Source organism: Oncorhynchus masou, chromosome 13 (assembly GCF_036934945.1).
Source record: "Oncorhynchus masou masou isolate Uvic2021 chromosome 13, UVic_Omas_1.1, whole genome shotgun sequence".
NCBI classification, from domain to species: domain Eukaryota; kingdom Metazoa; phylum Chordata; class Actinopteri; order Salmoniformes; family Salmonidae; genus Oncorhynchus; species Oncorhynchus masou.
In genome coordinates this window covers 10,019,030-10,163,208 of record NC_088224.1, presented here as the reverse complement: position 1 = coordinate 10,163,208, position 144,179 = coordinate 10,019,030, and the positions used below count along the sequence as shown (strand labels likewise).

General features: G+C 44.1%; 6 protein-coding genes across 15 annotated transcripts; 4 read left to right on the top strand and 2 right to left on the bottom strand.

Moving 5' to 3' along the window:
- The first annotated feature begins 25,257 nt into the window (after nucleotides 1-25,257).
- On the top strand, nucleotides 25,258-34,956 carry LOC135551717 (serine/threonine-protein kinase Sgk1-like). Its single transcript, XM_064982915.1, has 9 exons — nucleotides 25,258-25,464; nucleotides 27,349-27,424; nucleotides 29,822-29,894; nucleotides 30,142-30,327; nucleotides 30,488-30,732; nucleotides 33,245-33,464; nucleotides 33,808-33,963; nucleotides 34,307-34,396; nucleotides 34,625-34,956. Exons 1-9 carry the CDS (start codon nucleotides 25,395-25,397, stop codon nucleotides 34,784-34,786), a joined length of 1,278 nt encoding a protein of 425 aa, XP_064838987.1. The 5' UTR covers nucleotides 25,258-25,394; the 3' UTR covers nucleotides 34,787-34,956.
- Nucleotides 34,957-37,409: 2,453 nt separating this feature from the next.
- LOC135551715 (eyes absent homolog 3-like) lies at nucleotides 37,410-69,981 on the top strand. 8 transcript variants are annotated; one of them, XM_064982908.1, is made up of 20 exons: nucleotides 37,410-37,496; nucleotides 45,063-45,172; nucleotides 45,790-45,887; nucleotides 48,568-48,617; nucleotides 52,759-52,853; nucleotides 53,358-53,427; nucleotides 54,388-54,626; nucleotides 56,940-57,086; nucleotides 57,368-57,438; nucleotides 58,720-58,906; nucleotides 59,742-59,911; nucleotides 60,254-60,337; nucleotides 61,778-61,867; nucleotides 62,147-62,205; nucleotides 62,978-63,129; nucleotides 65,380-65,503; nucleotides 66,755-66,876; nucleotides 67,295-67,395; nucleotides 68,626-68,685; nucleotides 68,878-69,981. In XM_064982908.1, the coding sequence occupies exons 3-20, from the start codon at nucleotides 45,828-45,830 to the stop codon at nucleotides 68,956-68,958; spliced, it is 1,962 nt and encodes a 653-aa protein (XP_064838980.1). In that variant the 5' UTR covers nucleotides 37,410-37,496; nucleotides 45,063-45,172; nucleotides 45,790-45,827; the 3' UTR covers nucleotides 68,959-69,981. The 8 variants fall into 8 exon arrangements, with proteins under 8 accessions (XP_064838980.1, XP_064838982.1, XP_064838983.1 ...); XM_064982910.1 differs by having other exon boundaries at nucleotides 45,787-45,887; XM_064982911.1 differs by lacking the exon at nucleotides 45,063-45,172 and having other exon boundaries at nucleotides 37,419-37,496; nucleotides 65,380-65,494.
- A 4,224-nt stretch (nucleotides 69,982-74,205) lies between these two features.
- On the bottom strand, nucleotides 74,206-86,612 carry LOC135551718 (XK-related protein 8-like). The gene is made up of 3 exons (XM_064982916.1): nucleotides 86,158-86,612; nucleotides 77,924-78,114; nucleotides 74,206-76,020 (listed from the first exon to the last, which is right to left on the bottom strand). The coding sequence occupies exons 1-3, from the start codon at nucleotides 86,475-86,477 to the stop codon at nucleotides 75,290-75,292; spliced, it is 1,242 nt and encodes a 413-aa protein (XP_064838988.1). The 5' UTR covers nucleotides 86,478-86,612; the 3' UTR covers nucleotides 74,206-75,289.
- A 3,346-nt stretch (nucleotides 86,613-89,958) lies between these two features.
- On the bottom strand, nucleotides 89,959-102,232 carry xkr8.3 (XK related 8, tandem duplicate 3). 2 transcript variants are annotated; one of them, XM_064982895.1, is made up of 3 exons: nucleotides 101,977-102,232; nucleotides 96,506-96,693; nucleotides 89,959-92,335 (listed from the first exon to the last, which is right to left on the bottom strand). In XM_064982895.1, exons 2-3 carry the CDS (start codon nucleotides 96,600-96,602, stop codon nucleotides 91,587-91,589), a joined length of 846 nt encoding a protein of 281 aa, XP_064838967.1. In that variant the 5' UTR covers nucleotides 96,603-96,693; nucleotides 101,977-102,232; the 3' UTR covers nucleotides 89,959-91,586. The 2 variants fall into 2 exon arrangements, with proteins under 2 accessions (XP_064838967.1, XP_064838966.1); XM_064982894.1 differs by lacking the exon at nucleotides 101,977-102,232 and adding an exon at nucleotides 97,751-98,390.
- LOC135551710 (serine/arginine-rich splicing factor 4-like) lies at nucleotides 101,310-112,629 on the top strand. Its single transcript, XM_064982896.1, has 6 exons — nucleotides 101,310-101,550; nucleotides 107,253-107,452; nucleotides 109,504-109,616; nucleotides 110,434-110,645; nucleotides 111,158-111,229; nucleotides 111,660-112,629. The coding sequence occupies exons 1-6, from the start codon at nucleotides 101,444-101,446 to the stop codon at nucleotides 112,150-112,152; spliced, it is 1,197 nt and encodes a 398-aa protein (XP_064838968.1). The 5' UTR covers nucleotides 101,310-101,443; the 3' UTR covers nucleotides 112,153-112,629.
- A 1,400-nt stretch (nucleotides 112,630-114,029) lies between these two features.
- On the top strand, nucleotides 114,030-126,638 carry tmem200b (transmembrane protein 200B). Of its 2 annotated transcripts, none has more exons than XM_064982893.1 (2): nucleotides 114,030-114,120; nucleotides 124,177-126,638. In XM_064982893.1, exon 2 carries the CDS (start codon nucleotides 124,209-124,211, stop codon nucleotides 125,547-125,549), a length of 1,341 nt encoding a protein of 446 aa, XP_064838965.1. In that variant the 5' UTR covers nucleotides 114,030-114,120; nucleotides 124,177-124,208; the 3' UTR covers nucleotides 125,550-126,638. The 2 variants fall into 2 exon arrangements, with proteins under 2 accessions (XP_064838965.1, XP_064838964.1); XM_064982892.1 differs by having other exon boundaries at nucleotides 114,063-114,450.
- The last annotated feature ends 17,541 nt before the right edge of the window (nucleotides 126,639-144,179 follow it).

Below are 144,179 nucleotides of genomic sequence, written 5' to 3'. Positions count from 1 at the left end.
AGGTCTCTTCATCAAACTGACTAACAGAAAATCTAGTCTACTTTTAAAAAGCAGAAGAGCTCTTTAAAAGAGGCCCAGATTTTCTGTTAGTCAGTTTGATGAAGAGATGTTCAAAAGAGGCCTCTTCCTCTCTTTCTTTCTTCTGTTTAAATATAAAGTCATTAAACATCCTACTTCCTCCCTCTTTCTCACTTCCTCCCTCTTTCTCACTTCCTCCCTCTGAGACCTTGAATTAGTTGTTTCCCCTTGCTCTGCAAGAGCCGCGGCTTTTGTGGTGCGATGGGTAACGACGCTTCAAGTGTGACTGTTGTCTATGTGCAGGGGGTCCCTGGTTTGAGCCCAGGTAGGGGCGAGGAGAGGGATGGAAGCTATACTGGGGATGGAAGCTATACTGTTACAATAGCACATGTAATAGTCCTGGGTGAATGTGAGAGATATGTGAGAGATACTAACAAACTGTCATGGGTAGGTGACAGAGACATGGTTGTTGCATTCATTCGTTTTCAGTCCTCAACATTGTGAGACCTGCAAGTCACAATACGCTGGGTTTGTGAAGTGATTAGTAATTCCTATATCGGAATCCAGCAAGAGGGCGGATATCAAATAATTTGAATATTTTAGCACCCACGACCTGCATTCAGAATGACTGCTATGGTGAAGGACTTGACCAACAAGACTACCTAAACCATCGAAACTGGAACATTCATCTCAGTAACGGTTGCAATGCATCCAAACCCTTACAGATTGAATTAGTACAAAATAAAAAGTTAGCTGGATGTCCTTTGGGTGGTGGACCATTCTTGATACACACGGGAAACTGTTGAGCGTGAACAACCCAGCATGTTGCAGTTCTTGACACACTCAAACCGGTGCGCCTGGTACCGACTACCGTACCGTTCGAAGGCACTTAAATCTTTTGTCTTGTCCATTCACCCTCTGAACGGCACACATACACAATCCAAGTCTCAATTGTCTCAAGGATTAAAAATCCTCCTTTGACCTGTCTCCTCCCCTTCATTTACACTGATTGAAGTGGATTTAACAAGTGACATAAATAAGGGATCATAGCTTTCACCTGGATTCACCTGGTCAGTCTATGTCATGGAAAGAGCAGGTGTTCCTAATGTTTTCTAGAGAGCAGAGCAGAGCAGAGCAGAGCAGAGGAGAGCAGAGGAGAGGTGAGCAGAGGAGAGAGGGCAGGACATGACGACTATAGTGTAACCTTGTATTCCTCAAAGTCCACATTATCCACATTAACACTCATGCTGCCCACTGGTCTGCATTGATGCACTGGCACACACACAGTGTCGGACATACACCGACCACTGACACACACACCCTCTCCTAAAAGTTGCGATAGATTAAAAGTCAATGATGGATTATATCTGACAAATTACACTAGCATCTGAATTATCTAACTATTATCTAAATCACAAATCTGTGTTATTTCACATGGGATTGCTAGGCCAATGACATCATCGTCATGGCCATCGTTCTCCATGTAACGTTCATGCTGTTATTGGATTGTATTATTCCCATTATCTAAGAACAAGTTATCGGAGAATTGCTGACACAGGTTTTGACAGAGATGCTTTAGGGTGTCTATTTTTAAATCCATATTTTCCATGCAGCTCTGTTATGTCCTTCAGCCAGATACCCTACTCCTCTACTCTACTCACTACTCAACCCAGTGTCCTTGATACCGACAGTAAAGCTGCAGGAGGTGTAATATGGTGGGAAAGTTATATGGTCTATTGTGCATAACACACAGATCAGGGCTGCTGTTGGGCCTGATTGCTAAGCAGAGGGAGGTAGAAACTGTAGCTTGCCTGTGGACTCTTCTTACATCCAGAATGCTGTAAAGGTCCATCTCAATACTCATACGGTCAGTTGACCCAAAGCATTCTTCATTTGGAATTGACCTAATCTTGTTTTTTTTTATACATGTCTTATTTCACCTTTATTTAACCAGGTAGGCCAGTTGAGAACTAGTTCTCATTTACAACTGCGACCTGGCCCAAGATAAAGCAAAGCAGTGCGACACAAACAACACAGAGTTACACATGGGATAAACAAACGTACAGTCAATAACACAAATAGAAAAGTCTATATACAGCGTGTGCATATGAAGTGAGATTATGGGATTGTCTACCAGCTGGTTCTTCCTCTGTCAAACCTGTCTACATAGCAATTAACCTGGTGATGAGGATAGAACTCCCCTGACTCTGAGCAGAGATATTAAAGAAAGGAGGAGGAGACAGGGATCCCATTGGACAACATATAATGCCTCGGCCATCAGACTGTCGACCAATCGGGTTCACGTTGTCATGCTGTGTTCACATGACACACTTCTTAAGCTAATCGTCATGCAATGCCTTTTCAAAGTCAGGGTATAAGTCGAGAAAACGTCCTATTTTCCTCAAAAGTACGAAACGTCACGATTCCAGAGCTATACAATATTACAGCGAACAAGTTGATTATCTCACATCTCAGAAAAGATTTGCAATGTTGTACTTTCTTGGTGACGAAATTCATGCTAATGTTGGGTTTTTTAGCTAGCGCCCAATAGACTCCCAGTCAAGAGAGCTCTCCTTATCTCAGAATCACCCAGAATGCACCGCATGGCCCATTGTCGGCGCATGGGCAAATGTACACAAAGGGTGTTAATACAATTCCAATGGAGTTTCCCCATCTCCTCAAAATGATCTCTTCTCTGAGGCTTCGTTCCAAAATGGCAGTCTATGGGCCCTGGTCAAAAGTAGTGCACTATATTGAGGATAGGGTGCCATTTAGGACATACACTGAGTGTCAGGTGTTTGTCCCATGAGGAAGGCTCTTACACAACACTAATGACTAAGGGATTTGAGATCGGACTTATCTCGGTCGGGTCCCACTTGGTGTTTCTGTGTTAGATAGAGTGTGTGTGTGTGTGTGTGTGTGTGTGTGTGTGTGTGTGTGTGTGTGTGTGTGTGTGTGTGTGTGTGTGTGTGTGTGTGTGTGTGTGTGTGTGTGTGTGTGTGTGTGTGTGTGTGTGTGTGTGTGTGTGTGTGTTAGAGGACAGGTATTTCAAAACAAAGATAAAGAGTGTTCCTATTATTTCCTGTTAAAAGGCCTTCATCATAGCATCCATTTCTGTCAGCACACGTGTGTGACATTCACCACATGCATGGGACATGCTTCTCAACGTCACAGACCAGCACAGAACCGGAGAATGGGTTGACTTCCTGAAATCGGACTTTGTATCGAGATGTGTGTATCATATAGTGGACCAAAACCAATATGATGCATGTATTGTAATTGCATTATAAGGCTTCATAGTGACTCTTGCATCAATAATTCTTAAAGAAAGTAAAACGACTATGCAACTATGAATAACTACTGTTTTAAAAATAATACACAGAGACAACCATTTGATGATAGTGATCTGTGCAATAGTTTGTATACAGTATGTCCTCCACTGCTTTCTTCCATACTTTCTGTCCAGTCTGGAGACTAAAGCCTCGTGAACTCTGACTGTGCTGCTCTGACAACAACGCTGCTGACATACCTGTACTGTGTATTCGAAGTGCAGTGCATGTGCTTGTGACCACTCAAGACATTGGGTCACTGAGTTAGTTCAGCTAGATTGAGAAGTCAGTGTCTTTACACTACATTAGAGAATGTAGCTTTTTCAACCTTGGCTGTGCTGACCCGGTCTTGTGTTTTCTGAGCAGACAGGCCCTGAAAGGAGGGTTCCCTAACAGGCCCAGTTTTCTGAGCAAAAAAAAACCAAAAACATATACAAATGTAAGCAAGGTTTGAAATTATTACGTTTCAGTGAAATATTATATATTTTTGGGCTTGTAGGTCAGTTTGCAGTCTACAAATGATTAGTAATTATGTTCCGACCCCCTGACCATCCGCTTAAGAAACAAATCGGCCCACAGCTGAATCTAGTTGATGATCCCTTCCCTATAGGCTGCGGTGCATTTAACCACTTGGTACCACCAAGACATTGGGTCACTGAGCAGTTCAGTTGGATTGAGAGGGAAGAGGTGCAGGCTGAGTCTTTGCACTCTACAGCCTAGACGTTGGAGAATTTAGCTTTCTCAACCCTAGCTGTGCTAGCCTGAACACAACCCTGTGAGCTGACATACCGGTCTTGTGTTCTCTCTCACCAAGACATCCCATCCCTGTTAGATCCCTGCAGGGCCAGTGACTAAGTCAACATCCCATCCCTGTTAGATCCCCGCTGGGCCGGTGACTAAGTAGTGAGAGGATAGGTGCTGACTGGTGTCTATATTTGCACTCTATAAATTGAGGAGCTGGTGGCTCCAGGACATTGGGTCGCTAAGTAGTTGAGATGGACTGAGAGGAGTGTGCTGATGAGTGTCTCAGCACTCTAGACATTGGTGAGCTCAGCTATTGACAGAAGGTATAAATATCAGTCCTACTGAGGTGTTTAGAACCTGTTATCCTAAAGGTGAAGTGTTGAGTCACTATTGAAAGCCAGGGATCGATTTAAGTCGCTAACACTTTGGGCACAGCCCACTGTTGCAGCTAATTACCTATATCTGACTTATTAACAATATCGGCAATACAAAGTCAAGTTTGATTTTTTTTTACCTTTATTTAACCAGGCAAGTCAGTTAAGAACAAATTCTTATTTTCAATGACGGCCTCGGAACAGTGGGTTAACTGCCTGTTCAGGGGCAGAACGACAGATTTGTACCTTGTCAGCTCGGGGGTTTGAACTTGCAACCTTCCGGTTCCTAGTCCAACTCTCTAACCACTAGGCTACCCTGCCGCCCCAAGTATTAGGATGGGGAGGTTTAAAAAAAATATATATATATATTTATATATGTAATTCTGCTTGATGAATTTGCTGTCAATTGGAACGTCACACACCATCAAAAAGAGACATTGGAGACTTTCTCCACAGATGGAAACAGCCTTGTAGACGTCTAGGTCCAAGGTTAGCAGCAGTCCAGATAGTGAGTCAGCACACAGGTCCTGATTTAAATAGATCTCACGATCCTCCCCCATGTGACCAGCTAATCAGTCTATAGTTGGTAACAGGCAGGGATATTTAGAGGGTGTCTTACCGCACTGACAGCATCCGTAAACTCAATCCGTCACCTGTCCTCCCACTCCCTCCTCCCCCGAGTCGGCCGCCCGGACTTCCCCTTCCTAATTCATTCTCTACAACGTCAAGATAAGAGGGGAATGAATTTGCAGTTTCATGTTTCCCTTTGTCATACATTTTTATCTAAATGTTTTTCTTTTTACATAAAGAGTTCAATCTAATCTTGGCACCTAGAAACAAATCTGAGCTATTACATTAATGTTTAACATTTTAACTTAAAGGCTGTCACGAGAGACTATGGTTACATCCTAAATTGCACACTATTTCCAATGTAGTGCACATAGTCCCATAGGGCTCTGGTCAAACGTAGGGCACTATGTAGGGATTAGGATGCCATTTGGAAACGTAACCTATACCTCCACAAATAAAACAATTACAACATCCCTAAACCATTTATTTGGTCAGGTGCCATGATTCCTCCCCCGGGTGTATGACTAATTTAGTTTTACCAGTAGTCATGGGTTACGGAGGACAGTTCTGGCCTTTTACTGTTATGATCACTTTCCACTTCACACTGTGATCTGGCTTATCAAGTGCACACTTGAGATTATGGGATACCCAGTACAGCATTGACATTTACTTGTATCTATTGGTCTGTTCTCAGTTAGACAGAAATAAGGTTCATGGCCCCATAGAAACGGCTGAACTGTTGTTTATTAGAAACCAGTGTAAGACTATCATGCTGTAGGTGGGCGCCCATTGAAAACTGAAAGACATTTCGTAAACAAACAAAAAAATATGTTTTAAGAAAGATGCATGATTGTGGTGCTCTTTTCAAAGTACCTGGACCTAACACCTTATGGTCAAGGGAAAATATATATGTGACTTGTTATTAACCATAAAATAGACAGTATAATAGTAGCAATAACATAACTATTCAGAACTTGTGCCTTCAGTAAACGGGTGAAATACTCAATTGTCTTTTGAATAGTTCTTCACCATTGTGGTTATCATTGTTATTTCTCTACTATTATCTGAGAGAAACCTTAACTTGTTGACGGATGAGACCAGCTGAGGGACTTACCCCATGACGGATGACACCATCTGAGGGACTAACACCATGACAGATGAGACCAGCTGAGGGACTAACAGCATGACAGATGAAACCAGCTGAGGGACTAACATCATGACGGATGAGACCAGCTGAGGGACTGACATCATGACAGATGAAACCAGCTGAGGGACTAACATCATGACGGATGAGACCAGCTGAGGGACTAACATCATGACAGATGAGACAAGCTGAGGAACTGACATCATGACAGATGAGACCAGCTGAGGGACTGACATCATGACAGATGAAACCAGCTGAGGGACTAACATCATGACAGATGAGACCAGCTGAGAGACTGACATCATGACAGATGAGACAAGCTGAGGGACTGACATCATGACAGATGAGACCAGCTGAGGGACTAACATCATGACAGATGAGACCAGCTGAGAGACTGACATCATGACAGATGAGACAAGCTGAGGGACTGACATCATGACAGATGAGACCAGCTGAGGGACTGACATCATGACAGATGAAACCAGCTGAGGGACTAACATCATGACAGATGAGACCAGCTGAGGGACTAACGTCATGACATATGAGACCAGCTGAGAGACTAACACCATGAGAGATGAGACCAGCTGTGACCAGCTGAGAGACTAACGTCATGACAGATGAAACCAGATGAGGGACTAATGCCATGACAGATGAGACCAGCTGAGAGACCTACATCATGACAGATGAGACCAGCTGAGAGACTGACATCATGACAGATGAGACCAGATGAGGGACTGACATCATGACAGATGAGACCAGATGAGGGACTAACATCATGACATATGAGACCAGATGAGGGACTGACATCATGACAGATGAGACCAGATGAGGGACTAACATCATGACAGATGAGACCAGATGAGGGACTGACATCATGACAGATGAGACCAGATGAGGGACTGACATCATGAGAGATGAGACCAGATGAGGGACTAACATCATGACAGATGAGACCAGCTGAGGGACTACCACCATGACATATGAGACCAGCTGAGGGACCTACATCATGACATATGAGACCAGCTGAGGGACTAACACCATGACAGATGAGACCAGCTGAGAGACCTACATCATGACATATGAGACCAGCTGAGGGACTAACACCATGACAGATGAGACCAGCTGAGAGACTGACATCATGACAGATGAGACCAGCTGTCATCAGCTGAGAGGCTAACATCATGACAGATGAGACCAGCTGAGGAACTGACAGCATGACCGATGAGACCAGCTGAGGGACTAACATCATGACAGATGAGACCAGCTGAGGAACTGACAGCATGACAGATGAGACCAGCTGAGAGACCTACATCATGACAGATGAGACCAGCTGTGGCCAGCTGAGGGACTAACACCATGACATATGAGACCAGCTGAGGGACCTACATCATGACATATGAGACCAGCTGAGAGACTGACATCATGACAGATGAGACAAGCTGAGGGACTGACATCATGACAGATGAAACCAGCTGAGGGACTAACATCATGACAGATGAGACCAGCTGAGGGACTAACATCATGACAGATGAGACCAGATGAGGGACTAACATCATGACAGATGAGACCAGCTGAGAGACTGACGTCATGACAGATGAGACCAGCTGAGGGACTAACGTCATGACATATGAGACCAGCTGAGAGACTAACACCATGAGAGATGAGACCAGCTGTGACCAGCTGAGAGACTAACGTCATGACAGATGAAACCAGATGAGGGACTAATGCCATGACAGATGAGACCAGCTGAGAGACCTACATCATGACAGATGAGACCAGCTGAGAGACTGACATCATGACAGATGAGACCAGATGAGGGACTGACATCATGACAGATGAGACCAGATGAGGGACTAACATCATGACATATGAGACCAGATGAGGGACTGACATCATGACAGATGAGACCAGATGAGGGACTAACATCATGACAGATGAGACCAGATGAGGGACTGACATCATGACAGATGAGACCAGATGAGGGACTGACATCATGAGAGATGAGACCAGATGAGGGACTAACATCATGACAGATGAGACCAGCTGAGGGACTAACACCATGACAGATGAGACCAGCTGAGAGACCTACATCATGACATATGAGACCAGCTGAGGGACTAACACCATGACAGATGAGACCAGCTGAGAGACTGACATCATGACAGATGAGACCAGCTGAGAGACTGACATCATGACAGATGAGACCAGCTGTCATCAGCTGAGAGGCTAACATCATGACAGATGAGACCAGCTGAGGAACTGACAGCATGACATATGAGACCAGCTGAGAGACTAACACCATGAGAGATGAGACCAGCTGTGACCAGCTGAGAGACTAACGTCATGACAGATGAAACCAGATGAGGGACTAATGCCATGACAGATGAGACCAGCTGAGAGACCTACATCATGACAGATGAGACCAGCTGAGAGACTGACATCATGACAGATGAGACCAGATGAGGGACTGACATCATGACAGATGAGACCAGATGAGGGACTAACATCATGACATATGAGACCAGATGAGGGACTGACATCATGACAGATGAGACCAGATGAGGGACTAACATCATGACAGATGAGACCAGATGAGGGACTGACATCATGACAGATGAGACCAGATGAGGGACTGACATCATGAGAGATGAGACCAGATGAGGGACTAACATCATGACAGATGAGACCAGCTGAGGGACTACCACCATGACATATGAGACCAGCTGAGGGACCTACATCATGACATATGAGACCAGCTGAGGGACTAACACCATGACAGATGAGACCAGCTGAGAGACCTACATCATGACATATGAGACCAGCTGAGGGACTAACACCATGACAGATGAGACCAGCTGAGAGACTGACATCATGACAGATGAGACCAGCTGTCATCAGCTGAGAGGCTAACATCATGACAGATGAGACCAGCTGAGGAACTGACAGCATGACAGATGAGACCAGCTGAGAGACCTACATCATGACAGATGAGACCAGCTGTGGCCAGCTGAGGGACTAACACCATGACATATGAGACCAGCTGAGGGACCTACATCATGACATATGAGACCAGCTGAGAGACTGACATCATGACAGATGAGACAAGCTGAGGGACTGACATCATGACAGATGAAACCAGCTGAGGGACTAACATCATGACAGATGAGACCAGCTGAGGGACTAACATCATGACAGATGAGACCAGATGAGGGACTAACATCATGACAGATGAGACCAGCTGAGAGACTGACGTCATGACAGATGAGACCAGCTGAGGGACTAACGTCATGACATATGAGACCAGCTGAGAGACTAACACCATGAGAGATGAGACCAGCTGTGACCAGCTGAGAGACTAACGTCATGACAGATGAAACCAGATGAGGGACTAATGCCATGACAGATGAGACCAGCTGAGAGACCTACATCATGACAGATGAGACCAGCTGAGAGACTGACATCATGACAGATGAGACCAGATGAGGGACTGACATCATGACAGATGAGACCAGATGAGGGACTAACATCATGACATATGAGACCAGATGAGGGACTGACATCATGACAGATGAGACCAGATGAGGGACTAACATCATGACAGATGAGACCAGATGAGGGACTGACATCATGACAGATGAGACCAGATGAGGGACTGACATCATGAGAGATGAGACCAGATGAGGGACTAACATCATGACAGATGAGACCAGCTGAGGGACTAACACCATGACAGATGAGACCAGCTGAGAGACCTACATCATGACATATGAGACCAGCTGAGGGACTAACACCATGACAGATGAGACCAGCTGAGAGACTGACATCATGACAGATGAGACCAGCTGAGAGACTGACATCATGACAGATGAGACCAGCTGTCATCAGCTGAGAGGCTAACATCATGACAGATGAGACCAGCTGAGGAACTGACAGCATGACATATGAGACCAGCTGAGAGACTAACACCATGAGAGATGAGACCAGCTGTGACCAGCTGAGAGACTAACGTCATGACAGATGAAACCAGATGAGGGACTAATGCCATGACAGATGAGACCAGCTGAGAGACCTACATCATGACAGATGAGACCAGCTGAGAGACTGACATCATGACAGATGAGACCAGATGAGGGACTAACATCATGACATATGAGACCAGATGAGGGACTGACATCATGACAGATGAGACCAGATGAGGGACTAACATCATGACAGATGAGACCAGATGAGGGACTGACATCATGACAGATGAGACCAGATGAGGGACTGACATCATGAGAGATGAGACCAGATGAGGGACTAACATCATGACAGATGAGACCAGCTGAGGGACTACCACCATGACATATGAGACCAGCTGAGGGACCTACATCATGACATATGAGACCAGCTGAGGGACTAACACCATGACAGATGAGACCAGCTGAGAGACCTACATCATGACATATGAGACCAGCTGAGGGACTAACACCATGACAGATGAGACCAGCTGAGAGACTGACATCATGACAGATGAGACCAGCTGTCATCAGCTGAGAGGACTAACATCATGACAGATGAGACCAGCTGAGGAACTGACAGCATGACAGATGAGACCAGCTGAGAGACCTACATCATGACAGATGAGACCAGCTGTGGCCAGCTGAGGGACTAACACCATGACATATGAGACCAGCTGAGGGACCTACATCATGACATATGAGACCAGCTGAGAGACTGACATCATGACAGATGAGACAAGCTGAGGGACTGACATCATGACAGATGAAACCAGCTGAGGGACTAACATCATGACAGATGAGACCAGCTGAGGGACTAACATCATGACAGATGAGACCAGATGAGGGACTAACATCATGACAGATGAGACCAGCTGAGAGACTGACGTCATGACAGATGAGACCAGCTGAGGGACTAACGTCATGACATATGAGACCAGCTGAGAGACTAACACCATGAGAGATGAGACCAGCTGTGACCAGCTGAGAGACTAACGTCATGACAGATGAAACCAGATGAGGGACTAATGCCATGACAGATGAGACCAGCTGAGAGACCTACATCATGACAGATGAGACCAGCTGAGAGACTGACATCATGACAGATGAGACCAGATGAGGGACTGACATCATGACAGATGAGACCAGATGAGGGACTAACATCATGACATATGAGACCAGATGAGGGACTGACATCATGACAGATGAGACCAGATGAGGGACTAACATCATGACAGATGAGACCAGATGAGGGACTGACATCATGACAGATGAGACCAGATGAGGGACTGACATCATGAGAGATGAGACCAGATGAGGGACTAACATCATGACAGATGAGACCAGCTGAGGGACTAACACCATGACAGATGAGACCAGCTGAGAGACCTACATCATGACATATGAGACCAGCTGAGGGACTAACACCATGACAGATGAGACCAGCTGAGAGACTGACATCATGACAGATGAGACCAGCTGAGAGACTGACATCATGACAGATGAGACCAGCTGTCATCAGCTGAGAGGCTAACATCATGACAGATGAGACCAGCTGAGGAACTGACAGCATGACAGATGAGACCAGCTGAGAGACCTACATCATGACAGATGAGACCAGCTGTGGCCAGCTGAGGGACCAACACCATGACAGATGAGACCAGCTGGAGGACTAACAGCATGACAGATGAGACCAGCTGGAGGACTAACAGCATGACAGATGAGACCAGCTGGAGGACTAACAGCATGACAGATGAGACCAGCTGAGAGACTAACATCATGACATATGAGACCAGCTGAGGGACTAACATCATGACATATGAGACCAGCTGAGGGACTGACATCATGACATATGAGACCAGCTGAGGGACTAACATCATGACGGAGGAGACCAGCTGGAGGACTAACAGCATGACAGATAAGACCAGCTGGAGGACTAACAGCATGACAGATGAGACCAGCTGGAGGACTAACAGCATGACAGATGAGACCAGCTGAGAGACTAACATCATGACATATGAGACCAGCTGAGGGACTGACATCATGACATATGAGACCAGCTGAGGGACGAACATCATGACAGATGAGACCAGCTGAGGGACTAACATCATGACAGATGAGACCAGCTGAGGGACTAACATCATGACAGATGAGACCAGCTGAGGGACTAACATCATGACAGATGAGACCAGCTGTCACCAGCTGAGAGACTGACATCATGACAGATGAGACCAGCTGTCACCAGCTGAGAGACTAACATCATGACATATGAGACCAGCTGAGGGACTAACATCATGACATATGAGACCAGCTGAGGGACTGACATCATGACATATGAGACCAGCTGAGGGACTAACATCATGACGGAGGAGACCAGCTGGAGGACTAACAGCATGACAGATAAGACCAGCTGGAGGACTAACAGCATGACAGATGAGACCAGCTGGAGGACTAACAGCATGACAGATGAGACCAGCTGAGAGACTAACATCATGACATATGAGACCAGCTGAGGGACTAACATCATGACATATGAGACCAGCTGAGGGACTGACATCATGACATATGAGACCAGCTGAGGGACTAACATCATGACAGATGAGACCAGCTGAGGGACTAACATCATGACAGATGAGACCAGCTGAGGGACTAACATCATGACAGATGAGACCAGCTAAGGGACTAACATCATGACATATGAGACCAGCTGAGAGACTGACATCATGACATATGAGACCAGCTGAGGGACTAACATCATGACAGATGAGACCAGCTAAGGGACTAACATCATGACATATAAGACCAGCTGAGAGACTGACATCATGACAGGTGAGACCAGCTGTGGCTAGCTGAGGGACCAACACCATGACAGATGAGACCAGCTGAGGGACTAACATCATGACATATGAGACCAGCTGAGGGACTAACACCATGACAGATGAGACCAGCTGAGGGACAGTCATCATGACATATGAGACCAGCTGAGGGACCAACACCATGACAGATGAGACCAGCTGAGGGACTGACATCATGACATATGAGACCAGCTGAGGGACTGACACCATGACATATGAGACCAGCTGAGGGACCATCACCATGACAGATGAGACCAGCTGAGGGACTGACATCATGACATATGAGACCAGCTGAGGGACTGACATCATGACATATGAGACCAGCTGAGGGACTGACATCATGACATATGAGACCAGCTAAGAGACTGACATCATGACATATGAGACCAGCTGTCACCAGCTGAGAGACCTACATCATGACAGACGAGACCAGCTGAGAGACTGACATTATGACAGACGAGACCAGCTGAGAGACTGACATCATGACAGATGAGACCAGCTGTGGACGAGCTGAGGGACCAACACCATGACAGATGATACCAGCTGAGGGACTAACATCATGACATATGAGACCAGCTGAGAGACTAACATCATGACATATGAGACCAGCTGAGGGACTGACATCATGACATATGAGACCAGCTGAGGGACTAACATCATGACAGATGAGACCAGCTGAGGGACCAACACCATGACAGATGAGACCAGCTGAGGGACTGACATCATGACATATGAGACCAGCTGAGGAACTGACACCATGACAGATAAGACCAGCTGAGACTGACGTCATGACAGATGAGACCAGCTGTTATCAGCTGAGAGACTAACATCATGACAGATGAGACCAGCTGAGGAACTGACAGCATGACAGATGAGACCAGATGAGGGACTAACATCATGACAGATGAGACCAGCTGAGGAACTGACAGCATGACAGATGAGACCAGCTGAGAGACCTACATCATGACAGATGAGACCAGCTGAGGGACTAACATCATGACATATGAGACCAGCTGAGAGACTGACCTCATGACAGATGAGACCAGCTGAGAGACTGACGTCATGACGGATGAGACCAGATGAGAGACTGACATCATGATGGATGAGACCAGATGAGAGACTGACATCATGATGGATGAGACCAGATGAGAGACTGACATCATGATGGATGAGACCAGATGAGAGACTGACATCATGATGGATGAGACCAGATGAGAGACTAACATCATGATGAATGAGACCAGCTGAGGCAGCCATTTCATGGCAAATATCTCGTTTGATGCAACGCGTGGTACAAGTGTCAACATGTTTAACTCATCTTCACGTTTTCCCAATGCCTGGTGATGACTGTCGAAGAATAGTGATGAGAATGAGTCAAACCCTTTCCCTATACTCCTCTCTCCTTCTCTGCAAATCTGTTCAAATCCATTCAAAGATGATGCTTGACATACTCCCCCCTCGTGTCATACATAACATTCAAATCTGCTTAGTCAAAACCTTACAGAGATGCTCCGTGACACACTTTCCCCCTGTGCTGTGTACATAACACTCCAATCAAATCTGCTTAGTCAAAACCTTACAGAGATGGAGCTTGACACGTTGTGCTTAATTTCTATGTTTGTTGTGTTCCACCCCTATTCTCATTACACTCATCAGGGTCCATATCCATCCAGAGTCAGAGTAGGAATGCTGATTCAGTCTACAGTCAGTTTAGCCTCCTAAATCAGATGGAATACGACTGTATAGACAAGGAGAACCTGATCGTAGAGCAGCTTTCGTGAATATAGGCCCAGTTATCAAGTTCCATGGAATCTCTGTTTGCTTTCCCGGTGACATGTTTACTTTAATCTGTTCGGTGTCATGGAAAAACATGAAAAGGACATCATGCTCAAGATATCAGATGACTCACTCAACAAAACACTGAAAACTTTCAAGAAAAAGCACATTTTGTGTTTCAATACAATTTCCATGAAATGAGTGATACTGTGGTAAAATATACACCAATGTAACACGTCATACGAACCTCCAAAGATCTACATTCTTCCATAAATACAATTTCAAACACCTTGTGAACGTTGGCTTTTTGTTCAAATTCCTGGGTTCAACGCCAGCGCAAATAAGCTATACTGCATCCACTGCAATGTTATACTGGGCTTCATCCAAAACGGCACCCTATTCCCTCAATAGCGCCACTATTCCCTATCTAGTGCACTACTACCCTATGTCAAAAGTAGTGCACTAAATAGGGAATAGGGTGCCATTTGGGACACATCCTACTTTTGCCTCAATATTAACACAGTAGTAGGACATCCAGATCCTGTAGACTAAGAATGAGGATGCATCTCAAATGGAACCCTATTCACTATATAGTGCACTACTTTTGACCAGAGCCCTATTGGAATAGGGTGCCATTTGGGATGTAAAAATAGGTCTCTTTTACAGAAAGGAAATTAAAACAAAAACATGTCCGTCCTTGGGATACAGATGCTTTCTCTTTCCAGGGTTATAGTAGTAGTTTGCATTTAGTTTATATTTCACAAAGTGGAAGAGAAATCTATACATTATCAATGGTCAGGAAGCTTTAACTCTCATTTGCGAAGTGGAAGGCAAATCAATAGTGCACAAAAGTCCAAAAGGCCCAGACAAACACTGGTTTAACAGATGACCTGGTGAACAGAGAGACACTGGTTTAACAGATGACCTGGTGAACAGAGAGACACTGGTTTAACAGATGCCCTGGTGAACAGAGAGACACTGGTTTAACAGATGACCTGGTGAACAGAGAGACACTGGCCCTTAACAGATGCCCTGGTGAACAGAGAGACACTGGATTAACAGATGCCCTGGTGAACAGAGAGACACTGGTTTAACAGATGACCTGGTAAACAGAGAGACACTGGTTTAACAGATGACCTGGTGAACAGAGAGACACTGGTTTAACAGATGACCTGGTGAACAGAGAGACACTGGTTTAACAGATGCCCTGGTGAACAGAGAGACACTGGTTTAACAGATGACCTGGTGAACAGAGAGACACTGGTTTAACAGATGACCTGGTAAACAGAGAGACACTGGTTTAACAGATGACCTGGTGAACAGAGAGACACTGGTTTAACAGTTTGACATCATGTTTACAACCACTTCACTTCAGTCATGAACCGGAGGCAGTGTCTTAGAAACATGTTGGGTTTTCATCATTGCATAGGAATAAGGCCTTGCCACAGCAATGACCTAGTTGCATAGAACTCTCCATCGAACAGTGAATGGCAGACAGGTGTGCCCATAGACCCGGGTCCAGTCCTCAAATGGCACCCTATTCCCTTCATAGTTTGGCGATACGGACCTCGTTTCCTGAAACACATCATTGTCCTACTGGATCTGTTGTATCTGTAGATTTTCACCTTCGACCCCAAGATGTAAAAGCTACCAGACCCGTTAGTGTTAAGTTCCTAACGAGATCACTTTACTTCCTGGGTTTCTTCGGAGACTTTAAATAGAGATACTGTACTACAGGGGAATGGAAACCGCATCGTCGTCATCATTAGAGCAATATCCACCAATTAACAATGTATTTAAAAACCTGGTGCTCTGGTGTTGTGCTTCTCAGGTGACTCAGGTGTGCTCTGGTGTCATGGAGACAAGGATTGTGTCCCAAATGACACCCTATTCCCTACATATTGCACTACTTTTGACCAGGGCCCATAGGGATCTGGTATAAAATAGTGCACTATGTAAGAAATAGGGCGCCATTTCAGATGTAAACTAGGTTCCCTCGGGCGAGACTCCCATACTCACCGGAACCTGACACCTGCTCGTGTTTTGTTTGTGGCACACTAGAAAAAGGAACTGGTAAGGGGGGTTGAGTAGGGGACAGGTGGGGGGGGTTGAGTAGGGGACAGGTGGGGGTGGGAATAGGGGACAGGTGAGGGGGGTTGAGTAGGGGACAGGTAACGGGGTTGAATATGGGACAGGTGAGGGGGTTGAGTAGGGGACAGATGAGGGCGGTGGAATAGGGGACAGGTGGGGGTGGGAATAGGGGACAGGTGGGGGTGGGAATAGGGGACAGGTGGGGTGGGTTGAGTAGGGGACAGATGAGGGCGGTTGAATAGGGGACAGGTGAGGGGGTGAGTAGGGGACAGGTGGGGGTGGGAATAGGGGACAGGTGGGGGTGGAATAAGGGGACAGGTGAGGGGGGTTGAGTAGGGGACAGGTAATGGGGTTGAATATGGGACTGGTGGGGGGGGTGAGTAGGGGACAGGTGGGGGTGGGAATAAGGGACAGGTGAGGGGGGGTTGAGTAGGGGACAGGTAACGGGGTTGAATATGGGACAGGTGAGGGGTTGAGTAGGGGACAGATGAGGGCGGTTGAATAGGGGACAGGAGGGGGTGAGTAGGGGACAGGTGGGGGCATTTGAATAGGGGACTGGTGAGGGGTTGAATAGGGGACAGGTGGGGTGGTGAGTAGTGGACAGGTAGAGGGTTGAGTAGGGGACAGATGAGGGTGGTTGAATAGGGGACAGGTGGGGGTGAGTAGGGGACAGGTGGGGGCATTTGAATAGGGGACAGGTTAAGGGGTTGAATAGGGGACAGGTGGGGTGGTGAGTAGTGGACAGGTAGAGGGTTGAGTAGGGGACTGGTGGGGGGGTGAGTAGGGGACTGGTGAGGGGGGTTGAGTAGGGGACAGGTAACGGGGTTGAGTATGGGACAGGTGAGGGGGTTGAGTAGGGGACAGGTGAAGGGGTTGAATAGGGGACAGGTGGGGGGGGTGAGTAGGGGACAGGTGGGGTGAGTAGGGGACAGGTTAAGGGGTTGAATAGGGGACAGGTGAGGTGAGTAGGGGACAGGTGGGGGTGAGTAGGGGACAGGTGGGGGGGGTGAGTAGGGGACATGAGGAAAATGATTTGCCAGGTTTGTGAATTATAGAGTCAATTTGATTCAAACGGTGCTGCAGTGAGAAGAGAGAGAGAGAGAGAGAGAGAGAGAGAGAGAGAGAGAGAGAGAGAGAGAGAGAGAGAGAGAGAGAGAGAGAGAGAGAGAGAGAGAGAGAAGGACACTTCGGAGGGAGACGAGCAGGAGACAAGATTACATGATACATACACAGAGAGCCACTGTGAAATTACTGCTACAGACATACATATAGAAACAACACATACTAATAACATGTACACATTGTTCCTGTATAAAAGACAGGACATGAAGACCGGCAAGAAAACCTTCATAGGTAGATATGTAATTCATTTCCTGTGTGTGTGTGAGAATAACCAGATTCTTTTGGTAAACAGAACCCAGGGGTGACCAGGGGTGTTGTTGTTGGTCTTAAACAAGTGGAGTTTAAGTTTGGTACATTTTTCCTGGTTATAGTCTTTATACAACTGTTTGTCTGTTTTGTTTTTATCTTTCATTCTGTTTCGTCGCTCTCTTTCAGATTATCTCTCCAGCTCCTCTCCCATGTGACTTACTTCTTATGGACTCAACATTTTTTAAATCTGTCTGTCTGTCTTTCTCTCTTTCTCTTGAGTGGGCAGCAGCCAGCAATCACTAAACAATGTCTGACATTATGGCCAAAGAGCAAATACATCTCTGGGTTTTACAGAGTGCTCCATTCATCATGACCCATCCCATGTATGGATTAGATTAGAGAGATGCAGAAAGGGAAGCAGCACCTTGTAAAAAGTTGAGTCAAAACACACCATATTGATTCATTCAGTGATGCTTGCAAACATGAGTTGTATGGTAACTTTAGATGAGAGAGCTAGGATCTATTTAGGGAATAGCGTGCCACTTCAGAGAACAGTCTCGTGATTGAATTTGGCTTTAGGCCAAAACAAAAATGATTGATATCATTAGTAAATCTTTACTTAAAAGTAATAGTAGTAGCAGTAGCTAGCTATGTAGCTAGCAGTAGTAGTAATGATATAGCAGCAGTTAAATAATGTGATGTGGTGACAGGTCTAGGTACATTTAAAAAACAGTTATTAACCTGTTAAACTCTGAGCGGTTGTTCTGAACCCTGTACCGGTACACCCCCCTTTGACCATCAGAACAGTCTAGATTTTGGCGGAGTGGTCGAAAGAGTTCCACACGGATGCTGGCCCATGTTGACTTGAATACTTCCCACAGTTGACTCCAATGCTTTCCACTCTATTGCTTCCCACAACCGGTGCTACTGGCACCTACTAACATACCCTGTTCAAAGGCACTAACATTTTTGTGTCTCGCCCATTTACCCTCTAAATGACACACATACACAATCCATGTCTCAATTGTCTCAAAGCTTAAACATCCTTCTTTAACCTGTCTATTTCCCTTCATTTACATTAATTGACGTGGATTTAACAAGTGGTATCTATAAGGGATCATAGCTTTCACCTGGATTCTCCTGGTCTGTCTATGTCATGGAAAGAGCAGGTATTCTAAATATTATGTCCACTCAGTGTATATTATCAGTGGTTCAAATCTGTACATCTGCACTGAAGAAGCATAGAGCTCCACCTTAGAGGCAACTGCCTGTCCCAGGCTTTAGCTAGCAGGGGTCACTCCACTATAGAGCCAACTATCTGTCCCAGACACAAGCTACCAGGTGTTGCTCAACCATGGAGCAAACTATCTGTCCAAAGCATTAGCTAGCAGACATCACTCCACCATAGAGCCAACGGTCAATCCCAGACATTAACTAGCAGGGGTCGCTCCACCATAGAGCCAACTGTCTGTCCCAGGCATTAGCTAGCAGGGGTCGCTCCACCATAGAGCCAACTGTCTGTCCCAGGCATTAGCTAGCAGGGGTCGCTCCACCATAGAGCCAACTGTCTGTCCCAGGCATTAGCTAGCAGGGGTCGCTCCACCATAGAGCCAACTGTCTGTCCCAGGCATTAGCTTCCAGGGGTCGCTCCACAATAGAGCCAACTGTCTGTCCCAGGCATTAGCTTCCAGGGGTCGCTCCACAATAGAGCCAACTGTCTGTCCCAGGCATTAGCTAGCAGACATCACTCCACCATAGAGACAACTGTCTGTCCCAGGCATTAGCTCACAGGGGTCGCTCCACAATAGAGCCAACTGTCTGTCCCAGGCATTAGCTCACAGGGGTCGCTCCACCATAGAGCCAACTGTCTGTCCCAGGCATTAGCTCACAGGGGTCGCTCCACCATAGAGCCAACTGTCTGTCCCAGGCATTAGCTCACAGGGGTCGCTCCACAATAGAGCCAACTGTCTGTCCCAGGCAATAGGTAGCAGGAATTGCTCCACCATAGAGCTAAGTGTCTGTACCAGGCATTAGCTAGCCATCGTCATTCCACCATAGATCTAACTCCCTTTCCCAGGCATTAGCTAGCAGGGTTTGCTCCACCACAGAGCCAACTATCTGTTCCAGGCTTTTGTTTGCAGGGGTCACTCCACCACAGAGCCAACGGTCTGGTCTGTCGCAGGCATTAGCTAGCAGGGGTTGCTCCAACATAAAGACAACTGTCCGTCCCAGGCTTTAGCTAGCAGACATCGCACCACCATAGAGCCAACTGTCTGTCCCAGGCATTAGCTCACAGGGGTCGCTCCACAATAGAGCCAACTGTCCGTCCTAGGCAATAGGTAGCAGGAATTGCTCCACCATAGAGCTAAGTGTCTGTACCAGGCATTAGCTAGCCATCGTCATTCCACCATAGATCTAACTCCCTTTCCCAGGCATTAGCTAGCATGGTTTGCTCCACCACCGAGCCAACTATCTGTTCCAGGCATTAGCTAGCAGGGGTCGCTCCACCATAAAGACAACTATCTGTCCCAGGCTTTAGCTAGCAGGGGTCGCTCCACCATAAAGACAACTATCTGTCCCAGGCTTTAGCTAGCAGGGGTCGCTCCACCATAAAGACAACTATCTGTCTGTCCCACCATAAAGACAACTATCTGTCCCAGGCTTTAGCTAGCAGGGGTTGCTCCACCATAAAGACAACTATCTGTCTGTCCCAGGCTTTAGCTAGCAGGGGTTGCTCCACCATAAAGACAACTATCTGTCTGTCCCAGGCTTTAGCTAGCAGGGCTTGCTCCACCATAAAGACAACTATCTGTCTGTCCCAGGCTTGCTCCACCATAAAGACAACTATCTGTCTGTCCCAGGCTTTAGCTAGCAGGGGTCGCTCCACCATAAAGACAACTATCTGTCTGTCCCAGGCTTTAGCTAGCAGGGCTTGCTCCACCATAAAGACAACTATCTGTCTGTCCCAGGCTTTAGCTAGCAGGGCTTGCTCCACCATAAAGACAACTATCTGTCTGTCCCAGGCTTTAGCTAGCAGGGGTCGCTCCACCATAAAGACAACTATCTGTCTGTCCCAGGCTTTTAGCTCCACCATAAAGACAACTATCTGCCCCAGGGCTTGCTCCACCATAAAGACAACTATCTGTCTGTCCCAGGCTTTAGCTAGCAGCTCCACCATAAAGGCTTGCTCGCTCCACCATAAAGACAACTATCTGTCTGTCCCAGGCTTTAGCTAGCAGGGGTTGCTCCACCATAAAGACAACTATCTGTCTGTCCCAGGCTTTAGCTAGCAGGGGTCGCTCCACCATAAAGACAACTATCTGTCTGTCCCAGGCTTTAGCTAGCAGGGGTCGCTCCACCATAAAGACAACTATCTGTCTGTCCCCAGGCTTTAAAGCTAGCAGGGGACAACTATCTGTCTGTCCCAGGCCACCATAAAGACAACTATCTGTCTGTCCCAGGCTTTAGCTAGCAGGGCTTGCTCCACCATAAAGACAACTATCTGTCTGTCCCAGGCTTTAGCTAGCAGGGCTTTCTAGCAGGGCTCCACCATAAAGACAACTATCTGTCTGTCCCAGGCTTTAGCTAGCAGGGGCTCCACCATAAAGACAACTACCCAGGCTTTAGCTAGCAGGGGTTGCTCCACCATAAAGACAACTATCTGTCTGTCCCAGGCTTTAGCTAGCAGGGGTCGCTCCACCATAAAGACAACTATCTGTCTGTCCCAGGCTTTAGCTAGCAGGGGTTGCTCCACCATAAAGACAACTATCTGTCTGTCCCAGGCTTTAGCTAGCAGGGGTTGCTCCACCATAAAGACAACTATCTGTCCCAGGCTTTAGCTAGCAGGGGTTGCTCCACCATAAAGACAACTATCTGCCCCAGGCTTTAGCTAGCAGGGGTTGCTCCACCATAAAGACAACTATCTGTCTGTCCCAGGCTTTAGCTAGCAGGGCTTGCTCCACCATAAAGACAACTATCTGTCTGTCCCAGGCTTTAGCTAGCAGGGGTTGCTCCACCATAAAGACAACTATCTGTCTGTCCCAGGCTTTAGCTAGCAGGGGTCGCTCCACCATAAAGACAACTATCTGTAGCAGGGGTTGTCCACCCATCTGCCCCAGGCTTTAGCAGGGGTTGCTCCACCATAAAGACAACTATCTGTCCCAGGGCTAGCAGGGGTTGCTCCACCATAAAGACAACTATCTGTCTGTCCCAGGCATTTAGCTAGCAGGGGTTGCTCCACCATAAAGACAACTATCTGTCTGTTGCTCCACCATAAAGACAACTATCTGTCCCAGGCTTTAGCTAGCAGGGGTTGCTCCACCATAAAGACAACTATCTGTCCCATAAAGGCTATCTGTCCCAGGCTTTAGCTAGCAGGGTTGCTCCACCATAAAGACAACTATCTGCTGTCCCAGGCTTTAGCTAGCAGGGGTTGCTCCACCATAAAGACAACTATCTGTCTGTCCCAGGCTTTAGCTAGCAGGGCTTGCTCCACCATAAAGACAACTATCTGTCCCAGGCTTTAGCTAAAGCAGGGCTTTGCTCCACCATAAAGACAACTATCTGTCTGTCCCAGGCTTTAGCTAGCAGGGTTGCTCCACCATAAAGACTATCTGTCCCAACTATTGCTCCACCAGCTATCTGTCCCAGGCTTTAGCTAGCAGGGCTTGCTCCACCATAAAGACAACTATCTGCCCCAGGCTTTAGCTAGCAGGGCTTGCTCCACCATAAAGACAACTATCTGTCTGTCCCAGGCTTTAGCTAGCAGGGCTTGCTCCACCATAAAGACAACTATCTGCCCCAGGCTTTAGCTAGCAGGGCTTGCTCCACCATAAAGACAACTATCTGTCTGTCCCAGGACAGGGCTTGCTCCACCATAAAGACAACTATCTGTCTGTCCCAGGCTTTAGCTAGCAGGGCTTGCTCCACCATAAAGACAACTATCTGCCCCAGGCTTTAGCTAGCAGGGGTTGCTCCACCATAAAGACAACTATCTGCCCCAGGCTTTAGCTAGCATACCAGAGCAGAGGAGAGTTAGTGGCAGTGTTATGACACACTTATATAACATACAGGGTTAGTGGACCACATCTATTGCTGCTGCTGGATAGATCCCTGGGCTTAAAGATCATCATGTCCTTTATAATTTATAGTTTATGTAATATACATTGGGGCAAGTCACCTCACAACCTTGACCAGCACAGTCACTTTAAGCACAGGTCCACAACTGGGCCTTATGTCAGGATAGGGGTTAAGGGCATTTTGTAGACATCTGTTTTCAGATGTGTTGGTGTATTATAGAATATAATGCAAGAAAAAAATGATCTACTGTGTACACACTGGTTGAATCAACGTTGTTTCCACATCATTTAAATGAAATTACGTTAAACCAACTTGGGAGTAGATGTTGAATTGACATCTGTGCCCAGTGGGATATTGCTTGCAGAATGTAATAGAAAATAACTTTTTATTGTTGTACCTGCATTTTAATTGTTCCTACGTTGACTTGCTTCCACCCCACATATTGGATATTTGCTGATGATGCTAACAGGGAATTTTGGCTGCAGAAACTGAAACGTTTTAATCATGAAATGCATTTCTCTATCCTAATACAGTATAAAGGAATACCGTGCATTGGTGAACGTAGCCTGTATTGAGCTCATTGTTGTATGAAGCTGGTAGCAGAAGTCAGTGATGGATGGAGCTAAGCGATGAGAACTTTTATTTATTTATTTTTGAGGTCGGTTCGATTATTAATAAATAATCACGGTTTTCTATTTATTTATTTTGACATTACATTCAATATGCATTATGTGGGTTGGATGCTGTAACAACACTGAATAAAACAATTAATACAAGTCCCACGATGGGAGTGACTTCCCATTACTGTTTATCACTAACCATCAGTTCTCACATTACTTTACTTTAATCAAATCTGGTTAATTTGTTGACTTATTATTTCATTCCAAGTCATCATCTCTGTAGAGTTGCTGCCTATGTTGTCTGACAAATCTCTATTTTAGTAGTTATTTTATGACTTCAATAAATCAATAACACACCAACACTTAGAGAACGTATTTCCAGGATCGCGAAGCAACCGCTTTCTATCCCGCTCAATCGCTTGTTCTTAGACCCGAGATGTTTAAGCGGGTGCGAAATGGATTATGGGCATTGTAGTTAATTGCCATGTTTTCTGCGCTAAACTATGTAGAATATTGGCCTGTTGGAACCTACAACATTTAAAAAAATGTATTTAACCTTTATTAAACTAGGCAAGTCAGTTAAGAACAAATTCTTATTTACAATGGCGGCCTAGGAACAGTGGGTTAACTGCCTGTTCAGGGGCAGAACGACAGACTTTTTACCTTGTCATCTCGGAGATTTATAATGGGCCAGCAACCGTCCAACGCTCTAACCACTAGGCTACCTTTCGCCCCTACATCGCCCAGTTCAGGCTTCATCTGATGAATATCTACAGAAACCGCACATCCAGCTGACCGAAAAAGAATGACAGAAATGGAATTCAATTATTCAAATTATTGAACCAACGTCGGTCAATGAGTAACAAAAAACGAAAAATAAACCGACATTTCGGTTAATTGCTGCACTCGTGTGTCAATGCAAGCTACTTTTGTGATTATATCCATTGTCATTATAAACCGATCAGGAATGCCAGTAATCGTATAGGTTCTGGGGAAATTATGGCCAGCAGTATTTTTCCATTGATTAAATAAAAGACAGGGTTTAGCAGTGGGGTGTTCAATCTGGCGCTCCACGGTACAGTCATTGCTCACCACCCATGGAGCGCAACACACCTCTCGTCATCCCTCGCCTCCTGCAGGCACGATACGGAGCTGCGGGATCCAGTTACATCACTGAAGCTGACAGTTGCTTGGTAACCAAGTGATGTCAGTGTGCCTCTCCTCCTCAAACCACGTGTTCCGTACATAATAACTGGCTGCTCAGCGCACTGGGTGGGTGTTTAAGACGGATCGTTTCCGCGGGCACGACTCTCTCTATACGCATGAAGTGGAGCAATTGGTTCTAGGGCAACCAGCGTGTCTTCTCCATAACGGAGGTCTCTATTTCAGCTGCTTTTCCCAAGTGGATTTATCTTCTTGTTCACTATGGCTGTTACCGAGGCTCCATGCGACTTGTCTTATTGCAAGATGAGGGGAATCGTGTCAGTTCTCACTGGTAGGCATTTTTTTTACTGTTATTCTGAGTTCAATGTTTTGATTTAGGTTCTGGGTTTGCATTGTGCTGTTGAATGGAATTATGCATCGGTATGCTTTGGATCGTGAGTTTTTGATGAATAGTCTATTGATGTATATTCTTTCGTGGGTTGTTATTGTAGTCTACCGCATACACGAGACAATACCTTCGATCTAAAACTTGCTTAACTGGCAATGGGAGTGCATGCACTAAATTAAACATTGGATTGCGCACATATCTCAATTGATAATGAGCTGCCCTTATATATGGTTCACTTGTCGCACTATTTAGGCCTATGTGATATAGGATTTGAGCGATATATTTCACTATGCGACGCGGAGGGTCGCCTAAAGGGGTAAGGCTATACACAGTAACATTGTGTTGCGTAACGATAAGATTATGCAGCTAATGCGTTATAACGGAATCTTTTCCAGCATCATTTTGCAGCTCCGAAAAAATACATGATAATTTTGCACAGTTTTAGCATATTTATGATATTTATGTTGACCTGTGTGACGAAATGTAGGCTATGGTTTCCCAGGTATCATTGTCCCAGTTTTGCAATGGTATAGCCTATAGGTACACTAGATATACAAAAGTATGTGGACACCCTTTCAAATTAGTGGATTTGGCTATTTCACCATTGTTGACAGGTGTAGGAAATCGAGCACACAGCCATGCAATCTCCATAGACAAACATTGTCAGTAGACTTAGTGACTTTCAATGTGGCACTGTCATAGGATGCCACCATTCCAACAAGTCAGTTCATCAAATTTCTGCATTGCTAGAGCTGCCCGGTCAACTGTAAGTGCTGTTATTGTGAAGTGGAAACATTTGGGAGCAACAACGGCTCAGCCGCGAAGTGGTAGGCCACACAAGCTCACAGAACGGGACCGCAGATTGCTGAAGCGCGTAGCGTGTAAAAACTGTCTGTCCTCGGTTGTGACACTCACTACCGAGTTCCAAACTGCCTCTGGAAGCAACATCAGCACAATAACTGTTAGTCGGGAACTTCATGAAATGGGTTTCCATGGCCGAGCAGCCACACAGCCACACACATGCTTAAGATCACCATGTGCAATGCCAAGCGTCAACTGGAGTGGTGTAAAGCTTGCCGACATTGGACTCTGGAGCAGTGGAAATGCATTCTCTTGAGTGATGAATCACGCTTCACCATCTGGCAGTCCGACAGACGAATCTGGGTTTGGCGGATACCAGGAGTACACTACCTGCCCCGATGCAAAGTGCCAACTGTAAAGTTATGTGGAGGAGGGATAATGGTCTGGGGCTGTTTTTCATGGTTCAGGCCCCTTAGTTCCAGTGAAGGGAAATCTTAACGCGACATCATGCTATGACATTATAGACGATTCTGTGCTTCCAACTTTATGGCAACAGTTTGGGGAAGGACCTTTCCTGTTTCAGCATGACAATGACCCAGTGTACCAAGCGAGGTCCATACAGTAATGGTTTGTTGAGATTGGTGTGGAGGAACTTGACTGGCCTGCACAAAGCCCTGACCTCAACCCCACCTTTGGGATGAATTGGAACACCGACTGCGAGCCAAGCATAATCGCCCAACATCAGTGCCCGTCCTCACTAATGCTCTTGCGGCTGAATGGAAGCAAGTCCCCGCAGCAATGTTCCAACATCTAGTAGAAAGCCTTTCTCAGAAGAGTGGAGGCTGTTATAGCGGCAAAGGAGGGACCAACTCCCTATTAATGCTCATGATTTCGGTATGAGATGTTCGACAAGCAGGTGTCCACATACCTTTGGTCATGTAGTGTATATTGAAATGCAATGTTCAATCTGATCAGTGGCGATGTCCAGGCACCCAGCTGACGTAAATGTCTCTTTTTGTATTGCAGCTTTTATCAAGGAGAGGAAAATGGGTCTGAATGACTTAATCTCGAAGCTGGTGTCAAACCCACATATCTGTCATCAGTAAGTATTATGTGAAACACTTGTGTGTCCAAAAAGGAGATGTTTGGATATTATATAGGCCAACTTCCATCGCAACATGACAATAATATAACTAATAACTTTTTGGGAAAGTATAAATATTTAACAAATAGTCAATATCTGCATTACATTAGGCCTCTGTGTGCGTCAGTTCATCCACTTCCCACACCATTACATTAGGCCAATGTGTTTATTTATAATTGTATAGGTTTACCCACAGGTTAGTCACTGTACTGTCCATTTCCAATCCAATAAGCCTCACGTGACATAACTATCATTGAGTGTTCTGTCCGTGCATTCTAAATCAAAGCAGTAATCTGGGGCCAAGCAGGCAAAGCCAGCGTAAGAATAGTTATTTCATGTCAAGTGTGTTCCTGCCATGGCCTCCGCTGCCTAAGCACCTTTTCTGCAAATCCCCAGTGTCCCCTAGACGGGGATGCTGGCTAATACAATTAAGCACTCACCACATAATATGGTTTGTTCTCAACAGCCTGGCAAGCGGCCAGGTGGGGGTCTGGCTCAGTGGAAAATTCCCAAGCACCTTGTCTACCCTCTTCAGTAGCTCTCAAGAACCCAAGTGGGGTATACCCAGCTTTACAGCCGACCCCTCCTAGGATTCTCAGCCGATGGTACTGATAACAGCTGGCTCCCTCATGAACTACAATCCCGATGTTCTGTTTAATCCCGACGCTCTGTGGAAACACAAATAAGCCTCAATTGCGATACGGTTTTGGAAACATTTGTAAATTAACTTTTATATAAAGCAAAAAATAATATTTCAAATAGAAAAGGTACACTTACTGTGTGCAGTTCAGCAAAGTGGCACCCGGCTGTTTTCACCCGTTTCCTCGGCTACAACACATTCTCTCACCTTGGGCTCGGAATTCCATTGGACCATTCTCGTCCACATTTCCCGTGTTTCTCAAAATACAGCCGGGTGCAATTTTCTTAAACTGCGTGCAAGTAAGGCTATATTTTTTGTATTAGAAAAATTTGTTCTCGCCTATATGAAAGTTAAATTCGCGTGCGTGGCATATTTGCATTTAGACAAAGCATTAGGACTGTGTCAGAGTGTCTGTGAAATCCCATCAGGTAGCAGACAGCTTTGTGAATAGATAATATAACATGAAATGTTAGTCTGTTACCATCTATTTGAATGGGTTTCCCTCTCCAGATGCTAGATGCTTATGTAACAGGGTTATATTGGTGATTCCCCTTGCCACTTTATTGTTAAGCCAATGGGTTTTTGGTTTGAGTTTGTCTTACCTTCACCTACTCAACATGGCATCTTATTGGCTGGTTTGCGTAGCTTGCTTACGAGGGGGGATGTTCCAGTTAGAATCGTCCCAGTGAACAAGCACCAAACCAGCGGTAAGTTGTTGGTTGCAAAGCACTGTACATCAAAAGTGATTTTTATACTCTCAAGTGATGATTTAAATGTACAATTTGTATCAAATTGTTTGTAAATGTTATTCGAATATCACACATAAGATGCAGCGGTTTTTGGAGAATATTTGTTGTGCATTTTGAATAAAGCTACATGACTGGTGCTACATGTTGGAGTTCCGTGTCGATGACTGATTGTACACAACGCAAGAAGAGTACTGTTACACTTACAGCAGTCTGAATCGGGGCAGTTCATGCTATAGACAAGTCTGATCCATAGGAAGCAGGTGAACTGACACACAGAGAGGCTTAATGTTTGCAAACTTGTCAAAAAGATATCCAGGAATATTTGATAGATATTTATACTTTCACTGATGTTTTTTCGTCATATTATTGTTCTGTTGCAATGGAAGTTGATAGGCCTGCTTAAAACAACTATCCAGATGGTGCTGCAGGTAGCCTAGCTGTAAAGAGCATTGGGCCAGTAACCAAACGGTCACTGGTTCGAATCCCAGAGCTGACTTGGTAAATTAGTAGAGACCCTTATTGTCTATGAGTAGTTAGTAGAGACCCTTATTGTCTATGAGTAGTTAGTAGAGACCCTTATTGAAAGGCTTAGCCTGCTTGTCCTCATTGGTCAGATTAATTTAAATGACAGATGGAACCTTCTCTATCTATTTGCTAAATGTAATCACTGTAAAACTCAGCCTTGTTCACCTGAAATACCAACAGTCACAGGCATCGCAATGTCCCATCTTCCAAAGTGGGTACCAATCATAGTAATTGCAAAACTGTCTTTCAATGCCAAGCCAAGTATTAATATTATAATTTATACACTCTAGAAAATACCATGTCATCCCTAAAAATCACAGTGGCAAATTAATGTATCAGTCAAAATTACGTCAGAGAATCAACAGTGGCGGAGGATTCCATTTTAACGTCTTAAAGTTAACATTTGATTTGATTTGATTTTTCTCTGTGTTCCTTCCTCAGCTCTGAAGTTGACTTCCTCAAGATCGATGAGAACCAGAATGAAGAGCTGGACGATGATGAACTTCTGAATCCGGTGAGCACAACACTTGGCCCCTGGGGCAGACAGAAAGAGGTCAACCCAAATGGCACCATATGCCCCCCATAGTGCACTGCTTTTTGACCACAGCTCATAGGGTTCAGGTCAAAAGTAGTGCACTGTATAGGGAATAGGGTGCCATTTAGGACACGTACTGTAAGATTCACATGGGTGTGAATAGATCATTTAATCCAGAGCCAAGATGGTTGTTCTTACCTTTCTCCTCTCCGCTCCTTTTTTTCAGATGTGCCTGGCGTTCCCCAGAAGCTCTCTAGCGGAGGAGTTGGCGATCAAACCAAGTGATTTTGACTACCTGAAAATCATTGGCAAAGGGAGCTTTGGGAAAGTCCTGCTGGCTCGTCACCGGGACAGCAACGAGTATTACGCTGTCAAGGTTCTACAGAAGAAAATCATCTTGAAGAAGAAAGAGGTGAGTCTTAACTGGTCTTTGCTATTAAAACACACAATCACTACTCCGAGAAAACTGCAAATAGCCACAAATACATACAACCACTCAGCTGCTCCGAGGTTTCTTTTGGACTACTGTCATCGTGAATGGTATGCTCTCTTCCTCTTCCTCGCTCATTCAGCAAAAGCATATCATGGCGGAGCGAAGTGTCCTGATGAAGAATATCAAACATCCTTTCCTGGTGGGCCTGCACTTTTCCTTCCAGACTACTGACAAACTCTACTTTGTCCTCGACTACGTGAATGGAGGAGAGTTGTTCTACCATCTACAGAGAGAGAGGGTGTTCCTAGAACCCAGAGCCAGGTTCTACGCTGCAGAGATCGCCAGTGCTCTGGGATACCTCCACTCCCTGCATATTGTTTACAGGTACAAACTAACATGCTATCCTACACCACCCCCTGGTGGTGGCCATATGTAATAGCACATGACCGGAAAAATACCACTCATAGTGTGCCGTCTGGTTTTTTGCCCTAAAACGTGCACGAGTGAATAAGGGCCAGTGGTGTAGTGGAAGGTAAACGCACGTAAACACCGTTTACCCACCTAAACCTTTTGTGCAAAAATGCATCGAAGGTATAGAAAGCGTTACTTTACTCACCACAAACAGCGATCATCGTTTACCCACTTTTTTTCCCCTTTTTTTTTTTCACCATTACATCACTAACCACGTTTCCCATCCACAGTTTTTATGTGAGTAAAGTCCTTCTGTATAAAAAATGAAAGAAATCAGGACAGCAGCAGTGATGGAAACAAGAAGTTTCGGTACAATTTAACAAATGCCGAAAGATCATTTCGACGTGGTGCGATCTTTTTGTATCTGTAAAATTAATTATGTGATAAATGGATGTGTAAACGCCTTAATGCGCAAATATTGATATAACATGCATCATATCGATATGGTTTGTTGGTCCTAGTCCACTACGTCCAGGAAACCATGCTGTTTAGTAGGCTACAGATTAAATCGATTGAGATGAATTTCACGTGGTGAAAAGTGCACGGTGATCTTGATGCTCCTTTCCAATGCATATCGAGGGGATTATTCTGGTGACATGATGATCGATGCGTTTCTGCTGTTTGACAAATATTTGCAGTCTTATCCCGTGCTTAATTTGTCAAATCGGGAAGAGCAGGAAACAAAAAGGGAGCGGGAGAGAAGGGTGACCTGGGAAACTGAAGTACCGGAACACATGAGAAGAAAAACAAATCACCTTTATAATAAGGCATTTAATTCATATCATCACATTTGCGTAGTGGCACTTACAAAAGTTGCACACATGGGACATTTTGGTCTTTTTATAAACTAATTTAAATGAAATTCTACGTCATTTTATATGACTGGAGATTTAGGAGTGATCTTTTTTAATGCCGCATTCAAAACTGGGAACTTGGAGCTGGGAAATAGCCTACTTCCGAGCGTTTCAGACAATTGAGTAAATCTGAAGGGAAGAAAAATGCTCTGACTTGGGAAATTGGTTTTGAACTGTCATCCAACTCGGAATTCTTAGTGGGGAACTCGGGCCTCTTTCTAGGGCTCCGACCTGAAGATCACTGACGTCATGATTCAACATGGTAATTTTTCGAGTTCCCTGTTGTCTTGAAAGCCCCATAATACAGCACACTTGGTCAAATTGAGTGGATACTCTGACACTGACAAACTGAGATCAACGAAAACTACCTTGTATTGAATCCATCAATAGCCTAGGAGTGTGCAGACTTATTTTATGCTACAGTATGAGGAAATTATAGTCCTAAAAATGCTTTCCAGTTTTACTGACACACACAATGATGAGCATGCAGCTCGCTGGTGATGGCGTTATGCGCTCGTGCCAAAGCCTCTCTCTCTTTTTAATTTGTAACACAATATTTGGATGTTGATGAAGTATTTTGGTATCCTACAGCTGACAGATCTGCCACGTGTTCCCGACTGTAGGATATGCCTTGTTATTCGACTATACTCCACAGCTAGGCTATTTTTTTTAAACAAGCTATTTATCCTCTGTGGTAACATGCTTGGCTTTCTTGTGGTGTTGTAGGATATTCTGAATTATTTCATTTCTTTCTGAACAGTAATTTTGGCACTTAAATGTATTTCAATTTATCAGGTGTGTTGTAGCTCGTCCAGAACCTTGCGCGGCTATATAAAAAAAATACATTATGAAGCGTGTGGAGAATTAACGAAGAACTCGAATGAACATTAATTATGTTTATTATAACTTTTACATTGCAAAAAAACTCTTGTTGGATTTTTCATCCAACGAGAGGTACCGCATCTGGTCAAATAGGTTCCGGAACGAAACAGTCCAAAACGGAGAGGTGACGGATTCTGTTCCGGTAGGATCTGGCTAAAATGAAGCAATGCTCTTATCCATAATAATCATGTAGACTCGTCTACCCGAACTGTATCTCTGCCGCCTGTTGGCTAGAGGATACGTGCCAACAGTAGACACATTTGCTATTTAACGATACATTGAACTTTAGATTTCTATTCCGTACATGAAACCTTAATTGAAAAAGTACATGATGTGTGCGCTACGTCATCACGCACTGATTTTTATCTGCATCAAGTCTGTTTGGTGGGAACACCGCTGGTGGGAGAATGCGCATGTTGTCTTTATGCAGATTTTAGAATATTCACATGAAAATCTGTCCATACAATTGGATGGAAACCTAGCGAGTGATAAAATGACTGAATGCTAAGGGATACTAGGAAATTAATGTGACAAGAAAAATGTAAATATTGTATTTATATTGGTGCCTTGTTTCATAACCTTCCCCTTCTCTTCCGCCTCACAGAGATCTGAAGCCTGAGAATATCCTGCTCGCCTCAACGTTATATTGGTGCCCTGTTTCATAACCTTCCCCTTCTCTTCCCCCTCAGAGATCTGAAGCCTGAGAATATCCTGCTCGCCTCAACGGGACACATCGTCCTGACAGACTTTGGCCTCTGCAAAGAGGGCCTGGCACCCACTGGAACCACCACAACCTTCTGTGGAACGCCAGAGTACCTGGCCCCCGAGGTGCTGCAGAAGCAGGCGTACGACCGCACAGTGGACTGGTGGTGCCTGGGATCGGTGCTGTACGAGATGCTCTATGGACTGGTGAGTCATCCATATGCTTTTTTTTACAGATTTTTTCATCATCTTTCAGTTTTCACAATGCATCTAAATGTGTTATTCAAAATTGATACATCCGAAATGGCACCCTATTCCCTATGTAGTGCACTTCTTTTGACCAGAGCCATATTGACCCTGGTCAAAAGTAGGGCACTATAAAGGGAATAGGGTGACATTTGGGATACAACCCTTTTCACTATGTCAGTTCAATATAGTAATAGTAATGTAATTTATAAATCACAAGTACACTGACAATCATGGTGCCTGGTGTGTTAGGAGTTTGACTAAGTAGCATGTACACATGTTTGCTCTTGGTCTCCCTCCATAGCCACCCTTCTACAGTCGTAACACAGCTGAGATGTACAACAATATCCTGAACAAGCCTCTGATACTGAAGCCCAACGTGTCCAACTCGGGCAGGGAACTGTTGGAGGGACTCCTGCAGAAGGACCGCACCAAGAGGCTGGGAGTGAAAGATGATTTTGTAAGTTATATATATATATATATATATATCACAGGAGGTTGGTGCCATCTTAATTGGGGAGGACCGGCTCGTGGTAATGGCTGTAATGGCTGGAGCGAAATAAGTGGAATGGTATCAAATACATCAAACACATGGTTTCCATGGTTTCCAGGTGTTTGATGACATTCCATTTGTTCTGTTCCAGACATTATTAGGAGCCTGCTTCCCCTCAGCAGCCTAATACAGAATCAATGTACTATACAATACATAAAACAACACTAACAAGGTGTCAGTAAAGGCTGTTCTGTACTAGTGCTACTGTACTGTACCAGTGGGTTGATGTAGTATTCCTATTCACCTGTAGATGGAGCTGAAGTGCCACACCTTCTTCTCACCCATCAACTGGGATGACCTGATGGCCAGGAAGATCACACCACCCTACATTCCCTCTGTGGTACGTACATTTATCAGAAGACTGTATACTGTAGATGGGGAAACTCCCTTTAGTCCTCGCCTCCACCAATCCAATGCTTTTAGTTTGTGGGAAGTAGTGAACAAGTCCACACTTCAGGAGAAAGGAGACGTTGACAGTTACCTTTTATAATGTGTGAAATGTGAATTTGATGATTTGTGTTTCGGAGGCCGTCTCTAATACACTCCTCTGGTCGGTTGGCTTTCACAGAGCGGGCCCACGGACCTCAGGCACTTTGACCCAGAGTTCACCCACCTCCCTGTGACCTCGTCGCTGTGCAACACGGACGGCCTGCTGGTGACCAGCAGCATCAAGGAGGCAGCTGGAGCCTTCCCAGGCTTCTCCTATGGACCCACTGACGGCTTCATGTGAGGGACTCCTCTGTCTTCATCACCTCTGTTGATGATGAGAGGGGGATGGGAACAAATAGAGACACCGGCAGAGACAGGCACCATGTACTGTATGAGTGGTGTGGGAGGTGTTCATGGGTTGTTAATAAGACTCCTGAACATGCCTGAGAGGAAAAGGGGGGGAGGGGAGAGGGGGGGGGTCTAGGACTCCAGATCTCCTGGGATTGTTGCATGAGAGGTGTGCATCACATGGGACTCCAATCTTCAATACCAATGACCCTACTTACCTGATGCAAAGTGTGCCAAGGTGGGACGTTGTTTCGTACTACAAGGAGAAAGGATGTTTCTCTCTAATCGCTGTGGACCACGACCACTGTCGGAAAGAAGAGTGAAGTGACTGAAGTTTCACGGCAGCGAAGATCCGAGAACAGTACTGCACCCGGTACGGCTAGGCTGCATCAAACACAGACTGGAGAGGGCCCTGCCTTCCTGATCATTCTGTATATACACTGAAGACTTACATGTCACACGGCATTTGTTGTCGCTTGTTGTGTGAATGCTGGATTGCACTTGAGGCATTAAGGGTGATTGCATTGTTTAAGCATCCACTCTGTCTCATGTTCAGCTGCATATCTGTTCACCCTGAAAATCATACTTATTGATCTGTTCACACTGAAAATCATACTTATTGATCTGTTCCTGTTCACCCTCAATCATACTATTGATCTGTTCACCCTCTAAATCACAATAGTAACATCTGTTCACCATCAAAATATATTAGCTAAACAAGTAGGAAAACACCAGAAATGATCAATGTGAAATAAGTTTGTTTTGGATCAAATAAGGTATCATTGTACCATTTGAACTTAATTCTGCTGGTCACCACTTTTTCTCCACATGCAGACAATGTTGGAGCCAAAAAATTACAATGTATAGGAAGCAGACACAAAATATTGTATTTTACAAGAAATCTGCAATATTATTTCATGTTATATTATCTGTATCTGACCAAAAAGTCCATTGGTTTTCCATGTCCGGGTACTGTTCATCGTAGGCCTATATTTCATTCAGAGTAATCACAAAGTAGTCTTTTTAAAAACACATATTTCATTCAGAGTAATCACAAAGTAGTCTTTTTAAAAACACTTTTTTTTCCCCACTCGACTCCTTAACAGAAAAGCAAATATAAATATATTACCAAGCTCTAAATATGTAAAAGTATTTATACATCTAAAAAGAAATGTGCTCCCTAAGTGGGGAAAAATGTATTCTTTTCTAACCTTGCTCTTCTCATGCCTGCATTTTTACACATGTTCGCTCCCAAGACTGTGTTGACAAGCTGTTTGTAGACTGAATATATGTCATAAATACAGAAGATGGGGGTAATCAATATTAGGTCTTCTGCTGTAAGAGCACATATCAATCATTGTTATTCTTGTGAGTGAAAGTGATTTGCTGTTTTGCTGGCGAAACACTAGAGAATCCATTAGATTGTTACGTATAACCATTTGCATCGTGTACAGAACTCCAGCTAGACTGATAGAAAGGAACTGTCGAATGTCTGTCGGTGTGTAAAGTGTGTCTGTCTCAGTCGTGTTAGGATAGGAAGTCCTGGTCTAGATCAGTGTTTTCCAAACTCAGTCCTGAGCCCCCCCCCCAGGTGCACGTTTTGTTTTTTGCTCTAGAACTACACAGCTGATTTATAATAACCAACTCATCAAGCTTCGATGATTAGAATCCGCTGTGTAGTGCCAGGGCAAAACCCTGGTTGGGGGGGGGGGTGACCCTGGTCAAGACAACAGCCTGAAAAGTTGTGCTGCTGCAATGTTGAGAGCTTAAACTGAAATGACTCTTCGTAGATAGTGCTACAGCCATTCATTTACTGATGGCCATGAATAGTGTAATAAAAATCACAGGCTTTCTCTATGTATATGTCATGACACATAGTGTACCGTATGTTTAAAGACCAGAGGACAAATTCCTAAAATTGATCAATTAAATAATGAATTGTAATCTCTTTTCAAAATGGTAAATAAAATGTATTGACCAAATTCCAATGGAATGTATTAACCAAGTATTTTTCTGGAGGCCAGTTTGATATTGAATCAAGGAGTTACAAGAAGATATATATTTAGAAAATGTGTGAAATGATGAGCCTTGGTAAGTAGTAGGCTAAAACAGTCCATTTGACCTGAATAAGTACCATTCTTAGGAACAATTTTTTTTTTAATGTTCCGGTACATTTTGATTATTGGTGCTGCTCTTTTGGAAAAATAGGCTACATTCAATTATTATATTCCATATAATTTCATAAACATGTTTTAATGTAGAAACAAGTTCAGTGGTAAAACCAGGACACCCGCATCAAATAGAGATCACAACAGAGCCTCTACTTCAAAGGGGTTCCCAAACTTTCCTTTACAGGACCCCGAAATGTTTGTTACATTTTAGAATGTAGTCTAGACCAGAGAAATTTATAAAAATTGACAAAACTCAAAAATGTATAGCTCTGAGCCCGATTCTCCCAAAAGCAAAGCCAGACAAGTTCATTTTGGGAACCCGGGCCCCGGTCCAGATTGAATCCTCAGGGTGAACCACACGCGTGCGTAAGGCGTACCATAGACAGTAAAGTAAACACTTCCTGCCAAATAGTGGTCCCTAACAACAGACAAAGCGGTGTGGAATCAATACGAAGCCATTCAACAACAACAACAAAAAACATTACCCCAATGGTAAGGTACATTTGACTAACTCTAATCATATACCTAGCTATATAGTCTACATCTATGTTGGTGAATTTTTTTTAAACTTTGGAAGTGAAGTTCCAACACTTAGTTGGCTAGCTAGCCAGCTAACGTAGCTAAAAACAATTACGCGAACTAGCAAACACTTTCTAACCAACTCCTAGCTATAGCCCCGGAAACTTACCTGGGTTATTGCAATTAAATGCAGATTTAAATATCTCCAATTATATTTATAACGTTTCAATGCCTCTTTGTTTTCATTTAGCTAAACGAGAAGCCACCTAACGTAGCTAAATAGTCATTTGTCTCTTATTTGCTAACTGGACCTCACTTTCGGGAAGCTAACGTGACATCGCTAGCACCTTTTTATTTCATGAAAATAACTTTTTTAGCAATGTGGAACCGGATGATTTTACATTCAGTGTTGTTGCTAATGTGTGTAACGTTAGCTAACTGAGCACACACACACTTCTGTTTTGGCCATGCGTGCTAAATTATCTATGTCAAAGCCCCCCGGCTAATTGTTATTGAATGGAACTTGGATTTGCTGTGTTCTGTGTCACTTTTATAGGCATGTCGCAGCAGTGTGTAGGAAGAGAGATTCCAAGTATGCAGGAGGACATGGGACAAAGCAATGTGTAGTTACGGTGGAAAAAGTAGTCAACTGTAGGGTTGCCATTTAGTTGGGAATCGGAGGTGTCCGGTGCGAGAGAGGCAGGTTGAGGTCGCCAGGGTCAGAGTAGTGCAGAATATGCATAGGGTGGACCAAGAGTGAAGGATTCTGTGGGTTAGTACCCACAAATGTATTTTACTACTTTAAACCCGTCGAATCCTACCCCAACGACCTGAGAGGACGGGACACTACCACTTAACACACCCTGTAACTATTCTGAAGTTAAATCTCGTACCCCCACATCTATTTCTGTGACTTATGTTCCATCTCTGCGGTACAGTTGACAACCATTGCTATGAATGCTAAGAAGCCAACCTTAATGAAACATACATTATCACTCATTTGCCTATCCTTGTGTGTGTGTGTGTGTGTGTGTGTGTGTGTGTGTGTGTGTACCAGTCAAAAGTCTAACACACCTACTCATTCCAGGGTTTCTTTATTTTTACTATTTTCTACATTGTAGAATAGTGAAGACATCAAAACAATGAAATAACACATATGGAATCATGTAGTAACCCCAAAATTGTTAAATAAAAATATTTTATGAGATTCTTCAAAGTAGCCACCCTCTGCCTTGATGACAGCTTCTTCAAAGTAGCCACCCTCTGCCTTGATGACAGCTTTGCACGCGCTTGGCATTCTCTCAACCAGCTTCATGAGGTAGTCACCTGGAATGCATTTCAATTGACAGGTGTGCCTTGTTAAGTTGATTTGTGGAATTTCTTTCCTTCTTAATGCGTTTGAGCCAATCAGTTGTGTTGTGACAAGGTAGGGATGGTATACAGACACAGCCCTATTTGGTAAAAGACCCAAGTCCATATTCGGGCAAGAACAGCTCAAATAAGCAAAGAGAAACGACAGTCCATCATTACTTTTATAAGACATGAAGGTCAGTCAATACGGAAAATTAAGAACGTTAAAACTTTCTAGTGCAGTTGCAAAAAACATCACGCATTATGATGAAACTGGCTCTCATGAGGACCGCCACAGGAATGGAAGACCCAGAGTTTCCTCTGCTGCAGAGGATAAGTTCATTAGAGTTACCAGCCTCAGAAATTGCAGCCCAAATAAATGCTTCAGAGTTCAAGTAACGGACACATCTGTTCAGAGGAGACTGCTTTAATCGGGCCTTCATGGTCTAATTCCTGCAAAGAAACCACTACTAAAGGACACCGATAAGAAGAAGAGACTTGCTTACGCCAAGAAACAAGCAATGGAAATTTGTCCTTTGGTCTGGAGTCCAAATTGGAGATTTTTGTTTCCAACCGCCGTGTCTGTGCGATGCTGTGTGGGTGAACGGATTATCGCTGTATGTGTATTTGCCACCGTGAAGCATGGAGGAGGAGGTGTTATGGTGTGAAGGTGCTTTGCTGGTGACGTCTGTGATTTGTTTAGGATTCAAGGCACACTTAACCAGCATGGCTACCACAGCATTCTGCAGCGATACTCCAGCCCATCTGGTTTGCGCTTAGTGGGACTATCATTTGTTTTTCAACAGGACAATGACCCAACACACCTCCAGGCTGTGTAAGGGCTATTTTACCAAGAAGGAGAGTGATGGGGTGCCCCATCAGGTGACCTGGTCTCCACAATCTCCTGATTTCAACCAAATTGAGATGGTCTGGGATGAGTCGGACCGCAGAGTGAACAAGTGCTCAGCATGTGTGGGAACCCCTTCAAGACTGTTGGAAAAAATATTCCAGGTGAAGCTGGTTGAGAGAATGCCACAAGTGTGCAAAGCTGTCATCAAGGCAAAGGGCAGCTATTTGAAGAATCTCAAATATATAAAACATATTTTTGATTTGTTTAACACTTCTTTGGTTACTGCATGATTCCACATGTGTTATTTCATAGTTTTGTTGTCTTCAATATTATTTTACAATGTAGAAAATAGTAAAACAATTAAATGGTATGAAATAGTATCTTCTCCCCCTGTTGTCCACAAAGTGACACAGGCAAAAAAGGGTTTTTTTTACGTTAGGAATTTCTCTAGTGAAGGTTCTGAGAACTGGCTACATCATAGCGTAATATCAGGGAATCACTGAGCACAGCGAGTTCAGCGAGTTCCAGGTTACCTACATAACAGCAGGTGCCGGGATTAGGTGGAGTTTACGTATGGTTTTCAAGACAGAGATGGTATTGGATTCACAATAGTCTCACGAGCCAGATCTTAACGGCGTATTAGGTTAGAGGCCAGATTCACAATAGTCTCACGAGCCAGATCTTAACGGCGTATTAGGTTAGAGGCCAGATTCACAATAGTCTCACGAGCCAGATCTTAACGGCATATTAGGTTAGAGGCCAGATTCACAATAGGCCTAAATTCAATAGAAAATACCTAGGTCAGGTCCATTTGCAAACCTTTAAACCATCTTATTTTAAATTCCTATGTAAAAAAATATATATATCAGTGTTACACTGCACTGCAGATGACGGGAATGTGCAGGCACAAATCACAACTTTGAATGTCTCAGAGAATGGACCTTTTTCAGAGAATTAATCTTTTAATCTGTATATAGTACCCCCTTTTGGAGGGGGGGGGGGGCTTCTAAATATTGGCATGTTGGAGACATAGGATGCATTATGGATGTTTCATCACAACACTTTTGTTGTCATTTGGAATGTTTTTAAAATGTTTGCAGAAGGCATAGTATCTAATAGGGTGTTTCCTTATATATATGTCACTTAGCCAAATACATTTGAAGTTTACATACACCTCAGCCAAATACATTTGAACAAAGTTTTTCACAATTTCTGACATTTAATCCTGGTTAAGATTCCCTGTCTTAGGTCAGTTAGGATCACCACTTCAAGATAAGAATGTGAAATGTCAGAATAATAGCAGAGAGAATTATTTATTTCAGCTTTTATTCCTTTCATCACATTCCCAGTGGGTCAGAAGTTTACATACACTCAATTAGTATTTGGTAGCTTAGCCTTTAAATTGTTTAACTTGGGTCAAATGTTTCGGGTAGCCTTCCACAAGCTTCCCACAATAAGTTGGGTGAATTTTGTCCCATTCCTCCTGACAGAGCTGGTGTAACTGAGTCAGGTTTGTAGGCCTCCTTGTTCGTACACACTCTTTCAGTTCTGCCCACAAATGTTCTATGGGATTGAGGTCAGGGCTTTGTGATGGCCACTCCAATACCTTGACTTTGTTGTCCTTAAGCCCTTTTGCCACAACTTTGGAAGTATACTTGGGGTCATTGTCCATTTGGAAGACCCATTTGCGACCAAGCTTCAACTTCCTGATTGATGTCTTGAGATGTTGCTTTAATATATCCACATAATTATCCTACCTCATGATGCCATCTATTTTGCGAAGTGCACCGATTTCAAGTTTTTATAACAATCGATGATCTGCATTTTTGAACGCCGATCACGGCCGATTACATTGCACTCCACGAGGAGACTGCGTGGCAGGCTGACTACCTGTTATGCGAGTGCAGCAAGGAGCCAAGATAAGGTACTAGCTAGCATTAAACTTATCTTATAAAAAAACAATCAATCTTAACATAATCACTAGTTCACTACACATGGTTGATGATATTTCTAGTTTATCTAGCTTGTCCTGCGTTGCATATAATCGATGGGGTGCCTGTTAATTTATCATAGCCTACTTTGCCAAACGGGTGATTTAACAAGCGCATTTGTGAAAAAAGCGCCTTTCTTAAAATCAATACCCAAGTACAGTGGGGCAAAAAAAGTATTTAGTCAGCCACCAATTGTGCAAGTTCTCCCACTTAAAAAGATGAGGCCTGTAATTTTCATCATAGGTACACTTCAACTATGACAGACAAAATCAGGAAAAAAATCCAGAAAATCACATTGTAGGATTTTTAATGAATTTATTTGCAAATTATGGTGGAAAATAAGTATTTGGTGACCTACAAACAAGCAAAATTTCTGGCTCTCACAGACCTGTAACTTCTTCTTTAAGAGGCTCCCCTGTCCTCCACTCGTTACCTGTATTAATGGCACCTGTTTGAACTTGTTATCAGTATGAAATACACCTGTCCACAACCTCAAACAGTCACACTCCAAACTCCACTATGGCCAAGACCAAAGAGCTGTCAAAGTACACCAGAAATAAAATTGTAGACCTGCACCAGGCTGGGAAGACCTGAATCTGCAATAGGTAAGCAGCTTGGTTTGAAGAAATCATCTGTGGGAGCAATTATTAGGAAATGGGAAGACATACAAGACCACTGATAATCTCCCCCGATCTGGGGCTCCACGCAAGATCTCACCCCGTGGGGTCAAAATGATCACAAGAACGGTGAGCAAAAATCCCAGAACCACACGGGGGGACCTAGTGAATGACCTGCAGAGAGCTGGGACCAAAGTAACAAAGCCTACCATCAGTAACACACTACGCCGCCAGGGACTCACATCCTGCAGTGCCAGACGTGTCCCCCTGCTTAAGCCAGTACATGTCCAGGCCCGTCTGAAGTTTGCTAGAGAGCATTTGGATGATCCAGAAGAAGATTGGGGGAATGTCATATGGTCAGTTGAAATCAAAATATAACTTTTTGGTAAAAACTCAAATTCGTCGTGTTTGGAGGACAAAGAATGCTGAGTTGCATCCAAAGAACACCATACCTACTGTGAAGCATGAGGGTGGAAACATCATGCTTTGGGGCTGTTTTTCTGCAAAGGGACTAGAACGACTGATCTGTGTAAAGGAAAGAATGAATGGGGCCATGTAACATGAGATTTTGAGTGAAAACCTCCTTCCATCAGCAAGGGCATTGAAGATGAAACGTGGCTGGGTCTTTCAGCATGGCAATGATCCCAAACACACCGCCCGGGCAACGAAGGAGTGGCTTCGTAAGAAGCATTTCAAGGTCCTGGAGTGGCCAAGCCAGTCTCCACATCTCAACCCCATAGAAAATCTTTGGAGGCAGTTGAAAGTCCGTGTTGCCCAGCAACAGTCCCAAAACATCACTGCGCTAGAGGAGATCTGCATGGAGGAATGGGCCAAAATACCAGCAACAGTGTGTGTGAACCTTGTGAAGACTTACAGAAAATGTTTGACCTCTGTCATTGCCAACAAAGGGTATATAACAAAGTATTGAGAAACTTTTGTTATTGACCAAATACTTATTTTCCACCATAATTTGCAAATAAATTAATTAAAAATCCTACAATGTGATTTTCTGGATTATTATTTTTTTTTCTAATTTTGTCTGTCATAGTTCAAATTTTATTTGTCACATACACATGGTTAGCAGGTGTTAATGCGAGTGTAGCGAAATGCGTGAGTTGAAGTTGAAGTGTACCTATGATGAAAATTACAGGCCTCATCTTTTTAAGTGGGAGAACTTGCACAATTAGTGGCTGACTAAATACTTTTTTGCCCCACTGTATACAGTACCGGTCAAAAGTTTTAGAACACCTACTCATTTCTTTATTTTACAAGAGAGAAAATGGTGAATTAACACATGGAATCATGTAGTAAACAAATCAAATCAAAATATATTTTATTATGCTCAGTTTGGCCTCGAGGCCAGATCTAGGAAGAGCACCTCACATTAAGCATCTCCAATCCAAAATAAAATCTAGAATCGGCTTCCTATTTTCCAACACTCCTTCACTCATGCTGCCAAACATACCCTCGTAAAACTGACTATCCTACAGATCCTTGACCTCGCCTCCAACACTCTACTCAGCAAATTACAGTGCCATCCGTTTTGTCACCAAAGCCCCATATTCTCCCCACCACTGTACGCTCTCGTTGGCTGGCCCTCGCTACATATTCGTTGCCAAACCCACTGGCTCCAAGTCATCTATACGTTTTTGCTAGGTAAAGCCTCGCCTTATTTCAGCTCACTGGTCACCATAGCATCACCCACCCGTAGCACATGCTCCATCCAGCAGGTATATCTCACTGGTCATTCCCAAAGCCAACACCTCCCTTGACCGCCTTTCCTTCCAGTTACCTGCTGCCAATGACTGGAACGAATTGCAAAAATCACTGAAGCTGGAGACTTTTATCTCCCTCGCTAACTTGAAGCAGTCAGAGCAGCTTTTTTAAATTTTTATTTTACTAGGCAAGTCAGTTAAGAACAAATTCTTATTTTCAATGACGGCCTAGGAACAGTGGGTTAACTGCCTGTTCAGGGGCAGAATGACAGATTTGTACCTTGTCAGCTCGGGGATTCGAACTTGCAACCTTTCGGTTACTAGTCCAACGCTCTAACCTCTAGGCTACCCTGCTGCCCCAGGCGGTCACTGTACCTGTACACAGCCCATCTGTAAATAGCACACCCAACTACCTCATCCCCATATTGTTATTATCATTATATATTTTTATTTTGCACCCCAGTATCTCTAGATGCACATCATCATCTGCACTTCTAGCACTCCAGCGTTAATGCTAAATTGTAATTATTTTGCCTCTATGGCCTATTTATTTCCTTACCTCACTAATCTTACTACATTTACACACACTGTACATAGATTTTTCTATTGTGTTATTGACTGTACGTTTGTTTATTCCATGTGTAGCTCTGTTGTTTTTGTTGCACTGCTTTGCTTTATCTTGGCCAGATCGCAGTTGTAAATTAGAACTTATTCTAAACTGGCCTACCTGGTTAAATGAAGGTGAAATGTATATATATATTTGTAAATTAAAGAGTCTTGATGGTTCCAAGCTCTTCCCATTTAAGAATGATGGGGACCTTCAACGCTGCGGAAATGTTTTGGTACCCTTCCCCAGATCTGTGTCTCGGCACTATCCTGTCTCTGAGCTCTATGGACAATTCCTTTGACCTCATGGCTTGTTTTTTTTACTCTGATATGCCTTATCAACTGTGGGATCTTATATAGACAGGTGTGTGCCTTTCCAAATCATATCCAATCAATTGAATTTACCACAGGTGGACTTCCAATCAAGTTGTAGAAACATCTCAAGGATGATCAATGGAAACAGGATGCACCTGAGCTCAATTTCGAGTCTCATAGGTTCTGAATACTTATGTAAAATAAGGTATTTCTGATTTTTTTTATTACATTGGCTAACATCTTTTAACCTGTTTTCGCTTTGTCCTAATGGGGTATTGTATGTAGATTGAGGGAAAACAATTATTTAATACATTCCCGAATGCACTGTAAACGTACTGATGGCTGAAAAATGAGGTTAGATCTTATCAAGCAGACCACCTATTGATACGACAGCTTGCACCTGAACACCTAATGCCTCTGATATAATCCACAGACAATACATTTCCCTCGATGTAGGCTAGGTCACATGTAAGGAGGCACACTCCCCTTAATCCACTTAACTGTAAACATTGGAGTGGTGGGGGGTCACGGTGCAACGTCAGTGCTGCACGTGTCTCACCTGTCTCACCTGCCCACCCGTGCGAGTGATTAGACAAACTGTGCCCCCCCATCCCACCCCCCCCACCCGGTGGGGCGATATCGCGCCTCTGTTGATCAAATCCTACGATAGTAAGGAGGGCGGGGGTTGAACCGGAGATGTGTCTGGGGGGGGATCACGGCTGGTCAAAAGGGAGGCTACTTAAAGCACTGGTCCTGTCCACTCACCCTGTACATACTGTGTTTTTGTCTGTCTGTCTGTCTGTATGCGTTTGTGTGAAGCAGCGTCCAGACAGCCTCCCCAAGAAGTAGAGAGTAGAGACATGTCAGGAGGAAGTGGCTCAGCGGATATGGACGACTCGCAGGACCTGCCTGACTTGCCGGTGAGTTCACGCTTCACCCTGACATTCACCATACTATCACCTCACACCTTAACATACACTACTGTTTACACCAGTGGCGGTTGGTGACGTTTTTAAGATGAGGGAGGATGCAATTTTTTTTTTTTTTTTTTTGATGAGCATGACCTTATCTATTACAGCGTATTGTATGACTGTTGTTTATATTCCATTCACCCAGTTCAATGTAACAGCGATAGGTTTAGATTACTGCATGATACTCTAATTATCCCTATACCCATCATGAGGATGCTACAACCGAGCATATGAATGAGAGTTTGCAACGTAGGTGCCCACAGATTGACAGAAATTCTAATCAAGGTGACAGAGAGTGACACATTCATTACCGCCTTGCACACTCTTGCCTGCATATAGCTGATCTAGGGTGTAGTCATTAGTCCAACAGTTGCAAAATGAGAGTTTCTATTGGACATATTCAGATATGTTTATCCCCGTTTCATTTGCTTCAGTTTAATAATTGTTTTTCAACAGAATAGGCGGAATGACTACATCCCTGATCACACGCAATTACAGTCACTTTATTTTTTTATATTTTTTAAATGCAACCTTTATTTAACTTGGCAAGTCAGTTAAGAACAAATTCTTATTTACAATGACGGCCTACATCTGCCAAACCCGGACGACGCTGGGCCAATTGTGCGCCGCCCTATGGGTATTCCCAATCACGGCCGGTTATGATACAGCCTGTGATACAACTTTCATAGCAGCCACATTCATTTTGCTCGTTGTATAATAACTTCTCGCAGCTACACACTCTCCTCCTCTCACCTTTTCCCTTCGCTTGTGGACTTCAGTGCACAACACATCAGCTGTCTGTGACCAGGCGAAAAACAACTTTCCAAGGCATACCTTTATATCATAACCACTAAGCGCTACACACAGCGTACATAGTTATCACCATATCAACTAACATCATAGTCAACATAGCTACTAGAACTAACTCGTTATTAAACCCGCTACAATCATGCAGTACAGTGTACAGTCAGCAAGCAGTTTAGCAGTTACACCGGCAGCCCAAGGTGGCAATAAATTAATAAAAACAAAAAGCTTACCTTGACTTGTAAGAATTTAAGTGTTGGATAACCATAGCCAGCTAACTAACATAGCATCTCTATTTGAGCCGGGTGTTTGAGTAGGCTAAACTAGCTAGCTTCATTTGCTAGCAAAGTGAAACAAATGCAACAAAATAGAGCTAGCTTGCTCTCTCCTGTTTCTCATTAATTTGTAAATAAATAAATACTATAGTCTTTCTCTTTCAGACAATTACTCACATGTTATGCACCGCAGTGCTAGCTAGCTGTAGCTTATGCTTTCAGTACTAGATTCATTCTCTGATCCTTTGATTTGGGTGGACAACATTTAAGTTCATACTGCAAGAGCTCTGTTAGGTTGGAGGATGTCTTCTGGAAGTTGTCATAATTACTATGGAAGTCTATGGAAGGGGCTGAGAACCATGAGACTCCTAGGTTATGTATTGAAGTCGGAAACTAGCTGTCCTCCGGCTACACACTGGTGCTGTTGTGGCTACCGTAGACCTTTTTAATTAGACCTTATTAAATATTTGGCGATGTGAATATATTTCGTATAGTTTTATCTGAAAAGGATAACTACTTTTGTTTGACTTTTTTATTTTTATGAAATTCACTGAGGAGGATGGTCCTCCCCTTCCTCCTCTGAGGAGCCTCCACTAGTTGACACCAACTGACTGTCCTCGTTTGTGGGTCATTCTACGAAATGAGTGCCTTTTGCGTCCATTTGATATTTTTAAGTAGAAATTGTGCACAAATTTTAAATCTTAAAAGCCTCATTAAATGAAATGTCCTTTTTAATATCACAAATATAATAAATCTTTTTTTTTTTTAATTAAAATTCTGCTTGTCTATGATGACTTTGACCCACCTAAATGCACCATTTCTCCATGTTTTCACCAATCATTGTAAAAACCCTAGTTAATTTTTTGCTTTGACAGTCATTTCTGAAATGTATTGTTTATTTAATGTGGTTAGTGATTTGATTCATTGTAACGTAAAAAAAAAATATATATATATATATATGGTGAAAATGTCACTTGAAAATACTCTAAAGAAACATGAAACATCTAATATGGTATTTGAACAGAAACACAATACAACTAATAGTAAGATAAAGATCAGATAAAGAGCTGGTTTTACTAACTTTTTCTGGTGTTTGTGGTGGAAAATTGAGCTGGTCGAGCATAACATGTCAACTCAGTTACCCATAGACCGGCTCGAAATGTTTTTACCATTAACATTTTTTTTGTTGTAAAGCGTGCATTCAATTGCCCCTCCCTGATGCACACAACAAGCTTCTATTTCCTCCTGTCACAAGGGGCTTAATGGAGGTTTTAAGATGAAATCGTCAACCCTGTTACGGTCTTCTGTGTTTTATTTAGCACTTGATAGGCAGTTGATACAAAAATGTATTTAACCTCTTGAGATGGGAAAAACATTTTTTATTAAGTTGAACGTGCTCTTTGACAGAATATTAAAATGAGGTGAAATAAAAATTCACTAAATTAACTGCTCAAAAAGGCACCTAATTGGTGGAATGATACTTGTAAGTGTTTGGATACTAAAAGAAGGGCTGACGTAATTGACGTAACCTATGTGTTTGACTTTTACAGACCAAGAAGGCCAGACATGAGCTGGACGTTGGACTGAACCAAGAGCCAAGGTCAGTTTTTAATTATTTATTTTCGAACCTTCAATGTAAAAAAAAAAAAATGGAAAGTCACTCAGAATGAATAAGATGCATGTTCTGATGTAACCAAAGGAGGAGACGTTTGACAGGGTCAGTCAGCTTTGTCACTCACACACTAGAAGATTCTTGAGTGATTGTTTTTTTTCGTATTGTGGCTGTTAGTGGCCTTTCAAATATTCTCCCGTTGAGGGCTAGACCGATAAGTGTTGATTGTTGAATAGTTTGATGGTCCGTTTTGATTGGACTCTCATGACCACAGGTAATGCTGACCAGAGTATGTGAGCGGTACTGGAGCGCAGCGAGACCAATTTGACTGGAGTGCGGAGCGAGATATCCAAAGGCTGGAACGCATCAGCCTTCTCAGCCTGCTCCAGTAGCGCTCACCTCACGAGCTCAGGGCATTCCCGGCCCAGCATGCATCTGTAGTCTACTTGTGTGCTGCTATAGCCCCTTGCTTTAGCTACTGTCTTGGAGTTCACTAAATATTTTCATAAAGAAACTGATTTAACACACAGGTGCTAAAACAAGGTGACTTACAAAGATGAGAACCAAGAGAGGGAGTGTGGTGATGTAGTGTCCTCTACTAAAGAGAGGGAGTGTGGTGATGTAGTGTCCTCTACTAAAGAGAGGGAGTGTGGTGATGTAGTGTCCTCTACTAAAGAGAGGGAGTGTGGTGATGTAGTGTCCACAACTAAAGAGAGGGAGTGTGGTGATGTAGTGTCCACAACTAAAGAGAGGGAGTGTGGTGATGTAGTGTCCACAACTAAAGAGAGGGAGTGTGGTGATGTAGTGTCCTCAACTAAAGAGAGGGAGTGTGGTGATGTAGTGTCCACAACTAAAGAGAGGGAGTGTGGTGATGTAGTGTCCACAACTAAAGAGAGGGAGTGTGGTGATGTAGTGTCCTCAACTAAAGAGAGGGAGTGTGGTGATGTAGTGTCCTCAACTAAAGAGAGGGAGTGTGGTGATGTAGTGTCCACAACTAAAGAGAGGGAGTGTGGTGATGTAGTGTCCACAACTAAAGAGAGGGAGTGTGGTGATGTAATGTCCTCAACTAAAGAGAGGGAGTGTGGTGATGTAGTGTCCTCAACTAAAGAGAGGGAGTGTGGTGATGTAGTGTCCACAACTAAAGAGAGGGAGTGTGGTGATGTAGTGTCCACAACTAAAGAGAGGGAGTGTGGTGATGTAGTGTCCTCAACTAAAGAGAGGGAGTGTGGTGATGTAGTGTCCACAACTAAAGAGAGGGAGTGCGGTGATGTATTATTCACAACTAAAGAGAGGGAGTGTGGTGATGTAATGTCCTCAACTAAAGAGAGGGAGTGTGGTGATGTAGTGTCCTCAACTAAAGAGAGGGAGTGTGGTGATGTAATGTCCTCAACTAAAGAGAGGGAGTGCGGTGATGTAATGTCCTCTACTAAAGAGAGGGAGTGTGGTGATGTAGTGTCCTCAACTAAAGAGAGGGAGTGTGGTGATGTAATGTCCTCAACTAAAGAATCATTGTGGAATCTGAAAAGACACATATCCCCAAAGAGTTTGTAGATAATTATGTCATTGTAGCAAAGTATTTACAAACAAAAAAATCAGATCTCAGAATTGTTGATAGTTTAGATAGCTTTGATAGTTTTACTATCTATATACAATAGGCCATAATTAATTTTGGCCCAATAGGCCTGGCATGTTCCAACTTTTAAAGTACTTTCTGTTATAATAGGGTTATTTTGCGTGAAAACCTCTGCATTTCTGCCCAGCCTGGCAAGAGTGGCCAAAAGTGTGTTGAGCATCCCCAGTGACTGCAAGCGCGGAGGACATTCTCCACTGCTGTCTTGACTCCAGGCACAATCGCATGAGCCTGAAGCCACAGACTGGACAAACTCGTGTTTCTAGAAATTAATTCAAAGGCACTGTAGACTGAGCCAAATAAGATGTTTTTTTTTCCCCATGTAATTTGTATTTAATTCAGCCTACAGTACCAGTCAAAAGTTTGGACACCTACTCATTCATGGGTTTTTCTTTATTTTTACTATTTTATACATTGTAGAATAATTGTGAAGACATCAAAACTATGAAATAACACATATGGAATCATGTAGTAACCAAAAAAGTGTTAAACAAATCAAAATATACTTTTCCTTCACTCTCCGGTCCAACTCATCCCAAACCATCTCAGTTGGGTTAAGGTCAGGTGGTTGTGGAGGCCAGGTTAAGGTCAGGTGATTGTGGAGGCCAGGTTAAGGTCAGGTGGTTGTGGAGGCCAGGTCATCTGATGCAGCACTCCATCCCTTTCCTTGGTCAGATAGCCCTTACACAGCCTGGAGGTGTGTTTTGGGTCATTGTCCTGTTGAAAAACAAATGATAGTCCCACTAAGTGCAAACAAGATGGGATGACGTATCGCTGCAGAATGCTGTGGTATCCATGCTGGTTAAGTGTGCTTTGAATTGTAAATAAATCACTGACAGTGTCACCAGCAAAGCACCATCACAGATCTTCCTCCATGCTTCACCGTGGGGACCACACATGCAGAGATCATACGTTCACCTACTCTGCATTTCTCAAAGACACGGTGGTTGGAACAAAAAATCTCTAATTTGGACTTGTCCAATCAAAGGACATATTTTTTGGTTTATTTTTTATTTTTTTATTTTACCTTTATTTTACTAGGCAAGTCAGTTAAGAACAAATTCTTATTTTCAATGACGGCCCAGGAACAGTGGGTTAACTGCCTGTTCAGGGGCAGAACGACAGATTTGTACCTTGTCAGCTCCGGGGTTTGAACTTGCAACCTTTTGGTTACTAGTCCAACGCTCTAACCACTAGGCTACCCTGCCGCCTATTCTTTGCAGCAATTCAACCACGAAGGCCTGATTCATGCAGTCTCCTCTGAACAGTTGATGTTGAGATGTGTGTGTTACATTTATTTGTGCTGCAATTTCTGAGTCTGGTAACTCTAATGAACTTATCCTCTGCAGCAGAGGTACCTCTGGGTTTTCCTTTCCTGTGGCGGTCCTCATGAGAGCCAGTTTCATCATAGCGCTTGATGGTTTTTGCAACTGCACTTTAAGAAACTTTCAAAGTACCTGACTTTTTATGCATTGACCTTTTCTTCATGTCTTAAAGTAATGATGGACTGTCGTTTGTCTTTGCTTATTTTAGCTGTTCTTGCCATAAATATGGACTTGGTCTTTTACCAAATAGGGATATCTTCTGTATACCAGCCCTAACTTGTCACAACACAAATGATTGGCTCAAATGAATTAAGAAGGAAAGAAATTCCACAAATGAACTTTAACAAGGCACACCTGTTAATTGATATGCATTCCAGGTGACTACGTCTTGAAGCTGGTTGAGAGAATGCCAGGAGTGTGCAAAGCTGTCATCGAGGCAAAGTGTGGCTACTTTGAAGAATCTCAAATATAAAATATATTTTTATTTGTTTAACACTTCTTTGGTTAATACATGATTCCATGTGTTATTTCATTGTTTTGATGTCTTCACTATTATACTACAATGTAGAACAAAGTAAAAAATAAAGAAAAACTCTGAAACGCGTAGGTGTCCAAACTTTTTTATATAGACTAAAATTAAATGGTTTAAGTGCTGAGTGCTTTATGTCCTTACCAGCCTATTGTGTTGCACTCACACATGCTTCACAATGTATTTATTTGTAGGCTATAGCCATGAAATGACAGCCTAAATAATAAATTGTAGTGCCTTCTTAGTATCCCTGTCTGTCTCCTGACCAATTTAGAGTGTTTATATGCTGTTTAATATGACATGTAGCCTATTTAAAACGGTGAGCTTCTTACATTCACCTTTTTCATGTTTATTCAAATACTTTTCATTCAAATCAGTTTTCAATACGAAATGGTAGGTCCAAGTAGTCACAACAATAGATGGATTGTTGGTTAAATAGTGATTTTTATAATGAATGGAGTGAATTTGGAGCGTCAGTTTTTATTTATTTACTTGTATTTTTTCCCCTGTTGACTGCAGGGCAGTTTTTTTTTTTTTAGCAGAGCAGTTGAAAAGGACGCTCACATATTCTGGTGCTGACTGTGCTGTGGGTAGGAAATAGGCTGTGATATTTGGTACATGGATGTCGATGTGTGTTTTCTTTAGGGGACTACGTGATGACCAGATCCCTCCTACTCTCTTCCGCTCAGGAGATCAGGGCAATTCATACTCTACGTTGTCTAATGCTCAGCTTGATGGAGGTGAGTGGCTTCTAAGAGAAGATGTCTGTCTATTGGGGTGTGAAGATCAGATGGAATCATACTGTCTGTTGAATGGACAACATCAGTGGTGGTTCATTGGTACAGATGGTTGACTGTTGGTTCAGACAGAGGAGGAGTGAGGCCTTGGGCTTGTGACGAGTTCATAACTCACACACACACACACACACACACACACACACACACACACACCAGTACGAGCAACACACCCTACACACACACACACACACACACACACACCGGTACGAGCAACATACCCTACACACACACACACACACACACCGGTACGAGCAACACACCCTACACATACACATGCACACACACACACTGGTACGAGCAACACACCCTACACACACACACACATCAATACGAGCAACACAGTCCTTGGGTCTACACTCCCTTTTCATTTGTCATAATGAGAGCATGTTTTGTAAAAAAAAACAACATTCAATTAAGCTTAGCTACCGTTGTTCTTTTTTTCCCCAGCGGTGGCCAGCAGAGCGCTCACCACAACAACATCCTCTGAATATAACTCCCATATCTACCAAGGAAGCAGGTGAATATCCCTCTGCTGTGATTGGTTATTCAGTGTTTCCTGGTCCTGCGGAGACAAATGGGTGCACAAGTTTGTAATATCACTAACACACCTGAAAATCTAAGGCGTGATGATGAGTTGTTTTGTTGAATCAGGTGTGATAGTGCTAAGACAAAAACCAAAATGTGCCCCCCTTTGGGTCCCCGGGACCAGGATTGGGAAACACCTTGTATGTTGGGACTTGCATGCCTGTTCAATTAAAACTTTATTGTTCCCGCAGGGAAATGCATGGTGCAGCCAGATGTAATCGGTGTTATGATGATTCTAGTTCTACTGTATAAATGCTAATGTAGGACTGTATCCGTGGAAAGTCTGTCGAGACCTTTTTATTGAGCATAGCTGTTCAGGGCCCATATTGCCCCACCAAGCAAAAATCAGTAACTGCTCATAGCGTGGAACTGAGAAAAAGGGGCTTTTATTTACCTTGGTTTTCACAGTAACTTTATGCAGTTACTGCTAACATGACCCCCATTTTCTCCAGAACACAATAGAAGCAGGATACTTGTACACATGATTAAGCATGTATTTAATGTAGCAAAAATAATGACATTTAACTATTTTTTTTTTGGGGGGGGGCAAATTAGCAGTTACTGCCTTTTTGCTTGTTAGGGTAGCATATGTATCAAGTGTTTCAGAGTGAGGTGTGCTGATCTAGAATCAGGTCCAACCTGTGTAATAATATGATTCCATGTGATCAACAAGGCAAAACTGATCTTAAATCAGGGCTCCTAATTTGAGACTCTTGATAAATGCGGGCCTAGTTCTCCGTTCCCAAAATGCCCCCCCCAAAAAAAAAAAATCCCTGTTGGAAGATTCAGGAAGGAATAAGCAGGAGAAATAAATAAAACATTTGGGGAAGGTTCCAGAATTTTGCAACCTTACTTCAGTATGTCTGTGCATCTCTTCCCATCTATCCCACAGACCAGCAGTGACATCCTACACCACCAGCCAGGGTGCCTTTCCTCCTCTGGCCCAGGCCACAGTCTACACTGCCTTCCCTCAGGCAGGACAGACCCAGGCCACAGTCTACACTGCCTTCCCTCAGGCAGGACAGGCCCAGGCTACAGTCTACACTGCCTTCCCTCAGGCAGGACAGACCCAGGCTACAGTCTACACTGCCTTCCCTCAGGCAGGACAGACCTACGGCCTCCCACCATTTGGTCAGTCCCTCCACGCTGCTCTAAGTCTTCTAATATAGTGTAAAGCAGGAATGGGCAATGGGGGGAGGGGGGGGGGGTTAGAATAGTAGAATAGACATGGTGCAATATGGAAACATGGCTGTGCATCTTATGTTAGTCACTGACACACTGAATTAGCCCATGTCAGCTAAAACATTTTTGACTGCTAAGTTAGTCTAGCGAGCTAGTCGCTCTCAGTCAGATATCGTATTTAAAAACTGTAAACATTTCTCTCCACCTTTATAGTAAACTGTGTAGAATTGCAGAAAATTTGTTAGAAAATCGCAAAATATTCTCTCCGCCCCATGGCAAAATGTGTAGAATTGCAGGAGATGAACCCTAAAATATATATAAATTTTCTCCCTGCTGTCAAGGGGGGAGGCTGCTAAAATGTGTTGCTCACAGTTCAAATTGTGCCCCCCCCAATCAAAGATGCTAGACTCTTGTTGCATTTTCCCACTAATGGTTAAGGTTGGGATTGGGGAAGCTGATCCTACTTCTGTAGCTAGGGGAAGCTGATCCTACTTCTGTAGCTAGGGGAAGCTGATCCTACTTCTGTACCTAGGGGAAGCTGATCCTAGATCTGTACCCAGGGGAAGCTGATCCTACTTCTGTACCTAGGGGAAGCTGATCCTACTTCTGTACCCAGGGGAAGCTGATCCTACTTCTGTACCCAGGGGAAGCTGATCCTACTTCTGTACCCAGGGGAAGCTGATCCTACTTCTGTACCCAGGGGAAGCTGATCCTAGGGGAAGCTGATCCTACTTCTGTACCTAGGGGAAGCTGATCCTACTTCTGTACCTAGGGGAAGCTGATCCTAGGGGAAGCTGATCCTACTTCTGTACCTAGGGGAAGCTGATCCTACTTCTGTACCCAGGGGAAGCTGATCCTAGGGGAAGCTGATCCTACTTCTGTACCTAGGGGAAGCTGATCCTACTTCTGTACCTAGGGGAAGCTGATCCTAGTTCTGTACCTAGGGGAAGCTGATCCTAGGGGAAGCTGATCCTACTTCTGTACCTAGGGGAAGCTGATCCTACTTCTGTACCCAGGGAAGCTGATCCTAGGGGAAGCTGATCCTAGTTCTGTACCCAGGGGAAGCTGATCCTAGTTCTGTACCTAGGGGAAGCTGATCCTACTTCTGTACCCAGGGAAGCTGATCCTACTTCTGTACCCAGGGAAGCTGATCCTAGGGGAAGCTGATCCTAGTTCTGTACCTAGGGGAAGCTGATCCTAGGGGAAGCTGATCCTACTTCTTTACCTAGGGAAGCTGATCCTCGATCTGTACCTAGGGGAAACTTCCCCCCAATGCTTCCTAACATCCCTTGCATAATAACCCAACACAACGCTTTGGTTTGTTTATTACACTTGTAGCTTCGTCTTGCAACACAAAAGTTTCAACTTTTTGACTGAAGGGTATTTATTTCCAACTTGTTTCCTTCTCTACATCTGTCTTCTTCTTTCCCATTCTACCTCCTTTCGCCGCCTCCCCTTCCCTCCCTCCCTCCCTCCCTCCCTCCCCCTCCCTCCCTCCCCCTCCCTCCCTCCCTCCCTCCCTCCCTCCCTCCCTCCCCCTCCCCCCTCCCTCCCTCCCCTCCCTCCCTCCCCTCCCTCCCTCCCTCCCTCCCTCCCTCCCTCCCTCCCTCCCCTCCCCCTCCTTCCCTCCTTCCCCTCCCTCCCCCTCCCTCCCCCCTCCCCTCCCCCTCCCTCCCTCCCTCCCTCCCTCCCTCCCTCCCTCCCCCTCCCCCCTCCCCCCCCCTCCCTCCCTCCCTCCCTCCCTCCCTCCCCCCTCCCCTCCCTCCCCCCTCCCTCCCTCCCTCCCCTCCCCTCCCCCCTCCCTCCCCCTCCCCCCCCCCCCCCCTCCCCCCTCCCCCCTCCCTCCCCCCTCCCCCCCTCCCTCCCCTCCCTCCCCTCCCCCTCCCCCTCCCTCCCTCCCCCCCTCCCTCCCTCCCCTCCCTCCCTCCCCTCCCTCCCTCCCTCCCTCCCTCCCCTCCCTCCCCTCCCCCCCTCCCTCCCCTCCCTCCCCCCTCCCCCCCCTCCCCCTCCCTCCCTCCCCCCCTCCCTCCCCCTCCCCCCTCCCCCCTCCCTCCCTCCCTCCCTCCCCCCCTCCCTCCCTCCCTCCCTCCCTCCCCCTCCCCCTCCCTCCCCTCCCTCCCTCCCTCCCTCCCTCCCTCCCTCCCTCCCTCCCCCTCCCCTCCCCTCCCTCCCTCCCCCCCCCTCCCTCCCCTCCCCCCCTCCCTCCCCCCCTCCCTCCCCTCCCTCCCCCTCCCCCTCCCTCCCCCCCCTCCCCTCCCTCAGGTGCTATGTGGCCAGGTATTAAGTCAGAGACTGGTCTGCCTGATGCAGCACCCTCTGTTGGCCAGCCTGGGTTCCTCAGCTTCAGGTCAGCATATACCTCAACCCAGCCAGACCCAGGCCATGTGCACTGCTCATACCCCAGCCAAGGCAAGCAATCTATCTCACTCAGTGCTGGAAAAGACTTAACGGTGCCAGCACATTCCTGATCAGTCCCATAGTGTGAACCAGACAGTTTACTGGACACAACTATCAGGGGGCTAGAATTTAAACAGATGTGTTCTTGCACTTTTCACTACTGATGCTACTGCGAACCCTTTGAGGGAAGGATCTTGAATAATCAGAATGAGTTGGAAGTGTTGATTCCAGTCTGTTTTTTGTTGTTGTTTTTGTTCTCCAGTGTTTTGACGTGTCTGTTTTTTCTCCACCAGGCTCCAGTTTCACTACGTCCAGTGTGTACACTAACATCCCCTCTGCTTCCGCAGCTACAGAGGCTCACCAGGTAAGGACCGGCCGGCTGGCTTGGAACAGGGAAATGTCACTGGAGCCTATGTGAAGTCAACTGTCTAAGGCATGCACCAACATCTCTATACAGAGCCTTCCCGTGCAGTGCGTAGGGGGCGTTGCCTAGGGGAGCGGCGTTGCCTAGGGGAGCGGCGTTGCCTAGGGGAGCGGCGTTGCCTAGGGGAGCGGCGTTGCCTAGGGGAGCGGCGTTGCCTAGGGGAGGGGCGTTGCCTAGGGGAGCGGCGTTGCCTAGTGGAGGGGCGTTGCCTAGGGGAGCGGCGTTGCCTAGTCTAGTGGAGCGGCGGGCCTACTCTAGTGGAGCGGCGGGCCTACTCTAGTGGAGCGGCGGGCCTAGTCTAGTGGAGCGGCGGGCCTAGTCTAGTGGAGCGGCGGGCCTAGTCTAGTGGAGCGGCGGGCCTAGTCTAGTGGAGCGGCGGGCCTAGTCTAGTGGAGCAGCGGGCCTAGTCTATTGTAAAGTGGCTGTTCCACTGGATGTCAGAAGGTGAATTCACCAATTTGTAAGTCGCTCTGGATAAGAGCGTCTGCTAAATGACTTAAATGTAATGTAAATGTAGTCTAGTGGAGCAGCGGGCCTAGTCTAGTAGAGCAGCGGGCCTAGTCTAGTGGAGCGGGTCTGCGTCACAAATGGCACCCTGTTCCCTACATAGTGCACTACTTCTGACCAGAGCCCTGTAGTAGCCCCCCCCACCACCACCCTCTTTTGCGCTCAGAACAGCATCAATTCGTCAGGGCATGGACTCTACAAGGTATTGAAAGCGTTCCACAGGGATGCTGGCCCATTTTTGACTCCAATGCTTCCCACAGTTGTGTCAAGTTGGCTTGATGTCCTTTGGGTGGTGGACCATTCTTGATACACACAGGAAACTGTTGAGCGTGATAAACTCAGCAGCGTTGCAGTTCTTGACACTAACTGGTTCGCCTGGCACCTACTATCATACCCACGTTCAAAGGCACTTAAATCTTGTCTTGCCAATTCACCCTCTGAATGGCACACATACACAATCCATGTCTCATGGCTTAAAGATCATCCTACATCTCCTCCCCTTCATCTACATGGATTGAAGTGGATTTAATAAGTGACATAAATAAGGGATCATAGCTTTCATCTGGTCAGTCTGTCGTGGAAAGAGCAGGTGTTCTCAATGTTTTGTCCACTCAGTGTAGAGGGAATTGTGGAAAAGGGATCTCATTTGGGATGCACCCTTGTTGTTTCACACTGATCTTCATGTCTCGTCTCTGTGTGTTTGTCCTGCTGCAGGAGTTCAGCAGCTATAACGTCAACTCTCTGGGCCAGACCCAGTTCCCTCAGTACTACGCCCCGCCCCTTAGCTACCTCCCCGCCGGGCTGCCCAATAGCGAAGAGAATGGATCCAGTATGGGTGTGGCCGGGTATCCAGCTATAAAGACAGAGGGCAGTGCCTTGGCTGGACTGCCCAGCACTACAGGTACTTAACAATAGCTACTAGTTACCGTTGGTACAAGTTACCATAGCTACTAGTTACCGTTGGTACCAGTTACCGTTGGTACCAGTCACCATAGCTACTAGCTACCGTTGGTACCAGTTACCATAGCTACTACTTACCGTTGGTACCAGTTATCATAGCTACTAGTTACCGTTGGTACCAGTTATCATAGCTACTAGCTACCATTGGTACCAGTTACCATAGCTACTAGCTACCATTGGTACCAGTTATCATAGCTACTAGTTACAGTTCGTACCAGTTACCATAGCTACTAGTTACAGTTCGTACCAGTTACCATAGCTACTAGTTGCCTGTGGTACCAGTTACCATAGCTACTAGTTACAGTTCGTACCAGTTACCATAGCTACTAGTTGCCTGTGGTACCAGTTACCATAGCTACTAGTTACCTGTGGTACCAGTTACCATAGCTACTAGCTACCTGTGGTACCAGTTACCATAGCTACTAGCTACCTGTGGTACCAGTTACCATAGCTACTAGTTGCCTGTGGTACTAGTATCGTCTTACCTTAGGACCATCCAGGTACCTCTGATACCTCCCGTTCTAGGATTCACTCTGTCTTACTGTATGAATGCCAGTTCCATATTCATTGCATGTGTACATATATCTGGATGGATAGCACTGCGGGATCAAGTAGGAAGTTAAAATTGTTTTAGATTCTCTACATTGCCTTGATTATGGGCTTGTTAGGCCATATATAGGCTGTGTTCAACTTTCAGAAACATGGAGAGTTTAACGTCTTTGTGTGTGCAGTTTTTCAACTGTCAGTCTTCAACATGTCTGTGCCCTCTACCTCAGATGCATGCCCACGTGAGAACCTCCTGACCGGCGTAGCCCTGCCTACAGGTGTGGCCCTCCCCACGGGGGCCCTGGACCAGGATGAGGCGGGGAGGAGGAACCCTGCTGGGAAGGCCAAGGGGAAGGCCAAGAAATCAGACAGCAACCAGCCTACTGACGCTGACCTGGAGGTAACTATAAGGCCCACATGAACACAGATATACACCATTCCTTCATACAGCTCCAGACTGGTCTCCGCTCTACTAAAATGTGTTCTTGTTTAATATATTGTTATTTTATAAGATCCTGGAATCATGAAAATGGTTTTCTGATGAATCCCTTAATGCCTTAGTTACTCGACGACCTCGACTGGTGATGCCACTGCTATTTCAGTCACAACCACACATCGCGTATATCGCTCAATAGCAGTAAAGGAAAAACAGAGCTGAAAAGCACAGGGACAGGGAGTGAGATGGTGAGAGGCAGACACTAGTGCATCATGACCCCATTTGTCCTCTTCCCCTCTCTTTCAGCGAATCTTTCTGTGGGATCTGGATGAAACGATCATCATTTTCCACTCTCTGCTCACTGGGTCCTTCTCTCAGAAGTTTGGCAAGGTATATCCAAATGATCAGTCATATTTTGAGCCATCGTGTTATTTAAGGCAGTACAGTGTATTCGGGAAGGTATTCTGACCTTTTACACATTTTGTTACGTTACAGCCTTATTCTAAAATGGATTCAATAGTTGTTGTTTTTTCCCCCTCATCAATCGACACGCAAAAAACTGAAATATCAGATTTACGGAAGTATTTTTACTCCTTTATACTCAGTACTTTATTGAAGCACCATCTTGGGTTTGACGCTACAAGCTTGGCACACCTGTATTTGAGGAGTTTCTCCCATTCTTCTCTGCAGATCCTCTCAAGCTCTGTCAGGTTGGATGGGGGAGCGTTGCTGCACAGCAACATTCAGGTCTCTCCAGAGATGTTCGATCGGGTTCATGTCCGGGCTCTGGCTGGGCCACTCAAGGACATTCAGAGACTTGTCCCGAAGACACTCTTGCCTTGTCTTGGCTGTGTGCTTAGGGTCGTTGTCCTGTTGGAAGGTGAACCTTCGCCCCAGTCTGAGGTCCTGATCGCTCTGGACCAGGTTTTCATCAAGGACCACTCTGTACTTTGCTCTGTACATCTTTGCCTCGATCCTGACTAGTCTCCCAGTCCCTGCCACTGAAAAACATCCCCACAGCATGATGCTGCCACCACCATGCTTCACCTTAGGGATGGTGCCAGGTTTTCTCCCAACGTGATGCTGGGCATTCAGGCCATAGAGTTGAATCTTGGTTTCATCAGACCAGAAAATCTTGATTCTCATGGTCTGAGAGTCCTTTTGTTTCCTTTTGGCAAACTCCATGTGGGCTGTGATGTGCCTTTTACTGAGGAGTGGCTTCCGTCTGGCCACTCTACCATAAAGACCTGATTGGTGGAGTGCTGCAGAGATGGTTGTCCTTCTGGAAGGTTCTCCCATCTCCACAGAGGAACTCTGGTGCTCGGTCAGAGTGGCCATCAGGTTCTTGGTCACCTCCCTGACCAAGGCCCTTCTCCCCCGATTTGCTCAGTTTGGACCGGCTGCCAGCTCTAGGAAGAGTCTTGGTGATTCCAAACTTCTTCAATTTAAGAACAATGTAGGCCATTGTTTTCTTGGGGACCTTCAATGCTGCAGAAACATTTATTTTGTTACCCTTCTCCAAAATCTAAAAACCTGTTTCTGCTTTGTCTTTGATGAGGGACGTTTTTTTTAGAATAAGTCTGTAAACGTAACAAAATGTGGAACAAGTCAATGGGTCTGAATAATTCCCAAAAGGCTTTGTATTTTATTAAGATTAATTTGTAGTTTAAATATGATCAGATGGCTTTCCATTCTTGCTAACCTCTGTCTCCTCTGTATTTGGGGGTTGTGCAGGACCCAGCCTCTGTACTGACATCTGTATAATAGAGATACATTTCTCTATTGATGGGTGATCCGATTTCTATTGATATAAATGTTGGGGTTATGTAGGACTCCGACACTGTGCTGAACCTGGGCCTTCAGATGGAGGAGCTGATCTTTGACCTGGCAGACACGCATCTCTTCTTCAATGACCTGGAGGTAGTTACCTGCAGTGATAGTCTTCTCTGTCCCTGACGACTCACTGTCTGTCTCGAAGAGCTTAACAGTCAGAAGAGGCTAGGCGTGTGGCAGCTAGCAACTTCATGTGTTGAATTAAGTTCTGACGCTGTTGCAGTTAGATTTAGCTGTCGTTGGTTGTGAGCTCGTGACTGTGTCACAGAATGACAGAATGTTGGATTGAATGGGGACGATTTTCGACGAAACGGTTGACACCCCCCCCCCCCCCACACACACACACTTTTCCTTTTCTCTTCTTAGGAGTGTGATCAGGTTCATGTTGAAGACGTAGCCTCTGATGACAACGGACAGGATCTGAGGTGTGTCTGTGACGCTACTGTCAACAACCAAGACATTCAGATACCCTCCTTTGCTCTGTATGATGATGATGATGATGATGATAGTCCAATGTAATAATGCTTTTATGTCCACCAACAGAGTCCCTACTTTCCTAACTAGCAACATACAAAACACATCTCTCTGAACTAGCAACATACAAAACATATCTCTCTGAACTAGCAACATACAAAACATATCTCTCCTAACTAGCAACATACAAAACATCTATCTCTCCTAACTAGCCACATACAAAACATCTATCTCTCCTAACTAGCCACATACAAAACATCTATCTCTCCTAACTAGCCACATACAAAACATCTATCTCTCCTAACTAGCAACATACAAAACATATCTCTCCTAACTAGCCACATACAAAACATATCTCTCTGAACTAGCAACATACAAAACATATCTCTCCTAACTAGCAACATACAAAACATATATCTCTCCTAACTAGCAACATACAAAACATATATCTCTCCTAACTAGCAACATACAAAACATCTATCTCTCCTAACTAGCAACATACAAAACATATCTCTCTCCTAACTAGCAACATACAAAACATCTATCTCTCCTAACTAGCAACATACAAAACATCTATCTCTCCTAACTAGCAACATACAAAACATCTATCTCTCCTAACTAGCAACATGCAAAACATATCTCTCTCCTAACTAGCAACATACAAAACATATCTCTCTCCTAACTAGCAACATCTCTCTCTCTCTCTCTCATTCCTCCTATCAGCGCCTACAACTTCCTAGCGGATGGCTTCCACAACCCCAGTGGTGTAGGTGCCGCCACAGGAGTCCAGGGCGGGGTGGAGTGGATGAGGAAACTGGCCTTCCGTTATCGTCGCCTGAAGGAGATCTACAATGGATACAAAGGGAACGTGGGAGGTGAGATGCGTGTCAACTCTGTATTTGTGTTCGACTTCTAAATAATCACCTGACTGGGACTTGCTGGGAAAACCCTCATGGCATGATGTACACAGTCCTCACGAGTTACATTTTAAATAGTTGCTACAATGTTAATCTACTTTCTGACTATTTGAGATGTCAGTTAGCAAATTATGTGTTCAAATAAAAAATAAAAAACATGTGCCTCTTGTGTGCTTTTGTCTGTCATCATATTTCCTGGAAGAGTATTCATGTTAATTGAAGGAATAACATACTTGTATTAGTTGCTTACTGGAATCTAGAATCTATCCAGACATTTATTTAGTCATCTATCAAATCCTTAATTTTTTTTATTTAACCCGGTAAGTTGACTGAACACTCATTTACAGCAACGACCTGGGGAATAGTTACAGGGGAGAGGAGGGGGGAATGAATGAGGCTATTGGAAGCTGGGGATGATTAGCTGGCCATGATGGTTTAAAGGCCAGAGTGGGAATTTAGCCAGGACACCAGGGGTTAACAGCCCTACTCTTACGATAAGTATCATGGGATCTTTAGTGACCACAGAGAGTCAGAAAAAACGTTTAACGTCCAATCCCAAAGACTGCAACCTACACAGGACAATGTCCCCAATCATTGCCCTGGGGCATTGGGATATATATATATATATATCCCAATGCCCCATATACGTCGCCCGTCAACACCACTTCCAGAAGCGTCTGGATTCCCATCCATGTGTGGTAAAAACAATTATAAACGGAGTGTTTCGGGCCCTGAATTCTGATTGGCTGAAAGGGTATTGTTCTAATTATGTTGGTAACCAGTTTATAAAAGTAATAAGGCACCGCTGGGGTTTGTGGTATATGGCCAAAAGTATGTGGACACCTGCTCATCGAACATCTCATTCTAAAATCATGGGCATTAATATGGAGTTTGTCCCCCACTTTGCTACGATAACAGCCTCCACTCTTCTGGGAAGGCTTTCCACTAGATGTTGGAACGTTTCTGCGAGGACTTGCTTCCATTCAGCCACAAGAGCATTCGTGAGGTTGGGCACTGATGTTGGGCGATTAGGCCTGGCTCGCAGTCAGCGTTCCAATTCATCCCAAAGGTGTTCGATGGGGTTGAGGTAAGGGCTCTGTGCAGGCCAGTCAAGTTCTTCCACAACGATCTCAACAAGCCATTTCTATATGGACCATCCTGTGTGCATGGCAGCATTGTCATGCTGAAATAGGAAAGGGCCTTCCCACAAAGTTGGAAGCATGTTCAAGAATGTTGTAGCATTAGGATTCACCCTCACTGGAACGAAGGGGCCTAGCCCAAACCATTAAAAGCAGGCCCAGACCCTTATTCCTCCTCCACCAAACTTTACAACTGGCACTATGCATTCGAGCAGGTGTTCTGAACCCAGATTTGTCCGTCGAACTGCCAGATGGTGAAGCGTGAGTCATCACTCCAGAGAACGTGTTTCCACTGCTCCAGAGTCCAATGGCAGCAAGCTTTTATACCACCGCTTGCCATTGCGTATGGTTATTTTAGGATTGTGTGCGGCTGGAAACCCATTTCATGAAGCTCCAGACGAACAGTTATTGTGCTGACGACAGTTCCAAACTGCATCTGGAAGCATGTAGTAGTGTTGCAACCGAAGACAGGCGATTTTTACACCCTTCAGCGCTCGGCGATCCCGTTCTGTGAACTTGTGTGGCCTACCCCTTTGGGACTGAGCTCTTGTTGCTCCTAGACGTTTCCACTTCACAATAACAGCACTTACAGTTGACCCGGGGCAGCTCTAGCAGGGAAGACATTTGACAAACTGACTTGTTGGAAAGGTGGCATCCTCTAACCTCTCTCCTCCATGCATGCTATGGTAGAAACTCCTCTAACCTCTCTCCTCCAGGCATGCTGTGGTAGAAACGCCTCTAACCTCTCTCCTCCAGGCATGCTGTGGTAGAAACTCCTCTAACCTCTCTCCTCCAGGCATGCTGTGGTAGAAACTCCTCTAACCTCTCTCCTCCAGGCATGCTGTGGTAGAAACGCCTCTAACCTCTCTCCTCCAGGCATGCTGTGGTAGAAACTCCTCTAACCTCTCTCCTCCAGGCATGCTGTGGTAGAAACGCCTCTAACCTCTCTCCTCCAGGCATACTGTGGTAGAAACTCCTCTAACCTCTCTCCTCCATGCTGTGGTAGAAACGCCTCTAACCTCTCTCCAGGCATGCTGTGGTAGAAACGCCTCTAACCTCTATCCTCCAGGCCTGCTGAGTCCCATGAAGAGGGAGCTGCTCCTCCGGCTCCAGTCTGAGATGGAGAATGTGACGGACGCCTGGCTCAGCACAGCACTCAAATCCTTGCTGCTTATCCAGTCCAGGTCAGCACAGTGAGTTTGACATTTAGAGAGTTTATTCTCATCTTCCAGTTTTTTAACTTGATATTTTTTATTTAGGTCAGACTGTATATAGTTTTTTTTGTGTGTGTCCTTCGTCTTCTCTCACGTGTCCGTGTGTGTGTGTGTCCTTCGTCTTCTCTCACGTGTCCGTGTGTGTGTGTCCTTCGTCTTCTCTCACGTGTCCGTGTGTGTGTCCTTCCTCTTCTCTCACGTGTCCGTGTGTGTGTCCTTCCTCTTCTCTCACGTGTCCGTGTGTGTCCTTCGTCTTCTCTCACGTGTCCGTGTGTGTGTCCTTCCTCTTCTCTCACGTGTCCGTGTGTGTGTCCTTCCTCTTCTCTCACGTGTCCGTGTGTGTGTCCTTCCTCTTCTCTCACGTGTCCGTGTGTGTCCTTCGTCTTCTCTCACGTGTCCGTGTGTGTCCTTCGTCTTCTCTCACATGTCCGTGTGTGTCCTTCGTCTTCTCTCACGTGTCCGTGTGTGTCCTTCGTCTTCTCTCACGTGTCCGTGTGTGTGTCCTTCCTCTTCTCTCACGTGTCCGTGTGTGTGTCCTTCGTCTTCTCTCACGTGTCCGTGTGTGTGTCCTTCGTCTTCTCTCACGTGTCCGTGTGTGTGTCCTTCCTCTTCTCTCACGTGTCCGTGTGTGTCCTTCCTCTTCTCTCACGTGTCCGTGTGTGTCCTTCCTCTTCTCTCACGTGTCCGTGTGTGTCCTTTCTCTTCTCTCACGTGTCCGTGTGTGTCCTTCGTCTTCTCTCACGTGTCTGTGTGTGTGTGTGTCCTTCCTCTTCTCTCACGTGTCCGTGTGTGTGTCCTTCCTCTTCTCTCACATGTCCGTGTGTGTCCTTCCTCTTCTCTCACGTGTCCGTGTGTGTGTGTCCTTCGTCTTCTCTCACGTGTCCGTGTGTGTGTCCTTCCTCTTCTCTCACGTGTCCGTGTGTGTGTCCTTCCTCTTCTCACACGTGTCCGTGTGTGTGTCCTTCGTCTTCTCTCACGTGTCCGCGTGTGTCCTTCCTCTTCTCTCACGTGTCTGTGTGTGTGTGTCCTTCGTCTTCTCTCACGTGTCCGTGTGTGTGTCCTTCCTCTTCTCACACGTGTCCGTGTGTCCTTCCTCTTCTCTCACGTGTCCGTGTGTGTGTCCTTCCTCTTCTCACACGTGTCCGTGTGTGTCCTTCGTCCTCTCACACGTGTCCGTGTGTGTGTGTGTGTCCTTCGTCTTCTCTCACGTGTCCGTGTGTGTGTCCACAGGGGTAAGTGTATGAATGTCCTGGTGACGACCACCCAGCTGGTGCCTGCTCTGGCCAAAGTGTTGCTCTATGGTCTTGGGGATGTCTTCCCCATAGAGAACATCTACAGCGCGACCAAGATAGGTAAACCAAACTACACACAGCACACACACAGCACACAAACAGAGCACCTACAAACAGAGCACACACACACAGAGCAAACACAGCACACACACACACACACTGACCTTAACATATGTTTAACTTGGCTGTTGGGTTTAAATGGATACTTTGCCAAAATCACCATGTGGCCCTTTATCTACTAGCTATGCTAGCAGATACCATAGGCTTCCAGTCATTGCGCTAGTCAACACGAGTTAGCATTGGCTCGCGAAACTACCTCTAAAATGGTATCCAAAGGTTAATCTGACTCTTGGCGAAGTCGATACAAGGCCCCGTTGCCAAAATTCCCAAGTATACCTTTGAAATATTTGTATTTGATCCCAAATTGGATGAACTATATTAACTCCAGTTGCTTTTCCTGTGGTCTTTCCTTCCGTAGGGAAAGAGAGCTGCTTCGAGCGCATCGTCTCTCGCTTTGGGAAGAATGTGACCTATGTGGTGATTGGAGACGGCCGTGATGAGGAATTTGCGGCAAAACAGGTAGGCTTAGTGCATTAGGGAACCAAGTACTTCTGCTGTTCACCAAGTACTTCTGCTGTTCACCAAGTACTTCTGCTGGTCACCAAGTACTTCTGCTGTTCACCGAGGCCCTGATTCCAGGTTTAAACTGTTACATGTGGTCTCAGTTCCATAATGATTCCGATAGGCTACATGTTCCAAATTATTGCACAATACGATCCACTCATGCTAGCGACCCTCAGGAACAACTACACAGAGGAAGGAATGGAATGATGCAAAATGTAAGCTACAAACTTAAAACTAACACTAAAGTGGCAGTTATAAATGTATGTGGGTATTACTGATGGTGGCTCCCGATAGTGGCTAATATTTAACATGATACAAATTGTAAAATAAAACGGAGAAAAACCTGGACATAATTCAAACATTGTAATGCGTTTACATCAAGTCAGCAGGTTCATCCCTACAGAAGCCTGTAGCTTGGGTGTCCAAATTTGCACACAATTGCAATTCTGTGTAACAGCACAGCTATTTTATAGCCTATTTCACGGTGGGATAGGATCCGCAATACACGTCATGTTGATGTGATTTTCAGTTTGCTTCCATGTAAATTTGGGCGGCAGGGTAGCCTAGTGGTTAGAGTGTAGAGGCGGCAGGGTAGCCTAGTGGTTAGAGTGTAGAGGCGGCAGGGTAGCCTAGTGGTTAGAGTGTAGAGGCGGCAGGGTAGCCTAGTGGTTAGAGCGTTGGACTAATAACCGAAAGTTTGCAAGTTCAAATCCCCGAGCTGACAAGGTACAAGATCTGTCGTTCTGCCCCTGAACAGGCAGTTATAACCCACTGTTCCTAGGCCGTCATTGAAAATAAGAATTTGTTCTTAACTGACTTGCCTAGTTAAATAAAAGGTACAATAAATGGTTTCACGTTCATCTCCAGGGAATCCTCAGGACAAATCATCTAAAACAATTGCTTTGTGGATTTACAATCTCCTTCTTCAAATGGATTTACTCATTTACCCCAGTCTTATCAATAATTATTATCTTATTATACATTACCGCGCATGGAGAATGCTGTTATTTGTATCGCAAAAACATAAAGTAGATGCCTTTTTCCACTTGGAGCCGGTAGGTTCGCTCAACCAGATTCATGGTTTCCTCGCGCATGAAGCCGTTGGAATTTATAATGAAATGAAGTCAAGGTCAGAATAGAGTATATCTGTAGACACAACTCCCGCCACACCTTTTCATTTCTTAGATCTCCGACCCTGAACGAATAGCGGGTGAACAGCATGCTCGTCTCAATCTTAAATTCAAGGTCAGAATGTGCACTTTAAACATTTTTTAAAAAAGGAATTATGTTCCATTTTATGCACTTAAATTCAGGCTCGGAATCAGGGCCCATGTACTTCTGCTATTCACCACTTACACTCAGCACTGCAGTAAAGAAGTCTTGGGAGTATTGATTTGACTGGTGGTTCTTCATGCCGTCTCCCTGCTCTCTTTGCAGCACAACATGCCTTTCTGGCGTATCACCACCCACGGGGACCTGGTATCCCTCCATCAAGCCCTGGAACTAGACTTCCTGTAGAACGGAAGGAGTGGAGGTTAAGACACAAAGGGAAACTTGGTCAGTGCCCCCCCCAACCCTTCTGTTCGCTTGTGGAGTGACATTATAAGCTGAGTGTCCTCAGCTCCACACCAGCCCTCGAACTCACACACCCTTTACACACCTGCTGGCTGTAGTGTGTCGCTCTTTTCCCCGTGTGATGGCTGTGGACTGATCTGAGGTGGACTTTGGGGTGGCTGGGAAGCAGACTGGACAGACAGACCTACTCTCTGACGTAGAGCTCCTCCCAAGCAACACTCTCCATATGGCAGCTATCCTCTAAAGACTGGGCCTGATCACTGGGGCATAGCAGCAGCGACCGACCGACGCCGACAGGCAGGACATGACTAGAATGAAGAAGACCGTTCCCATATCTCTCTCTCTGAAGTGTCTGTAGTCTCTGGCTCCACAACCCACAGGCTGTTTTCCTCTGTTCTCTCTCTGGCTTGCATCCCAAATGGCACCCTATTCCCTATGTAGTGCACTACATTTGATAGGGCCTAGTGCTCTCATCAAAAATGGTGCACTACGTAGGGAAAAGGGTTCCATTTGGGACGTCGCCTCTTGTTAGTGGATCGACGAAAGCAAAAGATCTGCAGCCCTGTCTGGCATCCCGGACGGACCCTTCTGGTTGTTTAGACCTTACACTTTTACTATTTTTCCAAATTCTCTTTCTGTAGGGTAGCTATTCATGAAAGTATAATGTCACTTCGAATGTTTTTATCATTTTGTATTTTTAAAAGGTTGTTTTGCACTCCAAATGACTGAGGTATCATTTGATGAGGGTTGGTAATAATTTTAGTCTTTTCAAAGCATATGATTAGATGACTACTTAAGAATGACCTTCAATTGACCTTCTGGATGTAACCTGTCCACTAGTTCACTAACAGTACCGACGTGTTCTCTCCGTAAACACCTCCCCTGTCCTGACCTCTCCACTGGGGGGCGGCAGGGTAGTCTAGTGGTTAGAGCGTTGGACTAGTAACCGGAAGGTTGTGATCCAAACACTAACCAACTTCTGTGGGCTTTTTACATGAACTGATGTGTGGTCAGAATGACTCCATGAAGACCCTAACAAACCTGTATTCCACTGCATGGTATCAAGGACGCCAGGAGTTAATCATAAGAACAGCCGAACCTGTGAGAAACGGCCGAACCAGGCCTTTCTGTGAGAAACGGCCGAACCAGGCCTTTCTGTGAGAAACGGCCGAACCAGGCCTTTCTGTGAGAAACGGCCGAACCAGGCCTTTCTGTGAGAAACGGCCGAACCAGGCCGTTCTGTGAGAAACGGCCGAACCAGGCCGTTCTGTGAGAAACGGCCGAACCAGGCCGTTCTGTGAGAAACGGCCGAACCAGGCCGTTCTGTGAGAAACGGCCGAACCAGGCCTTTCTATACATTTACATCTGAGAAACCAAGGATGGGCCTTCAAAACAATGTGCATCTTCATCACGTGTTGTCATTGATAAATGGAAATGTTTCTGTGTCTCTGTTGTAGAATCGATCTCCAGTTGATTTTCCTCCATTTGAATCGTGAGGGTCACACAAAACTCCATTATTTCATAGTGGGGGTGTATTGGGACCTCTAAATGTGCTATTGATTGTACAGGACCGGCTGCCCCAAAAATATTGGCCTACTGCCACTGTGTAGCCAGTCAGTCTACCCTTGTCACTATAAATATTGGGGAAAACACCAGGAATGACTGTTCAATACATTTCTGCTTGGGGGGGCAGCATGTAGCTGGTCGGGGGAGGGGGGGCAGCATGTAGCTGGTCGGGGGAGGGGGGCAGCATGTAGCTGGTCGGGGGAGGGGGGGCAGCATGTAGCTGGTCGGGGGGGGGGGCAGCATGTAGCTGGTCGGGGGAGGGGGGGAAGCATGTAGCTGGTCGGGGGAGGGGGGGCAGCATGTAGCTGGTCGGGGGGGGGGGGCAGCATGTAGCTGGTCGGGGGGAGGGGGGGGGGCAGCATGTAGCTGGTCGGGGGAGGGGGGCAGCATGTAGCTGGTCGGGGGAGGGGGGGGCAGCATGTAGCTGGTCGGGGGGAGGGGGGGGCAGCATGTAGCTGGTCGGGGGGGAGGGGGGGCAGCATGTAGCTGGTCGGGGGAGGAGGGGGGGCAGCATGTAGCTGGTCGGGGGGGGGGGGGCAGCATGTAGCTGGTCGGGGGGGGGGGGGCAGCATGTAGCTGGTCGGGGGGAGGGGGGGGCAGCATGTAGCTGGTCGGGGGAGGGGGGGGGGGCAGCATGTAGCTGGTCGGGGGGGGGGGGGGGCAGCATGTAGCTGGTCGGGGGAGGGGGGCAGCATGTAGCTGGTCGAGAGGTGGTTAGAGGGTTGATGTTATGAATCCCTGGTCCATGTGAGATTACAATTGAACAATACTGAGCCCGATGATGCCGATCATTTTGACACTTACGGCTTGACCAGAATGTTGTGTATTTCTTTGTGTGTCTGTATATATGCATACTGTGCCTTTTTTCAACATTCTCTTATTTATATATACATACATACATACATACACACACACACACACACATACACACATACACACATACATACATACATACATACATGCGTCATCTCTACAGGAAATACTTCAGATGTGTTAAACACATGATCAAACATGGTTGTTACACACTTGAGTTGAAGTGGTTCATTTTACCACACCTATTTTTTTATAATTTTTTTTTTACCGTTATTCATCTGCTGAAACTGTTTTATCTTTAACCATCAGCAACACGGAAATGGTTACTATGTGATTGTTTTATTTATTATTATCTCCCTTTTACAGTTCAGTTTTTATTTCTTGTTTTGATTGTCCTGGCGATACATACATGTTACGGCCGAAATGCTCTGCTCTCAAGACGAGTCACGGCCTTGTCCACTAAGTCAGAGCATCCTTTTCCATGTTGAAACCTGCCGTCACCTTTTAATTTATTTGACTTTTTTTGAGTCGCTGTGTCTTGGTTTCACTGCTTAGACAATCACATCTCAATCACTTGGGGTCCAGATCCACCATTCCTCTGGTGAAACATAAAGTAGTCTGTAACAGTACCACTACGGGACATGAGAGAAATAGTAAGCGTCGTAAAATTATAAATTAGATTCTTTGGAATGGAAGGGGTATCTTGGACATGGAATTTTGTGAAGTTGACAAGACAGACCGGTGTCTTTTAATTGACTGACTGCACATTCATATTACAATCTGTTTCCACAAGTTTTTTTTGTTGTCGTTTTTTTTCCCCTCCAGAGATGTGAATATAAGATCAGACAAGCTTGATCCTCTGACGCACATCTTCAATATCGAACATCATGGAAATCAATCAACCCCAGCCAAACTGCTATTGCTGATTGTCATGCTGATCATGTCTCTAGTGTTGCTTCACACCTTTTGGTTGGTATGATTGGTTTTTTTTGTAGTCCTGGAATGTGTTTACAGTATTTGTATCAGTGATGGTTTTTGTTTTTTTAAATACTATGTTACTAACAAAGTGTGATTCTGTACGTTTAATTTTTTACTTAGTCAGGGGGACTGTTTTAATGTATCCCTTCAATTTGTATTAAAGACCAGGAACTATGTACCATTTTATATACTCTTAACAAACCTTTTGTTGAAGTGCATTTTGTTGTACTATGTCAACTGTCGAATGCAATGAGCTATGAATGTACATAGTTTTGTAGGGATATATCTGGCTCAACTTGTTCATGCTTTGTAGGGATATATCTGGCTCAACTTGTTCATGCTTGTAGGGATGTATTTGGCTCTACTCAAGACGATGAAACACACTATATATACAAAAGTATATGTCAACTCCCCTTCAAATTAGTGGATTTGGCTATTTCAGCTACACTTGTTGTTGACAGGTGTATAAAATCGAGCTTACGGCCATGCAATCACCATAGACAAACATTGGCAGTAAAATGACCTCACTGAAGCGCTCAGTGACTTTCAATGTGGCACCGTCATAGGATGCCACCTTTCCAACAAGTCTGTTTGTCAAATTTCTGCCCTGCTAGAGCTGCCCCGGGTCAACTGTAAGGGCTGTTATTGTGAAGTGGAAACGTCTAGGAGCAACAACGGCACAGCCGCGAAGTGGTCACACGAGCTCATAGAACAGGACCAATGTGCTGAAGAGTGTAGCGCGTAATAATCGTCTGTCCTCGGTTTAATACTCACTACCGAGTTCCAAACTGCCTCTGGAAGCAATGTCAGCACAATAACTGTTTGTCGGGAGCTTCATGAGATAGTTTTCCATGGCCGCACACAAGCCTAAGATCACCATGCGCAATGCCAAGCGTCTGCTGGAGTGGTGTGAAGCTCGCTGCCATTGGCCTCTGGAGCAGTGGAAATGCGTTCTCTGGAGTGATGAATCACGATTCACCACCTGGCAATCCGACAGACGAATCTGAGTTTGGCGGATGCCAGTAGAACGCTACCTGCCCGGATGATTAGTGCCAACTGTAAAGTTTGGTGGAGGAATAATGGGGCTGTTTTTCGTGGTTCGGACTAGGCCCCTTAGTTCCAGTGAAGGGAAATCTTAACACTACAGTATACAATGACATTCTAGATGATTCTGTGCTTCGAACTTTGTGGCAACAGTTTGGGGAAGACCCTTTCCTGTTCCAGCATGACAATGCCCCTGTGCACAAAGCGAGGTCCATACAGAAATGATTTGTCGAGATCGGTGTGGAAGAACTTGACTGCCTTGCACAGAGCCCTGACCTCAACCCCATCGAACACATTTGGGATGAATTGGAACGTCGACTGCGGGCCACGCCTAATCGCCCAACATCAGTGCCTGACCTCACTAATGCTCTTGTGGCTGAATGGAAGCAAGTCCCCGCAGCAATGTTCCGACATCTAGTGGAAAGTCTTCCCAGAAGAGTGGAGGCTGTTATAGCAGCAAAGGGGGGGAACCAACTCCATTTTAAATTACCATGATGTTGGAATGAGGTGTTCGACGAGCAGGTGTCCACATACTTTTGGTCATGTAGTGTATAACTGACTCGTGTTTTCATTTTTTTTTTAAATGGGACCAGAAACACTGTTGAAGGCCCAATAAGGTTGTCCTGTGTACATTAACACTGATGGTAGTGTAAATACAAATTAAAGTACCTTTTGAATGAAACCAGGCACCTTCCTTGCCATTGTTTTGCAATTGCATACACTCTGCTGTAAATTAACAATAAGACAAATACTGTACATCACCTCAAAGTGCTTCAGAACCTCGCCATCACCTGTATGAACATTTTTATTTATTTATTTATTTTTTGCCTTTGGCATCACTGTACAAAAAGGATCACATTCACACACATGAAACCAGACAGTACTGCACACGAAAGACGGAGGACATTGGCACATTCACTCAGAACTGGCCACCCCAACTGCACTGTTAAAATGTACATTCTCACATCCCCTCAAGGTTTTTACTATCTAGTCCTGACAGAATCCACGCCCTGCTAACATTTCAGGAAGCAGTGGTGTAAAGTACTTAAGTAAAACTACTTTAAGTCGTTTTTTTTACTTCTACTTAAGTTGTTTTTTTTTGTGGTATCTTTTAGCCTATTTTTATTCCATACGTTTTCCCTAACACCCAAAAGTACTCGTTACATTTGACAGGAAAATGGTCCAATTCACACACTTGTCAAGAGAACATCCCTGGTCATCCCTACTACCTGATCTGGCGGACTCCCTACAATGTTGGTGTGCCATAAATAAATTGGCTAGCTATAAATAAATAAATACAAACATTGTTTGGTTTGCTTAATAATGAATTTGAAATTATTTATACTTTTGACATTTAATTTAATTTTAGCAATTCCATTTACTTTGGACACTTAGGTATATTTCTAACCAAATAGTTCTAGAGTTACTGAAGTAGTATTTTACTGGGTGACTCACTTTTACTTGAGTCATTTTCTATTAAGGTATCTTTACGTTTACTAAAGTATGTCAATTTAGTATTTTGTTCCACCACAGTCAATAAGTAACCCTGATTAGCTGTACTCACGAGGTCCCATTAATAAGACAAGTTCATGACCACGATAAACATTACTGTAATGTTTACCTTCATATTAGAAATGCACAGTGCCAAAGAGAACTGTCTCGTATCGCCATCCTCGTCTTCATAGAACAAATCATTCCAGTCATTTTAATGAAAGCGTCAACATTTCTTTGTGTTTCAAGCTGTAGAGATGGTTCATTTAAGTAGGGCAGGGGTGTAAAACTCATTGGCAGTTGCCTGGCTGGGTTATCGGCTGCAATGTTGAACAAGCCCATACAGTCTTCTCAATGTGTAGGAGACATCTGATAATCTGGATTAAGAGTAAAAATTACCAGCTAAATTCCTCATCCTTTTATTTACCCTGACGGACGGTTCTGGACGCTCTGCATGACCCATAAACCTAAAGTCAACCACATCTTCCCCATTTGGGGGGACCCCCACCGACTCCGACATCAGCTCGAGGTGACACTCAACTTCTCCCTGCTTTGTAATCTTTGGGTGACAGAACTTGTAGTATGTCACCTTGAGACAGAGTCCAGCTATGTAGAGTGAGATCATAATGACAAAGATGACATAGTGATCTAGTGGCAGTTCAAAATATGGAGGGTTCTTCATCATCTGCCACACCCAAAAACCACAAAGCATCCCAATATCCACCAATATCCAGGTGTGGTAGATGGTGCTCCGCTGCCTGGTGTGCCCCTCCACTATGCTGAACCAGCTAAAGTACCAGATGAGGCCTACGGTGGCCCGGTAGAGCCATTCTCCGCCGCCGCTGTCCATGAAGTTTGTCTTCAGTCGCCAGGCGACAAAAAATAGAACCATCCAAGAAGACAGGAAGTGGGCAGCGATGAAGCAGGGGAAGACCGAAGAGAAGAGGGCGACTGCTGCCACACGTGGACCAATCAGGAGCAGGTTCCACAGGAAGTAGACCACTGAGGAGCCCCAGCCCTGCTTGGCCTTGTCTGGGAGGAAGGAACGCAGGGAGCGGTGATACATGGTCACGCTGACGGCGATGGCAGACACTGAACCAAGTGCCTTCAAGACTGAGGGAGAAAAACGAAAACTAATTCATGATATTATATCAGGTAAAACTGTCAATGAACTTGGGAGGTTAAATAACAGACAATCAAGTTAACTGTCAATGAAAGGAATTGTAAAAAATGTATCATCAGGTCTGGAGTCAGTCACCTCTTAAATTAAGAGTAGGGACAGACCATTAAATTCTGGGGCATAGTTACAAGCTATATAACTTATATCCAGATATCCAGTTGAAGTCAGAAGTTTACATACACCGTAGCCAAAAACATTTAAACTCCGTTTCACAATTCCTGACAATTAATCCTAGTAAAAATTCCCTGTCATGTCAGTTAAGAGCACAAACTTTATTTTAAGAATGTGAAATGTCAGAATAATAGTAAAGAGTGATTTATTTCAGCTTTTATTCTTTCATCACATTCCCAGTGGGTCAGAAGTTAACATGCAATGCTACCAAATACTGAGTGTCTTTAAATTGTTTAACTTGGGTCAAACGTTTTTGGGTAGCCTTCCACAAGCTTCCCACAATAAGTTGGGTGAATTTTGGCCCATTCCTCCTGACAGAGCTGGTGTAACTGTGTCAGGTTTGTAAGGCCTCCTTGCTCGCACACGCTTTTTCAGTTCTGCCCACACATTTTATATGGGATTGAGGTCAGGGCTTTGTGATGGCCACTCCAATACCTTGACTTTATTGTCCCTAAGCCATTTTGTCACAACTTTGGAAGTGTGCTTGGGGTCATTGTCCATTTGGAAGATCCATTTGCGACTAAGCTCTAACGTCCTGACTGTTGTCTTGAGATGTTGCTTCAATATATCCACAAAATTTTAATTCCTCATAATGCCATCTATTTTGTGAAATGCACCAGTCCCTCCTGCAGCAAAGCACCCCCACAACATGATGCTACCACCCCCATGTTTCACGGTTGGGATGGTGTTCTTCGGCTTGCAAGCCTCCCCTTTTTCCTCCAAACATAACGATGGTCATTATGGCCAAACAGTTCTATTTTTGTTTCATCAGACCAGAGGACATTTCTCCAAAAAGTATGATCTTTGTCCCCATGTGGAGTTGCAAACTGTAGTCTGGCTTTTTTATGGTGGTTTTGGAGCAGTGGCTTCTTCCTTGCTGAGCGGCCTTTCAGGTTATGTCGATATAGGACTCGTTTTACTGTGGATATAGATACTTTTGTACCTGTTTCCTCCAGCATCTTCACAAGGTCCTTTGCTGCTGTTCTGGGATTGATTTGCACTTTTCGCACCAAAGTACGTTCATCTCTAAGAGACAGAACGCGTCTCGTTCCTGAGCAGTATGACGACTGAGTGGTCCCATGGTGTTTATACTTGCGTACTATTGTTTGTACAGATGAACGTGGTACCTTCAGGCGTTTAGAAATTGCTCGCAAGGATGAACCAGACTTGTGGAGGTCTACAATGTTTTTTTTCTGAGGTCTTGGCTGATTTCTTTTGATTTTCACATGATGTCAAGCAAAGAGGCACTGAATTTGAAGGTAGGCCTTGAAATACATCCACAGGTACACCCCCAATTGACTCAAATTATGTCAATTAGCCTATCAGAAGCTTCTAAAGCCATGACATAATTTTCTGGAGTTTTCCAAGCTGTTTAAAGACACAGTCAACATAGTGTATGTAAACTTCTGACCCACTGGAATTGTGATACAGTGAATTATAAGTGAAATAATCGGTCTGTAAACGATGGTTGTAAAGATTACTTGTGGCATGCACAGGTAGATGTCCTAACCGACTTGCCAAAACTATAGTTTGTTAACAAGACATTTGTGGAGTGGTTGAAAAACAAGTTTTAATGACTCCAACATAAGTGTATGTAAATTTCCAACTTCAACTGTACCTCTAGGTCTTTGTGTTCTAAGTAATTCTGTGTTTGCTTTTACGTACTTGTAATGGGCTCCACCTCTCCCCTCTGGATGATGATGGTAATCATGAGGACAAGCTGGGGTGCGCTCTCAGAGAAGGTCTCGATGAGGCGCAGCAGGCTAAGATCATGGGTCAGATACACTGCGTTGCCCTCCATGTAACGCTTTCTACAGCAGAAGCCACATATCGAGATCCTCACAAGACCAGCATATCTAAAATGACAGCCACATACATAGTTATTATTTAAATTTTTATTCTATAAAAAGGAGTTTGTTACAATGGTGTTTTCTGCCTTGAGGCGGGAGGGGAAACTTTCAGAGAATGTACTACTCCAAGAACATGCAACTCTGACAATGTTCCCGTGGTGTAAAGTCCCTAAGTAAAAGTACTACTTAAGTAGTGTTTTTGGGTATCTGTAGTTTACTATTTATATTTTGGACTACTTTTACTTCACTACATTACTAAAGAAAATAAAAATACTTTTTACTCCACACATTTTCCTTGACACCCAAAAGTACTGGTTACATTTTGAATGCTTAGTAGGGCAGGAAAATGGTCCAGTTCACACACTAATCAGCAGAACATCCCTGGTCATCCCTACTGCCTCTGATCTGGCGGACTCACTAAACAACACATGCTTCGTTTGTAAATGATGCCTGAGTGTTGGAGCATGCCCCTGGCTATCCGTAATTTAAACTAAAATAAATGTATATATATATTTATTTTTTTAAATGGTGCCGTCAGGTTAGCTTAATATAATATTATTTACGCTTTGACTTTTGATACTTGAGTAAAAATATTTGGTTTAAAATATACTTAGGTAAAATTTTACTGGGTGACTTTTACTTGAGTCATTTTCTATTAAGGTATCTTTACTTTTACTCAAGTATGACAATTGGATACTTTTTCCACTACTGCAATGTTCTACACCAAGAATCTACTACTCCGACAAGTACTCATGTACTACTCATGTACTACTCACTACGACAATGTTGCTGTATCCTCTTAAACATGTGGCAGTTTGAAATGCTATTTGCTTAAATATTTATTTCAACTGCGACGCGATCAGGGGAGCAGACGGCAGAAAGGAAATCCCATAAGCAACCAAATTCTTAAAGGAGCCTTGCTTGTCAGACTTAAAAGCTCACAAGGATTGTGAAAATCAGTGGTGCAAAGTACTTAAGTAAAAATACTTTAAAGTACTACTTAAGTACTGTACTTCACTATTTTTTGACAACTTTCACTCCGCTACATTCCTAAAGTAAATCATGTACTTTTATACTCCATCCATTTTCCCTGACACCCAAAACTACTTGTTAGCAAGACAGAAAAGTGGTCATATTCACGCACTTATCTAGTGGTTAGTGCGTTGGGCCAGTAACCGGAGGTTTGCTGGATCGAATCCCCGAGCTGACAAGGTAAAAATCGGTCATTCTGCCCCTGAGCAGCCGAAGACGTGGTGTCGATTAAGGCAGCCACCCGCACCTCCCTGATTCAGAGGGGTTGGGTTAAATGCGGAAGACACATTTCAGTTGAACAACTGACTAGGTATCCCCCTTTCCCATCCCTGGTCATCCCTACAGCCTCTGATCTAGCAGATTCAATAAACACAAATGCTTAAATTGTAAATTATTTATTTTTTATCCCTTTTTCGTGATATCCAATTGGTAGTTACAGTCTTGTCCCATCGCTGCAACTCCCGTACGGACTCAGGAGAGGCAAAGCTCGAGAGCCATGCGTCCTCCAAAACACGACCCTGCCAAGCTGCACTGCTTCTTGACACACTGACCGCATAACCCGGAAGCCAGCCGCACCAATGGGTCGGAAGAAACACCGTCCAACTGGCGACCGTGTCAGCGTGCATTGCGCCAGGCCCGCCACAGCGCGATGGGACAAGGCCATCCCAAACCCTCCCCTAACCAGGACGACGCTGGGCCAATAATGCGCCGCCTCATGGGTCTCCCGGTCGAGGCCGGCTGTGACACAACCCGGATCTGTAGTGACACCTCTTGCACTGCGATGCAGTGCCTAACATGCTGACCAGACCACTCGCGCGCTTGCTGATTTTGTCCACCCACACCTGACATGATCAGAACACGCATGATGAAATATCAAATCCAACTCTGAACCAACTATATTAATTTGGGGACAGGTCAAAAAGCATTAAACATTTATGGCAAATTAGCTATCGAGCTTACTGTTGCTAGCTAATTTGTCCTGGGATATAAACATTGGGTTGTTATTTTACTTCTGATCACACCGCTCGCGTTGCATGTGCAGCTTGGCAAAATAAATGTACACATACAGTACCAGTCAAAAGTTTGGATGCACCTACTCATTCAAGGGTTTTTCTTTATTTTTACTATTTTCTACATAGTAGTGAAGACATCAAAACTATGAAGTAACACATATCGAATCATGTAGTAACCATTTTTTTTTTAAACAAATCCAAATATATTTTAGATTCTTCAGCCACCCTTTGCCTTGATGACATCTTTGCACACTTGGAATTCTCTCAACCATCGTCATGAGGAATGCTTTTCCAACAGTCTTGAAGGAGTTCCCACATATGCTGAGCACTTGTTGGCTGCGGTCCAACTCATCCCAAACCATCTCAATTGGGTTGAGAGTGGGTGATTGTGGAGGCCAGGTCATCTGATGCAGAATTCCATCACTCCCCGTCAAATAGCCCTTACACAGCCTGGAGGTGTGTTTTGGGTCATTATCCGGTTGAAAAGCAAATAATAGTCCCACTAAGTGCAAACCAGATGGGATATTGTATCGCTGCAGAATTCTGTGGTAGCCATGCTGGTTAAGTGTGCCTTTAATTCTAAAGAAAATCACAGACAGTGTCACCAGTGTCTCACAAAGATACGACGATAAGATGTTCACCTACTCTGCGTCTCACAATGATACGGAGGTTGGAACCAAAAATCTCACATTTGGACTCATCAGACCAAAGGACAGATTTCCACCGGTCTAATGTTCATTGCTCATGTTTCTTGGCCCAAGCAAGTCTCTTCTTCTTATTGGTGTCCTTTAGTAGTGGTTTCTTAGCAGCAATTCAACCATGGAGGCCTGATTCACAGTCTCTACTGAACAGTTGATGTTGAGATGTGTCTGTTACTTGAACTCTATGAAGCATTTATTTGGGCTGCAATTTCTGAGGCTGGTAACTCTAATGAACGTATCCTCTGCAGCAGAGGTAACTCTGGGTCTTCCTTTCCTATGGCGTTCCTCATGAGAGCCAGTTTCATCATAGCGATTGATGATTTTTGCAACTGCACTTAAAAGAAATGTTCAAAGTTCTTGAAATGTTCCAGATTGACTGACCTTCAGGTCTTAAAGTAATGATGGACTGCCATTTTTCTTTGCTTATTTGATCTGTTCTTGCCATAATATGGACATGGGATTTACCAAATAAGGCTCAAATGCATTAAGGAAAGAAATTCCACAAATGAACTTTAACAAGGCACACCTGTTAATTGAAATGCATTCCAGGTGACTACCTCATGAAGCTGGTTGAGAGAATGTCAAGAGTATGCAAAGCTGTCATCAAGGTAAAGTGTGGCTACTTTGAAGATTTTGTTTAACACTGTTTTGGTTACTACATGATTCCATGTGTTATTTCATAGTTTTGATGTCTTCACTATTATTCTACAATGTAGACAATTGTACAAATAAAGAAAAACCCTGGAATGAGGAGGTGTGTTCAAACTTGACTGGTACTGTCATTTTCTCGAGTTTTGCATATTTGTGATTTGTACTGTTATCAGATCTTCAACCAAAACCTTTTAATTGAAAAGGGGAACCTGAATTAACAAATAACACAACAATGACATACTTATTTCCTTTATTTCATAAACTAAGTTATGCAACACCCACAATGCCCCTGTGTGAAATGTAATTGCCCCCTTATACTCAGTAACTGGTTGTGCCACCTTTAGCTGCAATACCTCCAACGAAATGCTTCCTGTAGTTGTTGATCAGTCTCTCATGCTGTGGGGGAATTTTAGTCCCCTCTTCCATGCAGAACTGCTTTAACTCAGTGACATTTATGGGTTTTCAAGCATGAACTGCTCGTTTCAAGTCCTGCCACAACATCTCAATTGGGATTAGGTCTGGATTTTGACTAGGCCATTACAAAACTTCAAATGTGTTGCTTTTTAACCATTTTCATGTAGACTTGATTGTGTGTTTTGGATCATTGTCTTGCTGCGTGACCCAGCTGCGTTTCAGCTTCCTCTCCCTGACTGATGACCTGACATTCTCCTGTAGAATTCTCTGATACAGAGTAGAATTCATGGTTCCTTCTATTGAGGCATGTTGTCCAGGTCCTGAGGCAGCAAAGCATCTCCAAACCATCACACTACCACCACCATGCTTCACCGTTGGTATAAGGTTCTTACTGTGGAATGCAGTGTTTGGTTTTAGCCAGGCATAGTGGGTCCCATGTCACGCCAAAAAGTTAAACTGAAAACACCTTCAGTAATTCCAACTGCAAAACTTAAAATGAAGAGAATAGTATTATAATTAATCAATGTATATACATGTAACAAGTGTCAAATATACTTTATGTATTTCACCAAAAATCCCTCATATTTATTTTCATTTATTATTAAGGTTATTTTAAAGATGTATTACATTACTTTCAAGAGTGAATTATTTTATTGTATTTATTTTCTACATTTTGTTAATGCTGTGATGTCATCAACGCGAGCCATGATTTTTTTTGTTGTTGTTAACAAATCAATACAGGAAGTACATGTGGGAACACAAGTATATATAAGTATATATAACTAATATACAAAGGACAATTGGGCTGGGGGGATAGGGGGCCGGGCTGGGGGGTACAATATCACATTACACAAGGATCTTAAGGGACATACATACACACACTTGTAATTCTAAACAGCTTTTTTGTTAGTAGCGTATTTAATTGTCTTAAAATGCAGTTCAATACAGTTTTTGTAAGGTAAGAACATGTGTTTTTTTCCATTGTAAATGTACATTTGTGAATATGAAATTTGGTCAAAAGAACAATGAAATGAATGACATAAAAAAAATGTTTCAGCTTATTTCTATCATAGGTAAAGAATCCAAGTAGTACATCTCTCCACAATAGTGTAAAATCTTCATAAATTTGTTCAATTATAAATCTACTGATGTCTTGCCACAGTTTTCTTACATGCATACAATGCCAAAGATGCAAGATGCAAAACTGATGCAAAACTGTTTCTGGGTGGTCATTACAAAAGGAGCAATTTGAGTTGATGTTTTCCTTAAACTTCTTCATATAGTGGTTGGCAGGATAATATTTATGAATAATTTTAAAGGAAACTTCCTTAAATTTGTTAACAAGTCCCTTAACAAGTATGTGTGTGGCAATATCCAAACTTTTTTCCAACAGATATTATCAATAAATCCATTCCAATAAGGCATGACATAAGGTATAGATAGAACATCCTGCTGAAACAAGGTTTGTATCGCTCTGTTGTTGAGTGGACCAAAAGAGAAACAAATCTTTCCTACTGATGAGTCAACAGGCTGGGGGTCAGGTCTTGACACGTTCCTGAATAATAAAGCAACACCTGACGGAATGGCATCTGAAACAAACGCAAAATCTTTAGGACCTTGTAAATTGATAAGAATTCCTTATAACTGAGTAAAAGACCCTCTGCATTTATCAGATGGCTCACCAATGCCAGCAGCATACCACCCTGCATCCCACTGCTGGCTTGCTTCTGAAGCTAAGCAGGGTTTGTCCTGGTCAGTCTCTGGATGGGAGACCAGATGCTACTGGAAGTGGTGTTGAAGGGCCAGTAGGAAGCACTCTTTCCTTCTGGTCTGAAAAATATCCCAATGCCCCAGGGCAGTGATTGGGGACATTGCCCTGTGTAGGGTGCTGTCTCTTGGATGGGATGTTAAACGGGTGTCCTGACTCTCTGAGGTCATTAAAGATCCCATGGCACTTATCGTAAGAGTAGGGGTGTTAACCCCGGTGTCCTGGCTAGATTCCCAAGCTGTTCTTCATACCATCATGGTCACCTAATAATCCCCAATTGCAATTGGCTCATTCATCCCCCTCCTCTCCCTGTAACTATTGCCCAGGTCGTTGCTGTAAATGAGAACGTGTTCTCAGTCAACTTACCTAGTAAAATACATTTTTAAAATAGTATATTATTTCGGAACCAATATTCTAAAAACAAAGAAGTTATTTTTTAGGGTAGCCTAGTGGTTAGAGCGTTGGACTAGTAACCGGAAGGTTGTGAGTTCAACCCCCCCAAGCTGACAAGGTACAAATCTGTCGTTCTGCCCCTGAACAGGCAGTTAACCCACTGTTCCCAGGCCGTCATTGAAAATAAGAATGTGTTCTTAACTGACTTGCCTGGTTAAATAAAGGTAAAAATTAAAAAATATATAAAAAAATTAAAAAAAAAAAAAAATATTCCATTTTTAATATCTGTATGGAGAAAAATGATGCTTATAAATTAAGGACCATGACAAGAAAAGCTGACGATGAAACAAATAAAGTGTCACTGGAACTTTGTCAATATTATAATTGCAGGGCATCCCGGGTGGCGCAGTGGTTAAGGGTTGGGTTCGCGCCCAGGCTCTGTCGTAACCGGCCGCGACCGGGAGGTCCGTGGGGCGACGCACAATTGGCCTAGCGTCGTCCGGGTTAGGGAGGGTTTGGCCGGTAGGGATATCCTTGGCTCATCGTGCACCAGCGACTCCCGTGGCGGGCCAGGCGCAGTGCGCGCTAACCAAGGTTGCCAGGTGCACGGTGTTTCCTCCGACACATTGGTGCGGCTGGATTCCGGGTTGGATGGGGTAAAAAAAAAAAAAAAAAGTTTTCCTAATGAAATGGGTACGGTTTCTCCACAGAAAGTTGAAAAGCATCTGGTCTATCTCCTTGCTCCTTGCTGTCAAGATATAAAGATAGAACACCATATGTTAGTGTAACAGTATAACTTTAAACCGTCCCCTCGCCCATACCCGGGCGCGAACCAGGGACCCTCTGCACACATCAACAAGTCACCCACGAAGCATCGTCCCCCATCGCTCCACAAAAGCCACGGCCCTTGCAGAGCAAGGGGAACTACTACTTCAAGGTCTCAGAGCAAGTGACGTCACCGATTGAAACGCTATTTAGCGCGTACCACTGCTAACTAAGCCAGCCGTTTCACATCCGTTACATTAGTCTAGAGATACCTTCAGCCTTGGTTTTTAGGACTCTACCTTTTAAAGATAAGTCCCTCTGTAGCCATTGATTTAGGTTATTCTTGGGTATTTTAATAAGAGGGTTTAAATTTAGTAAGCCTCTAGACTTCTGATCCTTTTAATGGTTATGCCTAAATATGTAAGTTCTTATTTTACTGGAATACCATAATATGAAGGTGTCACACAATCTTTGATAGCGATGAGTTCACATTTATTAATGTTAAGATATAGACAACACGCTTTGGAAAAGGATTGTATCACATTGATCGATATGGGGATATACATTTATGTGAATGGGGATAACGTTCGAGTGCAACTTTGCAAGACTAGCCCAACAACGGTTAGATTTGTTGCGGGAGAGGCTTTCTTTCAGGTGTAGACATCGTGAGTTTAAATTATTTTCTGCACTGTCTTTTTTTATCAGGCAAATATACTTGTATGGAGTCCAGCCGGCAGCATTAACTTTTGCCTTGTGTTTGTATCCATTCCATGCAGGTATGTTGTGAAATGTGACGATTTTGTATTTCATGTTTAATGTGCCTAGTTAGCGGTCGTTCAGGGTAACAGGACTGACTGAAATCCTGGGGACACAACTAAAATGTGTATTTTAACTAACATATTATGAATTTCCGATGAGAAAATGTATTTTTTTTTGTTGTCTAAATTGGAAATAAAGTCACACAATAATACCTTAAAAAAAGATTTCTGAAGGATTCTAATCCTTATATTTCATGGTGAATGGCCCTTATACTGTTACTGTTGATATTTAAGTATATTTGATCAATTACATTTACTTTTGATACTTAAGTATCTATAAAAAAACAAATACTTTTACTCAAGTAGTATTTTACTGGGTGACTTTCACTTTTACTTGTGTCATTTTCTATTAAGGAATCTTTACTTTTACTCAAGTATGACAATTGGGTATCTTTTCCACCACTGGTGATACAAGTTCCTTAGGATATCAACACAGTCCGTGGCTGTTTCTTTTCCCAGTTCAACAAGTTAAGTCAACAAAAGTTTAACTGAACCTGAGGTAGACTCCCATCTGGAACACATGAAGGATCTTGAGTGAGTGAAGGCTCTTCACGAGGCTTTCTGTCCTGGTCTCAGTGCTGTCCTTGTCATAGTGGTACCACAGCCAGCTGAAAGCCTGGACCAGGGCTGAGGAGCCTAGTAGTAGAAACACCAGCAGTCCCATGAACACGTAGGCCTCTTGTTGATAGAAAGTCACCACCGCCCACACGTCTAGCACCACATCCAGGAGAAAAAACAACATACCACCGACAGTCAACAAGAAGTCAGAGGCGGGGTACTTGAATGGGATAGATTGTCCCGCGTCCTCCTCCATGGTGGCTGTGTAAACTGAAAATACACACGTTTGCGTTGGCTCTAGCACTTCTCAACCCAATGAAAGAGAGCGAGAGAGGAAGAATGCATTACCTTTGACGTCTCCTCACTGTGGAGGAACCCTTGTACTGTGAAACTGAAAGTAAGCAAACGGCAGAAGTACAGCAGGTTTTCATTCCTCCCGCCTCCCAAATGCTTTTGGGGGAGGAGGGACAAGAGACATTTTGCATATAACAGAGTATTTCAAGTTGTAGGCAACATGATGAGATAGTAAAATAATTTTAACATACTGTTTTACACACTTTGTATGTATAGTATACATTATACTGTATTCTAGTCATGGCTCATTCTACATGATTCTATACTGCTGTCCACACCTTTTCTAGTCATAAACTGTCAATGTCTACACACACCATTTTAAACTGAGTATACAAAACATTAAGAACACCTGCTCTTTCCATGACATAAACTGACCAGGTGAAATCATGTGAAAGATATGATCCCTTATTGATGTCACTTGTTAAATCCACTTAAATCAGTGTAGATGAAGGGGAGGAGACGGTTTAAAGAAGATGTGTTAAGCCTTGAGACAATGTGGACATGGATTGTGTATGTGTGCCATTCAGAGGGTGAATAGACAATACAACAGATTTAAGTGCCTTTGAACAGGGTAGGGTAGTAGTTGACAGGCCCACCGGTTTGTGTCACGAACTGCAACACTGCTGGGTTTTTCACGCTCAACAGTTTCCCGTGTGTATCAAGAATGGTCCAACATCCAAAGGACATCCAGCCAACGTGATACAACTTTGGGAAGCATTGGAGTCAAATTGGGTTTTAATGGGACAAATGTCATCCAAAAAATTGACTCAAGTTTTCCAAAAAGCACCTGGAAGCACCTGGATGATCATCAAGACTCTTGGAAGAATGTTCTATGGACAGATGATTCGAAAGTGTAACTTTTTTGGCGTGAAATGGGACCCACTATGCCTGGCTAAAACCAAACACTGCATTCCACAGTAAGAACCTTATACCAACGGTGAAGCATGGTGGTGGTAGTGTGATGGTTTGGGGATGCTTTGCTGCCTCAGGACCTGGACAACATGCCTCAATAGAAGGAACCATGAATTCTACTCTGTATCAGAGAATTCTACAGGAGAATGTCAGGTCATCAGTCAGGGAGAGGAAGCTGAAACGCAGCTGGGTCACGCAGCAAGACAATGATCCAAAACACACAATCAAGTCTACATGAAAATGGTTAAAAAGCAACACATTTGAAGTTTTGTAATGGCCTAGTCAAAATCCAGACCTAATCGCAATTGAGATGTTGTGGCGGGACTTGAAAAGAGCAGTTCATGCTTGAAAACCCATAAATGTCACTGGGTTGAAACAGCTAAAGGTGGCACAACCAGTTACTGAGTGTAAGGGGGCAATTACTTTTCACACAGGGGCATTGTGGGTGTTGCATAACTTAGTTTATGAAATAAAATAAATAAGTATGTCATTGTTGTGTTATTTGTTAATTCAAGTTCCCTTTTTCAAGTAAAAGGTTTTGGTTGAAGATCTGATAACAGTACGAATCACAAATATGCAAAACTAGAGAATATTATAAAAGAAGGAAAAACTTTTTCACGGCCCTGTGTATATATTACACACACACACACACACACACACACACACACACACACACACACACACACACACACACAACCGGTCAAACGTTTTAGAATACCTACTCATTCAAGTGTTCTTCTTTCTTTCTTTATTTTTGTAGAATAATAGTGAAGACATCAAAACTATGAAATAACACATATGGAATCATGAAGTGACCAAAAAGGTGTTAAACAAATAAAAATATGTATTTTTCTTAAAACTGCATTGTTGGCTAAGGGCTCGTAATGTAAGCATTTCACTGTGTGTGACAAATACAATTTGATCACTCCGGGTCCTCAGGTAGATAGTTACTGACATCACTACGGGTCCTCAGGTAGATAACGTTACGGACATCACTACGGGTCCTCAGGTAGATAGTTACTGACATCACTACGGGTCCTCAGGTAGATAACGTTACGGACATCACTATGGGTCCTCAGGTAGATAACGTTACGGACATCACTATGGGTCCTCAGGTAGATAGTTACTGACATCACTACGGGTCCTCAGGTAGATAGTTACTGACATCACTACGGGTCCTCAGGTAGATAACGTTATGGACATCACTACGGGTCCTCAGGTAGATAACGTTATGGACATCACTATGGGTCCTCAGGTAGATAACGTTACTGACATCACTACGGGTCCTCAGGTAGATAGTTACTGACATCACTACGGGTCCTCAGGTAGATAGTTACTGACATCACTATGGGTCCTCAGGTAGATAGTTACTGACATCACTACGGTCCTCAGGTAGATAGTTACTGACATCACTATGGGTCCTCAGGTAGATAGTTACTGACATCACTACGGTCCTCAGGTAGATAGTTACTGACATCACTACGGGTCCTCAGGTAGATAACGTTATGGACATCACTACGGGTCCTCAGGTATAAAAAGTTAAAGTACAACAATGCAATACTATCTAGTACACTTCAACTTACATCCTGTTTGAAGACAGATATGTGTGAGCATTACTCATAGGAGATTATATTATACTCATGTATTGATGATGTCAATAGGTGAAGCCCCGGAAGAGCACTTGAGGAACTTCTAAGAAAATAACATTGAAACCACAGACATAAACGACACAAAAGATAAGTCATGAAACTACATAACTTTGTGATGGTCTTGTGATTTTAATAGCCCAGCATTACATGCCCTTTAAATGATGAGGTAAGAGAAAGGCTGAATTGTTGACCTTCGGGGGAATAGGTTCCCACAACACACTGTGTAATTACAATCATGTGCAGAACGAATGAGATGACAGTTAAAATATGGAATATTTGGTTCCATTCTGCAGTATCCAATAATGTTTCACACAGAAATCTTAACATTCTAGGAACATTACTTCACAAGGCCACAGGTATGGCTATACATTTTTTTTATTTAACTAGGCATGTCAGTTAAATACAAATTCTTATTTACAATGACGGCCTTCATTGGGCCAAACCCTAACCTGGACGACACTGGGCCAATTGTGTGCCGCCCTATGGGATTCCCAATCACAGCCGGTTGTGATACAGCCTGGAATCGAACCAGGGTCTGTAGTGACGCCTCTAGCACTGAGATGCAGTGCCTTTAGCCCGCTTTGCCACTCGGGAGCCGGAACATCCAGAACATTGTCCACAACATAATGTCAAAAGTAGTGCAGGAATAGGGTGTCATTTGGGACTCTAATCAAACTGTAATGACGTTCCATCCATGTGTACATACAGTGTGGCCTACATAGATTTGATGCTGTGTATAGAAAACAGACGAATGAAGCTGGTGGACGAGTGACCGTCACAGACATTAGTGGATGCACTGTCGGCAGAGATGCAAAGACACAACAGTTACAACAGGAAAGCGAGGAACGTGATAGTTCATCGTACATTCATTGTACATCCAAAAATAGCAAACAAAAATGTCAACTTTCAGAACCCTGTAGATGGGTAACAATCTCCCAAATAAAAATACAAACTTTTCACACAATGATAATAACGGATAAAAAAATGTACCATTACTTATTCTTCTAATTACCTTTGGCATCATGAACGGTAGCAGGGTTGTTTCACACGCAATTAGGTATTTTGAGATTTTAAGTAGAAACTGTGCACCAATATTGAATTTTACAAGCCTGTTATATTAAATTAAGTGTCCTTTAACGGGATACTTCAAGATTTTGGCAATGAGGCCCTTTATCTCCTTCCCCAGAGTCGGATGAACTCTTGGGATACCATTTTTATGTCTCTGTGTGCAGTTTAAAAGTTGCTAACTAGCTCTAGTGCAAATGCTAACTAAGATACCCATAGACTTCCATTCATTGCACAAACGCTAGTTAGCATTGGCTGGCGACACTACATCTAACTTCCTTCATACTGGACATGGAGACATAAAAAAATGGTATCCACATCTAAGTGTGGGGAAGTAGATAAAGAGCCTCATTGCCAAAATCCCAAAGTATACCTTTAATATTGACCAAATAGAAAATTCTATCAACTCTGAGCTTTAATTATAAATGAAGACTTGCGAAAGTACAAAAGCATTTTGACATTCCCTCTTTGACATCTAGGAAGATGTTTTACTTTTCTTTCCCTCATTTTAAGGTCAATACTGTTATTTGATCTGAACTCTCGTTTTAATATGATGAAAACTTTTTTTATTTTTTATTTTTTTACATTTAACATTAATAGTGTAAGAGCAGGTGAGCTGAATCGACTTGTTTTGGTGTGTTGTGGTGGAAAACTGAGCGGTTCGAGGATAAGACATCAACCCTGTTACCCATGGATAGACAGGCTAGAAATGTTTTACAATTTCTATTGTTTTGTGAAGCTTGCATTCAATTGCCTCTCCCTGTTGCACACAAGCTTCCATTCCCCCGGTAACAAGGGGAACTATCACTGATTTAATATACAGTTGTCAACGCTGTTACTTTATTTGCCACTTAATCGTTTTTACATTTTTTATTTAACCTCTTGAGATGGGAAAATATGTTTTTTTATTAAGTTGAACACGTGCTCTTTGTGACAGAATGTTACAATTAGGTGAAATGAAACGTTGTTTTTCTCCCACTAAGTTACACTAAGAACCCAAAAAGGACTCATTTCGTTGAATAACCCAATAGCTGTTTCATGACAACTCCAATATTGATCAATGGAACCTGCTCAGACTTGTATCCCAAATGGCACCCTAGTCTCTACATCGTGCACTACTTTTGACCATATCCCTATGGGCCCTGGCCACAAGTAGTGCACTATATAGGGAATATGGTGCCATTTGGGACAAAACTTCAGTGACCTTATCACTGTTTCACAGAATATGCTAATTAAAACATAAAGTCTGATTTACAATAAGTTGTGCAGCACCTTATTTATACAAAAATACAGCATGGAAAAACAGGATGGTGTAGAAAGAGACACCAGACATTCCATCACTCCATCATTGCATGTAAATAAGAGTCTCGTTCAAGCACATCCAGTCAGACAACAGTGTTGGCCTCGCGCCCGTTTATCTTACTGGGCTTCCTGGCTTCCTCCTCGGAGTAGAAGTGAGTGGCATGGCTTGCCATCCTCTTGTTACGGAACCGGGGAGTACCAGTTTGTGGGGCGATGGATCTGAACACCATCTCCTGACCATCAGGCAGCTCCTCTTCTAACCCTGCCTCCCTGACGGGGGGCATCCACAGCGTGGGGTGGAAACAGTAGTAGTAGAGTGTTTTAGACAGGACTCCCATCAGGTAGGTGAGGGGCAGAGTGGCCAGCAGGATGGGGGCGTAGGACTGTGTCAGGACCGGGTCTCTGTAGAACCACCATGAGACAAGCAGAATCCCTCCATCTGTAGCCATGAAGGAGTGATAGATGATGCTCCTCCTTCTGGTCCCTCCCTCCGCCACGTTGAACCAGCTGAAGTACCAGATGAGACCTACGGTGGCCCGGTAGAGCCATTCTCCGCCGGCGCTGTCCATGAAGTCTGTCTCCTGCCGCCACACCCAGAACACCAGCACTGGCCAGATAAGCAGGAAGTGGGCAGCCAGGTAGGAGGGCAGAATTGTGGCGAAGAGGGCGACTGCTGCCACGCGTGGACCAATCAGGAGCAGGTTCCACAGGAAGTAGACCAAGGCGGAGCCCCAGCCCTGCTTGGCCTTGTCTGGGAGGAAGGAACGCAGGGAGCGGTGATAATCTACCACCATCCAGGCTATGGAAGTAGTTGACGCCACGACACTCACACCTACAAAAGAGATTTAAAACTATCAGAGAAATGACAAAGAGGAAGTTTATAGGTCAAAGATAGTTGAGCACAGAGTAGTGCTGGGTGATGCTTTTTGAGTTCGGTTTTTGTACTGATTCGATTATTCAAAAATAATCATGGCTGTGCGATTTTGGTTTAGATTTTTTTTTTTTTAAATGCACTATGCATTATGTGGGTTGAACACTAACACAGAATAAAACAATTGGTGATTCTCTGATACACCTCTACGCAGACGACACCAGTCTGTATACTTCTGGCCCCTCTTTGGACACTGTGTTAACTAACCTCCAGACGAGCTTCAATGCCATACCACTCTCCTTCGGTGGCCTCCAACTGCTCTTAAACGCAAATAAAACTAAATGCATGCTATTCAACTGATCACTGCCCGCACCTGCTCGCCCATCCAGCATCACTACTCTGGACGGCTCTGAGTTAGAATACGTGGACAACTACACATACCTAGGTGTCTGGTTAGACTGTAAACTCTCCTTCCAGACTCACATTAAGCATCTCCAATCCAAAATTAAATCTAGAATTGGCTTCCTATATAGCAACAAAGCATCCTTCATTCATGCTGCCAAACATACCCTCATAAAACTGACCATCCTACCGATCCTTGACTTCGGCGATGTCATCTATAAAATTGGCTCCAACACTCTACTCAACAAACTGGATGCAGTCTATCACAGTGCCATCCGTTTTGTCACCAAAGCCCCATACACTACCCACCATTGCGACCCGTATGCTCTCGTTGGTTGGCCCTCGCTTCATACTCGTCGCCAAACCCACTGGCTACAGGTTATCTACAAGTCTCTGCTAGGTAAAGTCCCACCTTATCTCAGCTCACTGGTCACCATAGCAGCACCCACTCGTAGCACACGCTCCAGCAGGTATATCTCACTGGTCACCCCCCAAAGCGAATTCCTCCTTTGGTCGTCTTTCCTTCCAGTTCTCTGCTGCCAATGACTGGAACGAACTGCAAAAATCTCTGAAGCTGGAGACACATATCTACCTCACTAGATTTAAGCATCAGCTGTCAGAGCAGCTCACATCACTGCACCTGTACATAGCCCATCTGTAAACAGCCCATCTATCTACCTACCTCATCCCCATACTGTATTTATTTATTTATCTTGCTCCTTACAATATGTAGCTATGTCAATGTGTAAACTATTGCTAAACTTACTGAGGGACACAGTGAATGTATGAGGAACTTATATTAATTTATACACTTTTCCTTCCTCTAAATACCTCCACTGTTCCTAGGCCGTCATTGTAAATAAATTTGTTCTTTCACTGACTTGCCTAGTTAAATAAAGGTTAAATAAAATAAAAAATAAAAAAAACTTTAATAAAATATTTGTTTAATTTGATGACTATTATGTCATTCAGTTAACTCACTATTTTAATAGTTCTTCAAAGTAAATAAGGCTTACTAATTGAAAAATGTATTATGTGGACCACTGTCAGTGACCGTGTGAATGAACCTGTCCCCTGGTATAAGGACATACAGCAGGACTACATTATAGTAAAGAATCCCAAACCTAAGTGTTGCCCTTGGATTCAGATTGTACTCAATTAGAGGTCGACCGAGTATGATTTTTCAACGCCGATACCAATTATTGGAGGATCAAAAAAGGCCTATAGCGATTAATTGGACGATAAAAAAAAAAGACAATTACAATAATACTGAATGAACACTTATTTTAACTTAATATAATACATCAATAAAATCAATTTAACCTCAAATAAATAATGAAACATGTTCAATTTGGTTTAAATAATCCAAAAACAAAGTGTTGGAGAACAAGGTAAAAGTGCAATATGTGCTTATAGGCACTTCAGTATTGCCAGTCTGACAGTATAGCTTCCGTCCCTCTCCTCGCTCCTACCTGGGCTCGAACCAGGAACACAACGACAACAGCCACCATCGAAGCAGCGTTACCCATGCAGAGCAACTACTCCAAGTCTCAGAGCGAGTGATATTTGAAACGCTATTAGCGCGCACCCCGCTAACTAGCTATCAAATCATAGACTTAGTTATAACATAATAACACACAGAAATACGAGCCTTTGGTCATTAATATGGTCGAATCCGGAAACTATCATCTTGAAAACAAGACGTTTTTTCTTTCAGTGAAATACGGAACCGTTCCGTATTTTATCTAACGGGTGGCATCCATAAGTCTAAATATTCCTGTTACATTGCACAACCTTCAATGTTATGTCATAATTACGTAAAATTCTGGCAAATTAGGCGACCCAAACTGTTGCATATACACTGACTCTGCGTGCAATGAACGCAAGAGAAGTGACACAATTTCACCTGGTTAATATTGCCTGCTAACATGGATTTCTTTTAGCTAAATATGCAGGTTTAAAAATATATACTTCTGTGTAGTGATTTTAAGAAAGGCATTGATGTTTATGGTTAGGTACACATTGGAGCAACGATATGCACCGCATCGATTATATGCAACACAGGACACGCTAGATAAACTAGTAATATCATCAACCATGTGTAGTTACAACTAGTGATTATGATTGATTGTTTTTTTATAAGATAAGTTTAATGCTAGCTAGCAACTTATCTTGGCTTACTGCATTCGCGTAACAGGCAGGCTCCTCGTGGAGTGCAATGTAATCAGGCGGTTAGAGCGTTGGACTAGTTAACGGTAAGGTTGCAAGATTGAATCCCCCGAGCTGACAAGGTACAAATCTGTCGTTCTGCCCCTGAATGAGGCAGTTAAACCACCGTTCCTAGGCCAGTTAACCCACTGTTCCTAGGCCAGTTAACCCACTGTTCCTAGGCCAGTTAACCCACTGTTCCTAGACCAGTTAACCCACCGTTCCTAGGCCAGTTAACCCACCGTTCCTAGGCCAGTTAACCCACCGTTCCTAGGCCAGTTAACCCACCGTTCCTAGGCCAGTTAACCCACCGTTCCTAGGCCAGTTAACCCACCGTTCCTAGGCAGTCATTGAAAATAAGAATGTGTTCTTAACCGACTTGCCAAGTTAAATAAAGATTAAATAAAAGGTGTAAATACATTTTTAAAATCTGCCAAATCGGTGTCCAAAAATACCGATTTCCGATTGTTATGAAAACTTGAAATCAGCCTTAATTAATCGGCCATTCCGATTAACCGGTCGACCTCCATTCTCAATAGCCTACAGCAGTGTTCGCCAAAAGGTGACCTGCGGGCCTAATTCGGCTCACGGGTGATTTTATTTGCCGAATCGCCATCCGCTCCGCAAAAAAACATTTTGAGCAAATAAGTTATTATTATTATATAAAAATATTTTAATTTAGGAAATATGTTTCCAAGTATTCCCACACATAGAGACATAGTATATGATTATGCCATTCCGTCTGATTGTATTTCCCTATCTGTTTAGGCTTCTTGTCGTCAATTTGCTGTGCACAAATTAATTACAACAATTTTCTGACCCTCAACTATCCTCTGAATGTAACTGGGGACCCCTGACCTAAAGCATCAGTGGTGATTTCTACTGCAGTCTGATGTCCAGAATAACAGGGATGTATCCCAAATGGCACTCTTCCCTATTTAGTCCACCAGAGCTCTATGGTCCCTGCTCAAATGTCGTGCACAATAATGGAATACACTCTTAGAAAAAAGGGTTCTTTGGTTGTCCCCATAGGAGAATCCTTTTGGGTTCCATGTAGAACCATCTGTAGAAAGGGTTCTACATGTTACCCAAAAGGGTTCTACCTCCAACCAAAAAGGGATCTTCACAGGTTTCTCCTATGGGGACAGCCGAAGAACCCTTTAAGGTTTTTATTGTTTTTATTAAAGTAAAGGGTGCCAATTGGAACAAACCCCAGGTGTAGAGGTGTGTGTACTGTGTAGTGGTGACAGCGACTCACACTGTACTGTCCTGGCCTTGTTGGTGTGTGTAGAGTGTGTGTGTAGAGGTGACTCACACTGTACCGTCCTGGCCTTGTTGGTGTGTGTAGAGTGTGTGTGTGTAGAGGTGACTCACACTGTACTGTCCTGGCCTTGTTGGTGTGTGTAGAGGTGACTCACACTGTACTGTCCTGGCCTTGTTGGTGTGTGTAGAGGTGACTCACACTGTACCGTCCTGGCCTTGTTGATGTGTGTAGAGTGTGTGTGTGTAGAGGTGACTCACACTGTACCGTCCTGGCCTTGTTGGTGTGCAGCATGATGTGGGTCATGAGGGTGAGCTGCGGGGCGCTCTCACAGAAGGTCTCGATGAGGCGCAGCATGCTCAGGTCGTGAGTCAGGTACACGGCGTACCCCGAGCCCTGCTCCTGTCGCCACCACACACAGAAGCCCTGCCATATGGCTGAGATGTGTCTGCGAACAAACACTGTCTGTTAGCATGAGCAGCAATAACCAACAGAGACACCTGTCAGGGACAATAGAACATACACACATGGGCATCATTCTAAAAAATGTCTTCCACTTAGCTAACTTATCTTCTGTGTAGGTGGGGAGTAAGTTGACGAAACAGAGCACCATCATGAGCTGTAGGGTCCTTATACCACTTAAATGGTTTGACTTGCCATCTTGTGTGTTACTAAGCGGCAATAATCCAGAAGACACCTATCATTGTCAGAGAACAGGACGCAGACATAGGCCTATTTATGTCATTCAAAACAACAACTTAACATCTGTGTAGGTGGGGAGTGAGGTTGTCAAGACAGAGCCTACTGGGAATGGTTACATACCTGACACACCGGAGTGGTAACTTGATTGGTTTCTACACAAGTCATATGTTATTAGTGGTGCATGAGCTGCTCTGTGAGCCTCAGTATTCACACAATGAGAAAAGTATACAAATATGTGCATCGTGAGCTGTAGGATCATTCCTGTACTTCGCCCAAATAGTTTGAATTCCCAATGAACTATCATGTGTGTTACTGTGCACTTATTACATTGTATGTCCATCCCAAATGACTGGCTTTTCTCGCTGACACACCTGTGAGTTGGGTAACTTGATAAGTCTAATGGTATTAGCTGTACATGAGCTGCTCAGCGAGCCTCTCAGTATTAACGAGACTAAGGAAATTATACATTTTAGGAAATCAATTTCATAGGCTACATTAAAAACACTTGAGGAAATTATATATATATATATATATAATTATTATAATATGACCGAATTATTATATGACCAAATAATAAAAAGATTATACAATGCATAGTTTCATGGAGCCCGAAAAAATGATGCACTACACTGTAGCCATAGACTAAATAAATTACTATGTATTTCTCAATCAATGTAGATTATGTATTTTTAGACGACTGTGTCAAGTACACTGTGATAAACGAGGTGTAGTTAACAAAGATGGTCCACGTGAGAATGACGTGCATCCAATCAAGTGTCAAACTAAAAAACTATCTACAGTACCTGCAAAAGAATCCGAGCTGAAGTACATGTAGCAGGAATGAAAGTTTGACGCAGCCTCCAAAGAGGACATTCTTGGCAGTTTGCTCATCGAAGCCCTCCAGTTCGCGGTCGTATTTGAACCAGAACCAGCTAAACATCTGGACCACTACCGAAGACAGGACCATAAGGCCGATCAACACCCCGAACCAGAAGAAATCCCCACGCGAGTAGAACTCCGTAGCGACCCAAATGTCGGATCCCACGTCAAACAAGAAGGTACACACACCGACTACCGAGAAAAGAAAATCGAGCCATGAGTACTTCGAAAACATTGGGCTATCCATAGCTAAATACCCCCTGTCCCGCCGCTCTATAAAGTTTTTCCGTTAGCTTGTCTTGCTTCATGCATTTGTTGTACCATCTTTAGCGAAAGCTATCCGCTATCATGAGCTGTCGAATTTTACAAGTCTAAAGAATAATGACAGCTCCCTCATGTTGTCCAATGCATCCGTTAGGAAAAGTAAACATGGAACACAACTTGTAGTTACATTTGAATGCAACAATGAAGCGAGGACAGGCATTGTAGCTAACGATCACATCTCCATTGTAAAGTTGATCTCAAGAGGTGAGTTCAGTTGGATTGAACGTTTGCTACGTAGCTTAACGGTTTATACTGAACGACAAGTTTCCCCAAAAGGTTCAAAGTTCTTGAACAGACTTGGAGGTACGTTTGCTCCGGTTGGTGGGTGTGGCTTGAAGCAAAGCGTGACGTATTTTAAGGGCAGCGGCCATGCTGACAGTGTTCCCCAACCCACAATTCAGCCATCCCCCGTTTTTGAAATGTTCGTTCTGAACAGCACCGTTTCCGTTGAATTGAATGTTGCAGTACGTTTCTTCGTACTGAACGCAGCCCAGTTTGAATTGACGCCAGTGTCGTGTGTCCCACACAACGATCAGCATCCAAATGTATAGAAGCCCCTCCCACAACAACATGTAGGAATCATCTGGAGTGCCTGTGCAACCCGATTAGACAACAATGGTGATTGTATAATTTAAATTGATTTTTATTTGGATTTCATGTAATGGACAAACACAAAATAGTCCAAATTGGTGAAGTGAAATAAAAATAAATAAATAAAACACCACCAAGCAAGTGGCACCACGAAAACCAAGGAGCTCTCCTAACCAATCAGGGACAAAGTTGTGGAGAAGTACAGATCAGGGTTGGGTTATAAAAAAAATATCAGAAACTTTGAACATCCCACAGAGCACCATTAAATCCATTATTTTAAAAAAATGGAAAGAATATGGCACCACAACAAACCTGCCAAGAGAGGTCCACCCACCAAAACTCACAGACCAGACAAGGAGGGCATTCAGAGAGGCTACAAAGAGACCAAAGATAACCCAGAAGGAGCTGCAAAGCTCCACAGCAGAGATTGGAGTATCTGTCCATAGGACCACATTAAGCCTTACACTCCACAGAGCTGGGCTTCATGGAGGAGAGGCCAGATAAAAGCCATTGCTTAAAGAAAAAAATAAGCAGTCACGTTTGGTGTTCGCCAAAAGGCATGTGGGAGACTCCCCAAACATATGGAAGAAGGTACTCTGGTCAGATGAGACTAAAATTGTGCTTTTTGGCCATCAAGGAAAACGTTATGTCTGGTGCAAACCCAACACCTCTCATCACCCTGAGAACACCACAGTGAAGCATGGGTGGCAGCATCATGCTGTGGGGATGTTTTTCATCTGCAGGGACAGGGAAACTGGTCAAAATTGAAGGAATGATGGATGGCACTAAATACAGGGAAATTCAGTCTTCCAGATATTTGGGACAGAGGTTCACCTTCCAGCAGGGCAATGACCCTAAGCATACTGCTAAAGCAACAATTGAGTGGTTTAAGGGGAAAATATTTAAATGTCTTGGAATTTTGGAATGGCCTTGAAAGATTAGTAGAATCTGTGTGGGTAGCTGGACAGGTAGGATGACTGACAGTGAAGGTGAACAGGTGGTCATGTGTCAGGTGACAGAGGAATGGATGAGACTGAGGCAGGAATTCCTTTAACCATAAAGTGGTATATTTACTGAGTAGTCTGTGCTGCATCACAAAGGAAACAAATAACATGTATCTGATCAAATTCCTCATCCCAAAGATCATATCATAACAATCATTCATGATTAACATAATTTAGGGAATTCAACAATCCAGTTCATTAAGAAGTCAATAGTAATCATCCGCGAGTCATTTAGGCTCGTAACTATTTATCATAAATCATGAAAGAATACAAACAGTGAATGGTTATTCAATCTATAATCCCCATTAGTTTGGTATCAAAGTCGATCAGTTAGCAAACAATGACGTTTCTCATTTCACCCTTTCATTGTCTTCATGTGTACATATAATTAATTTCAATACATATGAACCATATCGATTGCATAATTGGCCTATGAGGATCCGTAATCATTGACAATTCACATTACACAATATTTTTGAAGCGTGCGCTCCAAGCCGCGCTCCGCGGTAATAACTATAAGCAATAACTGATGGCCCACTCCCCTGATCACCACAGTTCAGATGAAAGGTAACAGAGTCGGTGGATTTACGTGGATTCATGGACACACAGAACTTCTGGATCAGATGGAGTTAAGGAAGAGAAATCAGCGAGATCAGGCAATTTCAGGCAATCTGTCGGACATTTCCACCTGACCTAATTAAAGCACCCCTGGCCCATCAGAGTAAGTGGCAATGAATTAAAGGATTATTCCACCAACTCCATGGGCCTTTTCTACAAGCCTAGTCAAAACCCAGAACTCAATCCAATTGAGAATATGTGGGGTGATTTAAAGATTGCTGTTCACCAGCGGAACCCAACCAACTTGAAGGAGCTGGAGCAATTTTGCCTTGAAGAATGGGCAAAAATTCCAGTGACTAGATGTGCCAAGCTTATAGAGGCATACCCCAAGAAGAGACTTACAGCTGTAATTGCTGCAAAAGGTGGTTCTACAAAGTATTGACTTTTTTTGGGGGGGGGGGGGGTGAATAGTTTTTCACCCTCAAGTTTGAATTTTGTTGTTGTCTTATTTCTTGTTTGTTTCACAAAAAATATTTAGCATCTTCAAAGTGGTAGGCATATTTTGTAAATGAAATGATACAACCCCCCCAATTTTTTTTTATTTATTTTAATTCCAGGTTGTAAGGCAACAAAATAGGAAAAATGCCAAGAGGGTGAATACTTGCGCAAGCCACTGTATAATCATCCATACTACTCAATTATATAGAAATCATTGACACTACTTGGTAGACAAGTCAACTTCACCTTGTTTATTCACACAGTTATCGCATTTACATGTTAAGGTCATTCTGGAATTAAACTGGGATTCATGTTGACACCATTGACATAAAAAAGATCCAATGGCAATCAATCTGGCCTAAAAATAAATAAATAAATATGGAATGTTGTTATATATGGACTGAACATTGGAAAGTGAATGAACTAACAGGGCACACACAAGACATAACCAATTGGAATTGCAAACTTGCTACATTTGAACAACAGTATAAAGATCCGTGGACCAACTATTGATGGTACGCCCACTTCTGCGCTTGATCCTACAGTGTGCAGAATAGCGTGTATAATATATGTGCCTTTTCCCACTACCGCGCAACTGTGTCTTTGTTCCTGTGACTGTTACACAAAATCAGCACAGGGGAAATGTCGAGAGTTTACATCGGAAGATTGAGCTATCGAGCAAGGGAAAAGGACGTCGAGAAGTTCTTCAAAGGCTATGGGAAGATACTTGAAGTTGACCTGAAAAACGGGTAACAAAATGAACGCCGCTCTCCGTGTCGTTGTTCTGTGCTAGCTAACCGCGTTGAGTTCGTGGCCTAGTTGCCAGGCCTGTTGGAGCGCCGTTTATTGACAATTCTCGTACATTGTTTGAGTTTGGCAACCCGATTGACGTATTATTTATTTGTATGGGATGTAATTTATAAGATATTTGCTAGACAACCAAAGTTTGTTAACCAATTTCGGTTAACGAGTTTTAGCTAACGTTAGCTGTCGTTAGCACCTAGCTAACGTTAGCGTCTAATTGTTTTGAGTACTAGACGCTTCCTATTTAAAAAATAATAAAAGGTAGTTACATGTTTTATAGCCAACATCTTTATTAGGTAACGTTAGCAGGCACCTTGAAATACGTTTGGCATGCTAGCTATCTGCTAACGACGTTACGCTAGTTAACTTACCCCCATAGCTGGCAACGTGTACACTTTCTCTCTTCTGTAACTTAGTTTGCTGTACAGATGAGACCCCATTTGCAAAGCCAGTTACTAATATTACATGGGTTTATAAAAACAAAATGCTCACTATTTCGACATGGCTAGTCAGTCTAACGTTAACTACTCAAAACTGCACCATGTTTGCAGATGGAATTTGGTTAGCACCCTGCATTGATTGCAGACTCAGGCCCCCGAGTGGCGCAGCGGTCTAAGGCACTGCAGTCCCTGGTACGAATCCAGGCTGAATCACATCCGGCCGTGATTGGGAGTCTCATAGGGATGCTCACAATTGGCCCAGCATCGTTTGTGTTTGGCCGGGGTAGGTCGTCATTGTAAATAAGAATTTGTTAACTGACATGCCTAGTTAAATATAATAGGGCCTACTGGTATCATTAGTAGGCTGCCGCTTATATACCTTTCAAAATATTTCCCCAAATGTTATTAGCCTACCTCTTTCTCTATGGTTGCTTCCTTCCTCACTTTCAACTGTTAAATGAAATGTATCACATCTGGCTGTGATTGGGAGTCCCATAGGGCGGTGCACAATTGGCCCAGTGTCGTCCGGGGTAGGCCGTCATTGTAAATAAGAATTTGTTCTCAACTGTCTAGTTATATTATTTCACCGTTATTTATCCATGGAAAGGGGGAGTGGTTTTGGGTGGTAAATCTCAGTAGCTGGGTTCCCACCCCTAGTACACATAGGCAGGACCGCAAAGTATCACAACTATAGCAGCAGCATAGCCATATATTGTGATGGTGATAAGTTCATGCTTCCATACAGCCGGTACACCTTAGCAACGGCAGCAATTTTTCAACTAACCGTTTCATGCTGATTACTACAGAGGAGAAAGTAAGCCATACTGGCAAAATAAAAAGTGGGGATATGACCTACTGGTAAAATGTTAGCTTATCACAATAATTAAAACGTCATTGCCACATGTCAGTTGCATGGAAAATGTACAAATGGACTTAAACATGTGGAAATACCCTCCAAAATACGGTGTGGTTCGGCGATAACAGTAATAATTTTCCACAGCAGATACTTTTGTATGCATAGTGTTTGTGGACACATCAAATTTGTAGATTTTTAATTTTTTCAGCCACACATGTTGCTGACAGGTGAAATGTTTTTTTTTTTTTTTTTTGCCGTGCAATCTCCATAACATAACATTGCCAGTAGAATAGCCTTACTGGAGATCTCAGTGACTTTCAACATGGCACCGTCATAGGATGCCGCCTTTCCAACAAGTCAGTTCGTCAAATTTCTGCCCTGTTGAGCTGCACCGGTCGGTCAACTGCTGTTATTGTCAAGTGGAAATGTCTAGGAGCAACAATGGCTCACCCGCAAAGTGGTAGGCCACACAAGCTCACAGAACGGGATTGCTGAAGGGTGTAAAAATCGTCTCCTCGGTTGCAACACTCACTACCGAGTTCCAAACTGCATCTGGAAGCAATGTCAGCACAATAACTGTTCGTCTAGAGCTTCATGAAATGGGTTTCCAGCTGCACACAATCCTAAAATAACCATACGCAATGCCAAGCGTCGGCTGGAGTGGTGCTGCAATTGGATGGAAAATCTGTGTGTATCTCGCTGTCCGTGTTGCTGAAGCTGCAACATAATTATAGCCTTATCCGACTGAAAAGTTATGTTTCCGAAATCCCTCCTTTGTTTAGGAAAAACATTCCCTATTCCTTTTAACCCTTGCTCTCTTCACGTGACATTGCATTGCAAACGTGTCACGTGAAGCGAGCAAGAGTTGAGACCTATTCGCACGGTACTAGTATTACTAGACTACAGTGGTTATCTACACTACTATTCAAAAGTTTGGGGTCACTTCGAAATTTCCTGGTTTTTGAAAGAAAAACATTTTTTTTTTTTTTAAGAGAAAATAATCCCCCATTAAAATAACATCAAATTGATCAGAAATGCAGTGTAGACATTGTTAATGTTTTAAATTACTATTGTAGCTCGAAATGGTTGTTTTTAATGGAATATCGACATTTATCAGCAACTGTCACTCCTGTTTTCCAATGGCACTTTGTGTTAGCTAATCTAATTTTATAATTTTGAAGGCTAATTGATCATTAGAAAACCCTTTTGCAATTATGTTAGCACAGCTGAAAACCGTTCTGATTTAAAGAAGCAATAAAACTGTCTGCCTTTAGACTAGTTGAGTATCTGGAGCATCAGCATTTGTGGGTTCGATTACAGGTTCAAAATGACCAGATACAAATAACTTTCTTCTGAAACTTGTCCATCTATTCTTGTTCTGAGAAATGAAGGCTATTCCAGGCGAGAAATTGCCAAGAAACTGAAGATCTCGTAAAACGCTGTGTACTACTCCCTTCACCAAACAGCGCAAACTGGCTCTAACCAGAATAGAAAAAAAGGATTGGGAGGCCCTGGTGCACAACTGAGCAAGAGGACAAGTTCGTTAGTGTCTAGTTTGAGAAACAGACGCCTCACAAGTCCTCAACTGGCAGCTTTATTAAATAGTACCCGCAAAACACCAGTCTCTACGTCAACAGTGAAGAGGTGATTCCGGGATGCTGGCCTTCTAGGCAGAGTTGCAAAGAAAAAAAAATATCTCAGACTGGCCAAAGAGATATTAAGATGTGCTTAAAAGAACAGACACTGGACAGAGGAAGATTGGAAAAAAGTGTTATGGACAGACAAATCTAAGTTTGATGTGTTCGGATCACAAAGAAGAATATTCGTATGAGGCAGAAAAGATGCTGAAAGAGTGCTTGACACCATCTGTCAAACATGGTGGAGGCATGGTGATGGTCTGGGGGTGCTAAAAGGGATCTTGAACAAGGAAGGCTCACTCCATTTTGCAATGCCGTGCCATAACCTCTGGACGGCACTTCATTGGAGCCAATATCTTCCTACAACAGGACAATGACCCAAAGCAAAGCTCCAAACTATGCAAGAACTATTTAGGGAAGAAGCTGTCAGCTGGTATTGTCTATAATGGTGTGGCTAGTACAGTCACCGGATCTCAATCCTATTGAGCTGTTGTGGGAGCAGCTTGACCGTATGGTACGTAAAAAGTGCCCATCAAGCCAATCCAACTTGTGGGAGGTGCTTCAGGAAGCATGGAGTGAAATCTCTTGATTTACCTCAACAAATTGACAACTAGAATGCCAAAGGTCTGCAAGGCTGTAATTGCTACAAATGGATTATTTGACAAAAGCAAAGTTTGAACATGTGTGTGTGTATGCGTATGTGTGTGTGTGTGTGTGTGTGTGTGTGTGTGTGTGTATAACTCCAATACTATCCCTGTGTCAGTCGACATTCCTGTGTTTTAAGAGAAATGTCTGAGTATGACCGGTGTTGATCAAGGTTTTCGCAAGAAAACAATGACGGTTTTGATAAATTGGCATAACTGCTGCGAATAAGCTCATATGAGCTTATTCGCAGCAGTCTTAAACAAACTTTGAACACCGTAACACACGTGACTGCAAAATGGATGCAGAGGACGTTAGAAACTCGAGAAACGGGTATGTTTACTGGTTGCTCAGGGGGTAAAGGGAAAAAGGTAAGGAGCCAGCTCTGCGTACATATTGTGCCAAACAGGTGCTGTATAAACAACGCTAAAGTATAAATGTACCAGAGTCTGTAACACTTTTTTATTTATTTTTCTGAAGCATTTATTACAGCAAAGACCTTAACAGTAACATTCATTCGTGAATGCAATTTCTGAAATGGAACCATTTTTATTTATTGTATAAGCGAATTATTCAAGGCTCGCTGGTACCGCTTGCCATGCGGTAGTAGAGAGAACAGTCTATGACTGGGGCTGCTGGGGTCTTTGACAATTTTTTGGGGGAGCTTTCCTCTGACACCGCCTGGTGTAGAGGTCCTGGATGGCAGGCAGCTTTGCCCCAGTGAGGTACCGGGCCGTACGCACTACCCTCTAGTGCCTTGCGGTCAGAGGCCGAGCAGTTGCCGTACCAGGCAGTGATGCAACCATGCTCTCGATGTTGCAGCTGTAGAACCTTGTTTGAGGATCTCAGGACCCATGCCAAATCGTTTTAGTTTCCCATGTTACATATGATCATAATAATGGCAAGAAGGAGATCAAGAAAATGTAGCATTATTCTGGAATTTTTCCAGGCAATTTGGAACCGCGTCAAAGAACACTAAATCAATAATACCGCAGAGGCTGTTCCAACACAAAGAAGTCTAACGCCTTTATTTGCAACAGCAAAACGCAAAAAAAAATGTAAACACAGCTGAATTTGTGAATATTGTTTACTTTCCGTGTCGTTGCGTGAGGCTTCGTGCTCATGGAATCAGTAGGCTTTTAAACAAACACACATAAGCAGGATCTCTTTCTTTTTCTGTAGGTATTGTGATTTATAAAGCCAGGCACATTTTAACAGTTAGGCTATTGATTTATACACTTAAGTTGGTTTCCCCTCTTCTCACTTTTCTTAGACAATAAGGCAAGGGCTGTTTTCTCATCTCATTCTGCTGCTACCTCCACTGTATTGTTCTCAACACCAATATCTTAGTTAACTTTGCTATTATGCACATAGGAATATGGTCTAGGAAAAGGCGCTAATTCAACAGGCGCACTGAAGTGTTTCAGAACCGTGGACAGAGACCACTATTCATCGAGGGAGAAAGTGCATTTGATAGAAATTATTTTTATTAGTGTTGCACCATTTGTTCTTATCTAATATAACCATGTACAATTTCAGTAGCACATGTCTTAGACTGATGGACTGTGCCACCCCCACGGTTTCCACAATGGATCAGTCCACTCCGTGTGAATCAGACTGGTGTCTTGTACACCATGAGAGTTTGAAAAAGAGAAGAGAGAGAATTTGTCTGCTCGACTAAAGAAATCTCGGTCAACCAACAGCCTGGGTCAGCTCTAGTTTATGCCACCTTAATAAAAGGTAATGCATTTTTAAAAGTTAAAATTAATAGGGATTCTATATGGGATTCTATGATTTAATTTCACAAAGAGTTCCCGTACTGGGAAGAAATATAATCTACTTAAAATTAAAAAAATACACTTCACCCCTGCTTAATTCTCAACTTGGAACTTGCCAGTCTTCTCAACGCCCATCGCTAGTTACAGGTGGAACGTTGGAATTGGGAAAATGTTCTGTTTTTATCAAATCAATGTGTGTGAGCGATACAAAATGCAGTAGATTTAGTCAAATAATTGGATCCCAAATCTGTACCATGTCTCTGGCCTAACATGCTTTGTCTCCTCTGTGTAAAGGTATGGGTTTGTTGAATTTGATGACCCCCGCGATGCAGATGATGCTGTGTATGACCTGAATGGGAAAGACCTGTGTGGGGAGAGGGTTATTGTGGAACACACAAAGGGGCCGCGGCGGGACGGCAGCTATGGCTCAGGAGGAGGAGGAGGCGGCGGAGGAGGGGGAGGAGGAGGAGGAGGAGGAGGTGGTGGTGGAAGAAGTAAGTTTACAATGCAGTGGTGTTTTAACATGATTTGAAATGTGATTGAGGAGGCCAACATGGCAGTGCATGTAGGATAGGAGACTACTGCATATCTCAAGTTTGTCCTTGGTGGTTGTAGTTCATATAATTGTGTTCCGTTACATTTTGGGATTCCGTCCCTTTTTTATGATTTGATTAGTTGCACCTCAAGTTGTTTTTCTGTGACTTTTTAAGAGGACATATTTAACTTTGTTGTAGTTTCCCCTAGTTTCTGGGACGAGTGGCTGCCAAGGGTTCTGTTCTAAATCCGGCCTATTAGGTCACCCCCAGTCTCAATTAGCTTACACGTCGCATGCTCGCAGATACCATAAACTTCCAGGCACTGGTTAGCATTGGCTTGCTGGACACGGGCATGAAAAATGGTATCCATGAGGGCGGCATTGACAAACTCATAAAGTATCCTATTTCTCCCCAATTTCGTGGTATCCAAATGTTTTTAGTAGCTACTATCTTGTCTCATCGCTACAACTCCTGTGTCCTGCTCGGGAGAGACGGAGGTTGAAAGTCATGCGTCCTCCGATACACAACCCAACCAAGCCGCACTGCTTCTTAAAACAGCGTGCATCCAACCCGGAAGCCAGCCGCACCAATGTGTCAGAGCACCTGGCAACCTTGGTTAGCGCGATGAGACAAGGACATTCCTACCGGCCAACCCCTCCCTAACCCGGGTGACGCTAGGCCAATTGAGCGGCGCCCCACGGATCTCCCGGTCGCGGCCGGTTACGACAGAGCCTGGGCGCGAACCCAGAGTCTCTGATGGCACAGCTGGTGCTGCAGTACAGCACCTTAACCACTGCGCCACCCGGGAGGGCCCATCCTCTTTTCTTTTTTTTAAGACAACACCAGTATTGTATTGCAGACATAGTCACATCACGGACGAGCTCGTACTACTGAATTAAACCCTTTATGGTACTTAACAGTAATTGTTTGAATAATGGGTGTAGAGAACAGATTTGTATATTTGTTGATGATTGGAATTAAAATTACATGAACCACAACCACCAAATGACATGTCGTTATCTTGGGAGACAGTGTGCTTGATTTTGAAACTATCACGGGAGAAACAAATGCACTCGTATTCATTCAAACTGTCAGGGGGAATCTAGCTTGAGATTCACTACCATTTTAGAACATTTGCTGATAAATTCTGTGATTTTTTTTTTTTTTTTTTTACTAGAATAAATTAACTAGCTAATTTGTTTTGAGTAATTTGAGGATCGTGTAATCTGCTTGTTTTATTCAGGATTCTTTTTATTTTGTTTTAATTAAAATGAATGTTGAATAATAAAAGGTAAAGATTTAACAAAGAACCTCCAATGTTTTAATTGAAAGAGTCCTTTGCTGACTGCCTGCCCCTATTGCTGGCCTGGCCACGGTGTCCTCTTTCCAACCAAGAGTGTGGTTTGACCATTCTGGGCCCCTGGGCAGACCAAAAAAGGGAGCCATTGTGAATGAAGACCGCTTGTCCCATTAGTCCCAGGCCGGGTGGTGAGGATGCCATTGGGTTAGGAACAGATGTGGGTGGAGCTCTTATAGGTGCCTGAAACAAATGTGAAATGTCTATATATATTTAGATGTGCTAGTTAACTTAAACATTAGTGTCACCGTAAGTACTGTTTTCAGTCAGGTTTTATGTAGTGTTTTAAAAATATATATATTTTATTGTAGCTTTTCATCTTTTTAAAAGTTTTTATGTAGAGTTTTGTATTCAGTTCTACCCAAGCGTGACTTAAGTTTAGATGAGGAATAGGTTATGTCAGTGTTCCTGATGGCAATGTGCAGGTTTCTAGGTTAATTAATGTAGCCTACACACAGGATTTGATTTCTTTCTTTTTGGTTAGCTTGTTTTTCTCATTACTTTCCCCCATCTGTAATCTATTTAAATTTCTCCCAGATTGTTTATGTGGCCATTGTTTACATAATGTAGCTTGGAGATTAGTGTTGAGGCTGTCGTCTCGGTGTGCCCCCTTGCCCTAATTGCTGTTGCTCTATCCTTGTTACTCTTGAAGGCGGGGGCGGGTATGGGCGTGGTGGCAGAGACAGATATGGCCCACCGGCAAGGACAGACTATCGGCTGATCGTTGAGAACCTGTCCAGTCGCTGCAGCTGGCAGGACCTGAAGGTATGGTGGTGATGGGTTATTCGGCAATGTTTGGGGCGGCAGGGTAGCCTAGTGGTTAGAGCGTTGGACTAGTAACCGGAAGGTTGCAAGTTCAAACACCCGAGATGACAAGGTACAAATCTGTCATTCTGCCCCTGAACAAGACAGTTAACCCACTGTTCCTAGGCCGTCATTGAAAATAAGAATTTGTTCTTAACTGACTTGCCTGGTTAAATTAAAGGTTAAATAAAAAAATAACTCTCTTCTTCGTTATGATTTCTGCATCCTATGGTCATGTTTCGGAGCCTTATTACATGTACATTTAGTCATAAGACCCAAAGGTTTTATAATAGCGGAGGTGTATAAAGATGGAGGTCCCCATGCACTTACCACACATGCCTAGTTTACTGTGTTCTCCTTATCGTGCTGTTCTCCGTGACGCTTGTTTTTGTATGTTCATTGTCACGGTATACATGATCCCAAGATGGCGGCAATTTGGAAAACATGAAACGACAGTAGATTGTAGACGTTTTACCATGTCGTGAGACTTGTTTTTTTGTTTTTTTTTAACTCTGTGGGTAGTGCTTAAACCATGACGTCATAGCTGAAATCCGCCATCTTTGTGCACCTTCGTCATTGAATAAAATGCCCATAATTGTCATGCTTGAAATAACTTTTAGATGGCGCCGCATAAATCAGAAATTTGTAGCCGTTCACAAAATACATATATAACATGAAACATGTGTGTATATAATGTATACCATATAAAATGACCTATATTTATTAATTCATGAATATCTGTGTGGCCAAATCCCAACCCTTTCCCTTCCTTCACCAGGACTACATGAGGCAGGCGGGTGAGGTGACGTATGCTGACACCAATAAGGGGCGCAGGAACGAGGGAGTTATAGAGTTCAGGCTGTACTCTGACATGAAGAGAGCCCTGGAGAAGCTGGACGGCACAGAGGTGAACGGCAGGAAGATCCGACTGATTGAGGACCGCCCCGGGGCCAAGCGCAGCAAGCGCTCTTACTCTCGCAGCCGTTCCAGGTAGCTAAATGAGTATAATTGTTTACAAGTCTCATAGTTATTTTTGATGCAAGGTGATCAGTCTGATCAGTGACTAAAGCTAAGGCTGAATTCACAATTCTGTTGTTTTTTTTTTGCCACTAATTAGTCGTTTGACCAATCGGATCTGTTACCCAAAATATCAGAATTGGCTGCCTGTGTAAACACAGCCTAATTGGTTGTGTCCAACACGGAGTAGGCCTTCTAGAAGAGGATGGGATTTCCACTGTATATGAGAACGATCTGCAAATCATAACGAGTAGTTATTCAATGGACCATCTTCAATCAGCGACTGAGCAAAATGCATGCATTAAATCAAAGGACCCTAGTTCCTTCAGTTGTGCTCCCTCCCCCTCAATGCACTGCTTTTCCCACCAGGTCGCAAATTTTAAGGTTCACACTTCCATTTGACTGCACTTCACCCTAACCCCTCAAGCATCTTTCATGCACATGGCTTGGCTTTTTACCTTCTGTTCCCCTCCCTCTGTCTCCAGGTCTCGCTCCAGGAGCCGCAGGTCCCTTAAGAGCCGCAGCCGCAGTGAGAGCAGCAGTCGCTCACGCTCCAGGTGAGTCCCAGGGCCACGTCTAACACATGGATGACCCCTGACCTCTCTAATGTGTCCCAAGTAGAACCGTATTCCCTATGCAGTGCACTACTTTTAACTGGGGCTTAGGTTTAAAATTAGTGCACTCTATAGGGAATGGGGTGCCGTTTATTACTCGCTACTTTTGCCCTTTAGCTACTGCGACTGTACTTAGTCGTTTTCTGAGGGACATCACCCGTATCTCAAGTCACTGTGTAGTAAATGTCCACTTACCCAGAGCTCTTGGCTCCAATGTCGACTCCCTCCCCCCCTCCTTTTTTTTCTTGCTACCCAGATGTTCTAGCAGATGTCATAACCAGCTATTGCTAGGGGTGTTGGCCATTTTTACATGGCCGTAGTTCAATTACGTTTTAGTTGACTGGTTGTCTGTCTGCTCCTTCCTGTTCCCCAGGGGTGCTGCCTCCCGCTCACGTAGTCGCTCCCACAGCAAGAAGGACAAGACCAAGGGCCGCAGAGAGGAGGAGCGCACCAACGGTGCACACAAGGCCAAGGATGTGGGCCGCAGTAGGAGTCGCAGTAAGAGCTGCAGTAAGAGCAAAAAGAGCAGCAAGAAAGAAGGGAAGAAGAGCAGGAAGGATGAGTCCAGGTCTCGTTCCCGCTCTCGCTCTAGATCAGCGGCCAAGGATCGCTCCAGGAAGTCAGGCTCCAAGAGCCGTGAGCCGGCCAAGAGCGACAACGAGGCAGCTGCAGCCGAGAAGGGGGCTCCCCGCTCTCGCTCCCATACGCCCACTGAATCCAAACCTAAATCCAAGTCAAAGTCCAAATCTCCATCTCCCTCCCCGGCCAAAGCCCGCTCCCGTTCCCCCTCCGTCTCCCGCTCAGAGTCCCGCTCCAAATCTCGCTCCGCTTCTCGTTCTCGCTCCCGTTCTCGATCACAGTCCTGAGCTGGGATACCAACAGCTCCCATCCATCGTTTTTCCCCTCCGTTTCTTCTCGTCCCCTGCAACCCCCCCACTTTCTTTTTTGGTCATTTTTATTTTATTTTTGATAAATGGTTGTATGAAAAACCCAGGCACTCAAGGTGTCTTCCCCAGTTATTTTAAATATACAGTGCTTGTCGGTCATTCTGCATCTTTTTCCCAGTAGTGTTGTCTCTTAATTGAGGTGTTTGTTAAAAAAAAAAAATTATGAAAATGTGCTAAGTTGGAGGGTATTTGCTTGGATAGATTTTTTTGTAAGTTGAAATGAAGTTCCAAGTGCTGTAGTAAGTGTGTTAACCTTAATGACATACTTAAGCATACCGAGCTGTCAATGTTGTGCAAGGATGGGGGTTGTTTTGTTCGGTTGTATCTTCTCATTTTGTGGGAAAAAAAATCCTTTTTACCACTTTTAAAAAATAAAATAAAAATCCTGATCTCAAATGAAGTCGTCTTTTGGTTTTCTAAAATAAGTTGGGTTGCATGAACATGTCATACTGATCAAATTGGTGCAGTTCTGGGTACTGAGATTAGTACTGTTGGAACCAACCTCTGCTCCAGGGCGGAGTATGTGTTCCTCCACTCAGCACATGACACCGTGGACCTGAGAAATTCTACACCACTATAGGGGCAACAAGAATGTCTTGTTTATAGAGTACCACAGTTGGAGTCATAATACCATAACACCTAGCGGTCATTAAGGGAAATGGTTCCAATTGTTTTTCCACCATTGTTCCCATGGGGGATTTTAGAAACACTTTTTTAAAATAAGGGCTGTGTTTCATGTAGGCTTAAATTGGCGTGGCGGTTTTTATAACCATGTAAATCTCTCTAGGACTAGGTGACTTCAACATATTTGCCTGTATTTATACCCCCCCCCAAAAAAATGAAATGCTAATGTGACTATCATTAATAAATTATAAATGCCAAGACCTGGATGACACTGCCGACTCAAGTCAAAGGTAAGAATCTAATAATAATAATATATATATACAGTGCCTTGCGAAAGTATTCGGCCCCCTAGGAACTTTGCAACCTTTTGCCACATTTCAGGCTTCAAACATAAATGTAGTAATGAATAAATTGGCTCAATTTCTTTTAAGTGGACAATTCTGTGAACTGTGGTGAAAGTTTAAAATTGACAAAATACCTGTTAGCAAATTTGTCAGAACTGATGTGCAGGGATTAGTAGTTTTGCATGGTCTACTTTTGATGCTAATTAGCATTTTTGAATCAGTAAATAGACTAATATATTAAAGTCACCTTCTCCGAGAGAGATTTACATGGTTATCAATACATCACGCCAGGGTAAGCCTACATGAAACACAGCCCTTTATTTTAAGTGTTCCTAAAATCCTCTATTGAATGGTGGAAAAACAATTGGAACCATTTCCCTGTTTGACCTCTAGGTTTTATGGGTGTTATGACATCTCCACGGTGGGGCTCTATGGTGGACCATAAAGGTTGGGGTATGTGCCCCTGTTTCGCCACAAGATGGCAGTAGTAATTTGACAGTCCTGTATTCATGCCAACAGAAATGTCCTCACGAGCAATGGTAATTAGCAATGAGTAACCACGGAAATAAAATATATTCCCTTCCAATGTTTTGGTTTCAATTATCACATCAATTGCAGCAATTAAAGTTAATTACAAAAAGTTGTAGGGCCATACTAAATTGGCATATTAATCTGATCGAATTACCAGGCACAACAACTTGACCACCAATTATAAATGAGTTTAGCCTTCCATATTTAAATATGTTTGAGACCACTTCTAATGGTTGGCTACGATTAAGATCGTCGGTCAGTCAGTCAACAGTGCGCATATGGAATAATCCTTCAAGAGCAGCCTGCTCCACTGCTCCATTTCCACGGAAGTGGAGTGCGCATAGCATCACGGCTGGAGAAGGAATGGAAGCGTCAAAGAAAAGTAGAGGTGGGAATGTTCGGTCTGTCTTGTAAGGAGGGCGGCCACATGTAGCGTCATTTTTGGCTAATGCTTTTGAAAATGCATTTTTTCCCTCCCCAGTAACGAACGACAAGGATATCTAGAAAACGTATTGAATAAGAGATAGAGTTTATAGGAGACGGCGAGCAGCAGAACCACACTCATCCTTGATCCTTCAGTTTTGGTTTAAATTATAGGCAAATTAAATTGCTTCTTCACGGACAAGATCCTAAGGCTACATGACAGAACAAACCAAACGATACTGTATCGATATGTGTCGGGGGACAATGAATATAACCGAAGAATTCTGCGTCAAAGGCAAGTAGGCTATAACTTTCCCCGGTATAAACGTTTAAAAGTAGGCTATCATCACTCAACTGGTTGTGGAAAGATTATTGTTACAGTGTTGCGGAATCTTTGGAGGAGAGCGCCAACTTCAGACAATTCACGTTAAATGTAGACTTTTCTGGTAGGTCAGTAGGAAAATATTATATTTTGACACCGTGGACCTACTGAAGTTCAAGACAATCAGTGAAGCTGTCACTGTCTGGTTTCCCCTCACCTATTAGCCTATTTCAACTGTATGATATTTGGGAGATTTGATCTGTAATTTAGAGGGAATAAAAACAAGATTACATTTTTCCCCGCAAACCCTGACCAGTGCACAATGAGACTGAAGGAATGTAGCAGCGCTCCATCGTTTTCTCCCCCGTAGCCTGCTATGACGCGACCGACATAAAACCGTTATTTGCAAGGGGGGTTGGATATCTGTAACATGATCCCAATATGGGTCTTCAAGGTATATTGTACTCAATTATTATACAGTTAATTGATAAAGTAGTCGAGTATTATATAGTACATTTGGAGTGCGCATAATAGAGTTTTGCACGCAATATTTGTAAGCTAATCAGTGCAGATAAACAATGAATATAATAACGGAAAGATATTGCAAGCACGACGCATGGACCTACTCCTAAATAGTATGTGGACCTCTTTTGCATAGTCAATGAGCTTGGCAATCATCCAAATAATTATTTACCGTGCGTCATACATGCCTAGGAACAGGATTCAGTAGCAGAATATTGCCCTGAGTGTTTTGTCGATTACCAAGAGGGGAATTAAGAGAAACAGTAAAAACGCAGAAACGGTCACGTGACTTACATTTTGAGAGTGGACTGTCAAAGGTACGTTCTTATTCTCTCCCTGCTATAAGAGGCTGTCTTGGGACCAAAGTCACTTTACCTGATAATTATATAACTTAATACATCTCTTATATAATTTAAACAAAATATTAAGTTTATTCCACTGCCATGTAGTACTGCTTGTTCCTGACACATTAAAAGTGAGAGTGGAAAAAACAGCTAGCAAATGAAAGGTGAGGTCTGGTTTGCCTCACTCATTTATGATCAGTGGCCATATGAGTAGAGGGAATGTTCTTGCTTCAGGCAGCCAGGCAACACGAGGGAATGTTTTTGCTTCAGGTAGCCAAGCAACTAGAGGGAATGTTCTTGCTTCAGGCAGCCAGGCAACTAGAGGGAATGTTTTTGCTCCAGGTAGCCAGGCAACTAGAGGGAATGTTTTTGCTCCAGGCGGCCAGGCAACAAGAGGGAATGTTTTTGCTCCTGGTAGCCAGGCAACTAGAGGGAATGTTCTTGCTCCAGGTAGCCAGGCAACACGAGGGAATGTTCTTGCTCCAGGTAGCCAGGCAACTAGAGGGAATGTTTTTGCTCCAGGCAGCCAGGCAACTAGAGGGAATGTTTTTGCTCCAGGCAGCCAGGCAACAAGAGGGAATGTTTTTGCTCCTGGTAGCCAGGCAACTAGAGGGAATGTTCTTGCTCCAGGTAGCCAGGCAACACGAGGGAATGTTCTTGCTCCAGGTAGCCAGGCAACAAGAGGGAATGTTCTTGCTCCTGGTAGCCAGGCAACTAGAGGGAATGTTCTTGCTCCAGGTAGCCAGGCAACTAGAGGGAATGTTCTTGCTCCAGGTAGCCAGGCAACTAGAGGGAATGTTTTTGCTCCAGGCAGCCAGGCAACTAGAGGGAATGTTCTTGCTCCAGGCAGCCAGGCAACACGAGGGAATGTTCTTGCTCCTAGTAGCCAGGCAACTAGAGGGAATGTTTTTGCTCCAGGTAGCCAGGCAACTAGAGGGAATGTTTTTGCTCCAGGTAGCCAAGCAACGAGAAGGAATGTTCTTGCTCCAGGTAGCCAGGCAACTAGAGGGAATGTTCTTGCTCCTAGTAGCCAGGCAACTAGAGGGAATGTTTTTGCTCCAGGTAGCCAGGCAACACGAGGGAATGTTTTTGCTCCAGGTAGCCAGGCAACACGAGGGAATGTTTTTGCTTCAGGCAGCCAGGCAACACGAGGGAATGTTTTTGCTCCAGGTAGCCAGGCAACGAGAAGGAATGTTCTTGCTCCAGGTAGCCAGGCAACTAGAGGGAATGTTTTTGCTCCAGGTAGCCAGGCAACTAGAGGGAATGTTCTTGCTCCAGGTAGCCAGGCAACTAGAGGGAATGTTCTTGCTCCAGGTAGCCAGGCAACTAGAGGGAATGTTCTTGCTCCAGGTAGCCAGGCAACTAGAGGGAATGTTTTTGCTCCAGGTAGCCAGGCAACTAGAGGGAATGTTTTTGCTCCAGGGAAGCCAGGCAACTAGAGGGAATGTTTTTGCTCCAGGTAGCCAGGCAACTAGAGTGAATGTTCTTTCTCCACGCAGCCAGGGAACTATTCCCAGTGAGAGTGGAATTAGTAGCCGTACATTATTTTAAAGCTGCTATATGTACACTTTTGGGTAACCAGACCAAATTCACGTAGAAATGTTAGTTATAGATCTGGCATTCTCAATGAACGCACGTCTAAGAAGCGGTAGCGCTATTCTATGTGCTCTATTTCTACAATTCCCGTCCTAATGTTTTGTTTTTGCGTCTTTTACTTTAGGTTTTGTACACCAGCTTCAAACAGCTGAAAATACAATATTTTTGCTTATGGAAAATATATTTCACAGAGTTTTAGATGGTACAATAGTGCTCTAAACTATACTTGCTTGTTTTGTCACATAAACTAAAATTAGGTGAACTATTAGAATTTTAACAACCAGGAAATGGTGGAGAGATTTCTGCATAGTGCATCTTTAACTATCCAGATCACCCAGATGGCATTTGAACCTGAAACTCTCTGGTCTGGACACAAGTTTAACTCATTTTACACAATGGTTGTTTTTCTACACAAAAAAAATTATTAGGCCCTACACAAACATTGTGGAAACAATGATTTTGTAGACATCTTGGTTCATACCAAACTCTCTGTTGCATCACAATTATTGTGTCAAATGTGTTGCACATCCTGAGTGTGCACAGGGCCTTAATGTGTTGTACAATCTGAGTGTGCACAGGGCCTTAATGTGTTGTACAATCTGAGTGCGCACAGGGCCTAAATAGAAAATTAAAAACTGAATTCTGATCCACATCTCTGACTGAACTTAATTGCTGTTTTGGTGTGTCCCAAATTGCACCCTATTCCATTTATAGTGCATTAGGGTGCCATTTAGGATGTAGTGGCTGTCAAAAACAGCCTTGCGTCTCCACTGAGGTCAAATAAGCCAAACTAAATGAGGATGGGATTCAAAGTAGTGTTGTAAATTACATGCCACAGTAGGGACTACCCTCGCTCTGAAGACTCCAGTACCCTCGCTCTGAAGACTCCAGTACCCTCGCTCAGAGACTCCAGTACCCTCGCTCTGAAGACTCCAGTACCCTCGCTCTGAAGACTCCAGTACCCTCGCTCTGAAGACTCCAGTACCCTCGCTCTGAAGACTCCAGTACCCTCGCTCTGAAGACTCCAGTACCCTCACTCTGAGACTCCAGTACCCTCGCTCTGAGACTCCAGTACCCTCGCTCTGAAGACTCCAGTACCCTCGCTCTGAAGACTCCAGTACCCTCGCTCTGAAGACTCCAGTACCCTCGCTCTGAAGACTCCAGTACCCTCGCTCTGAGACTCCAGTACCCTCGCTCTGAAGACTCCAGTAATCTCGCTCTGAAGACTCCAGTACCCTCGCTCTGAGACTCCAGTACCCTCGCTCTGAAGACTCCAGTACCCTCGCTCTGAAGACTCCAGTAATCTCGCTCTGAAGACTCCAGTACCCTCGCTCTGAGACTCCAGTACCCTCGCTCTGAGACTCCAGTACCCTCGCTCTGAAGACTCCAGTACCCTCGCTCTGAAGACTCCAGTACCCTCGCTCTGAGACTCCAGTACCCTCGCTCTGAAGACTCCAGTACCCTCGCTCTGAAGACTCCAGTACCCTCGCTCTGAGACTCCAGTACCCTCGCTCTGAGACTCCAGTACCCTCGCTCTGAAGACTCCAGTACCCTCGCTCTGAAGACTCCAGTACCCTCGCTCTGAAGACTCCAGTACCCTCGCTCTGAAGACTCCAGTACCCTCGCTCTGAAGACTCCAGTACCCTCGCTCTGAAGACTCCAGTACCCTCGCTCTGAAGACTCCAGTACCCTCGCTCTGAAGACTCCAGTACCCTCGCTCTGAAGACTCCAGTCCCCTCGCTCTGAAGACTCCAGTCCCTCGCTCTGAAGACTCCAGTCCCCTCGCTCTGAAGACTCCAGTACCCTCGCTCTGAAGACTCCAGTACCCTCGCTCTGAAGACTCCAGTACCCTCGCTCTGAGACTCCAGTACCCTCGCTCTGAAGACTCCAGTACCCTCGCTCTGAAGACTCCAGTACCCTCGCTCTGAAGACTCCAGTACCCTCGCTCTGAGACTCCAGTACCCTCGCTCTGAAGACTCCAGTACCCTCGCTCTGAGACTCCAGTACCCTCGCTCTGAGACTCCAGTACCCTCGCTCTGAAGACTCCAGTCCCCTCGCTCTGAAGACTCTAGTACCCTCGCTCTGAGACTCCATATCAATGGGACTGCAGTAGAAAGAGTCACAAGTTTTAAGTTCCTCGGTGTCCACATCACAGCAGACTTGTCATGTACCGACAATACCACCACTCTTGTCAACAGGACGCAACACCATCTCTACTTCCTAAGGCGGCTGAAGAAATTCAGCATGTCACCCCGGTCCTCTCCAAATACTACCACTGCGCCATTGAGAGTCTCCTGACAGGTTGCATCGCGGCCTGGTACGGGAATTATTCATTCCACGACCGCAAGGCCCTCCAGTGGGTGGTGCAGATGACCCAGGACATCACTGGGACCGTGCTCCCACCCACCCAGGACATCACTGGGACCGTGCTCCCACCCACCCACCCAGGCCATCACTGGGACCGTGCTCCCACCCACCCAGGACATCACTGGGACCGTGCTCCCACCCACCCAGGACATCACTGGGACCGTGCTCCCACCCACCCAGGACATCACTGGGACCGTGCTCCCACCCACCCAGGACATCACTGGGACCGTGCTCCCACCCACCCACCCACCCACCCAGGACATCACTGGGACCGTGCTCCCACCCACCCAGGACATCACTGGGACCGTGCTCCCACCCACCCAGGCCATCACTGGGACCGTGCTCCCACCCACCCAGGACATCTAATCATAACGATGCCTGAGGAAAGCACGCAGCATCATCAAGGACCCCACACATCCCAGCCACGAGTTGTTCTCTCCATTACCGTCAGACAGACAGTATCGGAGCATGATGTGTCATACCAACAGGCTCAGAGACAGTTTCTATCTACAAGCCTTCAGACTGCTGAACACTTGAACTGGAAATACACAGACACACACACATACACATTCATGCTACACACACACATACACATTCATGCTACGCACACACATACACATTCATGCTACACACACACATACACATTCATGCTACACACACACATACACATTCATGCTACACACACACATACACATTCATGCTACACACACACATACACATTCATGCTACACAGACACACACACACATCACAACTGCTGCTACCAGACTCTGCCACTTCATTTACATATAGTTTATGACTAAAGAAGTCCTTTGGGAGACCAGTGCGGAGCCTATGAAGTTGTGCCGGGTTTCATCATTCATTCTAAACCATATCTAAAGTGCTTTGATGAACTCAAGCCAAAGGATGTGGCCCCGTGGCCCCCGTCTGTCTCTGTGTGTGAATATTTACCTAACAGTGGAAAAGACATGTCTTCACCATGTGCCAGTTCTACCATTTCAGTCCAGCGTTGCTGTTTTTCTCTGTGTTATCTGGCCACACAGTGAGGCTGAGTCCAAACGACACCCTATAAAGCGTGTTCGCTTGCAGTGGAAACGAATTACCTCTGGTTTGTTCAGCCATTCCTATGGGGAAAAGGAATGAGGAAAGAATGGGGTTTTGGGATACATTTAGAAAATAAGGTCTGAGGTTAACACATTTTGTTCTATGAGACAATACCAGTCACGTAACATGACTTTTATGGACAATGAAGTCTTTTTGTGTTTTTTTTTTTTTAAATGACAAAATTGCCTCAAAATTCACAAAAAGTGACGTTAGCTGATGATGATCTCATAAAACAAAACGTATAAGATCTCATTTTCGGCGTTTATCCCAAAAAACCCACAAAGATTCTATTTTAATTTCCCATAGGCTTTGTCTAATGAACCATGGAGGAGTTGGTGCCTACAATAAGGAGTTGGTGCCTACAATAAGGAGTTGGTGCCTACAATAAGGAGTCGGTGCCTACAATAAGGAGTCGGTGCCTACAATAAGGAGTCGGTGCCTACAATAAGGAGTCGGTGCCTACAATAAGGAGTCGGTGCCTACAATAAGGAGTCGGTGCCTACAATAAGGAGTCGGTGCCTACAATAAGGAGTCGGTGCCAACAATAAGGTGTCGGTGCCAACAATAAGGAGTCGGTGCCAACAATAAGGAGTCGGTGCCTACAATAAGGAGTCGGTGCCTACAATAAGGAGTCGGTGCCTACAATAAGGAGTCGGTGCCTACAATAAGGAGTCGGTGCCTACAATAAGGAGTCGGTGCCTACAATAAGGAGTCGGTGCCTACAATAAGGAGTCGGTGCCAACAATAAGGAGTCGGTGCCTACAATAAGGAGTCGGTGCCTACAATAAGGAGTCGGTGCCTACAATAAGGAGTCGGTGCCTACAATAAGGAGTCGGTGCCTACAATAAGGAGTCGGTGCCTACAATAAGGAGTCGGTGCCTACAATAAGGAGTCGGTGCCTACAATAAGGAGTCGGTGCCAACAATAAGGAGTCGGTGCCAACAATAAGGAGTCGGTGTCTACAATAAGGAGTCGGTGTCTACAATAAGGAGTTGGTGTCTACAATAAGGAGTTGGTGCCTACAATAAGTGCCTCTATTCACTGTACAGGGCTCTGGTCAAAAGAAACACACTGTATGGAATACGGTAAGATTTGGGATGCAGAATATTTTTTGTTAAATGAACAGGACATGTTGATTATGTGTGACAAAGGAATTAACGTTTTTCTTATTTTTGTTGGTATTTTAGCCCTTTTTTTCTCTCCAATTTCGATCTGGTCTCATCGCTGCAACTCCCCAACGGGCTCGGGAGGCGAAGGTCGAGCCATGCGTTCTCTGAAACATGACCCGCCAAATCAAGCTTCTTAACACCCTCCCGCTTAACCCGGAAGCCAGCCGCATCAATGTGTCGGAGGAAACACTGTTCACCTGACGGACTGAGGTCAGCCTGCAGGCGCCTGGCTTGCCACAAGGAGTCACTAGAGCATGAAGAGCCAAGTAAAGCCCCCCCGGCCAAACCCTCCCCTAACCCGGACAACGCTGGGCCAGTTGTGCACCGCCCTATGGCACTACCAATCACATCTGGTTGTCATACAGCCCGGGATCAAACCCAGGTCTGTAGTGACTCCTCTAGCTCTGCGATGCAGTGCCTTAGACCGCTCCTCCACTAAGGTCTGTAGTCACTCCTCTAGCTCTGCGATTCAGTACCTTAGACCGCTGCTCCACTAAGGTCTGTAGTGACTCCTCTAGCTCTGTGATTCAGTACCTTAGACCGCTGCTCCACTAAGGTCTGTAGTGACTCTTCTAGCTCTGCGATGCAGTGCTTAGACCGCTCCTCCACTAAGGTCTGTAGTGACTCCTCTAGCTCTGCGATGCAGTGCCTTAGACCGCTGCTCCACTAAGGTCTGTAGTCACTCCTCTAGCTCTGTGATTCAGTACCTTAGACCGTTGCTCCACTAAGGTCTGTAGTGACTCCTCTAGCTCTGTGATTCAGTACCTTAGACCGCTCCTCCACTAAGGTCTGTAGTCACTCCTCTAGCTCTGCGATGCAGTGCCTTAGACCGCTGCTCCACTAAGGTCTGTAGTCACTCCTCTAGCTCTGTGATTCAGTACCTTAGACCGCTGCTCCACTAAGGTCTGTAGTCACTCCTCTAGCTCTGTGATTCAGTACCTTAGACCGCTCCTCCACTAAGGTCTGTAGTGACTCCTCTAGCTCTGTGATTCAGTACCTTAGACCGTTGCTCCACTAAGGTCTGTAGTGACTCCTCTAGCTCTGCGATGCAGTGCCTTAGACCGCTGCTCCACTAAGGTCTGTAGTGACTCCTCTAGCTCTGCGATTCAGTACCTTAGACCGCTGCTCCACTAAGGTCTGTAGTGACTCCTCTAGCTCTGTGATTCAGTACCTTAGACCGTTGCTCCACTAAGGTCTGTAGTGACTCCTCTAGCTCTGCGATTCAGTACCTTAGACCGCTGCTCCACTAAGGTCTGTAGTCACTCCTCTAGCTCTGTGATTCAGTACCTTAGACCGCTGCTCCACTAAGGTCTGTAGTCACTCCTCTAGCTCTGTGATTCAGTACCTTAGACCGTTGCTCCACTAAGGTCTGTAGTGACTCCTCTAGCTCTGCGATTCAGTACCTTAGACCGCTGCTTCACTCGGGAGGCCCAAGGAATCAATGTTTTTAAAAAATGTACTTGACTTTCATGTGTTTTGAGTGTTATCAGATCATCTTGGTACTAGAGACACTAGGTTTTAAAATAATTTTTGCTTAGCAGCTTAATTGCAGCTAAAGCGTTTTAAGCTGTTTCACCTTGTTTATGGTCATGTGTGCACTCAAGTAGAACGCCACGTGAGAGAGTGTTTTCCCCGGGTTTTGTTTGTACCTTTACAATTTACAAGCTCGCCAACGACATGAAAGGTTTGGAACGGTTTGTTAAAAATCTAACTTTAATGATTTTCTGTGAAGATTAAAATGGAGAAAAAATAAGTTTGCTGTGATGCAAAACGTGGTAATAAATCTGTTAATCTCCAAAGGAATAAAAACATTAACGAAATACCTTTTATTATCTCCCTCTTATATAAAACATTTTGAACAAAGTGTTTCAACAGGGAAAGATTTGGTTGTGTGACATATCAAAAACCCGAGAAGCTGTTTTTACAGTAGAACAATAGAGCAACAAAGTTTCCGCAGTATGAAAGGGAGAACAGAACCTATGATCATCGTCTCTACGAGGATAAGGAGTTCATTGTTTACAGGATACAGTGCAGCTTCCGCAGTGTCAAGTCTAAGTTTATTTAAAGTGCATTTAACATGGGGTCACAACACACTTTACATAGAGAGAGAGAGAGAGAGAGAGAGAGAGAGAGAGAGAGAGAGAGAGAGAGAGAGAGAGAGAGAGAGAGAGAGAGAGAGAGAGAGAGAGAGAGAGAGAGAGAGAGAGAGAGAGAGAGAGAGAGAGAGAGAGAGAGAGAGAGAGAGAGAGAGAGAGAGAGAGAGAGAGAGAGAGAGAGAGAGAGAGAGAGAGAGAGAGAGAGAGAGAGAGAGAGAGAGAGAGAGAGAGAGAGAGAGAGAGAGAGAGAGAGAGAGAGAGAGAGAGAGAGAGAGAGAGAGAGAGAGAGAGAGAGAGAGAGAGAGAGAGAGAGAGAGAGAGAGAGAGAGAGAGAGAGAGAGAGAGAGAGAGAGAGAGAGAGAGAGAGAGAGAGAGAGAGAGAGAGAGAGAGAGAGAGAGAGAGAGAGAGAGAGAGAGAGAGAATATCAACAACAGTATAAAACTATACAGGAAGCAGAAGCCACGTTAGTAGTCTCTTCTATTAACCTGCTGTTCTTCCACAGTGTTCCGGTAGGGCGCTGGACCGAGTCGCACCATGAAGTCCCAGAAGGCCGGGGGCCCAACGCCAAGTTCTCCTTCCCCACGCCAACGGATGTCTGGTTTCAGCCTGCGGGGCCGGAAAAAGAAGGAGGGCCTGATCCAAGGAAAACTGCGGATCCGCTCTGTGCCAGGAGCCTTCCTCGTGCTGGGGGTCATTGTGGTGGTGGTGGGCACGGCTCTGGCAGTGGCTGGGTACTGGCCCTACCGGTCCCACCGATCATCACAGCTCCTTGGACTTGGACAACAAGGTTCTGTGGACAGAGCAGCAGGAGGTAGAGGTAAGGGTGTCTCTGAGCCCCAGTCATCCGGTTGGAACCTGGGGGCTAAGAGCCTCCTGACCACGGCCAGTCTGATCCACAGTGAGCGAATGAAGCTCCTGGGACCAGTCATCATGGGCGTGGGGCTGTTCATCCTCATCTGTGCCAACACGGTGCTGTACGAGAACCGCGACAGGGAGACCCAGATGCTGCTGGCCCAGATGCAGAGCGTCATCTGTTCGGTGTCGGCGGCCGTGCCCTCGGCCGACCTCTCAGACATGGCAGCAGCCAACTCCATGGCCAGACACTACCAGTGGGTGAGCAGTCTGCCTGCCACCCACCTTAACATCCTCTGTCTGCAGCAGCTGGCCAGCTCAGAGCCCCTGCTGCAGACGACCAGAGACAGCAGGGAGGAGGAGGAGAGGGCTGACTATACGTACCAGCAGGCCACCGTACAGACGGAGGCTCTACACCACCAGGAGTCAGCCTCCACCCCTTCCCTCCACTCCTCCCATTCCAACTCCTGCAACTCCAGCAAGACGGACTTCAACACGCTGTGGGGCGGTGGTGAGCCAGGCGTAGGAGGCTCCGGCCCGGACCCCCAGCCCGCTCACCTCTTTAAGCTCCACAACTGTCTGGTGTCAGCCAGCTCCCTGTCCACTCTGGGAGGGGACGACTGGGAGAGGTCGGAGGTCACAGCCATGCTTCCCAGGCGCTCCTACAGTCTTAGCTACAGGACTAACCCAGGCCCCTACGGGCCCCAGACTGTACTACGTCTACAGGAAGGGGCCATGCGACCCGGAGGACCTGGGGCGGACCCACAGATAGTGCAGCACAAGCCCACGTGGAGGGAGCGCAGCTTGGACGTTTGTGTGAACATGGTTGGATGTGTGGAGACCCCGGAGCTCACCCCCGTAGAGGAACAGAAGCATCGCAGCTGGCCCCGGTTAGACCTGGGCTGTGCCCGCAGGTACCTGAAGCTGGACAATAAGGAGGACTCGGTGGACAGACTGCTAGACCAGTTGGAGCAGCAGTGTTCTCAGTGGGATAAGAGTTTCGGCTCAGGGCCTTTCCAATGAGAGCCAGTAAAGGTCCCATATCTCAATAAGGCCCCATATCAGGGTCCTCTGTCTGTTTTTTAAAAGCAGCTTATAAAGAAAGACCCTCATGGATGCTGATATATCGACTACCAGGAGTAGGGTCTTTTTCCGTTGGATTATAACTGTTTTCACTGACTCCTGAAACCGAGAAACCCTTCTATGTACGACACCGAATTCCTCTCCACAGTGTCGAGCAGTTTCCAAATTTGAAGGTACAAACCTTTTAGAAACCTTGTTTCTCGGACTTCCCATGGCGTGGATATATAAACACAACTGCAGACCAATTGGATCAGTTTGGCAGACATTCTGTTTCAAGAGGGGTACAATACTCCATGCTGTCAAAGATAAGTTGGAGACATTTCCCAGTCTGTTTACTGGGTGGCAGTTCGGCTTGACACTTGGCAACACTGAAGGAATCAATTTGTCTTTCATTGCCAAGGCATTGCTTGTTTCCAGGACACAACAAGCACATCCGAATGTGTGAGGTGGAAAACGCATTCTAACGAGGGACTGTCTTCACTGTGTAATCTATTTAAAACCCAATCTACTCATCATGTGCTTCTGATAACAGCTAGTCAAATAAAACACATGTTCCATAGACCAAAACAAGTGCATGATGATAGAGATGTCATGTGTAATCTACATAGTTATGCAGAGTAATGCTTTAATTGGCTGTGGATCAGATAAACACACAGTTAATGAGGTTGATAACACTTTATTTGAAGGTTACCTACATAAAGACTTCATTACACATTCATAAACAGTACATAAGCATTGATTAAGTATTATGTAGTGCTTGTTAATGGGTTATGTAGGGCTTATGAATGGGTTATGTAGGGCTTATGAATGGGTTATGTAGGGCTTATGAATGGGTTATGTAGGGCTTATGAATGGGTTATATAGGGCTTATGAATGGGTTATGTAGGGCTTATGAATGGGTTATGTAGGGCTTATGAATGGGTTATGTAGAGCTTATGAATGGGTTATGTAGGGCTTATGAATGGGTTATGTAGGGCTTATGAATGGGTTATGTAGGGCTTATGAATGGGTAATAAATCCCTTCACGTACTATGTTGTCCGTTTGCTGTCCTTCTCCTGGTTATTACCAAGGTTGTGTCCCAAATTACACCCTATTCCCTATATAGTGCACTACTCTTGACCTGCACTCATAGGGCTCTGGTCAAAAGTAGTGGTCTGTATAGGGCAGGGCTCTCCAACCCTGTTCCTGGAGAGTTACCGTCCAGTAGGTTTTAACTCCGACCCTGTTCATATAGAGATACCATCCAGTAGGTTTTAACTCCAACCCTGTTTCTGGAGAGTTACCGTCCTGTAAGTTTTAACTCCAACCCTGTTCCTGGAGATACCATCCAGTAGGTTTTAACTCCAACCCTGTTCCTGGAGAGTTACCGTCCAGTAGGTTTTAACTCCGACCCTGTTTATATAGAGATACCATCCAGTAGGTTTTAACTCCAACCCTGTTTCTGGAGAGTTACCATCCTGTAGGTTTTAACTCCAACCCTGTTCCTGGAGAGTTACCATCCTGTAAGTTTTAACTCCAACCCTGTTCCTGGAGATACCATCCAGTAGGTTTTAACTCCGACCCTGTTCATATAGAGATACCATCCAGTAGGTTTTAACTCCAACCCTGTTCCTGGAGAGATACCGTCCAGTAGGTTTTAACTCCAACCCTGTTCCTGGAGAGATACCGTCCAGTAGGTTTTAACTCCAACCCTGTTCCTGGAGAGATACCATCCAGTAGGTTTTAACTCCAACCCTGTTCCTGGAGAGTTACCGTCCTGTAGGTTTTAACTCCAACCCTGTTCCTGGAGAGTTACCGTCCTGTAGGTTTTAACTCCAACCCTGTTCCTGGAGAGATACCATCCAGTAGGTTTTAACTCCAACCCTGTTCCTGGAGAGATACCATCCTGTAGGTTTTAACTCCAACCCTGTTCCTGGAGAGTTACCGTCCTGTAGGTTTTAACTCCAACCCTGTTCCTGGAGAGATACCATCCAGTAGGTTTTAACTCCAACCCTGTTCCTGGAGAGTTACCGTCCAGTAGGTTTTAACTCCAACCCTGTTCCTGGAGAGATACCGTCCAGTAGGTTTTAACTCCAACCCTGTTCCTGGAGAGTTACCGTCCAGTAGGTTTTAACTCCAACCCTGTTCCTGGAGAGATACCGTCCAGTAGGTTTTAACTCCAACCCTGTTCCTGGAGAGTTACCGTCCAGTAGAATTTCACTACAAGTGGGTATGTCTCCAGGAACAGGGTTGGGGAGTCCTGGCATAGGGAATAGGGTGCTGTTTGAGATGCATCCCCAGGTAGTCCACCAGTGGGAATCAGCGGTGAGGAGAAAGCCCTCCCTCCTGTCTACCGGCCTGTTGATTCTCTCACTGCTTCCTTCTCAGAGTGCGTCTTGTGTTCGTCCCAAATGACACCCTATTAGTGTTCTGTATAAGGACTAGGGTTCCATTTGGGACGCAGGCCTAATGTTTACGAGGAGGGGTCACCCCTTTCTTCGTCCAAAAGAGGTGAGGGAATGGAGGACAGCACTGTCTCAGTCTGTTTGATTTAGTGGAATGAAATTATCAATGTTTTAGCATGCAGTTGGGGTGTGTGGGGCTATGTGATTAAGACATGTCTGGTTCCCTTCGGACAAGACACACACGCACACGCACACACGCACGCACGCACGCACGCACGCACACACACACACACACACACACACACACACACACACACACACACACACAGGCTGATGTGGAGAGAAGGCTCTATTGTATGTTCAATGCCACAGTCTCTCTCTCTCTCTCGTCAGTGTTGCCTGTTTTTTATGCCATGTCAGTGTGACAATTTGTGTTCTAAATGTATTACCAAGCAATATCAGTAGGTCTGACAGAACAATTATCGTCTGTGTCTGACCCCGTAGACCCACATACCGTGCCTGTGTTACAAATATAAGGCAAAGCAAAAACAAAAACACTTCCTTGTGTTGTCAGTGGTTTCATTGGTTCACCTTGGCAAGGTTACAACCTTCCGTTGGGGTATTTATATGGTATCATTATTTGTGTGCGCCAAACTGATGACCCTATTCCTCACTCGACAGGGGCTTCACGTCTCATTGTTCCTCCCAGCTTGAGGACGTTCTGCTGGGATGTGAACCAATCCTAGTTGTCACCAGAGCCAATCAGCATGGGTTTACCACGACACAAGGCATTGAAATGGGACAAAATGGAAGTCTGAAAAGAATTTTGTAATCTCTCGTATCACAAGCACTTTCCTATCTACTTTCTCCACTACTATTATTCTAATCTATGCTAAAGACTTCAACAGAGGACATCCTATGACCTTGAATTAGATAACACTCACCTACAGTACATCTACAAAACCACAAGTTCCTCTGTGTGTCTGTGTAGATCAGATCTGTCCCCACATCACAGCCTCGTGTTGGAGCAGTCCTCCTGAGGGGGGGGGGGGGGGAATTCTCCAGCTGTAATTATCCTCAGCAGAGCCTCTCTCCCAGGCCAACTTTTTCTCCCCTTATTAGATTTGATGGTTCCTTCCGGGTAGGTATGCAGTCTCTCATGATCTCTTCTCATTTAATTGGCTGTTTACAAGATGGCTTCTGTGACTCTAGCAGCTCATAAAGCCAGCAGGCCAGACCCAGGGCCTTCTCTTGCCAAAATCACAACTAGGTGGAGGATGACATAATGTGGGAGAGGTTAGGGGGGCACGGTGATTACACCACCAACAAGCCATTGTGCTTGCCCACTTTGTGCTGGCCCACATTGTGCTGGCCCACTTTGTGCTGGCCCACTTTGTGCTGGCCCACTTTGTGCTGGCCCACTTTGTGCTGGGCCACATTGTGCTGGCCCACATTGTGCTGGCCCACATTGTGCTGGCCCACTTTGTGCTAGGCCACATTCCACATTTCTATCTGCTAAACTGTCTGTCAGTCCAGTTGGAAGAATTTACATTCGGTTCAATGGCAGTGAGAATATTGCAAACCGCCCATAATATGATTTGTCCGGTGAAGATGCATATAAATTGTCTTCCATTGGCACAAGGTACTGCCCAAGTACTACCTCTGATGCATTAGCATCTGGCGAGCAGAGATTATCCAGGCTGTGTCCCAAATGGCTCCCTAATCCCTGTATCAAAAGTAGCGCACTATGTAGGGATTAGGGTGCCATTCGGATGTAACCCAGGTCTCTCTGGCTGTCTGCATGATGTCAGGGGTTAGAGATCAACAGCAAACCGAAGCATCGGTCTATCACCTTTTCAGCTGATTAGTTACAGACGATGCTCTCCAAAGTCCTCAGTCTTTCTCTCGTTAGTATTATCTATTTATCATGCTAGAGGAAACTACAGCAATTTATGTAACCCTGTGGGTGATCAGGGTTTTGTGATTTAGAAAGAACACTGAAATGTGTGGAGGAGTACTTAGAAACACTACTGAAAGAGTACTTTCTAAGGTATTTTAGAATAATGCAATCGTTACTCAAGTACTACAGTTAGAACTCAGTGTTATACAACGGGTGGGTCTAATTCCTGAATGCTGATTGGTTAAAATCGCATTCCAGCCGGTGTCTATTCCACTTGGTACCACCGGCTAAATCTATGACGTTAAAATGCCTATTTACTCTGTTCCGTCTGACTACGCAATCCACTATCTCATCAGCCCAGCCAGGCAATTTATAAACTTGATCTCCACTATAAAAAGCATCGAGACATTATCTCACATTTCTTTTAGACTAACATTTAGTTTTCAACAGCTGAGATTTGTATAAACCTTGCTGTCTGTTTTTCCGACATTTGCAACATCGTTTCTATATTCAAATTCGATCTCCAGCTGTAGCATAGTAATGAAATTGTCAGCAGTCGAGATGAGACAGACAGGCAGGTAGCTTTTCTCAGCCAGTCGAAATCATGAATCAGCATCATTTGTATGGATATACACAAAGAAATATGAATAGAAAACAGGTCAAACAAAATGAAGTGCAGCTAGTTTGCAGTCTTTCCAGCTTCAGTTTGAAGTGATTGTGTTAGCTGTGTTGTTGGCTAGCTCCTCTGAACAACAGTGTCCTGACGAGAGAGCACATGTTCTGTGCCAGGTGAAATCACCCCTCATTAGCTCATTGATATATCCAAATAAATGTCACTAGAAAACAGCTTAGAAAAATGCAAATGCAGCTACTTTGTTGTTATTCTGGCTGCACTTTCTAAATTAGCCATAGTTGGCTAGCTAGCAAGCAAGGGATAAGAATGTTGCCAGGCAGTATGGTCGCACCCATAGATACAGAACAAAATGACTTAATGACTGGGTCATGTCTCTGGCAACCAAATCGCTAGAACAAACAACTTGCCAGCTTGAGCAGAAACCCTAGATTTGATCTTGTAGAAGGATGAAATAGTATGAATAAATTAATCAAAATTACGTTTTTAATGAAAATGTGTAAATCATTATTTGAATATGTTGGTAACCTGTTGTATACAAGTGAGAATGCCCTCGAAGCCAGTCTTTGGAGGATAGATTGGCTTGACTTCGTCTCGGGCCTAATAACACCCGTGCCAATATATCCTCCAAACACCGGGTTCTCAGGCTTTGTCACTTTATTAACCTACAGTTAGAACTCAGTATTAATCTTGTAACTAGCGGGCAGTATTTTCATTTTTGGAAAAATAACGTTCCCAATGTAAACGGGCTATTTTGTCAGGACAAGATGTTAGAATATGCATATAATTGACCGCTTAGGATAGAAAACACTCTAAAGTTTACAAAACTGTAAAAATATAGTCTGTGAGTATAACAGAACTGATATTGCAGGCGAAAGCCTGAGAAAAATCCAATCCGGAAGTGACTCATGTTTTGAAAGCCCTGCGTTCCGATGCGTCCCTATTGAGCAGTGAATGGGCTATCAGCCAGATTCCTTTTTCTACGTATTCCCCAAGGTGTCTAAAGCATTTTGACGTAGCTTCACGCATTTATGTTGCGTAAGTGGTCACCTGATGGCTCTCAGAGGGATTCTTGCATAAAATACAGAGGTAGCCATTTTTCCTCTCGGTTCTACTGAAAAGCCAATTGTCCCGGTGGATATATTATCGAATAGATACTTGAAAAACACCTTGAGGATTGATTATAAACAACGTTTGCCATGTTTCGGTCGATATTATGGAGCTAATTTGGAATATTTTTCGGCGTTTTCGTGACCGCAATTTCCGGTTGATTTCTCAGCCAAACGTGAAGAACAAACGGGAGCTATTTCGCCTACAAAAATAATATTTTTGGAAAAAAGGAACATTTGCTATCGAACTGGGAATCTCATGAGTGAAAACATCCGAAGCTCATCAAAGGTAAACGATTTAATTTGCTTGCTTTTCTGATTTTCGTGACCAAGTTGCCTACTGCTAGCTGGACATAATGCAATGCTAGGCTATCGATAAACTTACACAAATGCTTGTCTTGCTTTGGCTGTAAAGCATATTTTGAAAATCTGAGATGACAGGGTGATTAACAAAAGGCTAAGCTGTGTTTCAATATATTTCACTTGTGATTTCATGAATAGGAATATTTTCTAGTAATATTTATGTCCGTTGCGTTATGCTAATTAGTGTCAGATGATGACAACGATCCCGGACACGGGATGGGTAGTCACAACAGGTTTTAACTTGCAGTTAGAACTCAGAATTAACTTACAGTTAGAATTCAGAATTAACTTGCAGTTAGAACTCAGAATTAACTTACAGTTAGAACTCAGAATTAACTTACAGTTAGAACTCAGTATTAACTTACAGTTAGAACTCAGTATTAACTTACAGTTAGAACTCAGTATTAACTTAGGTAGAACTCAGTATTAACTTACAGTTAGAACTCAGTATTAACTTACAGTTAGAACTCAGTATTAACTTACAGTTAGAACTCAGTATTAACTTACAGTTAGAACTCAGTATTAACTTAGGTAGAACTCAGTATTAACTTACAGTTAGAACTCAGTATTAACTTACAGTTAGAACTCAGTATTAACTTAGGTAGAACTCAGTATTAACTTAGGTAGAACTCAGTATTAACTTACAGTTAGAACTCAGTATTAACTTACAGTTAGAACTCAGTATTAACTTACAGTTAGAACTCAGTATTAACTTACAGGTAGAACTCAGTATTAACTTAGGTAGAACTCAGTATTAACTTACAGGTAGAACTCAGTATTAACTTACAGGTAGAACTCAGTATTAACTTACAGTTAGAACTCAGTATTAACTTACAGTTAGAACTCAGTATTAACTTAGGTAGAACTCAGTATTAACTTACAGTTAGAACTCAGTATTAACTTACAGTTAGAACTCAGTATTAACTTACAGTTAGAACTCAGTATTAACTTACAGTTAGAACTCAGTATTAACTTACAGTTAGAACTCAGTATTAACTTAGGTAGAACTCAGTATTAACTTAGGTAGAACTCAGTATTAACTTACAGTTAGAACTCAGTATTAACTTACAGTTAGAACTCAGTATTAACTTAGGTAGAACTCAGTATTAACTTAGGTAGAACTCAGTATTAACTTACAGTTAGAACTCAGTATTAACTTACAGTTAGAACTCAATATTAACTTAGGTAGAACTCAGTATTAAACTAGGTAGAACTCAGTATTAACTTAGGTAGAACTCAGTATTAACTTACAGTTAGAACTCAGTATTAACTTAGGTAGAACTCAGTATTAACTTAGGTAGAATCAGAATTAACTTACAGTTAGAACTCAATATTAACTTAGGTAGAACTCAGTATTAACTTAGGTAGAACTCAGTATTAACTTACAGGTAGAACTCAGTATTAACTTAGGTAGAACTCAGTATTAACTTACAGTTAGAACTCAGTATTAAACTAGGTAGAACTCAGTATTAACTTAGGCAGAACTCAGTATTAACTTACAGTTAGAACTCAGTATTAACTTAGGTAGAACTCAGTATTAACTTAGGTAGAACTCAGTATTAACTTAGGTAGAACTCAGTATTAACTTACAGGTAGAACTCAGTATTAACTTAGGTAGAACTCAGTATTAACTTAGGTAGAACTCAGTATTAACTTACAGGTAGAACTCAGTATTAACTTAGGTAGAACTCAGTATTAACTTACAGTTAGAACTCAGTATTAACTTACAGTTAGAACTCAGTATTAACTTACAGTTAGAACTCAGTATTAACTTACAGTTAGAACTCAGTATTAACTTACAGTTAGAACTCAGTATTAACTTACAGTTAGAACTCAGTATTAACTTACAGGTAGAACTCAGTATTAACTTACAGGTAGAACTCAGTATTAACTTACAGGTAGAACTCAGTATTAACTTACAGGTAGAACTCAGTATTAACTTACAGTTAGAACTCAGTATTAACTTAGGTAGAACTCAGTATTAACTTACAGTTAGAACTCAGTATTAACTTACAGTTAGAACTCAGTATTAACTTAGGTAGAACTCAGTATTAACTTACAGTTAGAACTCAGTATTAACTTACAGTTAGAACTCAGTATTAACTTAGGTAGAACTCAGTATTAACTTAGGCAGAACTCAGTAGTAACTTACAGTTAGAACTCAGAATTAACTTAGTTAGAACTCATTATTAACTTTAAGACATTAAATGCTGGTGGGTGGGGAGGACATGTCGCCCAACTCAACCCAACAGATCCTCGCAATTAGTGTGTGTGTGTGTGTGTGTGTGTGTGTGTGTGTGTGTGTGTGTGTGTGTGTGTGTGTGTGTGTGTGTGTGTGCACTACTCACCCTATTCCCCATATAGTGTGTGTGTGTGTGTGTGTAAGGGAGGCAGGGAGCAGAGTAAACGGCTTAAAGCTGGTTGTAATTGTGTTTTACTGCAGTCACTCCCAGAGGCACAGCCTCGTTGGCCTGTATGCAGGAGTCAATGGGATCCAGGTGTGAACACAACACAATGGTTTCAAGGAATACTAATTTACCAAAGGAGTGGAGAAAAGCAACAGTCAGGGATGAGAATGAATGTGTGAAAACTGAGAAAAGTTTTGGGGTTAAAGTTTGACACTGTGGTGTGTCCCAGGGGAGGTTCATTTTAAAAAGGAGCTTTCAGAGTGCATGGTTGAGTTTCCCAGGTCGAAATCAGTCCCTGATTAAAGGGTAATCATCCATATATTCCCTATATAGTGCACTACTCACCCTATTCCCTATATAGTGCACTACTCACCCTATTCCCTATATAGTGCACTACTCACCCTATTCCCTATATAGTGCACTGCTTTTGACCTAGGGTGCCATTTGCCATCCCACCTCTCTCTCTGAAACTATGCAAATCTGCCCGTCAAATCAAGCTTGAGTGTGTCAGTGGAGAGGGAGGAAAACCGCTTTGACAGGGTTCCCGGTCTCGACGGAACTGTAGTCCTTTCCAGCAGCTTCTTCTAGCGAATCCAATTGAAATCCAGAAGATTTTACAGGCTTTCCTACGAAGTAGAGACGGATTAATGATAATATGGGGATTGTGGAGAATATTTGCTTCCAACAACAAGAGGCAGACTTTGCAGAGAGTCAGTGTGCCTCACAAAAGTAGTGCACTATAAAGGGAATAAGGTGCCATTTTGGACTCAGAGAGTATCTAAAAGATTTTACAGCATTATTCAGACATGGTGGGAGATTAACATGCTCAATTACAAACTGTTCTGTAGGGCCAATATCCCAGTCTCTAATGTAGCCCATTGGGGCCATTATCCCAGTCGCTAAAGTAGCCCAGTGGGGCCATTATCCCAGTCGCTAAAGTAGCCCAGTGGGGCCATTATCCCAGTCTCTAATGTAGCCCATTGGGGCCATTATCTCAGTCTCTAATGTAGCCCATTTGGGCCATTATCTCAGTCTCTAATGTAGCCCATTGGGGCCATTATCCCAGTCTCTGAGGTAGCCCAGTGGGGATATTATCCCAGTCTCTAATGTAGCCCATTGGGGCCATTATCCCAGTCTCTGAGGTAGCCCAGTGGGGCCATTATCCCAGTCTCTAAGGGAGCCCAGTGGGGCCATTATCCCAGTCTCTAAGGGAGCCCAGTGGGGCCATTATCCCAGGCCCTAAGGTAGCTGAGTGGGGCCATTATCCCAGTCTCTAAGGTAGCCCAGTGGGGCCATTATCCCAGTCTCTAAGGGAGCCCAGTGGGGCCATTATCCCAGGCCCTAAGGTAGCTGAGTGGGGCCATTATCCCAGTCTCTAAGGTAGCCCAATGGGGCCATTATCCCAGTCTCTAAGGGAGCCCAGTGGGGCCATTATACCAGTCTCTAATGTAGCCCAGTGGGGCCATTATCCCAGTCGCTAAGGTAGCCCAGTGGGCCATTGTCCCAGTCTCTAATGTAGCCCAGTGGGCCATTGTCCCAGTCTCTAATGTAGCCCAGCGGGGCCATTATCCCAGTCTCTAAGGTAGCCCAGTGGGCCATTGTCCCAGTCTCTAATGTAGCCCAGTGTGGATATTATCCCAGTCTCTGAGGTAGCCCAGTGGGGCCATTATCCCAGTCTCTAAGGGAGCCCAGCGGGGCCATTATCCCAGTCTCTAAGGGAGCCCAGCGGGGCCATTATCCCAGGCCCTAAGGTAGCTGAGTGGGGCCATTATCCCAGTCTCTAATGTAGCCCAGCGGGGCCATTATCCCAGGCCCTAAGGTAGCTGAGTGGGGCCATTATCCCAGTCTCTAATGTAGCCCAGCGGGGCCATTATCCCAGTCTCTAAGGGAGCCCAGCGGGTCCATTATCCCAGTCTCTAAGGTAGCCTAGGTGATATGCTGCTCTTTATTTTCTATTATGCGATTTTAATGTGATTTTCCAATTATACAACAGCATGTGGGGAAGCAACTGAGCAGTATTGATTTGTGTTCATCAGTGTTTGTAGTTGTTCTGTTATGAACCTAAACCAAGATTTCCTAAGCCTATCCAAGACATTAATGAAACAGCCACTGGTAAACGTATATCATCACAACTCACATTTAGTTAAAAAAATATATATATCTGTTTTTTTCATGTTTTGTCCTGTTTGGCATTCTGAATGTATTTAGGCGTTTTTGTTGCAGTCTTTCTCAAGTCTCTGTGACCTTTTAGCAGTGATAATCCTCCATGAGTATAATGCACCATGCAGCTGTTCCCCTCTGCTCTGACTGATGATTTTACTTGTATGACAGCCTGCTGGCGCTCTTTGATGATGCGTGCCCACGCGTGTGGCCGTTTACTTGGCTCACGGAGAGTGTGACTCCTGACTCCTTAGATAACGGCATGACAACAAAGAACCTACTAGAACTTCGGTTATGTCAACAGTCAATCCCATCACTTGAAGCACACAGGAGGTTTGAGATTCACCCTCTGAAGAAAAACCTAGTGTCAAAGATCAATAGTAAGAAGTTCCCTCGCTGGGGTATTTTTCCTGTTCTTTGAGATGGGAGAGATTATAGGTCTATCATAGTATTTTACCTCTTTTATTTGTTTTACACAGATTGATTTCCTTGGCAGAAATCTATTACAGTATACTCCCTTCTCTCTCTCTCTCTCTCTCTGCATGCTGGGAGTGTTTGGTGCATGCTGGGAATTGTAAGTGATAATTCCCGAGAAGCTGTAGCTGGCATTATCACTTTTATACATTGTGTTACCAACATACTCAAATAATGATTGACATATTTTAATTAAAAAATTAATTTTGACTAATTTATTCATACTATTTTCATCCTTCCACAATATATAGTTCCGACACAAATATAGGGTTGCTACCCAAGCCGGCTGGTCATTCGTTCTGTTGGTTCGATCGGCAGAGACATGACCCAGTCATTCAATCTTTTTGTTCTGTATCTAAGGACGTTCGTTCTATTGCCATACTGGCTGGCAACGTTCTTCTCCCTTGCTTGCTAACTAGCCAACTACGGCTATACTTACAGTCACGTCAAACAGTGCAGACAGAATTAACACGACTCAGGATGTGACCCATATACACACACAGGAGAGGGAAGGCACAATAGACAAAGTAGCTTATTAAACCACAGGAGGCAGGGAAAGGGCAGGTTGAGGACAGGCAGGGGTTTGTAACCAGGTCAGATAGTTACAGGGAGGAAGGCAGTCTCAGGGTCAGGGCAGGTAGAAATGGTCGGAACCAGGAGGACTAGAAAACAGGAACTAGAGAAATAGGTGTACGGAAACACATGCTGGTAGGCATGACGAGACAAGGCGAACTGGCAACAGACAAACAGAAAACGCAGGTATAAATGCACAAGGGATAATGGGGGAAATGGAAGACACCTAGAGGGGGGTGGAGACAGGCACAAGACAGGTGAAACAGATCAGTGTGTGACAAGAATAACAACAGTAGCTGCATTTGTTTAAGCTGTTTTCTAGTGACGTTTATTTGGATAAATCCATAACAATGAGCTAATGGGGCACGATTTTGCCTGGCATAGAAAATGTGCTGTCTCGTTAGGATACAGAGGAGCTAGCCAACAACATAGCTAACACAATAACTTCAAACTGAAGCTGGATAGACTGCAATTTAGCTGCACTTCGTTTCGTTTGACCTTTTTTCAATTGACATTTCTTTGTGTATATCTATAAAAATGATGCCAGCTGATTCATGATTTAGACTGGCTGAGAAACGCTGCCTGCCTCTCTCTCTTTCGTCCCGACTCCCGACCCCTACACTTTCACTACTATGGGAAAGTTGGAAATCAATTTTGAATATAAATTTAGCCGTAACTTGTGGAATAGACACTGGCTGGAATGCGCTTTTAACCAATCAGTATTCAGGATTAGACCCACCCATTGTATAACACTCAATAGATTTGGGAGTTTATCAAAATTGGGTTTGTTTCCAAATTCTTTGTGGAACTGTGTAATCTGAGATGAAATATGTGTCTCTAATATGGTCATACATTTGGCAGGAGGTTAGGAAGTGCAGCTCAGTTCCTCTCTCTCTCTCTGTATGTCGCTCCCTCTCTCTCGCTCTCTTTTCTATCCTCTCTCTTTGCTCTCTTTTATGTCCTCTCTCTCTTTTCTCTCTCTCCTCTCCTCTTTCGCTCTCTTTTTTCTCTCTCTTTTCTCTCTCTCTCTCTTTTCTCTCTCTCTCTCTTTTCTATCCTCTCTCTCTTTTCTATCCTCTCTCCTCTTTCTCTCTCTCTTCTCACCTCTTTCTCTCTCTCTTCTATCCTCTCTCTCTTCTATCCTCTCTCTCTCTCTCTTTTCTATCCTCTCTCTCTCCTCTCTCTACAGCTCGAGTATCTTTTTTCATCATTATCACAGAGCATCACACACCCCCACAGAGAGCAACTGGAGAGGGCCCATGGGTTGTGTGTATATATGAGAGTGTGTGTGAGGGGGCGAGAGAGGAGGGTGTTGGCACTCAGCAATGTTCTGAAACTCCTCACTGTCCAATCAGGATGGAAGACACCCAACCGGCAGAAGACTCAAAGCCTTTGTCTCACACTGGAATTACGCAGGCTGTAAAATATGTTACAAATTGTTAATTTGTACAATATATTACAAATTTGCAAAATGTAAGATGTGTTATGAATTCCAAATTGTTGTGGCTAATGTTAGCTAGGTGGCTAACACAAAAGTTAGCTATGTGGCTAATGCCAATGCTAGCTAGGTGGCTAACGTTAGCTAGGCTAGGGGTTAGGGCTTAAGGTTAGGGTTATGGTTAGGAGATGGGTTATGGGAAGGGTTAGCTAACATGCTAAGTTGTGGCAAAGTAGCTAAAAAGTAGTAAGTAGCTGCTAAATGCTAAAGTTGTCCATGATGAGATTCAAACACACAACCTTTGGGGTGCTAGACGTTCACGTTTTTCGCCTATCCACCCACTCCGACCACTTCCATTTTTTGCATTAACTTAAGCAACCTTCTGTCTTATGTAACCATACCAAACATAACATATCATACTTATTTGAATGTCCCGAAATGACATTTAGTATGTTACGTCTAGTCTATGAGACTAGGCTGTACAGTAGGATGTTGGAGGGAGTGAGGGAGACAATTATTTTAGATGCTACTGTAGCTGTATAAGGGATCAAGGATGGTACAGTGAGGGTGCGTCCCAAGTGGCACCGTAGTCTCTATATCTGTCACTACTTTTGACCAGATCCCTGTCAAAAGTAGTGCACTATATAGGGAATATGGTGACATTTGTGACATAGCCTGAGAGTCCATCTTCTCCATAGCCTGAGGGACAGTTCATTTAATTTAGAGTAGAGCCTCTAATGCGGCGGTTTAGATAAGCATGCCATCGCTGAGCAGATGAACATATCATCACCACCACCACTGAGACTGAGACACTCTCAGATTACAGGGGGGTGGGGAGGTTTCCTTTTGAAACATGCGTGTTTGGCATTCGATTTTATGGATGGGTGTGTTTTCTTTCCGTGCTTGTTCATGTTTATGTCCCAGAGGGTTCACTACAAGTTTATGTTCATATCTGGGTATATTGGGTTGTTTTATGGAGTTTGTGTGTATGTGTGTGTGTGTGTGTGTGTGTGTGTGTCGTGAGGAGAGAAGAGAGGTGAGGCGAAGTGAGCGCCTCCGTAATTCAAACAGAATAATCAAACCCCGTCATCCAGGCTCCCCGAACCCACCCCAGCCCTGTCTGTCCTCCCAGCCATACTCAACACTCCAGTCCCTCCCCTCTACCCCTACCCCTCCTATTTCGAGAGCCTTGAAATATAGAATGAGGATAGCACGAGAGCCTTGAAATACATTTCTATATTTTCTTCTTCACTCTCTTCATCAGCGATTTATGCAGATGTAGTTGACACCAGGCCTCTGTTCTGATTTTAAAAGCAATGTGAGGAAAGGCAGTGGTGTGAAGTATTTATGTAAAAATACTTTAAAGTACTTTACAGTACTACTTAAGTAGTTACTTTGGGGCTATCTGTACTTTACTATTTATATTTTTGATACATTTTACTTTTCCTTCACTTACATTGCTAAAGAAAATAATGTACTTTTTACTCCATACATTTGCCATGGCACCCAAAAATACTCTTTACATTTTTAAATGCTTTGCAGGACAGGAAAATGGTCTAATTCACACACTTATCAAGGGAACATCCCCGGTCATCCCTACCGCCTCTGATCTGGCAGACTCACTAGACACACATGCTTAATGATACTTTAATAGAAAATGACTCAAGTGAAAGTGAGTCACCCAGTAAAATACTACTTGAGTAAAAGTCTAAAAGTATTTGGTTTTAAATATACTTAAGTATCAAAGTTAAATTGAATTGCTAAAATGTACTTTAAGTATCAAAAGTTAAAGCTTCAATAATTTTGACTTAAGCAAAAAAAATAAAAATGTATTGACGGATAGCCAGGGTCACACTCCATCACTCAATTTACAAAAAAAGTATTTGTGTTTAGATCAGAAGCAGTTGGAATTGAAAACATTTATGTCAAAATGTAACATTTACTTTTGGGTGTCAGGGAAAATGTACGGATTAAAATGTACGTCTTTTTGTATGGGGGGGGGGGGGGGATGTTGTGAAGTAAAAGTTTCCAAAAATATAAATAGTAAAGTACAGCTACCTCAAAAAACGACTTAAGTAGTACTTTAAAATATTTTTACTTAAGTACTTTACACCACTGCACTTTTCTATGTTTTGTAGTAAAAAAAAGATTGAGGAAGAGAAATGTTTCCAGTGACATCTTCGGCGTGCATCCTGTGATTTTAGCCAATTATGAGTAGGCACTTCCTACTAATTGGTGGTGCTAGAGATGATGAATATGAAGTTGAATATTTTTGAAATCCCTCTAAGCCCACCACAGACTCCTGACTGCTGATCCTGCTGTCCATTAAAGTTGTTGACAGGAGCCCCCTCCTTAACCCCCCTCTAAGCCCACCACGGAAATGACAGGCCAAACAGCCCACTGCTAATAATCCCTCTAAGCCCACCACAGACTCCATTACAAGTGAAGTTGTTGACAGGCCAAACAGCCCCCTCCTAATAACCCCTCTAAGCCCTCCACGGACTCCATTACAAGTGAAGTTGTTGACAGGCCAAACACTGTCCACGGACTCCATTCAAGTGAAGTTGTTGCCAAACACACTCCTAATAATCCCTCTAAGCCCACCACAGACTCCATTACAAGTGAAGTTGTTGACAGGCCAAACAGTACTGCTAATAATCCCTCTAAGAGTGGACTCCATTATCGAAGTTGTTCAGGCCAAACAGCCCCCTCCTAATAACCCCTCTAAGCCCTCCACGGACTCCATTACAAGTGAAGTTGTTAACAGGCCAAACAGCCCCCTCCTAATAACCCCTCTAAGCCCTCCACGGACTCCATTACAAGTGAAGTTGTTGACAGGCCAAACAGCCCCTCCTAATAATCCCTCTAAACCCACCACGGACTCCATTACAAGTGAAGTTGTTGACAGGCCAAACAGCCCACTGCTAATAATCCCTCTAAGCACACCACAGACTCCATTACAAGTGAAGTTGTTGACAGGCCAAACAGCCCCCTCCTAATAACCCCTCTAAGCCCACCACGGACTCCATTACAAGTGAAGTTGTTAACAGGCCAAACAGCCCACTCCTAATAATCCCTCTAAGCCCACCACAGACTCCATTACAAGTGAAGTTGTTGACAGGCCAAACAGCCCCCTAATAACTGACTCCTAATAATCCCTCTAAAACCCACCACGGACTCCATTACAAGTGAAGTTGTTGACAGGACTCCATTACAAGTGAAGTTGTTGACAGGCCAAACAGCCTCCACGGACTCCATTACAAGTGAAGTTGTTGCTAACCCCTCTAAGCCCACCACGGACTCCATTACAAGTGAAGTTGTTGCCAAACCTAAGCCCACCAACTCCTAAACTGCCCTCTAAACCCCACGGACTCCATTACAAGTGAAGTTGTTGACAGGCCAAACAGCCCCTTCCTAATAAGTTGGACTCCATTACAAGTGAAGTTGTTGACAGGCCAAACAGCCCACTGCTAATAACTCCATTACTCTAAGGCCAAACACCTAAGCCCTCCACGGACTCCATTACAAGTGAAGTTGGACAGGCCAAACAGCCCCTCGGTAAATTAATAACGGACTCCTCTAAGCCCACACACTCTAAGCCCACCACGGACTCCATTACAAGTGAAGTTGTTGACAGGCCAAACAGCTCTAAACCCACAGACCCATTACAAGTGAAGTTGTTGACAGGCCAAACAGCCCACTGCTAATAATCCCTCTAAGCCCACCCACACAGGCCAAACAGACTCCATTACAAGTGAAGTTGTTAACAGGCCAAACAGCCCTAATAATCCTCTGACTCCATTACAAGTAAGTTGTTCGCTAATAATCCCTCTAAACCCACCACGGACTCCATTACAAGTGAAGTTGTTGACAGGCCAAACAGCCCACTCCCAATAATCCCTTCAGGTCAAAGGTCACCAGTGTCTCTTTACATATTTATTCCCATCATTAATTTTTCTCCCGCAAAAAAACAAAAAACACTCAGCCGTGAAGGGTACACAAAGTTTTCACCTGCACCGCCACAGGGTGACAGGGTAGCCACAGGGTAGCCACAGGGTGACAGGGTAGCCACAGGGTAGCCACAGGGTAGCCACAGGGTAACTAGTGGAATAGACATTAGTAACCGGAAGGTTCAAACCCCGAGCTGACAAGGTACAAATCTGTCATTCTGTCCCTGAACAGGCAGTTAAGCCACTGTTCCTAGGCCATCATTAAACATAAGAATTTGTTCTTAACTGACTTGCCTGGTTAAATAAAGGTAAAACAAAAACAAACACCATGCCATTATCAGTAATTCCCACATGTGCTCGTTCTCACTGTTTGGGATTAAATAGTTGTCAGCTTTATAGAGAGATTCCTACTGTAACATCTCTATCTTTATTATCCTCTCTCTCTCTCAGGTTCATTTCTGCAAGACGTCCATTTGCATTCAGACGGACCTCGCTAACTAACTTCCTTCTCCGTTTGTGATCCCCATTGTCGTTGAACCGAGGACACTCCCAGGACCTGACCTGGTTTCTTAATGAATGATATGTCACATGAATACAGCAAGAGCAGGCATACACACACACACACACACAGACACACATGCGTACACACACACAACACAACACACACCCACACACACACACATGCATGCACACCCACACTCCACACACACCACACACACCACAACACACACCACAACACACACCACAACACACACCCAGCTTGGAGGTCAGAAAGTCACCGCTACTAAACACCGTACAGCATAAGAAATGCTTTTAGTACACAGCTGTTTTAACATGCCAATAGGTGAAGTCAGGTCCCCATTCCAAAACTGCAGTAACACTGCAACAACAACAAAGGCCTTGAGCTAAATAGCACTGACAGGTTTTGCCCCCATCATGACTCTCTGTTGTGCAGTAAGGAGAAAGGCTGAGGCCAAATGGAATGTTTAATGCTGAAGCTAAAAGCTCAAAAGTTTAGTCAAAATGAAGATCCAGAAGGTAAAAGCTCATGAGACAGTCTTGCATTTAGGGTAGTCTTGAGAAGCAGTCTTGCATTTAGGGTAGTCTTGAGAAGCAGTCTTGCATTTAGGGTAGTCTTGAGAAACAGTCTGGCATTTAGGGTAGTCTTGAGAAGCAGTC

What these genes read in the sequence shown, in the direction of transcription:
- LOC135551717 (XM_064982915.1), top strand. Translation starts at nt 25,395, where the DNA reads ATGGCTGTTACCGAGGCTCCATGCGACTTGTCTTATTGCAAGATGAGG. An exon ending in TCCCTGCATATTGTTTACAG is followed by an intron (nt 30,733 to 33,244) that starts GTACAAACTAAC and finishes CTTCCCCCTCAG; the next exon opens with AGATCTGAAGCCTGAGAATA. An exon ending in CACCCTACATTCCCTCTGTG is followed by an intron (nt 34,397 to 34,624) that starts GTACGTACATTT and finishes TGGCTTTCACAG; the next exon opens with AGCGGGCCCACGGACCTCAG.
- LOC135551715 (XM_064982908.1), top strand. Translation starts at nt 45,828, where the DNA reads ATGTCAGGAGGAAGTGGCTCAGCGGATATGGACGACTCGCAGGACCTG. An exon ending in GGACTGAACCAAGAGCCAAG is followed by an intron (nt 48,618 to 52,758) that starts GTCAGTTTTTAA and finishes TGTTTTCTTTAG; the next exon opens with GGGACTACGTGATGACCAGA. An exon ending in ATACAAAGGGAACGTGGGAG is followed by an intron (nt 63,130 to 65,379) that starts GTGAGATGCGTG and finishes TCTATCCTCCAG; the next exon opens with GCCTGCTGAGTCCCATGAAG.
- LOC135551718 (XM_064982916.1), bottom strand. Translation starts at nt 86,477, where the DNA reads ATGGAGGAGGACGCGGGACAATCTATCCCATTCAAGTACCCCGCCTCT. An exon ending in CAGATGGGAGTCTACCTCAG is followed by an intron (nt 78,115 to 86,157) that starts GTTCAGTTAAAC and finishes CTGTCATTTTAG; the next exon opens with ATATGCTGGTCTTGTGAGGA. An exon ending in AGAGGTGGAGCCCATTACAA is followed by an intron (nt 76,021 to 77,923) that starts GTACGTAAAAGC and finishes TTTCTCCCTCAG; the next exon opens with TCTTGAAGGCACTTGGTTCA.
- xkr8.3 (XM_064982894.1), bottom strand. Translation starts at nt 98,073, where the DNA reads ATGGATAGCCCAATGTTTTCGAAGTACTCATGGCTCGATTTTCTTTTC. An exon ending in CAGCTCGGATTCTTTTGCAG is followed by an intron (nt 96,694 to 97,750) that starts GTACTGTAGATA and finishes GTTTGTTCGCAG; the next exon opens with ACACATCTCAGCCATATGGC. An exon ending in CAAGGCCAGGACGGTACAGT is followed by an intron (nt 92,336 to 96,505) that starts GTGAGTCACCTC and finishes TCTCTTTTGTAG; the next exon opens with GTGTGAGTGTCGTGGCGTCA.
- LOC135551710 (XM_064982896.1), top strand. Translation starts at nt 101,444, where the DNA reads ATGTCGAGAGTTTACATCGGAAGATTGAGCTATCGAGCAAGGGAAAAG. An exon ending in GAAGTTGACCTGAAAAACGG is followed by an intron (nt 101,551 to 107,252) that starts GTAACAAAATGA and finishes CTCTGTGTAAAG; the next exon opens with GTATGGGTTTGTTGAATTTG. An exon ending in AGGAGGTGGTGGTGGAAGAA is followed by an intron (nt 107,453 to 109,503) that starts GTAAGTTTACAA and finishes TTACTCTTGAAG; the next exon opens with GCGGGGGCGGGTATGGGCGT.
- tmem200b (XM_064982893.1), top strand. Translation starts at nt 124,209, where the DNA reads ATGAAGTCCCAGAAGGCCGGGGGCCCAACGCCAAGTTCTCCTTCCCCA.